The sequence below is a fragment of the Bos indicus x Bos taurus genome, chromosome 13 (assembly GCF_003369695.1).
Source record: "Bos indicus x Bos taurus breed Angus x Brahman F1 hybrid chromosome 13, Bos_hybrid_MaternalHap_v2.0, whole genome shotgun sequence".
Lineage (NCBI taxonomy): Eukaryota > Metazoa > Chordata > Mammalia > Artiodactyla > Bovidae > Bos > Bos indicus x Bos taurus.
The window spans coordinates 35,581,499-35,725,677 of NC_040088.1; the positions used below are offsets into that span (position 1 = coordinate 35,581,499).

General features: G+C 39.7%; 1 protein-coding gene across 5 annotated transcripts; it reads left to right on the forward strand.

Moving 5' to 3' along the window:
* The first annotated feature begins 3,222 nt into the window (after positions 1-3,222).
* GPCPD1 (glycerophosphocholine phosphodiesterase 1) lies at positions 3,223-70,189 on the forward strand. Of its 5 annotated transcripts, none has more exons than XM_027559417.1 (20): positions 3,223-3,392; positions 8,686-8,762; positions 11,724-11,820; positions 15,826-15,910; positions 22,018-22,093; positions 23,899-23,940; positions 32,299-32,422; positions 38,614-38,845; positions 40,634-40,796; positions 41,302-41,434; positions 41,781-41,835; positions 46,049-46,141; positions 49,860-49,937; positions 50,562-50,601; positions 55,790-55,851; positions 58,034-58,099; positions 59,660-59,796; positions 60,260-60,395; positions 60,761-60,921; positions 61,104-61,726. In XM_027559417.1, the coding sequence occupies exons 2-20, from the start codon at positions 8,714-8,716 to the stop codon at positions 61,285-61,287; spliced, it is 2,013 nt and encodes a 670-aa protein (XP_027415218.1). In that variant the 5' UTR covers positions 3,223-3,392; positions 8,686-8,713; the 3' UTR covers positions 61,288-61,726. The 5 variants fall into 5 exon arrangements, with proteins under 5 accessions (XP_027415218.1, XP_027415220.1, XP_027415217.1 ...); XM_027559416.1 differs by lacking the exon at positions 61,104-61,726 and adding an exon at positions 66,547-70,189 and having other exon boundaries at positions 3,225-3,392; XM_027559419.1 differs by lacking the exons at positions 46,049-46,141; positions 61,104-61,726 and adding an exon at positions 66,547-70,189 and having other exon boundaries at positions 3,224-3,392.
* Positions 70,190-144,179: the final 73,990 nt, after the last annotated feature.

A 144,179-nucleotide genomic window follows, 5' to 3' on the forward strand; every position in this document is an offset into this window, starting at 1 on the left:
TGAGGTGTTGAGGTAAAGAAAGTGAAGTCACTCAGTCGTGTCCACAGTCTTTGTGACCCTGTGGACGGTAGCCTACCAGGTTCCTCCATCCATGGGATTCTCCAGGCAAGAATACTAGAGTGGGTTGCCATTCCCTTCTCCAGGGGATCTTCCTGACTCAGGGATCAAACCCAGGTCTCATGCATTGCAGGCAGATGCTTTACCATCTGAGCTACCTGGGAAGCCCTGGTTGAGGTAAGGAAGAGACTTTAACTGGGGAGCCGGCAGATGGAGAAGGTGGCAAGCTAGCGCCTCAAAATAACCAATTTATTTGGGTCTGGATGCCAGGTTCTCTTACAGACTGGAGAGAAAGAAGCAATGAGGAACTAAAGTCAAAAGGCAGAATAGAGAGGGAAATGCAGTGGGGAAATAAAGTGGAAGGGTCTTCAGCCTTGCAAAACATCTCCCTTCAGAAGGGGTGCGTTAATCTCTTCTATTCACAGGTGGGCATAGACAAACTATCTCTCCAGGAGCTGAGCAAAGGCACTTTAGTTTACAGTCAAGCAGAGGGGCAGGGCCCTCCAAGCAAGCCATTGAGTATGATTATAATAATAAAATGAAGTCAAAAAAGTAGTTTCCAACATGGAGTCAGAATTGGGTTCCTTCCTGCAACACCTCTACTAAATTTAAGTAAGAAAGGAAATGGGCTTAATCGTTTTGTCCAGAAAGAAAGCCTCATAATTCATCAATTTGAGGACATCTCCCTGGTGGCCCAGTGGCTAAGACTCTGTACTCCCAATGCAGGGGGCCTGGGTTCAATCCCACCTCAGGGAACCAGATTCCACCCCCATGATGCAACTGAAGATCCCTAGTACTACAGCTAAGACCCAGAGCAAACAAATAAATAAATATATTTAAGTTCATCAATTGCAGTAAAAAATTTTCCAAAGATTTATATTCAATCACAGATAGTGAGGGGTAGGATTTAAGTTCAAGTCTGGAACCTAAGTCTAGAAGATTTTCCACCAATGCTACTACCATTGTTAATACATGAAAGACAGAGAGAGATCATGCAGCTGATTTTGGACAAATGAGTAAATATGTTTCATTATTTAATCAAATAAGATAACATTAAATATTTTAAATGAGATAAGATCCAAGTTAATCTCATTAAACATTTCTTGCAAAAGTTATAACATTCCACAGAAGTATGAGGAAGGAATGTATTGTTTATATTTTACTCTAATATAGCAATCATAACAAGGCATATATGATATAATCTAAAATATGTTGAATTATTATAAGAGTTTTTAAGCAAGGCTGTGTAAAGTGGCAGCTCCAGGGGTCCCTTCTTTCCCTTTGCAGGTCCACGTTTCTCTTTTCTCAGTTTTTCAATTATCCAATGCTGATGGCTTGTTTTAAATCTTCTAGAAATTCTTCAATTTCTGGCTCACTGACGGTGATTTTCAAATATGTGTAATCCTTCCGTGATTTCAATAGGATTTAGGAAAAGAGCATGGTTTCGACCCATCAACTTGAACTATAAACATTAGCCTTGATTAAATAGTGATTACAGTAAAAAAAAAGATCTAGTATAAACATTTTAAAAAAGCAAACATATGAAAGAAATTCATCACTGAAGTATGACTAACAGCAGAGGAATGAAATGAACTCTAAGGTATTAGGAAATGTTAACAGCTGACTTTAGCAGATAATAGTACATAATTAAGAGGAATTTTTAATTCCTTATGAAAATTGTGATTAAAACTAGTGACATCAAGAAACCATTGCATCCTGTCTTCCACTAAGCAGGTACTTAGTAATTATTTATTAACTTAATAGACAACAGTCAAAAATGCTCTGGGAGCTAATCCAAGATCAAATATAAAATTCAGTCACCCGATATATAAAATTTTATTTTATTAACAAATATATCTATTTATAAAATCCTACTTATAAAACTAGGAGCTGTCTAAAAGCTAGAGCGCCTCTAACCCAAATGCTTTTTCAATAGGACCATTCTAATCAATTTGCAGCTCGAGCTAGCTCCTGAGTCCTTTTTCCATATCTTAAGATATTTTCCATATCTTACTCGATTTTTAAATATAATTACAAATATATTATTATCATATTGCTATAGAACTATGAAATTTTCGAGTTGGAATCTCACTCGTTTTAAATGAAATCTGATAACAATTTTCTATTACGGGTAAACCAGCAGTTAACCTTGAAGACTGGAAAGCAACAGTTTAAGTTGGCTGATTAATTTTTCTGGAACCATCAAAGGAGAGAGTAAACCTTGTCTTTTTTTTTTTTTCTTCTTCTTCTTCTTGGTAAGCCCCCTCCCTCCCCCCCCCCCCCCCCCTTAATAAATGACTACGAGTTTTGCAGAGATCTTTCTAGCTTCAAGCTTTATTTTAAGTATGAATAACCTGGGTCTTGTTACATGCAATTCATGCCGATTGACGTTGTTGTTGCTAAGTCGCTAAATTGTGTCTCACTCTTTTGCAGATACCATGGACTGTAAAAATGCGAGGCTCCTCCGTCTATGAGATTTCCCAAACAGTTCTGGAGTTGTCATTTCCTTCTCTAGAGGATCTTCCCAACTCAGGGATCGAACCCCTTTTCTTGCCCTCTTCTGTATCCGCAGGCAGAATTCTTTATCACTGCATCTGGGAAGCCGTTAAAAGCAATTGGAATAGGCAGGTTTGACAGGGTCTCCAGTGGGCAACTGTGATAATAACCACCAAGTGATACTGCAAGTATGAACCCCGTCCTTTGCATAGGGAAGGTATAAACTCTAAACTATCTGAGGTCTCTCAATTCTCTTTAACCCTAAAGATTTGGTCCAAGTGCGCTTTTCATTTTGTAACGAAATAGTTTCCACAGAATGTTAATCTTGTTAATCTCCCCCGCTTTCCAATGGGACAAAAGACGCAATTCAGGATCTCAGCTCCACCTTCCATTCTAGTTTGTCCTAGGACGGCTTAGGGGACCAAGGTAGGTGTCTAAGAACCCAGGTCAGGCCTCTGCCGCCGGTCCCGGTCAGCCGAAAAAACCCATACCGGAGACCCCTGGAATGCCCAGTAGCTCTCAGTCACCGATGCCTGCCCTTACCAGGATCGCGCGGCCCCGCCCCCAACGCGCGGCCATCCATTGGCCCGGAGGCCGCCGGGCGTGACGTCAGTCTCCGCCTCGCCGCTTTCTGGCCCCGCCCCGCGAGGTGGTCTGGCGGTTTGGTCTGGAGCAGCTGAAACCGGTTTGAGCGGAGCCGCTTCCTGTTGCTTGGTGCCGCTGCGGGCTGCCTGAGGGAGCGCTGGCGAGGTGCTGACGGCCGGCGCCCGGCACCTCGGCCTGCGACTCTGACTGTCGGGCGCGGAGTCGGTGGTGGCGCTGACCCGGGGACCCAGCAGGTGAGGTGGGAGGCCGGGTGGGCTGGGCGCTCGGTGCGGGGCCCTTGGCTGTCGCTCACGTTGCGGCAGAGCTGTCAGGGCTACGCGGCGGAGCGGGGGGCGAGTCGTGGGCAGGATCCCCCGCCCCGGACGGGCAGCCGGTCTGGAAACAGCGGCCTGGAGGTTTGCTTCTGTAAATCCTGTAAATACATGTTTATTGTATTTATCGTTTGCTGCCGCGATTACGCTGTGCTGCCTAGTGCTTAGTTCCCGTACGAAAATTCTGTAGCGTTTTCGGTAATACCAGAATGCATAGAGCATGAGACCACCTAAGTATTGGAAGAACCATTTAGGGAACGAAGAAACGTAAATGCAGCAGGACTCGCTCACCGCCACTCTCTGACTTCAAAAGTAATTCGTAGTGTTTTGACAACTGCTGCTTTTCTGAAATTGCTTATCCAAGTAGTCTAGGGCGTGCTTGTATAGTTCAGTTACTCCAAGAAACCGAAGTGCCTTACTTTTTTAGGAAAAGGTTCCAGTAATAGACATCAGTGCCCCTGATACAATTTTAAGACAGCTGCCTCTTTTTCTAAAGCTCTACTTTTTCCAAGCTCTTCAAAACCTAGTTCATCGATCCCCCTCTTTTCCCCTTCCCCGGTTATAAAGGAAATCAGGCATGAATCATGAGTTCAGTCACGAAGTGTGGATATCTTTCACCATTGAGACAGCGGTCTAGTCTGATGTAACACATAGAGGAACTGGTTGGGTGTTTGGGCTTGATGTTTTCTTCATACTTTTCTGTTGCCCTTCCTATTTCTGCGCAATTTCTATCCACTACTCCCCTCCCGGCCCCTTCTCCGCCCCCCCCCCCGCGCCCCCCCCCCCCCCCTCCCCGCCACGTCTTGCTGCATTTCTGACAGTTGTGACTTAGCTGAGAAATAAATACAAGTTATCAGTCCTTTTTCCAACGCCTAACGTTCTGGGTAAAAGTAAGTAACATAAGGTAAAACAAACAGGTAAAACTGCGCATGGTTCGGTCCGTTCTTGACATCACTAGCGAGAACTGATATTCTAGACAAGATGAGATTAGGAAAGTTCGACTCAAATAATGACCACAAAGGATATTTCAGTGGCAGAGTGAGTAAAATTTGATATGTACAAATAGTAAGTTGATGAATCAAATCTTTGTGTATAACTTAACCAGGAAAAATAAATGTATATGAAAGTAATATCTAGATGAAATGAAAAAAACTTTGGAGTGGTTTTCTGGCATTGTGTAGAAAGATGATTAACGAGTTTCCTGGCTTAATGAAGCCTTCAGAACTGCTTTCTTAATAAAAAACCCATCATGTCTGTGCCCAGTCGTGTCCGACTCTTTGCGACCCTGTGGACTGTAGCCCACCAGGCTCCTCTGTCCATGGGATTCTCCAGGCAAGAATACTGGAGTGGGTTGCCATTTCCTTCTCCAGGTGATCTTCCCAACCCAGGGGTCGAACCGAGGTCTCCCGCATTGCAGACAGACAGCTTTAACCTCTGAGCCACCAGGGAAGCCTCAAAATGTCTATGTACACTTGATTAAAGTATTGACTCAGTATACTGGGGTTGGACTAGAGGGATCATAATGATCCTCCACCAGGATAAGCAGAAGTTAGCTCAGGAAAGTATAGGCATTTATATATTGCTTTCTAATATGCATTTAGGAGGCAAAGCTGTTGGAGCCTAGAGAATTGGAAACCGCTTTTTTTTTGAAAAATATTTGAAGGAAAACAGTGAAATATGTCTTTTTGGCTAGGAAAAAAATACATTTTTGCTGAAAATATCTGTGACTTCAGTTTAGTTCTAAATTGTACCTCTGTTTGTTGAAATCTGTCTTTTGTTCCCTAAGCTTGCAAGCCGGTAAAGGAATATGTTAGAATAATTTATTTTACAAAAAGAATAAAGTAAAACTTACTTTGCCAGGTAGTATTTTTGAAGTATTTTTAAAATGTAAATTACAGTTTCATTTTGCAAATTATTCGAGTCCTTAAAAATGTGTTAAAATAGTGTTAAATGCAACTCAAAGTCTCAGATGAGAATGCTGTTTAATACTTACCTTCAGAAAGCAAAAAATGGAGGTTATGTTTAAAACCAAACCAGAAACATATCTCAGGAAGCATGTTTTGTACGTGAGGGTATAGGTGAATTAGTTAAATTACATATTCAGTCAGCTCCTGTATATAAAATGACTAGCATTTTCCATCTTATTCTTTTATGTATCTAGAAGATCTGTCCCTGTTCAAGTTGAGATTCCCTTTGCATATTTGGAAGAAGAGGAAATTTTGGTTGTGTAAATTTTTTGTTCCATGACAAAACAGTATTTTACTTTGGTGGTAGCAGGGTGCCAAAATGGTATACTTCAGTCCTGCACCAGAATTTTGGCCTCTGTCCACCATCAAGTAAACTGCTGTAGGAGCAGCTCTGCAGGCTTTTATTTGGAATGGCCTTAAATTTGGACAGTGCGGGGAGTGGAACTTAAACAGATTATATGATTTTTTTGGCAATTCAAGTTGGGGATGATGCATTGTTGACACCCAGTGAGGTTTTTTTTAGAGGGGTGGGGTTAATTTTGTGCTTGTGTATGCAGCTTTGGTATATAGTACATAATGTAAACTGCAGCTGTTTCCACCCAAGTTACTGTAGCCACTCTTACAAGCAACCTTAATAATGAGAGGCTCAACTGTAATCAGCTAACTCCCTTTTCATAAAATTTAATGCAGTAGAAATTCAGATATTTTTTACTAGGTGTTGATTTTAATACATAGGAATAATTATATCTGTTTCCCTAAAATTGGTTAAAACAGTTACTTAAAATTGATCAACAAATAATCAAGCACCAATTTTTAATTATATACATGAGATTGTTCTTAGTAACTGTGGCAGTAAGCATTGGGTGAAAGTTCAGGTTATATGTTGAGATTGGTTATTCAGCAGTTTGCTGGATGATAGAGCTTTTTGCTTTGTCTCAATTCAGTAACTTAAAAAGCCTAGTTTTTTAGATAACCTTAAGGTTTCTGCTTGATATGATTGATGTAGATAAATGTAAGAGATAAATTAAAAGTAGATTGCAGTGCTTCAATGAATCATTTATTTATTAGGAAAGAAAATCATCCTATTCTTAGGGTTATACTCAGATTCGTATCAGGTTATTTGAGTTATATAGGTTAAATGGCCGGTAACAATCTAGAACTAATTTTAGGTTTAAAACTTCTTTGGCTGTGCTCAAACTGGATGTATTAATATGTTTTAAGTAGATCAGGTTTACTCTTAGACATAGAAAATAGATTAGCATATGTGGTTTGATCAAGGACAGGTTTTTTTTTTCCCTCCAGTGTGGAATCTTGGGTTTTCTAACTGAATAAATAGTTACTAAATAGGGATTTCTTTAGACAAGTGACAGGAAACCACGTTGACTGATGGTCTTCCTGGTGGCTTAGATGGTAAAGAACCCGCCTGCAATGTGGGAGACCTGGATTCAATCCCTGGTTTGGGAGGATCACCTGGAGAAGGGAATGGCTACCCACTCCTAGCCTGGAGATTTCCATGGACAGAGGAGCCTGGTGGGCTACAGTCTGGTGTTGCCAAGAGTCCCACACGACTAAGCCACTTTGACTTCACTTGATTAGTTTATTTAGTATATTTACATTTTATAATTGATGTAGGTGAGATGATGCATAGTGACTCTTGATTTTCATTGCAGCCCCCACGAGGGTTAGTTATTAGAGATTCCTCATCCTTAGCCCTCTTGATACTTGGAGCTGGAGAATTATTTCTGGAGCGCTGTTCTATGCATTATATGGTGTTGAGCAGCACTCCCAGCTTTTACCACTAGATGCCAGGAGCATCACCCACAGTTGTGGCAACCAGAAATGTCTCCCGACATTGCCAGATACCCTTAGAGGACAAAATTGCTTCCAGTGGCAACTGCTGCTTTAGATCTGTCTGCTTTGACTTGAAAGTGTGGCTAACTGTGGGTGTTAGTGTTCATTAAATGACCATTGCGGAGTTGTGCATGTGTTCACAGGGAGGGGAAGGGAGCATAGCAAAAATGGAGGAATGAATAGCTGAGAAAGGTACTTCAGGATTTTTTTTTTTGAAATAAAATGTATAAATGCAAATAAACAGTATTTAAGCTGAAAAATTAATGGAAATGACATTAAGACATTGGAGTTCTTTTAGGAACATTGATGGATTTGAGGGTACAAAAGTTTTTTTGGAGGTGTTGGGATAGCTTATGTACAATATGATGTGGCCTTTTGTGTGGAGTATGTGTTCTTTCTATATTTAAATTCTATAAACTGCGTGAGAATTGATGTACATTAAAGTCTTTAAAAATTTCCTATCTTAAGTACTTAAATAAAGAGATGGTAAGGTGAATAAGTTGGTTAGGCTGGGAAAAACAGCAAAGAAATGGAAAGCAAGCTGGAGCGAAGATGTGGCTAAAGGAGTAAAGGACACCAGGAGCTTAGGGATTTAGATTTCTGTAAAATAATGGAAGTGATTCTAAGCCAGGGAAGTGAGAAGCATTCTAATTGACATAAAAATGTATTGTTGGAAAGTGATTGGAAGACAAAATATAAGTAGGAGGCTTGAGTTTTTAAAGAAGTTTAAACTTAGAAAGGCATGTATGTAAGATAAATTCGTATCTACAGGGTTTGGTAATAGATTACAGAGTTGAGACTATGGGACTGGAGTAATGATGGCCCTATAGTTAATAAAGAGAAACTTGAAAAGCTATTTGTAGGGCAATGAGTTTTGTCTTTTTTAAGCTATCAGGTCATTTAGAAGCAGATTCTCAAACTTGTTACGAAACATAACCAGTTTTTCAGTGGATGGTGCTTAAGTTCTTTGAATGTTTTCTTGTTATTAAAATTGGAACCTTCTTACCTTGAGCCAAGCTTTTTTCTGTCTGTAGTTGTGTGTGTGTGTATATTTCCCTCCACTGTAAACATGAGCCTGGTCAGGAAAGATAGGTGGAGTTCAAAACAGCTGCTTATTAGAGGAGTAACTGTGTGACAAGATAGTCTTGAATTCTAAGAAAAAAAAAGCTTGGATGCACTTGTTTTGCAGTTTTTTTCTGGTCCATGCATTCTTACAGAATAGGTTTGTAACATTAGGCCCTAAGACTTGCTGGGTAATTCCCAAATAATTCAGTCTCTCTAGTCTCTGAAATCTTTTGCTCACAGTTGAGATTCATTTTTGTTTTGTGCTTTTTAGCTTATTTCTTGGTGGTAGCTATCTAGATGTACTATAAATGACATCATCTTTTTCTTTATAGCACGACATCCTAAAATAAATCCATCAGAATGACACCTTCTCAGGTTACCTTTGAAATAAGAGGAACTCTTTTACCAGGTATTGTAAAGCTTTACTTTTAAACATTTTTAAAAATTACATTTTCCTTATCTGGATTATCTTAAATATAGAGTTGTTACTAGAGTGGACCTAATTTTTATTTATTTTTTAAATATCTTTCTAATTTTTAGATGAAAGTATCTTCAGGGCATGCCTGATAACGGAAATGTGCTTGGAGCATAGTAAGCCCAAGGAAAAAAACAAAAAGCTGTCTCAAATAGTGTCTTATTCTCATATTTTCCAGGAAAGCTGTGAATTTTGCATAGGATAAAGATATTTGAGCTGTTTTTTTTGGTCACACCCACGGCTTGTGGGATCTTAGTTGTTCCCTGACTAGGGATTGAACTTGGGCCCTCAGCAGTGAGAGAGGTTTTAAGTTGCATGAAAATGATGGAAATGTTTCTAGTGTGAAAAGTTGGTTAAATATTTGGCTAAGATAAATTTTTTCCTTACTTATACATCTGTTTTTAAAAGCTTCATTGTATTTTTTTGCTATCTACTAAAGCAGTGTGAAATAATTTGAGTGTAAGGTAGCACGTCAGAGCAATCACACCTTGGGCCTTCCCTGGTAGCACAGTGGTTAAGACTCCTTCCTGGCTTCCATTGCAGAGGGCATGAATTCTATCCTCTTTCAATCACTAGTCAGGGAACTAAGATCCTACATGCCTGCACAGTGTAGCCCAAAAAATGAACACTAGAAAAATACAGTATCATGCCTGGGTTATATACTTCCTTGTTTAATGCACTCTGGTTACACTGGCCAGTCCTCAAATCTGTTGCATTCCTTTTCTCCTTTGGGGCTTTTTCAAATTGTTTTCTTTGTTTAGATCTGTGCCCCTTCCCACTACCTCTTAACTTACTCATTCTATATATCAAGCATCTTTGATCCAGAAGCTATTACAGCACCTGATAGTGTGTGTTTGTTTAACACACATTCTTAGCCAAGATAATATTGGACAGCTCCACCTCTGGGCAAGATTCTGTAGGTTGAAGATTGCTGGTCTCTTGGGTCCAGTACTCACCTCTTGTCCAGTGTGTAATCTCCTTTGTGGAGAGAAGACTGCAGACCTGTATCTTTTATTGACTTTTGTGCATAGGCACTTTAAGCTAGAAGGGGCTGACCATGTCAGACAAAGAAGATGACTGCAGAATTAACTCTAGAGGAGTCAGCTTGACACGATGTAATTCCTGAAGGACTAGAGGGAAGATAGTGGTAGATGTGAATGTAGCTGAATCTAAGTGAAAGGAAAGGAGGTGGATGGACAAGAAGGACTGTCACCTTCTGCCTAAATCTTGTGTTCCTCCTCAAAACAACGAGGATGTATTCTCTGCTAAATGTGGAGAGAGTGCAGAGAGGGGTGAAGTTAGAGGGAAGAAGTTAAAAATATGTGGCAGTACTGTTTGAAATTCCTTTAGTTAGCATTCAAGTCTCTTGATAAATGAAAGCCAATGAAAGAAAGAGGCCTATTCTAGTAAAAAGTTTCCCTTTTTTTCTCATAGAAGCCATATTCAAAGGCAATCAGCAGAAAGAGTAACATTGTAGGAGGGTGTTGGTTAAATGCAGGAGCTTTTATATAGAAGGAAAGTAACTAAGTTTGTCCAGGTTTCACTTTTTTCCATGTCTGATACATGTTCTTTCCAGAACAAAGAGTAGCTACTGTTTTGTGTGGGAATAGGAAATAACTGAGTCCATGAAAAAGTTTGATGAGACTCTCCTTTATAAAAGAAATATAACAGGCCTGAATCAGTGATTTTTATGATAATCTATACTTTGAGCTAGGAACCATCTCATATGCTATACATATGCATAGCAGCATATGTGATCTTGAGAATAAATATTTGTGCTTTGTTTTTAACAAAAGTGTTTATCTTTTTTTCCTTTACATCAGAAAAGGTAGTGATAACCTAAGTTAATTGCAAAAAAAAAAATCTGATTACTTTAAGGATTGTTGAATATTTTAAAATGAAATCTTTATGTATAACCACCGTATGCCTTTATAGACATGTATTTAGAACCCTGAAAACTTCTGAATGACTACCACACTTGTGATTTTAGTTAAGTTTTAGATAGTCCAAGTATACAAAATGCTCATGCAGGTCGCCAAAGCCAAGTATAGCTTCAGTCTTACTGGAATAGTGTCCAAAGCTTGGAAGCCAAGCTACACAGAGTGTGAAGGAGTTTATCCTGAAGTTTTGTTCATTTGGGCTCAGTTCATTGTCTTTTTCTTCATGAATTTTAATTACAGTAATTCAGAATGTGTTGATATATAAGTTAAAGACTTCTGCATAATTATATTCAAGAACTTGTAGACTTTTGCTAAATGTATGAAATTAGCAAATATAGGTGATGTTGGTTTGTGTGTTGAGAAGTGTTCAGATGAAGTGTGATAGTCTTTTTTTTTTTTTTTAAGTAAAGAATACTAGATTTTTCGCTAGTTTTGTATTGAGGGTTTTTTTTTTTAGTGATGGTTACATTGCTCATGTCCCATTGATAATTTTCTTGATCTTTAACTTCTTGATAGCTACTGTTTGAGTTCCTGGAAAATATCAATTATTATTTCTCTAGGATACTTACATGCCTTTAGTGTTTTCCCCTTTAAATTGGAAGCTGCCTTGAAGACAAGGACTGTGGTTTGATCACTTTGTCTTCTTGGTGCTCATTATTGTTGGCTCAGTAAGTAGTTGAAAAATGAAGAAAATTCTGTTCCTGTACATCCTTCCTTTTCTCTGCCTTTGGTTCTGTAGAGGTGGGTCAGATTAATAATGCAGGTATAATCAAAACAGAAAAAAGAAACCCCCCAAAAAACCACACATGCTAGTGTGTGTGCCACCTGGGTTCAAACCCGTTTCTCCAGTGAAGCCCTTTCATCTCTGCTAAAGGGGACTCTGCAGCCTGTTAAACCAGTGCAACTTCCTAAAACAAAATGAGATGTTCCTACTTAACCCATTATGGTTTTTTAGGAGAGGTTTTTGCAATATGTGGAAGCTGTGATGCTTTGGGAAACTGGAATCCTCAAAAAGCTGTGGCTCTTCTTCCAGAGAATGAAACAGGTGAAAGGTAAGCATGGACATGTCATATTACCAAACAATTGTGACATTCAGATTATAAACCTGTTTTTTTTTTTCTTTAAAGAGATCTTGGTGTATTTTTCTTTTAGTTTTTAGCAAACTTATCACATATGCATACAGAGTAAAGTCATTTTACAAACTTTGCTGTAAAAAACAAGTTCCTTTGTTTCTCAGTTTTGACCTCAAATAGTTTCAAGTCTTGGCTGTTAGCTGCATCTTTTGGTACTTAATACCATGTTTCTAAACAGGCTTATATTGTTGTTTCTTATTTTAAAAATCTTTTTTAAGACATTGTCTTTGGCTTCTTGGTACATACTCTTTTTAAAAAATGTAGTTTTTGCTTTAGCCTAAGAAATAATTGTCTTGAGACATATATACTATTAAAAGCAGAGAGTAGAACACAGCATTAGAATTTTTAGCTAATGAAATGAGTTCACTACTGACATTAATTACAGCACTAAACTTAGCATGGGTGTGTTGATGCATTGGAGTGGAGAAAGGAGGGCCTGGGTGCCAGTTCATTTCTGCCATTCTGATTTGGGGCAGATCCCATATCTCTTAAGCCTCAGTTCCATCATCTACGTGGTAAAGAGGTTAGGATAGAATCAGTGATGTGAACAACGGTAATCCTCTGCCTGCAGATATTTTGAAGTGTTACTGATTGTCAAAATGTATGTGTGGGGGTAAAGGAGAGATGAGATTGTAAGTAGTGTACAAATACATGCAGTGCACCCAGGGAGAAACATCAGATTAGATGATTATTAAGCAGTTCTGCTAAAACTGTGGCCTGTAGACCCAGTGTTAGACAAAAAACATTTTTTATTAGTGCATGATGTGAGAAATGCACAAACTGAGAGCAAGTGTTTAGAAATGCTTACAGCAATTTGACATTGCTAGGACACCGATACATGTAATGGACTTATTGAACTGGATGTGTTGTAGACTAGAAGTATTGGTAGGGTAACAGAAACAGAAACTGGTCCTTCACAGCAGATAGTTTGAGGAGCACAGGGAAATAACAGGGAAAGTAGAACAAGACTATAATGTTCTCTTAGGAAAAGAGAACAAACACATAGAATACCATTTTCCCTGTCATTTGTGTGACACGTTTTCTCAACCAATTCTCTTCTGTTTATATATATATTAAATTCTGTTGACAAACGATATTGGGGTCACAGACAAATGAAATGTTTATTCTCTTCAAGTGGCTATTTTTTCCTTGATTTGTGGATCTGTCACTCTTGTCTGAGGTGAAACCTCATGTCCTTCTGAACTTGTTTACCTCTGCTCTGAATTCTTGATCTGCCCTATTACCTGTCTTCTCATTGCAGTGCCTTCTCTTGTTGTGAAGCAGGGCTCTAGGGCCCGAGGGCTTCAGTAATTGTAGCACGTGGGTGCCATTGTTGTGCACAGGCTTAGTTGCTCCCTGGCATTTGGGATCTTCCAGGACCAGGGACTGAACCCTTGTCTCCTGCATTGGCAGGCAAATTCTTAACCACTAGACCCAGGAAAGTCCTGAAACCACTTTAAAAAATTATTTTAAAAGGACTTTGCACTTTTAAAAGGGGCTTTTTTTAAAAAGTACATATGCTTAGGCCCTACTCCTGGAAGATGGATAAATAATGCATGGCAGAGGGACCCCAACACATTTTTAAAGCATATTAATTCTACTGTGCACATCTGGGGCAAGTTGCACTTAATCTGGTTGATTTTATCTATGAAATAATACTGGACATTTGCCATAATTTTGGTAGCAGAGATGGGAACTAAGTTTCACCCCAGAGTTGGTGGAATCTATCTAGAGCCCTGTATTGAAGAGGATTCTGAGGCTTATCAGGAAGAAGTAGTCAGGGCATATGTGCTGAGCATTTGGTCTGTCCTTGCTGTGCAGCAGTGTTTCTCAACCATATGCATCCAGTGTATCGAACTCCATGTGGCCAGGCTTCACCGCAGACCTATGAAACCAGTGTCCCAAGGTGGAGCCAGGACATATGTATTTTATTATTGCCAGGTTAATCTGATTGTTGTAGCTGGAGACCAGGGTTGACAGCTGGTTGTGGATATTTGTTAGAGACCAGAATTGAGTCAGAGTAAGGGTAATGCCTTAAGTCTGTCTTGGCAGAGCCAGGTGGGGAGCATTGCTGACCATCTGGTATCATGGAAGAACACACGGAGCTCCTGTTTAGTCACTGAACTATTCATGCTGAGTTAATGTTTGGGTAATGATCTATGACATGGGCTCTCAAACTTAAGTGTTCATCATCAGAGCCTGGAGGCTTGTTAAATTACAGAGTGCTTGGGCCCTCCCTGGGAGTTTCCAATTCAGTAGTTTTAGATGTATTCTGAGATTTTGCATTTCTACAAGCTCCTAGGTAATATAGTCCTGGAAGCACACTTTAAATGCTATTCGTCTATGATTTGAAGTTAAAAATTACTTATAATCTTGAACTGTAGTGAATTCTTTAACTGTTGAGTCCAAACTTTAGAAATAGCGTTTAGAATATGTTAGAATAGAATAGTTCAAAGGAAGACATTAAGTTGTAAGACTTACTTACAAACAAATAAGACACAGACTCTGCTTGACTTGGGAGGAATAGCTAGAGGCTGGGCAGGAGAATAAGAGACAGTGGAAACAGGCGGTTAAGTCAGTGACCTTAGCCTCAAAGCCTCTTAGCAGCCATGTAACATCCTTAGCTCAGAGAAGGCAGTAGCAACCCATTGCAGTACTCTTGCCTGGAAAATCCCATGGACGGAGGAGCCTGGTAGGCTCCAGTCCATGGGCTCGCTAAGAGTCGGACACGTCGGACACGACTGAGCAACTTCACTTTTACTTTTCACTTTCCTGCATTGGAGAAGGAAATGGCAACCCACTCCAGTGTTCTTGCCTGGAGAATGCCAGGGACAGGGGAGCCTGGTAGGCTCCCGTCTATGGGGTCGCACAGAGTCAGACATGACTGATGCGACTTAGCAGCCGCAGCAGCAGCAACATCCCTAGCTAAGTGAAAAGTGAAGAGATTCAGAAGTCTGCAGTGTTTGCTTGCCTTTTTTTGTTTGGAATATTTCTGGTTCTTTGTATGACTCATTGTTAAGGTCTCAGCTCAGATAGCTCTTGTGAGGTCTCCCTCCAAAATTTGTCCCCTCAGAAAGGTCAGCTAGTCCTTCCTATGTTTGTTTGTCTATTCACGTAAGCAAGCACTCTCCTTGAAGATAAGACTTTTTCTGCCTTACTCATCACTGTGTTTGATGCCTAAAGCTCAGCTTCTCTGTACATCAGTGCCAAAATGAATCTTGGAGACAAAAGAGTTTTGGTTGAAGTAGAAAAGGACAGCTTTATTGCTTTGCTAGGCAAAGCAGGCCACAATGGGCTAATCCCCTCAAAACTATGTGTCCCAAATTGGGAAAGATAGTCAAAAGTTTTATAGTAATTGCTCAAAGAAGGCGTGATCAGCTCGGTGGACATTTCTTCTGATGGGTGAGGTAAATGGGAGTCAACTTCATAAACCTTCAGGTCTAACTGGTCTGGGGTCTTCATGCTTGTGGGCTGCATACCATTGACTTCTCCCACCTGCAGGGGATTTCAGTATCTGTAAAATAGCTCAAGGATAACTGTTGTATGTATCCTTAGTAGGGAAATAGGACCTTGCCACAAGGCTGCTCTTGACTGTTCCTTTCTCCCTGGTCTTGCATCCCCTCCCTTCCCTAATTAAGAACTGCTGGAATCTGCCCATTGGAACTCAGGGATGGTCATGGAGACTGAATGAAGGTTGTTTATTAATCAAAGAAATGGGGGACACAAAGGTCTTGAGCCCCATAGCTCCATGGGGCCCAGCATGGTATTATGTTCCCAGTTCCCAGTTGATATCAGACCTCGAATAAAAATTTTTGTAGGGATAAATGGTATTGATTACACATCTTACTTGAAGGATTTTATGAATTAATGAAGTCTTGCATTTTAGTTTGATACTGATGCTGCTGCTTTCTTTTTTTCTCACAGCATGTTATGGAAAGCAACCATTGTACTAAGTAGAGGAGTATCAGTTCAGTACCGCTATTTCAAAGGGTGCTTTTTAGAACCAAAGGTATGTTTTCTTTATCTAGTTTCCAGTTTCTTTAGAACACTTCTTTCAAAAGCAAATAAGTTTGGAAACATTAAAAGTAAAATGAGTTTGTTTTGATCAAATAAGGAAAAAAGAACTCTAGATTAATAATGTTTCAGTATCCAAAAGAAAGGAAATAGCCACTTCAGAGGCAGACAGTGTGTGCAGTGGAATTTTTTTAAAAGACTAATAGTAAGTATGTTCTGCAATATTCTTATCATGAAATTGGTTTTAATGATAAATGTTCTTGATAGGTGTGCATTTTCTATAACTTTTGTGAACTAGTTAGTAACCAGTAGTAAGGGTTTTTCTGTTTCATGTTTTTGATTTGTTTGTGGTACAATATATTTAGAGGAGTATATAGCCAACTTTTAAGTAACTGTTTTAAAAATTATTTCACTGCAGCCAACTCTTAGTGGCTGCATTAACTGCTGTCAAAACTGAAGTCATTCTTTTTAGATTTTTTTCAGTGATGGTGTTGATAAATCAGGATCTTTTCTAAAGGCTTTGAAGTATCAGTTAGCTCTAAATCTGCTTGCTCACAATGGCTTATTTTGGGATCATTTTCATTTTTATGTTTAGAAAAGAAAATCGATTCTTTCTTATTTTAAAGATAGTTGCTTGCTGAAAGGATTCTTTTCTTTCAGATTTTTATCTGAGCACACTTTGGGCTGCATGTGAAAAAGAGCTTAAGCAGGAGTCTAGGAAGCAGAATGTGGATTAGATCTTTTTAAAAATGTATTTCCCTGTGGGGTCCTTGAATACATGTGAGAAAAAAAATGCAAGCAGCCACTGTTTCCTCAGTCTCTTTAGCCACCATTATAAAAAACAACAACCAAAAAAAAACTGACAAACCCACTTCAGCTGTCTTTTGCACCTATTACGTTTCTTATTCCAAAAATATATTGTGAATATACTCAGTAATTAAAATTAAATTACATTATAGTTGATCATTATGTTGGCTTATCTTGACAATAGTCTCACTTTAATGGCTTGGGAAAAGATCATTTATTTGGCTGAGGGGTTGGATTGTGGCAGAATTCTTTAGTATACAGTAAACATTTGTGCATAGAATGTAGATCATAGCGCTTATGACTAAGCTTATTTGAGGATCCTAGTATATGAAATCTGTAACATGTGAAATTAATTAAATTTTACTTAAGGGGGCATCTGGACAAGAAAAATCATAATGAATCCTTTGGGCATAGTTTCCTAAAGTAAGACTGTTGGCAACACAGGTCAAATTAAGCCAATCTATTTTCTCTTTTCATTGAAGATGTAACCAAAAGCAGCAAATCAATCCAAAATGTCTTTTCAAAAAATTGGCAAGAATTCTGTTTACAGTAAGAAACAAGTTTTTCCCCTTGTAATACTTGCAAAAGTTTACAGTATGTGTTGGTGAGTGTGTTTCTTTAAGTAGGTGCTCTGTATCGTGTACACATGTACCGTGTGATGCAGGGGCTGCCATGGTAAGTATGTTTTTCATGGAATAGAGTCAATAGCGTCGATAGCCACATAATAAATTCCATGCATATGGCTAGAGAGTTTTTTTCCCCATATGCCAGCTTAAAGTGACGCTTTTCTTTTTAAAGTTGGTGGCGCTTTTTAAATGAATAATGATTTTAAATAGAAACTTTGTCTCAATTGTGCAATGATAGAACCAATGTGCAAGGAATCTTAAATTGTTAAATGATGTAAATCATTAGAGTATATGTTTTATGAATATAAAGAATGATTGGAAAGAAAAATAATTACAAAAGCATTGAAAAAATGAAATGGGTAATAAGGTTAATTTTACTGAGTCAAAAGTTTTCAGTAGTCTATCCAGGCAGTTGTAGGACCTAAAAAAAATCTTGTGATGTTGTCGCTTGACCTTCAGAATTCAGCTTCCTCATCCATAAAATGAAGGGTTTAAACTGTAGATTTTTTAGGTCCCTTTCATTGCTAAAACTTTTCTATAGAACATTTTACCATTCATAGTTTCTCTTCATAATTTGCTCTTTCTGGCATATTCCTCTTAGTTTAGAGGAGTCTTGAGATCCTTTTTCTCCTAATTTTTCATATTCTTATACTTTGTAGAATTAGAATAAGGTATTAATAATTGAATTTTAAAATAATTTTACAGGTAACAAATATATTTTAACATAGCACACAAAAATAGTAGATATTCTTGGAATGGAAACATTGCTGTGAGTCTGCAGATAACCCATTATTTTCGCATCTTCACCAAAGATAATTTTTGAATTAACATGTAACTTAAGCATTTTTAAATCCATGTTCACCCCTTTTTATTTGTGCCTGGAATTAGGGATTGTCTCATACTAAGATTATATTGTCTTTGAAATTTTTCATTCATTTCAGTGAAACAGCTCTTTATTTTACAATAACATCTACTTTTAATTTTTACAGGTGTTAACATTCACTCATAATTAGATTCATTATAAATTTTTTTATCTTGTGGTTAATCTCCCTTGATTATTGTTTAAATCCTTTAACAAAAGAATCAATCATCTGATAGGCAGACAGTTGTTTCTTACTGGTCTTATTAAAAATAGTGATTTTAAAATAACTACATATCTGGCCTCTGAAAAAATTCTTCAGAGTCCCTTTCTTTTTTTCTTTTTTATGGAGACATCAGTAGTTTAATGAATGGGGAAGCTTGCATGTATGAAACAAATCTTGGAGCAACACCCGACCGTGTGCAAACGTTGGCAGGCAGGACATGGTAGCAGTCTTCACTGTGGGTGGGGAATGGGGGAATTACCAGTTGCAGGGGAATTGACTTCAGGTGTGAGCTCCTTTCACATGGGCATTTCTTTCAAAATTGTAGAAAGAAAACAGTGAAATTTCTAAAATTTACACTTAACAGTTTTTATGATATTTGAAAGCAGTGATATTACATGATATTGATAATTTTGCTTGGTGGTTTGTTAAGAACAAAAACTGCACTCTATATGTTATATAATCTTTCTTGTTTCTCAGTGCTTGATGTAGCTGAATGATGTCAATCAATAACTGTTTAAGAAGGCAGTCATTATGATGTTTTTCTGGAAACATTTTTTTGTTTGTTTTTTTTGTTAATACGCATTTTGAAAAGTGTTCCAGCAGTCATCTGATTCAATACATGCTAAGATGGGCTTACGTGATAGTTCAGTTGATAAAGAATCCGCCTGCAATGTAGGAGACCCTGGTTTGATTTCCTGGGTCAGGAAGATCCCCTGGAGAAGGGAAAGGCTACCCACTCCAGTATTCTGGCCTGGAGAAATCAAATCCATGGACTGTATAGTCCATGGGGTTGCAAAGACACGACTGAGTGACTTTCAATAATAATAATACAAATAAGATGTGAAATAACTCAAACAGTACTGTTACTAGAATACTGTTTTGGGCTAATGGTTACTTTTTTTCTCCAAAGAGCCACCTTCCGTTTCACTCCAAAGCACTTAACATTTTGATAGTCTTTTACAGAATGGAACTCTTGTTTTTTTCCTAAGATCTTTCTAAGACTTATTACATTTAGAGTATTAAAAAGGACTGCATGTTTTGGAATTGTTACTGAGATCTTTAATTTCCCAGTGCTCAAGTCTTAAGTTTTTTTTGTTTGAAAAAATATTAGTAAGCCAGAATTTAAGATTACCTTCTGAAGTTTAATAAAGTAGGCGTTACAGTTTTGGAAATTCAGTGTGTTTTAAGATTTGGTTCATTTGTCAGTACCGTAACGTTTTATGTACCAGTCATGAATTTTTAATGTGAATGCTTGTAGACTCACAAGCCCTTTGGACTTGTAATTGGCCCTTCGGACTGCTCCTCAAAACTCCATTCTGTTCGAGCCTCATTTGCTTTATTCTGTGATTAGAGGGTTTGTTACTAAAACAGGGGTGAAGTTTTTAAACTTAATTACTACAATATGTTCATTTTCAAATGTTTAATCCACAGGGTTATTCTTATATGATTATAGATACTGCAGTCAGCACTTTGAGAAATTCCTCTGATACCAGAATTAAAACAGAAACAGTCTCTCTTCTACTCACTTTTAATGCCCACTGGTATTTACTGTTACATTCATGGCACCCTTTCAAGTCACATTTCACTAGTAACTTTTGTAACAGTATGGATCTATACCATTTTTGTAGCAAAGAGGATTTTTTTTTTGAGGAGGGTGCAGGGGACATGGGGAATAGGAATAGGTTGGTTAGTTCTGGTTGCCCATTATTGCTAAGAAACATTCCTATTTTTAATATATATGTGCATCTTTTGAGGATTATAAAGTTTTATCTGTGAAAATACAGAAAAATGATAGCAAAAAGTTTTAGTAAAAAATATCTAACAGATGAAGGATCAAATGTTCCTCGTTTTTAAACATAATTCACCATATTTTAAGATGAACACTTTCACATTACATTTTTTTAAAAACGTCTACACAGTTTATTATCAATTCACAAGTGAACTCTTATGACAAGGATGTATTCAGCCGGAGAAAATGAGTTCCTGTATTGTCCCAGGATTAAGGAATTGAATGTATATCTAATGTAATGTTAGTTTTCAAACTTTGAAAGTTTGCAAGTTTTAAATAAGGTTTTAAGTAGCAGAATTCTCTCTTGCCTAACTTGTTACATACTTACTGTCATTTGGCACATTTCTTAAATCAATATTGAAATCCTAGAAAAAGTTAGAGTATTTAATGCCATCTACAGATGTACTATAGGGAGAAATGTACATGTTCCAGACTTAAGAGTATATATAATACATACCTAGAAAAGAATTTGAATATGTGAAAGTATTGATAATGATTGTCTATAAGTGATGTGATAATGGGTGATTTTGTTTTCTTTTTGCTTTTTTGTATTTTATTAAATTTCTTTTTCAGGAAGAAAAAATACCTTGTTAGGTTGTCAAACCTTGTTAGGTTTGAAATTTTGCTTTTAAAATATGTAAAGGATTGTTTTTGGCACATAAGTTTAATTAGTCAAGTTTGTTTGTTTTTGATGAAAATTAGGAAGCACTTCATACTTTAGTCCCTTAGGAACACACAAAAGAGTCCTTGTGGTAGTTCATTCTAGCTTTTAAATTGCTGTAGACATTATCAACAATACATAAGGCTGGGCTTTCCTGGTGGCTCAGATGGTAAAGAAACTGCCTGAAATGTGTAGGAGACCTGGGTTCAATCCCTGGGTTGGGAAGATACCCTGGAGAAGGGATTGGTTACCCACTCCAGTGTTCTTGCCTGGGAAATCCCATGGACAGAGGAGCCTGACAGGCTACAGTCCATGGGGTCGGCAAGAGTCAGACATGACTGGGCAACTAACACTTTAACTTTCTTTTTAATGAGACAACTCGATAACAGAAGACAAGTATTATAATTTTTCACACTGTATGAATTTATAAACTTCAAGGCATGAAGAGTAAAACTGGATGCCTACTCCCATTTAATTAAACTTGTTCTTCAGATTTACCCATGCATGTTTCCTTTCCTGAAGGAAAGGGCTTCTTGTGCTCCTTAAAAGCACGGGTTACTCTGATATGAGGATCTGATATTCTTCTTGTTACCTACTTAGCAGTTTTAAAATACATGAAATGAAGAACTCTATGATGCCTTTTAGTTCCTTGCATACTTGCAATAATTGATCTTACAGTATTTGTTCTTACTGTTTATTTCTATCGGAGAGTTTCAGCTTTTTCCAAACCCTTGAAGAGTTACTTCAGATGAGATGCTTCTTCCAGTAATCACATTGACTGCTGATATACGGAACATAATGTGTATTTGCTGTTAATTTAACTCAGAACAGAGTATCAGTTAACGATTAAACTGAGTATTGCAGGCAGATTAAAGAATGGGTTTAGAACGGTTTTATGTGCCAGTTCATCTCATTTTTCTTTGTTTACTTCCTCACCCTCATTTTCTTCCAGCGTTCATCATGTTTTGTGACCTGGTACATTCCTGATTTGGGGAATTATAATATTGATATTAACAAGATGAATCTCTTGGTTTCATGCTTAGTATAAGACTTAGGCCACAAACATCTAATGACATCATGGGTAGAAAATAAGATACAAGAAATTATTGCAGACGTTTAACTTTTAAATTGCAGACTATCGGTGGCCCATGTCAAGTCATAGTTCACAAGTGGGAGACTCATCTACAACCACGATCAATAACCCCTTTAGGTATGGGCATTAACTGCATCTGTTTGAGGCATATGCATAAAGTTACTAATATGCTGCACATTGGCTTAGTGAGATTTAATAAATATTTATTTTAAAGTTTAAGGTAAATGCATTGTCAATACTACAAGTTTCACTTAGTGTCTTACTTTCAAAACTAAGCAGTTCTTAATTGCCTTTCTTTGTAAACTTAATTAGAAACCTTTGTCTAGTTATTTTTAATTTCTTGGATTAGATGACTTTATGGAATATATATTTCCATTTGGAGTAGTTACAAAAGTTTGTAAAATAGCATTTTTCTTAACTGAGCATCCGTCTGTGGCTTTGATTACTTGCTCAGAGAACTTAGAGAACATTCAAGGAAAGAACTAACACAAAACAATGATTCTTTTAACTTTGAGTAGTATGTTATTTATTGTGTGTGTGTTTTTTTTTTAAACTAGTGAATATTTGAATAAACTTGTATGAATGAATTCAAATTTCCTGGTTGTAGCAGACATTTTCCCCCAATACCCTGCTGGCTATGTTAAAGTTGCTATTCAGATAATTTTTGTTTGTTTGTTTAAGTGTTGTTTAGTTTTCTTATGCCCAACAGTGGCATTTCTCTTCATACAAGTATTTTTGAATTTCCTTTTCCATACTGAGATTGAAATTTGAAATTCTTTGCACATACATTAAATTACCCACTTGGTTTTGTGTATAAATTAGTGCTGAGAAATCTTTTAGTTTCTAGAAAAAATTATAATTTAAAGATAATAAATGGCTTGTTAGTTACTAGCTTAGATTAGAAAATAATGATTGATTCTGCTTTACCCTGCATCAAGGACACATCTCGTTTAAACAAATATCTTGTTCCATCCTCTGTTGGATTTTATTTTTGCATGTTTTAATACATTTCTGATACTATATTTATAATTGTTATGATAGTGTACTTTAGAATTATACTGAGGTTGGAAAATATTAGGAATTGAATATTTAAAAAATTGCATTTTGAAGCATCCTGCAATTAAATATATTTTCTTTGAGAAGTAGGATGATTTTTGTTTCTGATCTTTTTAATAAATTTATTTTAAGCTTTTGGGAAGTATAACTTCTGAACTTAAGAGCTGTGTGAAATATACCAGAGAATCTTTACTGGAAACTATCACACTTATTTTGACAATTATTTCAGATTTATGTTTAAAGTAAACTGGGGAATGAAGTAGCAGGGAAGATAATCAGTATTTTACTTAGAGGGTGGGGATTAACAGTTTTTCTCATTTAGTTGACATTTCTGTTGGAAGGGAGCACTTACCTTTTGGTAGTTCCTCACAGCTCTATGTATACAGGTAAGTTTATGCTGTTTGAAAAGCTTTTAGCTGGCTGTAGAGAATAATTGGGGTTTGAGGAGCATTATATTTAAGATCAGAATAGGCACTATGTGAGAATAAGCATTTTAATTGTGCCAAGACCTTTGGTTTGAAAAAAACCAGGCGATATTGTTCAGCAACTTGTCAGTCTCATATATTGGTTGGTATAAACATTTGTCCCAGTGCCTCTAGCCTGGAGCACCTCTCTGAGGACTTTTCTTTTCTCTTCCTTGTAACATTGTGAATAATCACCATGAATGTAAGAACTATTACTGTCTGATAGCCTCCTTAAAAGGGGTTTCTTTATTGAGGGCTACAATAAATATGCTTATTCACTTTGGGATGCTTTATATTTTTAATTAATTAAAAAAAATCCTTAAGGTGGGTAATTTCTCAGTTGTTCATTGTGTGTGTACATCATGAATTTTAACTAAGTTTTCTATTTTCCTTCAATTTTAGAAAGTGAAATTATTATTGACGATGGACAATTTGGAATCCACAGTAAGTGAGACTGAGTTTTCAAAAATCTTCATCACGTGGTTGAGATCTTACATAACATTTTCATTAGAAACAGCACAGAGAAATAAGACTATGATTTTTTTTAGATTATTTATCTGTTTATTTTTGATTGTACTGCATCTTTGTCTAGTTAGGATGAGTGGGAGTTGCAGTATGTGGGTTTCTCACTACAGTAGCTACTCTTGTTGCAGAGTACAGGGTCTAGGCACAAGGGCTTCAGTAGTTGCAGCTCAGGGACTTATCAATTGTGGTGCATGAGCTCTAGTTGTCCATGGCATGTAGAATCTTCCTGGCCCAGGGGTCAAAGCTGTGTCCCCTGCATTGGCAGGTGGACTCTTAATCCACTGGATCACCAGGATCTGCTGTATCACCATGCTTCTTGTGGAATCTTAGTTCCCCAATCTGGGGGATCAAACCTGTGTCCTCTGCAGTGGAAGTGCAGAGTCCTAACCACTGACCGCCAGGGAATTCTCTGCGGTATAATTCTTATGCTTTACAATTTTATGTTTTTGATTTTTATTTGGCTGGTAACTTTAGGTGTAGGAATTAATAGAATTAACTTAAAAATATTATACTTAATGGTTATTATATCATCACTTAACAGTATTGTGTTTGAGAATATTAATTGTTCTAAACCTTTAAATGTGAACCATTACTCATAACCAACATTTGTGCATTGTTTGTATGTGCATTTATACTAAAATCCAGATTAAAGAGAATGTTCTAGTCATTCTGGCTGAGTAAACAATTTACAGTGGAGTCTAAAGTCAAGTTATTTCTTCAATGACTGGAATTCATTATCATGCTAAACCTCCATCTTCATTTTAGATACTATACCATAGGAATCAAAAGTTATAAAGGGGGTGAGCAGAATGTGTGCTTACAGAACCAGAGATAATTGCTCATAACCAGAATTACTTGTTCCTGTTCAATACAGGAAGGAGTAGGGCCTGGATGTTTTATTTTTATTTATTTATATGGCTCTGCTGGGTCTTCACTGCTGCACGTGGGCTTTCTCTAGTTGTGGTGAGGGAGGGCTACTCTTCCATGTGGTGTGTGCTGTGGTCTGCAGGCTTCTCATTGCAGTGACTTCTCTTGTGGAGAACGGCCTCTACGCTGGTGGGCTCAGTAGTTGTGGTGCCAGGGCTTAGTTGCTGTGGCATGTGAAATCTTATAACCAGACCAGCAATCGAGCCTCTATTCCCTTCATTGGTGGATGGATTCCCATCTACTGAGCCATCAGGGAAGTCTGGGCCTGAGTGTTTTGATTGTGGTTTTACTAGGTACATATGTTTATCCACTTTACAGATGTAGATGCTTTTGTAGTGTTAGGACAGTAACTTGACTTATTTTCTTGATTTTGTTTGGGATTATTTATATTACATCATAAAGTAGTCTAACACTTGAGATGGTAATGGTTTCTCTTTATGTATAAAATTTTGATAGTTAGGAAATCAGACCTAAGGAGAAAGTTTCCTTGATTTATTTATTTTTTTTTTTAAATCCTGTTGATGGAAAACTTAGGTACAAAACAGTTGTCAGCTCCCTGGTATTTATGACAATGTTATTACTTTTGTTAATTTGAAGTAAGAAACTTCAAATTAACACTGCTAGCAGTGTTATCACAATCATGCAGTTTATCAATGACAGAATATTAGGTGGATAATACATTTATTTATTTTTTTCAACTTTAAGAACAATTTATTTTTCATTGAAGGATAATTGCCTTACAGAATTTTGCTGTTTTCTGTCAAATCCCAACATGAATCAGGCATAGATACACATATATCCCCTCCCTTTTGAACCTCCCTCCCATCTCCTTCCCCATCCCACCAGTCTAAGTTGATACAGGGCCCCTGTTAAGAGTTTCCCAAGCCATACAGCAAATTCCCATTGGCTATCTATTTTACATATCATGGAGGTTTCTATGTTACTCCTTCCATATATCTCATCCTCTCCTCCCCTTTCCCCATGTCCATAAGTCTATTCTCTATGTGTTTCCCCATTGCTCCCCTGTAAGTAACTTCTTCAGTACCATTTTTCTAGATTCCGTATATATGTGTTAGAATACAATATTTATCTTTCTGACTCACTTCACTCTGTATAGTAGGTTCTAGATTCATCCACCTTATTAGAACGGACTCAAATGCATTACTTTTTATGGCTGAGTAATACTCCATTTTGTGTGTGTTCTACAACTTGTTTATCCATTCATCTGTCAATGGACATCTAGGTTGCTTCCATGTTCTAGCTATTGTAAATAGTGCTGCAGTAAACAGTGGGATACATGTGTCTCTTTCAGTTTTGGTTTCCCCAGGGTATATGCCTAGGAGTGGGATTGCTGGGTCTTATGGTGGTTTTATTCCTAGTTTTTAAAGGAATCTCCATACCGTCTTCTGTTGTGGCTGGATCAATTTACATTCCCACCAACAGTGCAAGAGCCTTCCCTTTTCTCCACACCCTCTCCTCCACACCCTCTCCTCCACACCCTCTCCAGCATTTGTTTGTAGACTTTCTGATGAGGGCCATTCTGACCAGTGTGAGGTGATATCTCATTGTAATTTTGATTTGCATTTCTCTAATAATGAGTGATGTTGAGCATCTTTTCATGTGTTTGTTAGCCATCTGTATGTCTTCTTTGGAGAAATGTCCGTTTAGGTCTTTTTCCCACTTTTTGATTGGGAAGTTTGTTTTTCTGGTATTTAGTTGTATGAGCTGCTTGTATATTTTGAAAATTAATCCTTTGTCAGTTGTTCCATTTGTTATTATTGTTTCCCATTCTGAGGCTTGTCTTTTCACCTTGCTTATAATCTCCTTTGCTGTGCAAGAGCTTTTAAGTTTAATTAGGTCCCACTTGTTTACTTTTGTTTCTATTTCCATTACTCTAGGAGGTGGGTCATAGAGGATCTTGGTTTAATATATGTCAGAGGGTTCTGCCTTTGTTTTCCTCTTAAGAGTTTTATAGTTTCTGGTCTTACATTTAGGTCTTTAATCCATTTTGAGTTTATCTTTGTGTATGGTGTTAGAAAGTGTTCTAATTCCATTTTCTTACATGTAGCTGTCCAGTTTTCCCAGTACCATTTATTGAAGAGGCTGTCTTTGCCCCATATTGCCTCCTTTGTCAAAAATAAGGTACCCATAGGCTTTCTATGTTGTTCCATTGGTCTGTATTTCTGTTTTCATGCCAGTACCGTACTGTCCTGATGCCTGTAGCTTTGTAGTATAACCTGAAGTCAGGAAGGTTAATTGCTCCAGCTTCATTCTTCTTTGTTAAGACTCCTTTGGCTATTTGGGGTCTTTGTGTTTCCATGTGAATTGTGAAATTTTTTGTTCTGGTTCTGTGGAAAATGCCATTAATAATTTGATAGGGATTGCATTAAATCCATAGATTGCATTTGGTAGTATACTCATTTTCACAATATTGATTCTTCCTACCCAGGAACATGGAATATCTTTCCATCTGTTTATGTCATCTTTCTTTCATTAGTGTCTTATAATTTTCTTTGTACAGTTCTTTTGTCGCCTTAGGTAAGTTTATTCCTAGATATTTAATTCTTTTTGTTGTAATGGTGAATGGAATTGATTCCTTAATTGCTCTTTCTGATTTTTCATTGTTAGTATATAGAAATGCAAGTAATTTCTGTATATTGATTTTGTATCCTGCAACTTTGCTAAATTCACTGGTTAGCTCTAGTAATTTTCTGGTACTATCTTTAGGGTTTTCTGTGTACAGTGTCATGTCATCTGCAAACAGTGAGACTTTACTTCTTTTCCACGGGATTCCTTTTGTTTCTTTTTCTTCTCTGATTGCTGTAGCTAGAACTTCCAAAACTATGTTGAATAATAGTGGTGAAAATAGACACCCTTGTCTTGTTCCTGATCTTAGGGGGAATGCTTTCAGTTTTTCACCATTGAGAATAATGTTTGCTATAGGCTTATATATGGGCTTTACTGTGTTGTGGTAGAGCTTTTATTTTTGAAGAGTTTTAATCATAAATAGGTGCTGAATTTTATTCTGCATCTATTGGGATGATCATATAGTTTTAATCTTTCAATTTGTTAATGTGGGGTATCACATTGATTGATTTACGTATATTGAAGAATCCTTGCATCCCTGGAATAAACTACACTTGATTGTAGTGTATGAGCTATTTGATGTGTTGCCAAATTCTGTTTACTAACATTTTCGTGAGGATTTTTGCATCTATGTTCATCAGTGATAGTGGCCTATAGTTTTCTTTTTTGTGTGTTGTCTTTGTCTGATTTTGATCAGGGTGATGGTGGCCTCATAGAACGAGTTTGGAAGTGTCCCTTCTTCTGCAATTTTTTGAAAGATTTTTAGAAGGATAGGCATTAGCTCTTCTCTAAATGTTTGATAGGATTCTCCTGTGAAGCCATCTGGTCCTGGGCTTTTGTTTCTGGGAGATTTTTGATCACAGCTTCAATTTCAGTGCTTGAATTGGGTTGTTCACAATTTCTGTTTCTTCCTAGTTCAGTCTTAGAAGATTGAATTTTTCTAAGAATCTGTCCATTTCTTCCAGGGTATCTATTTTATTGCCATATAACTATAGTAGTCTCTTATAATCCTTTGTATTTCTGCATTGTCTGTTGTAACCTCTTCTTTTTCATTTCTAATTTTGTTGATTTGATTCTTCTTTTTTCTTGATGAATCTGGCTAAAGGTTTGTCAATTTTATCTTCTCAAAGAACCAGCTTTTAGTTTTATTAATCTTTACTATTGTTTCTTTCATTTCCTTTTCATTTATTTCTGCTCAAATTTATGATTTATTTCCTTGCTACTACTTTGGGGGTTTCTTCTTTTTCCAGTTGTTTTAGGTATAAAGTTAGATTGTCTATTTGCTGTTTTTCTTGTTTCTTGAGGTAGGATTGTATCACTATAAACTTCCTCTTAGAACTGCTTTTGCTGCATCCTGTACGTTTTGAGTTGTGTTTTGATTGTCACTTGTTTGTAGAAATTTTTTGATTTCCCTTTTGATTTCTTTAGTAACCTGTTAGTTATTTAGAAATGTATTGTTTAATCTCCATGTGTTTATGTCAAATCTGTTTTTTTTACAGTTTTTCTTTTTTTCACCTAATCATTTCTTTCTTTCTTTCTTTCTTTTTTTAAATTTTATTTTATTTTTAAACTTTACAATATTGTATTAGTTTTGCCAAATATCGAAATGAATCCGCCACAGGTATACCTGTGTTCCCCATCCTGAACCCTCCTCCCTCCTCCCTCCCCATACCCTCCCTCTGGGTCATCCCAGTGCACCAGCCCCAAGCATTCAGTATCCTGCATCGAACCTGGACTGGCGACTCGTTTCATACATGATATTATACATGTTTCAATGCTATTCTCCCAAATCTCCCCACCCTCTCCCTCTCCCACAGAGTCCATAAGACTGATCTATACATCAGTGTCTCTTTTGCTGTCTCGTACACAGGGTTATTGTTACCATCTTTCTAAATTCCATATATATGTGTTAGTATACTGTATTGGTGTTTTTCTTTCTGGCTTAGTTCACTCTGTATAATAGGTTCCAGTTTCATCCATCTCATTACAGTTTTTCTTTTAATTGATATCTAGTCTCTCATAGTGTTGTGGTCTGAGAAGATGCTTGATATAATTTCAGTTTTCTTAAATTTACTGAGGTTTGATTTGTGACCCAAGATGTGGTCTGTCCTGGGTAATGTTCCATGTGCACTTGAGAAGAAGGTGTATTCTTTTGCATTTGGATGGAATGTCCTGACAATATCAGTGAGATCCATCTCATGTATCATTTAAGACTTGTGTTTCCTTATTAATTTCTGTTTTGATGGTCTGTCCATTGGTGTGGGTGGGGTGTTAAAGTGTCCTACTATTATTGTGTTACTGTCAATTTCCCTTTTTATGTCTGTTAGTGTTGGTCTTATGTATTGAGTTGTTCCTATGTTGGGTGCTTGAAAGTGAAAGTGAAGTCGCTCAGTCGTGTCTGACTCTTTGCGACCCCCTGGACTGTAGCCCACCAGGCTCCTCTGTTCATGGGATTCTCCAGGCAAGAATACTTGTTGGGTGCTTAGTTACTTAGAATTCTTATGCCTTCCTCTTGGATTGATCCCTTAATCATTATGTAGTGTCCTTCCTTATCTCTTGTAATCTTTGTTTTAAAGTCTATTTTATCTGATACGAGGATTGCTACTTCAGCTTTCTTTTGCTTCCTGTTTGCATGAAATACATTTTTCCATCCTCTCAGTTTCAGTCTATGTGTTTTGAGGTCTGAAGTGGGTTTCTTGTAGACAGCATATATATGTGTCTTTTTGTATCCATTCAGCCAGTCTGTGTCTTTTGGTTGGAGCATTTAATCCATTTACATTTAATTTATTGATATGTATGTTCCTATTGTCATTTTCTTAATTGTTTGGGGTTGATTTTGTAGATCTCTTTTCTTCTTTTGTGTTTCCTGACTGTTTTCGTTTCTCCGTCAATTTTGAATGAGATCCTTGCCGGGTACAGTAATCTTAGTTGTAGATTTTCCCCTTTCAGTACTTTAAATATATCCTGCCATTCTCTTCTGGCCTGCAGAGTTTCTGCTGAAAGATAAGCTGTTAAATGTATGGGGTTTCCCTTGTATGTTACTTGTTGCATTTCCCTTGCTGCTTTTAATATTCTTTCTTTGTGTTTAGTTTTTGTTACTGTCCTGGTGTTTCTCCTTGAGTTTATCCTGTATGGGACTTTTGTGCCTCTTGGACTTGACTATTTCCTTTTCCACGTTGGGGAAATTTTCAACTATAATCTCTTCAAAAATTTTCTCGTACCCTTTCTTTTTCTCTTCTTCTTCTGGGACCCCTATAATTGGAATGTTGGTACATTTGATATGGTCCCAGAGGTCTCTGAGACTATCCTCAGCTCTTTTCATTCTTTTTACTTCATTCTGCTCTTCAGAAGATATTTCTCCCATTTTATCTTCCAGCTCAGTGATTTTTTTTCTTCTGCTTCAGATATTCTGCTATTGATTCCTTCTAGAGTATTTTTAATTTGAGTAATTGTGTGTGTCTCTGTATGTTTATTGTTTAATTCTTCTAGGTCTTTGTTTATTGATTCTTGCATTTTCTGCATTTTGTTTTCAAGGTTTTTGATCATCTTTATCATTATTCTGTATTCTTTTTCAGGTAGTTTGCCTGTTTCCTCTTCATTTATTTGGGCTTCTGTATTTCTAGTTTGTTCCTTCATTTGTGCATTATTTCTCTGCATTTTCATTTTTTTTTAAGTTATTGTGTTTGAGGTCTCCTTTTCTCAGGCTTCAAGGAAAGTTGAATTCTTTCCTTGAAGAAGGTTGAATTCTTTCTTCCTTTTGGTTTCTGCCCTCTTAAGGTTGGTCCAGTGGTTTGTAGTGAGCTTCCTATAGGGTGAGATTTGTGCTGAGTTTTTGTTTGTTTTTCTTCTGATGAGAAATGCTGAGTGAGGTGGTACACCTGTCTACTGATGATTTGGTTTGTATTTTTGTTTTGTTTGTTGTTCAGATGAAGCGTCCTATACAGGATGCTACTGGTGGTTGGGTGATGGTGGGTCTTGTATTCATGTGGTTTCTTTTGTGTTAGTTCTCACTATTGGTACTCCCTAGGGTTAGTTCTCTGGTAGTCTAGGGTCTTGAAAGAGTCAGTGCTCCCACCCCAAAGGCTCAGGGCTTAATCTCCTTGGAGTCATGAACTATGCCATGGCTCAGGAGATAAACAGCTCCAGAAATGGGGTGTTGTTACTCGATAAAATCTTTCAACAAGTATTTGTTCAGTACTTGGTGTGTGTCAGGCTCTGTTCCAAGCCCCTTATCCTGTTCGGCCTCGGCTACCCTCTGGGTGGCAACCGCCTGTTCCTTGCCCCTAGCAGCTCCCAGTACATTGATTTTGTTCAATTCTACCTCCTGGTATCTCCACTGCCAGCACTAGTGGAATAACTAGTTTTCAGCTGAGTGTCTCATGTGACACTTCGGAATTGTAACTGTGGTCACCAGTAGAACAACTGCTAGGTTATAAGCCTTCTTGGGATATGTATTCTTTCTGAGGTAGATTTGTATTGCTTCAATAATATATTCAATAAGAGTATTTTAATTTAGTTTGTTTAGTTATTAATGTTCATTTAGTTTTTCCCCCTTCATATGTATATACTTTATATACTTCATGTAAAAGTTTTCTTTTAATGACAAATTTAAGACTGCTTGTATATTTGCTTTGAAGAGAAATACCAGTGATAGATAACCTGAGTGTATCAAACTGTGAATGTGAACTGAAACTGTCAACGTGTAGTTATTGGATTGTTTTTTAAAATGTGTATATTAATTAGTGTTCTTCATACTTTTTCTAGATGGTATTGAGACTCTGGATTCTGGATGGCTGACATGTCAGACCGAAATCAGATTACGTTTGCATTATTCCGAAAAACCTCCTGTCTCAATAACCAAGAAAAAATTTAAAAAATCTAGATTTAGGTAGGACCATGTGTATTTGTTACTTAAGTTATTTATTTTCACCATTGCTATAGATTTCCAATCCATCTGGTTATAGGCTTTGAGTGTATCAACTGAGGAAATAGCATACTTATATTCTAACAAACAACAGGGTCTTGTAAAAGTGAATTTGCTTCCTTGCATGAAGATTACTACAGTTAAATGTACTTACATTAGTCTTAATCTCCAAATGTGAAATCAGAAAAATTTTTTTTTACCTTACGTAAGTGATTTCTAGGCTGACATGTCTTTGTAGTTCCTACCATTTGAAATTTCTTAGTGTAGCAATAAATATTTGTTTTAAAATTGATGTGATGAAATGATTTTGTGTTAAATGAGGGGAAAATGGCACAAACAGAAAAATGGTCATTGGAAATACACTTCAGTGTCCTAAATTTTCCTGTGTCTTAAAAACAAAAAACCTTTTCATTAAGGAAAGGTCACAGTTACCATAGCAGTTCCAGATTAGTGCAATTTTAATCTTAATTTAAGAAATAAATGTCAAGCTTTGTATAAATAAATAAATAGTAACAAACTTTTGTAATGTCACCATGTATATCTTTGAATGAACTGATTTCTTAGCAAAGCAGGCAGCCTTATCATTTGAATTTTTTAACTTTGGGACCGAGAATTCTAAATATGCTATGTAATGCAGCTTTTTCTAACAAAATGTCAGGGACTGGGTCGAAAGGGCCATTTTCAGTAACTAAAGTAGTTAATAATAATAGTTAATATCTATTTTCATGATAAAATTAATAATGATGTTGCAGTTTGTAAATCCATAAATGCTTTACAGTAACTGCTGAAAATACTATATTACTAATCCTAGTCATAAATTACATATGGGAAAAGGTCGATGACACTTCTCAACCCTTTCCATTGGCCTGTTCTGAAAGTGAGTAAAGTGTGTTGGATGTACCTTGTCTCTGATCATTAGCTTTTTTAGGCCTCTGCTTTGCTTCTGAGAAACCTAGGTAATTGGACCACGTAGCTGATCTGCTCGGTCAGTTTGATTGCAAAGATTCTCTAACCAGATAGTCATAAATAATTAGATATTGTATTTACATGTTAAAAGAAGCAAATAAGTTGTGTTATAGCTGTAAAGTATCTTCGTTTTATGACTTTGAAATGATAATGGTAAGACTTCTCGTTTCCACTGTAAGGGATGTGGTTCCATCCTTGGTTGGTGAACTAAGATCCTGCATACTGCGGTGCAGCCAAAAAAATTAATAGATAATTAATTGTGTTCTGCTTGGATTGCTTATGCATACTGAGTCCTATGTTTTTCTTGTTTATATAGAAATTGAGTGTTTGTATATATTACTATGTTGCTTAGGCTTAAATTGTTACATTTTTATAACCATACTTATTTGACCACTATAAATTAACTGATTCCTACTGAAATAATTGTGCATAGCTAGTAATTGATGTTTGTTTTGACCATCTCTTTCCCCCGAATTCACAGTATTGATAGCTTAAGCCTTCATTTGCTAGAAAATAATTTATCTGCAAATTTATCATGACTATTTTAAAAGCTTAGCAACAAGTGTTTGCGTTTTAAATAAAACACTTAACATGATTTTTTATCTCCTTAACACCACATTTTATTTATTTATTTTTAAAGACAACATTTATTCATTGTCATGATCAGACTGTTACATGTAGCAATCAACAGCATGGGTGCAAAAAAAAGTCTACTTTAAAACCGTCCTAGAATGCTTTACACAGAACAAACTTGAATAACCTGTTACACAATTAGTCACAAATACAGTCCTCAAGTTTTTTACCCATACAGATGAGTATTGCCTAAAACATCTTTCTTCATAGTTGCTGGACCCTGCCACCACTGTGCTTGTCTGAGTTCACAAATCTGTTACAACCTGTCACTTCTCTGGCTCTCCTGCTAAGCTTTGTTTCCTGGCAGTAATTAAAACCTTCTGCCACTGCCATATCTACTGCTACTGCTGGAACCACCAGAGTCACCTTCCTTTTGTGGTTTAGCAAGGTATTGGCCTTCACTACCATATGAGCCAGAACTTCTCCCTCCAAAGTTTCATCCTTTCATGAGTCCAGAATTTGAAGATTGATGTTGTAATTGCCAAAATCATTGTAGCTTCTGCCACCTCCAAAATTGTTTCCATTATTATCAAATCCATAGCCATCCCCACTGCCACCATATCCACCACCACCAATGGCTATTACCAAAGCCACCTCGACCACCGAAGTTTACTCCACAACCAGAGTTGTCATCCTCACCACAACAACCTCCTTGATTACCACCAAAGTTTCCAGAAGTACTTCTGCCTCTTTGGTTAGATGAAGCAGTAGCTATCTCTTACTTAGATAGGGCTTTCTTACTTCACAGTTGTCGCCATTCACAATATGGTATTTCTGAATAGCAGTCTTATCTACAGAGTCATGGTCATCAGAGGTTACAAAAGCAAAGCCTCTCTTTTTGCTGCTGCCTCAGTGATTCATGATTTCAATCACTTCAGTTTTCCCATACTGTTCAAATTAATCTCTTAGGTGATGTTATTCAGTGTCTTCTTTAATGCTACCAACAAAAACCTTTTCACATTTAAGTGGGCAGTTTGAGCATCTTATCTTGATACAACCCTCTTTGGTTCCACAACTCTTCCATCCACCTTGTGTGGTCTTGCATTCATGGCGAGATCTGCCACCTCCATTGTGACTTATGTGACAAACCCATGCCTCTAGAGTGCTTGATATTTGGACCCCTCATGACCACAGTGTGAGCATTCCCCAGTGCTCAGAATGGCTTCTCAGACTCTCCTCAGTTGTTGCAAAGCTCACTCCTGATGAAGAGCTTCTGCAGCTGTTCAGGCTCTTTGGGAGACTCTGACTTGGACTTGCCTTCAGCACTGCTTACTTAGTGATTTCCACAAGCCAAATGGAGTAATCTAACAAGCAAATCTCACCACCACATTTTACACACAAGTTTCTCTTTCACTTGATTCCACCAGAACTTGGAAAGCAGTGTTACTTTATGATAGACTATAACATTTATATATTCATTCCAATTCCAAAGAAAGGCAATGCCAAAGAATGTTCAAGTTACCACACAATTGTACTCATCTCACATGCTAGCAAGATAATGCTCAAAATTCTCCAAGCTAGTCTTCAACAGTACGTGAACCGTGAACTTCCAGATGTTCAAGCTGGATTAGAAAAGGCAGAGGAATCAGAGATCAAATTGCCAACATTTGTTGGATCATAGAAAAAGCAAGAGAGTTCCAGAAAAAAGGAATACTTCTGCTTTATTGACTGTGCCAAAGCCTTTGACTGTGTGGATCACAACAAACTGTGGAAAATTCTGAAAGAGATGGGAATACCAGACCACCTTACCTGCCTCCTGTATGCAGGTCCTATATGCATACCTGTATCTGTATGCAAGTCAAGAAGCAACAGTTACAGGTAGATATGAAACAGACTGGTTCCAAATTGGGAAAGGAGTACGTCAAGGCTGTATATTGTCACCCTGCTTATTTAACCTATATGCAGAGTACATCATGTGAAATGCTGGGCTGGATGAAGCACAAGTTGGAATCAAGATTCCCAGGAGAAATATCAGTAACCTCAGATATGCAGACGACACCACCCTCCTGGCAGAAAGTGAAGAACAACTAAAGAGCCTCTTGATGAAAGTGAAAGAAGAGTGAAAAAGCTGCTTTAAAACTCAACATTCAGAAAACGAAAATCATGGCATCTGGTCCCACCACGTCATGGCAAGTAGTTGGAGAAACAATGGAAACAGTGAGAGACTTTATTTTTTTGCACTCCAAAATCATTGCAGATGGTGACTGCAGCCATTAAGTTAAAAGACGCTTACTCCTTGGAAGAAAAGCTATGACTAACCTAGACAGTGTATGAAAAAGCATAGGCATTACTTTGTCAACAAAGGACTGTCTAGTCAAAGCTATGGTTTTTCCAGTAACCATGTATGAATGTGAGAGTTGGACCATAGAGAAGGGTGAGCGCCAAAGAATTGATGCTTTTGAACTGTGGTGTTAGGAAGACTCTTGACTGCAAGGAGATCCAATCACTCAATCCTAAACGAAATCAGTCCAGAATATTCGTTGGAAGGACTGATACTGAAGCTGAATCTCCAATACTTTGGCCACCTGATACGAAGAACTGACTCCTTGGGAAAGACCCTGATGCTGGGAAAGATTGAAGGTGGGAGGAAAAGCGCATGACAGAGGATGAGATGGTTGCATGGCATCACCGACTCAATGGACATGAGTTTGAGCAAGCTCTGGGAGTTGGTGATGGACAAGGAAGCCTGGCGTGCTATAGTCATGGGGTTGCAAAGAGTCAGACACAACTGAGTGACTGAACTGAACTGATAACATTTATATAGCTATTTGAAGAAAACCTTTAATATAAATGAACTGAATTCTTTCATTGATCCCTTTAAACTTGGTTTTTTTTGGAGGTGGAAAGAGAGATAGGTAGTTGCACATTGCTATTTGTAGACAAGCTTTTTTTTTTTGGCCACAGCATGCAGCATCCTAGTTCCTGACCAGGGATCAAACCCCTGTTGCCTATGTTGGGATCTTGGAGTCTTAACCACTGGACCACCAGGAAGTCCTGAGAATAGTCATATTTAATCTTCCATGCCTTCCTTGCCGATTCATTACAGTTCATTTGTGGTCGCTTTTTATATGTCCTGGTAGAGAATGTTTCTTCCTTCAGGCTCACCAGCAAAATCAGTTGTTCAGAGCTATTCCTAAGAGTTTGAAGAGAAGAAAGGATCTTTTTTGTTTGGATTATTAAAGTGGTGCTACTTTTGATTTCACAGTATGACTGTGATACATTATTACTGATTGAATAATCATGTCTCCTTTGGGATACCTTGGCATATGTGCCTGTAAGATAAGTCTGCACAGTTGTTGGAGGCAGCAGGCAGAGAGAATAGGCCTCACTCATGCAGTTCTATTACTTATATTATTAAGTGGATCTCATTTAAATCTAGAATGAAAAGCTTTCCTAGCTCAACTGTATTCTATACAGTAACATTACTCCTACATCATTGGTATTAAAGTTATATAATCTATGAAACTTGCAGTTGGTGCAAGAAATATTCTAGAATTGAGTTAACTTATTGGCATTACAAGTGTTCTCTGCAGCTGATTGCTTCTCACTGGGAGTAAATTAGTCTTTGTGACCCAGTGGCTTAGGTAACTTGTCTTTTGTTTTCATTGCTGTGGGAGTTAATAAGACTCTTGGTTTCTTGTTTTGTTCCTTTGTTTCATTAAAAAGTACATATATGTAAATACATAAAAGCCATGCATACTTGCAAATGTATATGCCATGCTTTTAATACCATTAATACCATAGTTTTCTTTAATAATCTGTTCACAAAGTACCTGGTCTCAGTGTAGTGAGGAGAAGTATGGGAAATTTAAAAATTTATGACCTCCAACTCTTAACAGGATTTATTTTTTAATGTTTATTTGGCTACATCGGGTTTTAGTTGCAACATTCAGGATCTCTGAATGTGGCATGTGGTCTTTTCTAGTTGAGACATGAGGGCTTTTCTCTAGTTGTGGTGCTCAGGTTCTAAGGCACATGGGCTCAGTAGTTGTGATGTGGGCTTAATTGCTCTGCAGCATGTGGGATCTTAGTTCTGCAACTAGGGATCCAGCCTACAACCCATGCATTGGAACATGGATTCTTAACAACTGGACCACTGGGGAAGTCCCTGTCTAACAGTCTTTTAATGCACACTAACAGAATATGGTTCAAAATTGTACTTGTTATATATATATATTTGTGAAACTTCTCATAAGAAATTGAGATAGCCAGTTATAAATGGATAATAGTAAATGCCTCTTTAGATTCATTTTAAAAAACTCAAAGAATTAATGAAAATAGCCTTATGCATAATGAGCATTTATCTTGTTTTAATGAAAATAGCCTTATGCATAATGAGCATTTATCTCGTTTTAATACTTGGCAAAAATGTGTGGAGATAAAAACACCACTATTTTATGAAATATAACTAATGCCATAACCTGTAGTATGTATAGTTCTTTTGTTATTTGAGGGTTTAGCATATAAAGGGAGCACTTTTAAATTTAGTGTTTAGGTAATATATATAATTTTCTTTCTTCACTTTTTGCATTTCATCATTTTTTCCTTTCATTTAGGGTAAAGCTGACATTAGAGGGTCTGGAGGAAGATGATGATGATAGAGTATCTCCCACTGTTCTTCACAAAATGTCAAATAGCCTGGAGATATCCTTAATAAGCGACAATGAATTCAAGTGTAGACATTCACAGCCGGAGTGTGGGTATGGCTTACAGCCTGACCGTTGGACAGAGTATAGTATACAGACAATGGAACCAGATAACCTAGAACTAATATTTGATTTTTTTGAGGTGAGTATATTTCACTGAAGAGGGTGAGAGACAATGTAGACATGAGCTTATTTTTACATATGTTTTGATTTTTATTGTAGTCTAATTTATGTAAACATATGATTCATACAACTTTTTAGATGTTTACTCCTCTGTACATGTTAGCAGATTTTAAAAACTTAGAGTTGGCAGACTCATTAACAATATAATTGAGAGTTTCAAAATTGCATTCAAATTATGACCAGATGTCTTGATGCCTGTGTGTATTTTAAACATAAATGAATGTGTCCAAAGCCTCTTTGAAGAATAGAGGCTGTTACTTGATAGGCAGACTGATGTAACTAGCATGATTGAGCCCTCTTCATGACTGAAGTTTTGTTTATTGAAGCATTTTATAAGAATTCATTGTAATAGTGAACTCATTTTTCCAACTTTACTTGATAGTATAAATATGTAAGAAAAGATAGTTGCTGTGAAAATTGTGCCAAGTTATTCAGACTCTGTGCTGCCAACTTTCTAGAGCTTCTTGTGATGCTTATCTTGGCTTTTGGGCTGTTCAGCTGCTCCTCACAAATAAAACTGGGTCCTCCCATAAGGTCCTGGCTCTTTGATACTTCCACTCATATTTACACTAGATTAGAGTTTGACTCTTTGAGGGTGGGGAATAAACCTTCCCCAGCAGTAGCACCTAGCCAGTGTTTCTGATATCAAAATTCAGGATGGATTAGAACCTGAGTAATTCTTATAGCTTTATAGTGTAAAGTTATCTTGCCTAATTAATAAGACCTATGAGACATTTATTATAAAAATATGAAGTTTTGGTTGAATGTTTCCTTGTTCTTTTAGTACCTACCTATTAATAATCTCTTGAACAGCCTGACTTCCCTTTCATTTGGTTAGCAGTTTTGGAAATACTAATTTATTCATAGACTAGGTGGATAAAACACACTATTTAATCTCAAGTATTCAGTGTCCTAGAGGTTACTATCTCTCTGTGTCATCTGTGTAGATGGCATTTGTAAAGAACAAAATATACATTAAAAGTGAAAGTCGCTCAGTCGTGTTCGACTCTTTGCGACCCCATGGACCTTGGGGAATTCTCCAGGCCAGAATAGTGGAGTAGGTAGCCTTTCCCTTCTCCAGGGGATCTTCCCAGCCCAGGGATCAAACCCAGGTCTCCCTCGTTGCAGGCAGATTCTTTACCAGCTGAGCCACAAGGAAAATAATTACAGGTATATCTTGGGCTTCCATAGTGCTCAGTGGTAACGAATCTGCTTGCCAAGAGATGCAGGTTCAATCCCTGGGTCAGAAAGATACCTGGGAGAAGGAAATGGCAACCCATTCTAGTATTCTTGCCAGAGAAATCCAATGGACAGAGGACCCTGGCGGGCTTTAGTCCATGGGTTTGCAAGAGTTGATCACAACTTAGCAACTAAACAACAACACGTATATCTTAGTCTTTGAATATAAAAGTACTTAGAAACATTCAGTCCATGCTTTATATTTGCATAATATATGTTAGAGGATCAGAAGTAACAATTAAAAGTAACAAGTAAAAAGTAAATCAACAGTAACGATTAATGAACATAAAATCTTACATATACTGTATATTAAATATCTTTGCATACTAAAAGAAAATGTTACTTGTTACAAGAAAGCTATCTAAATTACCTGAATATAAATTTGGTTGTATTTCTTATTGATTTTCTTCTATAGATTCCGAGTTGATTTTAAGGGTGTCTTTTTTGATCTTTTAATGGAGAATATTGAATTATAAGAATTTGGGTTATTCTTATCCTTACTTTTCAGGAAGATCTCAGTGAACATGTAGTTCAGGGTGATGCTTTTCCTGGACATGTGGGTACAGCATGTCTCTTATCGTCCACCATTGCAGAGAGTGGGAAGAGCGCTGGAATCCTTACTCTTCCCATCATGAGCAGAAATTCTAGGAAAACAATAGGCAAAGTGAGAGGTAAGCTTAGACAGGCATGGTGGCCCTTTACAAATAAGCAAAGGTTAAGTTAGGGTTCTAATTAGTTTCAAATTGTGCTTTTGAGAATGGTAAAGAATTAAATTAATAAGTTGTTTCAGAATATTAACAAATACATTCCCTGGTTGCTCACTGGTAAAGAATCTGTCTGCCAAGCAAGAGACATGGGTTTGATCCCTGGGTTGAGAAGATCCCCTGGAGAAGGGATTGTCAACACACTGTAGTATTCTTGCTGGGAAATCCCATTTACAGAGGACCCTGGGGGGGGTGGTGGTGACGGTCCGTGGGGTCGCAAAAGAGTTGGACGTGACTTAGTGACTGAACATCAGCAATTTTCTGGAAGCTTTACTTTGAATGGGCATTGACTTGATTTCTTTCTGTTTGATCAACTGATAAAGCTGGTTTGAGTGGTGTTTAGGTGTAATTGAGTTCATCGTAGCCTTTTAATTGTCTTTCTTTTTCCCTTCCCCCTTTTTTCCTATGAAAGTTGACTATATAATTATTAAGCCGTTACCAGGATACAGTTGTGACATGAAATCTTCATTTTCCAAGTATTGGAAACCAAGAATACCATTGGATGTTGGACATCGAGGTGCAGGGAATTCTACAACAACTGCTCAGTAGGTTGAATATTTGAGTAGTACTAGCATTTGGTACCTTATGTTTGATGATAAAGTTTAACCAACTAAAGGTCAAAGGATCCTTTTAATTATTACCCTGGATTTAAATGTGATTTGGTAATTGGGCTTTAAATTGCTTGTAAATACCTATGATTATTAGAGCTTGATTTAAGGAGTGCACACACCAACCAAGTAATGGTCAGTCTTATTTTGGGGATGGTAAAGTTAGCCTCAAAATAGAGAATAAATACTGTGTCCATTATGGAAAATATAGTTGACTTATTTACTAAATTTATCTTTTCTTTATTAATGATAACTATATTTCTGTATATTTATTTTCTTTCAGGCTTGCTAAAGTTCAAGAAAATACTATTGCTTCTTTAAGAAATGCTGCTAGTCATGTAAGTGAACCTCTCTTTAAACAACTTTGGACTAGTGGTCCACAGGTAGAAAAGTAGAGAGTTGTACGTTGGGGCAGCCTCCTTCATTCTGCATTAATAGGGTAAAAGGGAGACTATTTCTGCTTTTTCTAAATATATTTCTAAGTGAAGATAAAATATTTCTAGGCATTTTAATTTCAGTTCCATGGTACGGATTGGAATTAAAGCAATGGAATCCTAAGCATTCTCTTAAAAGTTAATTAGGTGATTTGTAGTATGGTTGATGTATATTAAATAAATTACAGGTACACAGTATAATGATTCACAATTTTTAAAGATTATGCTCCATTTATAGTTATTGTAAAATGTTTACTATATTCCCTGTGTTATATCCTTATAGCTTATTTTAAACCTAATAGTTTGTACCCCTATGCCTTTATTGCCCCTCCTGCCTTCCCTCTCTCCACTGGTAACCACTGTTCCATGCAAGTGATGTCATATAGTATAGTCTTTCTCTATCTGACTTAGTTCACTTAGCATAATACCTTCCAAGTCCATCGATGTTGTTACAGATAACAAAACTTCACTCTCTTTTATGGCTGAGCAGTACACACAGCTGAGCTGTGTGAGTGTGTGTGTACATACATACACCACATCTTTATCCATTCAGTTCGGTTTCTTTATATCTTGGCAGTTGTAAATAATGCTACTATGAACATTGAAGAGCATATATGTTTTCAGATTAGTATTTTTCAGCTATATATCTAGGAATGGAATTGGTGGGTCATATAGTAGTTCTCTTTTTAGCTTTTTGAAAAACCTTCATAACTGTTTTTCACAGTGTCAATAACAGTTTACATTCCCACCAGCAGTGTAGGAGGGCTCCTTTTACATGCTTGCCAGCATTTATCTGTTCTTTATGATGATAGCCATTCCTTTGATGATAGTGAGGTGATAACTCATTGTGGTTTTTTTGTTTTATATTTCTTTCTGGCTGTCCTTGGGTCTTTGTTGCTCTGCAAGGGCTTCTCTAGTTGTGGCAAGTGGTAGCTACTCTTACTGCAGAGCAGGAGCTCTTAAGGCCTGCGAGTGTCAGTAGTTGTGGCACAAAGGCTTGGTAGTTGTGGTGCACAGGCTTATTTGTCTCACAGACTAGAGTTTGATCCTGTGTCCCATGCATTGGTAGGTGGATTCTTAACCGTTGGACCACCAGGGAAGTCCAGTTCTTTGTGGTTTTGATTTGCATTTCCCTCATGCTGAGCGTTATAACATTTCCTGTATCTGTTGGTCATCTGCATTTCCTTTGGAAAAATGTTTATTCAGTTCTTCTAACATTTTAAATAACTGGATAGTTTTTGGGGTTTTTTTGATGCTGAGTTGTAAATTTTTATGTTAGATATTAACTCCTTATTAGTATCTCTTGGAAATATTTCCTCCTATTCAGTAGCTTGTCTTTTTGTTTCATTGATGGTTTGCTTTTGCTGTGCGAAGGTTTTTGAGTTTAATTAGGTCCCATTTGTTTATTTTTTAAGCATCCCCCCCCTTTTTTTGAGATAATGTTTTAAGTGTTTGACGCATGCAAAAATGCTCCCCATGAAACATTGCATTTCATCAAATGAATTACTCACTTTGAACTACTCACTTTTTAATGCTCATTAAAAATGAGCTCATTAATGCTCATTAATTGAACTACTCACTTTTTAATGTTCATTTAGATACTCACTTTGTAAATAATGTTTACAGAAGGATTTGATAGTGATTTTATGTAACACTTGGGCTTCCCTGGTGGAATCTGCCTGGAATGCAGGAGACCCAGGTTCAATCCCTGGGTCGAGAAGATCCCCTGGAGAAGAGAATGGCAACCCACTCCCAGTATTCTTGCCTGGTTAATTCTGTGGAGAGAGAAGCCTGGTGGGGGTTGCAAAGAAAAACACTTAGTATGTCAGTTTGCCTCCTGTATACCAACCTGATTATGTTGAATTTCTTAACTTTTTATAGTACTCTGTGTGCATGTGTGTGCATAAAACTCCTTATATATATTATATATATATATATATAACTCCATTTATATATATATATATATATATACATACTGCATACCATCCTGATTCTAACCTGATTATGCTAAATTTCTTAACTCCTTTTATATCGTTATTCAGTTAGTGGTTTGGTTTTTTTTTTAGCTTTTAGGTTTTTTAGTACCTGAAGTTTTACATTTTAAATCAAGAGCCTGTGTGTTTCCTCCTCCCTCACCTTCTACTGTACCTCAAGTTAAGCCTCATGTTCTGAAGTTAAACTAAGGGGAAAACTGAGAAACTCTAATTATATTTCATTTTTTCCCATTGTCCTCCACATACATGCCTTAAGTTTTGCCTTTTTAAAAATAGTTAAGTAAATAAACTTGATTTGTTAGATTTTAATTTTATCACTTATATGAAGCAAACAACTATTCTAAGATGTACTTTTCCCATATTTTAACATCTCTAAAATTGGGATAGGATTTACAACTGTCTTAACTTGTCATGGTTTGATTGGCATTGTTTTTTCTCCCTCTTAGTGGTGTTTAAAATAATGATGCATTTTGTATTTCTTGACATCTTAGATTGATTGTCATAATTATTTTAATGTTTAAAAATGTTTAGTTGATAATTTTGTGTTGAAAGGATGTTAAATATACAAGTATGCTGTGCTACATGTAGGTCATTATTTGTAACCAGTTTCAGTTCCTTATAGTTAAGTAATCTAAACATGGTTTTATTAGCTGTGAACACATGAAGATCCCTAATAAAGAGCTTTCAGGGTGTCTGCTTTTTGAGGGAAGATTCCATTGAGCCTTTTTCTGTTGAAACCCTTTTTACTCTCGGGGATCACTTTATAGAATGTCTTATGTTAGTTATGAAAGACTGGTTTGGTTTCATGTTAAAGACATCCTTGAAGAGTTTTCGGTTATTATTGGCTTATTTCTTAAAACTTGCTCACACATGAATTTTTTTTTTCTTTTTAATTTTTGGCCATGCTACACTGCATGTGGTAGCTTAGTTTCTTGACTAGGGCTTGAACCCGGGCCCCCTGCAGTGAAATATGGAGTCTTAATAACTGGACCACCAGGAAAGTCCCTCACACATGAATTTTGAGATCAGATTTTATCCCTTAGTAAATTTATCTTCCTAAAGGATGGTGATTATGTAAAATTAAACTTTAAAACTGGGAAGCTATACTTTATTATTGTTTTAACTCTTTAGGGTGTATAGGGTTTTTTTTCCCTCTTTGACAAAAATGATTTGTGTTATTTTCTTGTTGACTGTGGAAGCAGCTAAGCTTATTTCCTGCTTCAGAAGTTACAGAGGAAGCAGACTCCTTTGGTTCTAGGCTATGATCTATATGTACTGACAACTTAAGCGTCTTTCTTGAGTAAAGCTAGGGTAAGGGATGGAAACATGTCCATCCATTCTTACACAGCACTTCTCTGGGCCATAGACACTGTCAGACCTTGTATCCTTTGATCCCAGCTGGTTTTCTTATAGTGAATTTACAAATATGAATGTCAATTTATGTTTTTAGCCTTTATTTGGATTAATTCATAAGTCATGATGGATCTGACTTAAGTCTAATTGGTGTATATATTTCTTCTGTTTAGGCTTCTATTAGGAAATTTGGTGTATGCATCATACTTGTTATCCATTTCTGTTTTCTCTTTTCAGCAGAAGTTGTCATTTCCTTTTTAATCTGATTATTGAGATTTTATTAAGAAAGGCTATAAAGTGTGTTGTTGAAGTGCACCAAGTAGCAGAGCTAAGAGATTGCAGCTTTTCCTATTCCCACCTCACCTTTGAGGTTTGACTGTCGAACTGAGGTGTGCAGGGGTCAACAAGATGGGAGGTAGCCATGCCCCAGACTCCTTGTAGGCTCCATTTCTGCTAATAGCAGGAGCAGAGGTGACATTGCTGGAGGCTGTCCACTGCCACAGAAAGGCCCTGGAGTGTGTGTGAGTGGGATCAGTACCCAATTTTTTTGCCAGGAAAAATTGTTGTGCTGTTACAAAAAAGAAGTTACAATTGTTTTAAAAGATTACCTTTTAGAAAAAGCTTGAAGTATAGCATTAAATAATTCATGAGGAAGTTTTTGTGTGTATAGGTCTATACTTTTACAGTGAACAATAAATTTGTTATGTTCTTAGAGTTTTAGATGTATTGTGGGCTGGATAATATTTTTCAATTTTTTTTTTCCCTCTCAGGGTGCAGCCTTTGTAGAATTTGATGTACATCTTTCAAAAGATTTTGTGCCTGTGGTGTATCATGATCTGACTTGTTGTTTGACTATGAAAAAGGTATGTAGAAATTCCTTTAATTCTTAGACAAAAGTCTAAAAATTAGCAAGTTTTATATACACATGCCATTATACATAAGAGACTTGAGCATCTGTAGATTTGGTACCCATGAGGGGTCCTGGAACCAATCCCCAGCAGATGCTGATATATCTGTGCTCAGTTGCTTTAGTCGTGTCTGACTCTTGACAACCCTGTGGACTGTAGCCTGCCAGACTTCTCTGTCAGTGGGATTCTCCAGGCAAGAATACTGGACTGGGTGGCCATGCCCTCCTCCAGGGGATCTTCCTGACCCAGGAATGGAACCCACGTCTCCTGGCATTTTCTTTAAAACTGTGATGGATATCGTTTTCAGTTGAGTTGATCTGAAGTTAAGACTGAGAAAACTGGAGACTACATGGAAAAGAATGAAGTTAGAACATTCTCTAACACCATATAGAAGAATAAACTCAGGGCTTCCCTGTGACTCAGTGGTGAAGAATCCATCTGCCAGTGTGGGAGACACAGGTTTGATCCCTGATCCAGAAAGATCCCACTTGCTGTGGAGCAGTTAAGCCCATGTGCTACCAACTATTGAGCCTGTGCTCTAGAGCCTGGAAGCCACAACTACTGAACTGAAGTCTTCGTCCCCTTGATTCACACTCTGCATCAAGAGAAGCCGTCTTTAACCACAACTAGAGAAAAGCCCATGCAGCAACAAAGACCCAATACAGCCCCAAATAAATGAAATTATTAAAAAAAAACCCTCAAAGTGCATTAAAAACCTAAATGTAAGACCGGACAGTATAAAGTTTAGAGGGAACAGGCAGAATACTCTTTGATATAAATTGCAGCAATATTTTCTTGCATCTGTCTCCTAGAGTAATGCAAATAAAAAACAAAGGGGATCTAATTAAACTCTGAAGCTTTTGCATAGCAAAGAAAACAACCTACTGACTGGGAGAAAATATTTGCAAATGATGCTACTGACAATGGATTAATTTCTAAAATATACAAACAGCTTCTATAATTCAATAAATGGGCTGAAGACCTGAATATACATTTCTCCAAAGAAGACATACAGGTGGCTAATGGGCACATGAAAAGATACTCAGTGTTACTGTTAGAAAAATGCAGATCCAAGCTATAGTGAGGTACCACCTCTTACTGCTCAGAATGGCCATTATCAGAAAGTTGAAAAATAATAAATGCTGGAGAGAAGGTATGGAGAAAAAGGAACCCTCCTGCACTGTTGGTGGAAATAAATTGGTGCAGCCACAATGGAGAACAGTATGGAGATTCCTCAAAAAGCAAAGTAAGTCTATATGATCCTGCAATACCACTCATGGGATTTCCAGAGAAAATTATAATTTGAAAAAATACATGCACCTTAATGTTCACTGCAGCACTATTTAGAGTATCTCACACATGGCAGCATCCTGAATGTCCATCTACAGATGAATGTGTTAAGATATATACATGTACAATGGAATACTACTCAGCCATAAAAAAGAATAAAATAATGGCACTTAGAGTGACATGAATGGACCTAGAGATTATCATACTAAGTGAAGTCAGAAAATGAAAGACAAGCACCATATGATATTACTTATGTGGAATCTAAAATATAATACAAATGAACTTACAAAATAGAGACTTAGAGAACAAAATTATGGTTACCAAAGGGGGAGAGGGATTGTTTCATATAAATTTGGAGTTTGAGATTAGCAGATACAAACTGCAATATATAAAAGAGATAACATGATCCTATTGTATATCACAGGGAACAGTATCTTAATTCAATATCTTATAATAACCTGTAATGGAAGACTAGATATATCTATTTATTTATATATATATATATATGTTTGTGTAACTGAATCACTCTGCTGTACACCTGAAACTGATACAACATTGTAGATTAACTAACATGTACCAGACGCTGCATAATGTAGTGTAAATCTGTGACAAGGCACCTGACTCTGCCTGTTGGTGGATTCTATTATAATCAGTCATATGGGTTTGGATTATTTTCATTTATAGAAAAGGATCCTTTCCTTTTTGTGAAATGGTGTTAGGAGAAGGAAGGAGATGCACTTATTTATTTATTTAAATCATTTGCGGGGTGGGGGGGGGCCACCATGCTGCATGGCTTGGGGACTCTTGCTTCCCTGACTAAGGATTGAACCCAGTCCCTCAGCAGTGAGAGTGCTGAGTACTAACCACTGGATCGCCAGGGAATTCCCAAGATGCACCTATTAAGATGAAAGATGTAGAATTAGACTTGGGACAGGTTGTTTTTGCTGTGGGGGAGATGTTAATGCAAAGTGAAACAAAAATGGATGGAATGGTAAAGGAACTCACTAACCAAGATTGAGATTAGTGACTCTAGCTATAATTAGTGACTCTGGGGGTTAATTGAAGAGTGTAACTGACCCCTCCTTTGTATCAGACTTTGATTATCTTTGATTGAACCTGATTGAGTTAATTGCAGAATGAAAACAATGAATTATTTAATTTTTTTACTATTCATTTGTAAGTTGGTATTTTCCTTATAAAACCAATTTATGTTCATTTATTTTTATATACCAGTATTTTTTATATACCACTATACTTTTATATACCAGTATTTTTTATACCAGTAGTTCAGAAGATTATGAAATGGATCTTCAGCGGGTCCAGTGGTTAAGAATTTCTGCCTGCCAATGCAGGGGATTAGTGTTCAATCCCTGGTTCCGTATGCTCTGGGGCAACTAAACCCACTTGCCACAGCTACTGAGCCCACTGGCTACAACTATGAAGCCTGTGCTCCCAGAGCCTGTGCTCTGCCATGAGAGAAGCCACAGCAGTGAGAAGCATGAGCATCGCAAGAAAGCCTGCACTCCCCACAACTAGATAAAGCCTGGGCATAGCAGTGAGGACCCAGTGCAGCCAAAATTAATAAACAAATAAATAAAATTTTAAAAAGTAAAAAGATTATGAAATGAAACGTAAATCTTCCTTTTTCTCCTTGGTCGTACTCTCTACTAGTAGTTTCTTGTGTATCCTTCTAGAAAAACTTAAATAATCTCATACTGTATGTACTTGGTGTGAAGATGAATAGACATACACTGAATTTTAATTTGTTTGTTGGATTGATGATTTACTGGTGGTGCATTAACTCGCTTCCTTAAGATAGAAGTGCCTGAATAGTGTGACTTTTGATTTATTAAAATCTAATAAAACAGATTTGCTTATTGTGAAAGCATCTATAATACAGTTCTTATTAAATATTACTACTTAGAGGTAATCAATTTTTTCATGACAGTTGATTTCTGTGGTTGTTTTTAACCAAAATTCAGTTTAAAAGATTTTGAAATGTTTAGAAACTTGACAGAAACTACTCCATACTTGGATCGTGCTTGCCTGTTGATTTCCTAGTCATGTAGCATGAATATATGTCAAATAAATGTATACAGCCTGGCAGGAAACAGGAGAAATGACTGATGTTGGCTTGGTTCTCAATGTGTCTTCAGTGCTACAGCTTCTTCCCAGCTGTTTTTTTCTTCACTAAAAAAAATGTTTTTATCTGCACTAAAAACAAAAAAGCCAGAATTTAAGAGCTGGAAGGTGGTGTTAGGTAGAAAGAGCTCCCCTTCGTGGGCTCACTGTGGCCACTAATTATTCTTATGAGTAAATTGAGACATAGGGACTGTCTACAGTAAATATTCAGTAATAACTTACGGCCCAGTTTTCTTTTTAGAAATTTGATGCTGATCCAGTTGAATTATTTGAAATTCCAGTGAAAGAATTAACATTTGACCAACTCCAGTTATTAAAGGTATTAATAGTGTGAAATGTTAAATCTTTTTGGTTTTACATTTATCATTTGGTTTTAATACTATTTATACTTGTCTGTATATGCTAATATTCTCCTTGCCTGTGGGGATGACTATATATACAGCATGTGTAGAGTCTGTGCTTTGGTTTTCTGTTCTATTAGGAAGAATGAGTTTGTGCTCATCTATCTGTCACCTTTAAGTTTCCATGGATCCCATCGGTTTTTGCTTTCATGAAGGAGACTGGACTATAAGTCTTTATAGGCCATGGGGACTAGCTATAATCTTAAGTTGTCTCTGGTCTGCTTTAGCTCTTTTTATTTCATACTTGACCTTCTATGCTATTGTTGATTTTTATACTTATTCTACTAAGATCCTTCTCTATTTTATTGATACCATATAATTTTACATGGTGATCCTTCCTGTTCTCATTAGATATAAAATATATACACTGATATGTGCTTATTCTTATTAAAATAAGTGCTTATTCTTATTAAAATAATAATTCTACATTTTGTTTTTACTAACTTGCAAGCTTTTCAAGCTGTAGTTCTGTTAGCCATATCTTCATAAACTAAGGCCTTTTTTTAATGATTACACTTTGTATGTGTGTGTGTGTTTTCCAGCTCACTCATGTGACTGCACTGAAATCTAAAGATCTGAAAGGTATGTACCTATATGAAAACATTGTTTTCATTTCATGATTAGCATAATGAATTTTCTTATCTATTTTAATGTACTCTTTGTGACCTTAATATAATACTCAATTATATAAATGTAATGTTATAGATGGAAAGGCTTTACATATAATACTTGTCAAATGCATAGAAAGCATGATTTTTTACTTTTATGAGTTTTCTTAGCTTGATGATCAAAAATCCATTATTTTATACCTACCAATCTTTCCATACATTCTTAAGCATTACAGAGTACAAGAGTGTATCAAATATGGAATATAGCCCTATATAGGTGTTTGAAACTAGCTCTAGCATTTACCAGCTATGACCTCCATCTTTGTGTTTAACCATTCTGTGCTTCACTTTCCTCAATGGATTATAAAATCCCTTTGTAATTCCACTTTGCTTTCTGCCCCCATAGAACTTAATAGTGTATGGCATTCATCTTAGCCTCAGTATGTCCTTTTCTAACCCTGTATTTTTATTTATTTATTTTTTACTTTACAATATCGTATTGGTTTTACCATACATCAACATGTATCTGCCACGGGTGTACACATGTTCCCCATCCTGAACCCTCCTCCCACCTCCCTCCCCATACCATCCCTCTGGGTCATCCCAGTGCACCAGCCCCGAGCTTCCTGTATCCTGCATCTAACCTGGACTGGCGACTCGTTTCTTACATGATATTATATATGTTTTAATGCCATTCTCCCAAATCATCCCCGCCCCGTCCCTCTCCCACAGAGTCCAAAAGACTGTTCTATACATGTGTGTCTCTTTTGCTGTCTCACATACAGGGTTGTTGTTACCATCTTTCTAAATTCCATATATATGCGTTAGTATACTGTATTGGTGTTTTTCTTTTTGGCTTACTTCACTCTGTATAATAGGCTCCAATTTCATCCACCTCATTAGAACTGATTCAAATGTATTCTTTTTAATGGCCGAGTAATACTCCATTGTGTATATGTACCACAGCTTTCTTATCCATTCATCTGCTGATGGACATCTAGGTTGCTTCCATGTCCTAGCTATTATAAACAGTGCTGTGATGAACGTTGGGGTACACGTGTCTCTTTCAATTCTGGTTTCCTCAGTGTGTATGCCCAGCAGTGGGATTGCTGGGTCATAAGGCAGTTCTATTTCCAGTTTTTTAAGGAATCTCCACGCTGTTGTCCATAGTGGCTGTACTAGTTTGCATTCCCACCAACAGTGTAAGAGGGTTCCCTTTTCTTCACACCCTCTCCAGCATTTATTGCTTGTAGATTTTGGATCGCAGCCATTCTGACTGGCGTGAAATGGTACCTCATTGTGGTTTTGATTTGCATTTCTCTGGTAATGAGTGATGTTGAGCATCTTTTCATGTGTTTGTTAGCCATCTGTATGTCTTCTTTGGAGAAATGTCTATTTAGTTCTTTGGCCCATTTTTTGATTGGGTCGTTTATTTTTCTGGAATTGAGCTGCAGGAGTTGCTTGTATATTTTTCAGATTAGTTGTTTGTCAGTTGCTTCATTTGCTATTATTTTCTCCCATTCTGTCTTTTCACCTTGCTTATAGTTTCTTTTGTTGTGCAGAAGCTTTTAATTTTAATTAGACCCCATTTGTTTATTTTTGCTTTTATTTCCAATATTCTGGGAGGTGGGTCATAGAGGATCCTGCTGTGATTTTTGTCAGAGAATGTTTTGCCTATGTTCTCCTCTAAGAGTTTTATAGTTTCTGATCTTATGTTTAGATCTTTAATCCATCTTGAGTTTATTTTTGTGTATGGTATTAGAAAGTATTCTAGTTTCATTCTTTTACAAGTGGTTGACCAGTTTTCCCAGTACCACTTGTTAAAGAGATAGTCTTTTCTCCACTGTATATTCTTGCCTGCTTTGTCAAAGATAAGGTGTCCATAGGTGAGTAGGTTTATCTCTGGGCTTTCTATTTTGTTCCATTGATCTATATTTCTGTCTTTGTGCCAGTACCATACTGTCTTGATGACTGTGGCTTTGTAGTAGAGCCTGAAGTCAGGCAGGTTGATTCCTCCAGTTCCATTCTTCTTTCTCAAGATTGCTTTGGCTATTTGAGGTTTTTTTGTATTTCCATACAAATTGTGAAATTATTTGTTCTAGCTCTGTGAAAAATACCATTGGTAGCTTGATAGGGATTGCATTGAATCTATAGATTGCTTTGGGTAGTATACTCATTTTCACTATATTGATTCTTCTGATCCATGAACATGGTATATTTCTCCATCTATTAGTGTCCTCTTTGATTTCTTTCACCAGTGTTTCATAGTTTTCTATATATAGGTCTTTAGTTTCTTTAGGTAGATATATTCCTAAGTATTTTATTCTTTTCGTTGCAATGGTGAATGGAATTGTTTCCTTAATTTCTCTTTCTATTTTCACATTATTCGTGTATAGGAATGCAAGGAATTTCTGTGTGTTGATGTTATATCCTGCAACTTTACTATATTCATTGATTAGCTCTAATAATTTTCTGGTGGAGTCTTTAGGGTTTTCTATGTAGAGGATCATGTCATCTGCAAACAGTGAGAGTTTTACTTCTTCTTTTCCAATTTGGATTCCTTTTATTTCTTTTTCTGCTCTGATTGCCGTGGCCAAAACTTCCAAAACTATGTTGAATAGTAGTGGTGAGAGTGGGCACCCTTGTCTTGTTCCTGACTTTAGGGGAAATGCTTTCAATTTTTCACCATTGAGGATAATGTTTGCTGTGGGTTTGTCATATATAGCTTTTATTATGATGAGGTATGTTCCTTCTCTTCCTGCTTTCTGGAGAGTTTTTATCATAAATGGATATTGAATTTTATCAAAGACTTTCTCTGCGTCTATTGAGATAATCATATGGCTTTTATTTTTCAATTTGTTAATGTGGTGGATTACATTGATTGATTTGCAGATATTAAAGAGTCCTTGCATCCCTGGGATAAAGCCCACTTGGTCATGGTGTATGATCTTTTTAATGTGTTGTTGGATTCTGATTGCTAGAATTTTATTAAGGATTTTTGCATCTATGTTCATCAGTGATATTGGCCTGTAGTTTTCTTTTTTTGTGGCATCTTTGTCAGGTTTTGGTATTAGTAACCCTTTATTTTTGCACATGGCTTATCTTCCACCAAAATGTAAACCTCTCAAAGATGTGAAAATATTTTTATATTCCCTGAAAAGTTTATAATGAGGTTATAGTAGGTATTCATTAAATGTTTGTCTGTAGTTAGGATAACAGGATAGGTGTAATGCCTTTATAAAGACATTGTGAGGTGCCAAAAACTTCAGAGATATCCCTGGAGCATAAATATGACTTTGAAAGCTTGTAAATGTTTCATAACTAATGAATTTACTTTTAACTTATTTTACTGGAAAATTTTATATAACTTAGTTTTTGAATTTGCATTGCATAGGATTAGTTACGTGTTGGTTTTGTTTTGCTTTTTGTTTGCTTTTGTTTGTTGGGGAGGTTTAAATCTTGATAGAAAATTTTTTTCTCTAGGAAAAAGTTCTGTGTACCTTGACATAATTGATTTTGGATTAAATGATAATGCTAACAGACACAATGGTACTTGTAGAGTCTCTTAATTTTTAAGTTACTATTTCAAGTAGAAGTATTAGCAAGATTCAGTTCAGTTCAGTTCTGTCACTCAGTCGTGTCTGCCTCTTTGCGATCCCATGAATCACAGCTCACCAGGCCTGCCTGTCCATCACCAACTCCCAGAGTTCACTCAGACTCATGTCCTTCGAGTCGGTGATGCCATCCAGCCATCTCATCCTCTGTTGTCCCCTTCTCCTCCTGCCCCCAATTGCATGAGGTGGCCAAAGTATTGGGAGTTTCAGCTTTAGCATCAGTCCTTCCAATGAACACCCGGGACTGATCTCCTTTAGGATGGACTGGTTGGATCTCCTTGCAGTCCAAAAGGACTCTCAAGTGTCTTCTCAAACTCCACAGTTCAAAAGCATCAGTTCTTTGGTGCTCAGCTTTCTTCACAGTCCAACTCTCACATCCATACATGACCACTGGAAAAACCATAGTCTTGACTAGATGGACCTTTGTTGGCAAAGAAATATCTCTGCTTTTGAATATGCTATCTAGGTTGGTCATAACTTTCCTTCCAAGGAGGAAGCGTCTTTTAATTTCATGGCTGCAATCACCATCTGCAGTGATTTTGGAGCCCAAAAAAATAGTCTGACACTGTTTCCACTGTTTCCTAATCTATTTCCCATGAAATAGATGGCATCTGGTCCCATCTAAGTGATGGGACCAGATGCCATGATCTTCGTTTTCTGAATGTTGAGCCTTAAGCCAACTTTTTCACTCTCCTCTTTCACTTTCATCAAGAGGCTTTTTAGTTCCTCTTCACTTACTGCCATAAGGGTGGTGTCATCTGCATATCTGAGGTTACTGATATTTCTCCCGGCAATCTTAATTCCCGCTTGTGCTTCTTCCAGTCCAGCGTTTCTCATGATGTACTCTGCATATAAGTTAAATAAGCAGGGTGACAATATACAGCCTTGATGTACTCCTTTTCCTATTTGGAACCAGTCTGTTGTTCCATGTCCAGTTCTAACTTGCTTCCTGACCTGCATACAAATTTCTCAAGAGGCAGGCAAGGTGGTCTGGTATTCCCATCTCTTTCAGAATTTTCTACAGTTTATTGTGATCCACATAGTCAAAGGCTTTGGCATAGTCAGTAAAGCAGAAATAGATGTTTTTCTGGAACTCTTGCTTTTTTGATGATCCAGTGGATGTTGACAATTTGATCTCTGGTTCCTCTGCCTTTTCTAAAACTAGCTTGAACATCTGGAAGTTCATAGTTCATGTATTGCTGAAGCCTGGCTTGGAGAATTTTGAGCATTACTTTACATAGCCCTTAATCTCAATGAGCTATAAAAAATAATTTCTTGCAACTTCTTTTACAAAGTATAATTTTTATAAGAAAATAATCACTGTTGAGGTCATAAAATTAGATGTTCCTATTTAATATTGTAAAGTGGTCTTCATAAAGGATGTTTATTTTGAAAATGGGGGTTTTATTGGTTAAAATTACTAAATACAAGAGCTTTTAAAAATACTATATGTGAAAGGATCTCATAACTACTTCCTTAAGAATTTCAGGGAATGTCTTAGTGATAAAGTGGCATTAATCTACTGAGTTTTTATATTTAAAATTTCAGAATCTATGGTTGAAGAAGAAAATTCCTTTTCTGAAAATCAGCCATTTCCTTCTCTTAAGATGGTAAGTTCTTTAGATAAACTTCAGGTAGTGCTATCATTAATTCTTTTATATCTGAATAATTTATTTTGGTTTTTTAAATGGGCACTAAAAAAGCCGTGTAATGTAAACTAATGTTTGATGCTTTTTAGAGAAGATACATTCTTGTGTATTTGTGTACCTTTTTTTTTTTTTGATGAGAAACTGATTTGCTCAGATGAATAAATTTCCTACCTCAATGGATTAATTTGGTAAGAACAGGAAATTCACATATTTCTGTATATAAACAGAGAGGAAAGGGCATAGAAAAGAGAGTACAGGGGGAAGTGTGATGATGGGAGAGCAAAATTTAAGGCTGGTGTTTGGCTTTTAGAGAGAAATTCTCCAACCAAAGAATATAGGTACCCTGGTTACTTAAAGTGAGATACAAATTTCAAGAATTCACTCTGAAAAAGTGTAACAAAGATTTAAAGATTTAAAACTAGACACAATTCATAAAGGAATTCCTTTGACAGGCAGGTCAAATACCCTCTTTGATCATGCTGAATCTGCTTTTGTTCTTGTTGGCTCCATTTCCTAATTTTCCTGTTCTCTACTGTATTTCTGATGATGTGTCAGCTATAGTAGTTTTCTTAGGCAAAAAAATAGGTAATACCAGTGTATCATGATTATTTACCCTCTAAAAAGGATGCTACAAGGGAACCCCTATAATAGTCATTGTCCTAATGCCTTTAGGTCATGGTTTGAATAATTTTTCAGATATTTGTGAAGCCTAGCTAAGTCATTCCTTCTAGTCCAAAATTCTAAAATCATTTGGTTCTTAGAAATTTCATGATTTCTGGACATGATTTCATAGAACAGAAAAACAGATTTTTAAAAAATGTGTATCAAAGGGTTCTTTTCTGATTGTGCATTAGTCCAGTAAAAATATGGCAGATATATTAAGTAAGGCTAAACATATCAGAGAACAAAGTAAAAAAAACTCACAGGAGATTGAGTACAGCTTGTTTTAGGTATCGTACTTTTCATGCAGCTGGTTAACGTAGACCGGGGCTATATCCAAGGTCACCAGAATTCCAGGCTATATTCTTATTCTGTTTTTATTCTTTTACTTGCTATTATAAAATTAAATACCATATATACTGTCCATGTTAAGTGGTTTCTAAACTTTGAAATAAATTGTTCTAAATTCATTTTCTGCTTTAGCATGCTTGAGTATTTGACAAAACAAATTGGTGTTTGAATAAAAAAATCAGCTGTTTGTACGTTAATAAACAAGCTTCATATTTTATTTTATTTTATTTTTTTAAATTTGGCTGTGCTGGGTTTTCATTGCATCCCATGGGCTTTCTCAAATTGTACCACAGGGACATTTCATTGAGGTGTGCAGCTGTAATAACTGTAGAAGCATGCAGGCTCAGTAGTTCTCTAGTTGCTCCATGGCATGTAGGATGTTAGTTTCCTGACCAGCAATCGAACCCACATCCCCTGCATTGGAAGGTGGATTCTTAACCAATGGACCACCAGGGAAGTCTCAAGCTTCATATTTTAGATTATATTTTTTCTTTTTTTTTTAGATTGTATTTTCTAGTAATGCCAGGGCAAGTGGTATTACTACATAGTGTCTAGATAATTTAGATAAATTGATATACTTATTTATATAAAGACTTTTTTTATTTATGAGCCTCTTTAACTTTAAAGATAACATCTTTCCAGGGAGTTATCACTGTGGTACAAGTTAAGTATCACCACCTTAAAAACAAGCTAGAAATTATATTTTTTTGTATATCTTAGTAGATTGACATGCCTGGATGCGATTCAGAAAATATGACAGACGTCTTTTTAAATTCATGAGGCTCCTTATCTGCTCACTTTAGTTGTTCAGTACTAATAGTGAGAAGAATTTTAGGTTAGGATCATCTCAATGTTAAGTAGTAATCAATTATCACATGCTAAAGACCACTGTCTTTGCTGTTTAATTTGTTTTGACTTTCTTATTCAATTTAATCATTAACCAGGTTGTCAGTTTGAGTATAAGAAAAGATAGTGGTTTTTACCAGCGGCACAAAGCGCTTTATCCTTACTAGTGATATGTTTTCTTACAGGTTGCTTTTTGTAATAAATTTGTTTTTCTTTTTTCCTTCTTATTCTACCATTCATCTCACCAAAAATAAACAAAATTTACCACCAACAAATGCACCTCTAGGTTTTAGAATCTTTGCCAGAAGATGTCGGGTTTAACATAGAAATTAAATGGATCTGCCAACAAAGGGTAAGCTGTTCTCCATGTGACCCATTCTTCTTTCCTCCCTCTTGTTTCTTTAAATGCATTGATTCTTGTCTCTTTGTTTAGTGGAATAAGTGACACTGAAATCTTATGGCTTCTTCCAGCAGGCACAGTGCTTGTTAGACCTTTTAAATAAAGCGGAATTTACACTTATTTCAGTTCTTAAAAGTAGTTATGGAGTGGGTAGCCTTTCCCATCTCCAGGGGATCTTCCCAACCCCAGGACTGAACCCAGGTCTCACGGATTGCAGGCAGATTCTTTACAAGCTGAGCTACCAGGGAAGCCCAAGAATAGTGGAGTGGGTAGCCTATCCCTTCTCCAGCGGATCTTCGCGACCCGGGAATCAAACTGCAATCTTCTGCATTGGAGGAGGATTCTTTACCAACTGAGCCATCAGTTATGACGAAGCCCAGTTATGATTACATTATAGTAGAAATTCCAGTTTACATGCTTCTCATGCGCACAGTAATATGGACAATTTCTGTGACTTGTAAAAGGAACAGTGAGAAATCTAACCAGTCAGAACTTAGTAACTGATTAGTTTTTGTTTTTTTTTACCCCCATCTCAATATATACCTTAAATAATTGCCTAAGCAGTTTTCTGTGAAGTGGCAATAGCTAGTAGTAATTAATTAGGAAAAGAAATTTCTGCACACATGTCTAAAATTTAGTCATTCTTTTGTTCAATAAAGAATTATTTATTGAAAAGCTGCTACTGTGCTTAAATGGTGAAAAAGAGCCTTGACTTTGTGCAGCCTAGTAGTGTTCTACTCCAGGAAAACAACTAACTCTTGAATGTATCAGATGGGGCTGCATGCTAAGAGTGCTGGTTGGGGTGGGGGACATTGGAAGTAGTTAATCCAGGCAATTCTGGTATTTGTTTTGGTCAGAATAATCAAAACTGTCCTAAAGCATGTCTTTTACATCGCTATTTATGATAAGCTGGTCCTGGCTAACATGTTTTTCTTAGTACTTGATTTTTAAGTTTTCAGAGCTTTTAGAATAACTGTAATGGACTTCACTTTCACTTTCATGAAAGCACTGGAGAAGGAAATGGCAACCCACTCCAGTGTTCTTGCCTGGAAAATCCCAGGGATGGGGGAACCTGGTGGGCTGCCATCTATGGGGTTGCACAGAGTTGGACACGACTGAAGCGACTTGGCAGCAGCAGCAGCAGTATGTCTAAGACTCAAGAATGAGATTTTTAACTGGTAATTCTTAATTACCAGGGATTTTTGGCTAGTGAGTTAACAAATAAAGTGGAGTCTTTTTGTCCACTTACAGTTTATGAAGATTATATAAAAATATTTTAAAATCACAGTAGATTTCAGATTTCCAGAATTTTAGCTTTTATTTTGTTAAACTTTATTAAAGCAAAAGTCAATTGATGTTATAATCACTTTGTATCTGTACCTAATTATAATAATTCACAAAGGCCTTTGCTTTCCATATCTGTAAAATACTAGTTGGACTGTTCTCAAGAATTTTTCTTAGTACTGTGATTCTAGGGTATTTAATGACTTTTGTTTTCCTATTCTTCCATAGGATGGAATGTGGGATGGTAACTTATCAACATATTTTGACATGAATCTGTTTTTGGATATAATTTTAAAAACTGTTTTAGAAAATTCTGGGAAGAGGAGAATAGTATTTTCTTCATTTGATGCAGATATTTGCACAATGTAAGTAGTTTTTTTCTCCTATATACTTAGACTATAGCTAGGATTTAGAGTAGGATTACTGCAGTAGGAGGTAAGGAAGTGGTCAGCCTTCACCCTTGATTTGTCTTCTGTATTGCATTTTATATATTCTCTACTGAGATGCCTTGTACACCACTGGGTTGGAGCACCTCACACCCTGTGTTTCATTTTACAGACATTAAATCCGCCTTACCGAATTGTAATCCCTCAGGGGCTTTCTTTTGGCCCATTTCTGAGGGCATTTTAACTCTTGTATAGAATAATTTAATTTTTTCTTTTCTTTTTTTTAACTTAAAGGCAATGTATGTTAATGCTTGTTATACCTCTGTAACGAGTATGCCTTTAATTTTTTTTCTTTATATTTTTAGTATTTTCTCAAATTTCAAAGCCATATGTTATGGTTATCTGCCCAGTGAAAAATATTTTTTAAATTGTCTTTTTTTAGGGTTCGGCAAAAGCAGAACAAATATCCCATATTATTTTTGACTCAGGGGAAATCTGATATTTACCCTGAACTCATGGACCTCAGATCTCGGACAACCCCCATTGCAATGAGCTTTGCACAATTTGAAAATCTACTGGTAAGCTATGCTTGAATTTTTAATATTTATTTTTTGAAAAATGTTTTAGAGTAATAGTAAGTAAAATTATATATTAATTTAACATCTGAGTGGTTAGTTTTGACCTATGTATAATGAGCAGATAGCTCTACATAAAATGAAAATATTAAATTACAGACTGAAAAGCAGTTAAATGACTACTACTGACAAAAATTTTCTTGCAGGCCTAGGCTAAGTATGTTTTGTAGTTTAGTGTTCTGAGTGGGTTTTATGAATCATCTTCCCTGTCCATTCTACTTTACAGAATACTAATATAGAGTATGACCATTTAGAATTTGTAGTTAATAAGTTACTTTTTCATGAGTAACTTATTTTTCATCTTTTAGGGGATAAATGCACATACTGAAGATCTACTCAGAAATCCGTCCTATATTCAAGAAGCAAAAGCTAAGGGACTGGTCATATTCTGCTGGGGTGATGATACCAACGATCCTGAAAACAGAAAGAAATTAAAGGAATTTGGAGTTAATGGTCTAATTTATGATAGGTATTTGTTTTTTATGAAAAATTTTCATGGATTGTTAGAAGAGGAAAAGTAGTATAATTATCTTAACATTTATTTGTCAGTGAAATTTTTTCAAACTTTGGAGTATACCACAGTCACTTGGGAAGTTTGTTAAAAATTCAGATGATTGCTCACTAACCTGGATATATTGACTCATCTTGCAGGTGGAGGTGGCTGTTTGCCCTAAACCTGTTCTCTGTCTGCAACAACTTTCTTGGTGGTCTCATCCTGTTCTGTGGCTTTTCATACTATGTACATCCCTCTAAGTCAGTCCTTGCCCTCCATGAGGGCAAGGCTTTGCCTGTTTTGTTCACTTTGGTATTGCCAGATTTTTGGACAATACAATAGCTTAAGTAATTTGTTTTTAAATAAATTTACTGGTTGTTTAAAACGTAAGTCTGAGATCTCTGAGAGATGAAAAGGTTGCTTAGTGTAAAGAAATCTGGGGTTAGAAGGTTTACTCTGCTGAGGGGGTTTAGTGGGCTTACTAATACTTGAGCAACATCAAGTAAGTGCTAAAATTTGTTACCAGACCTGCTTTAAAAAAATACAGTCCTTGGATTTAGTTCATATTACTATTTGTTCTATAAAGTTATATTGCTTGCTTAATAAAGCTTTCCCCACCCCTGCTATTTTGTCTGAACTAGTCTTGTCTTAAAACTACAACCCGGATAATGCCTGCCTTTTAAAGTATTTGGTTAATATTTCTTTAAGCTGCATAATTCATGATTCTTTTTATTAGATGTTTCCATCTAATTAAAGGAAAATTAAAAATTTTAAATTGCAATATGATGAAAGTGCTTTATTTAGCAAATTTTGAGGGAATATTTCTTTGAGGAGGAGGAAGGAATGATTGCAAACATTTTCAGGTAAGAAAAGTATATTGTGAGATTATACCATGTACAGCTTTTGTAGAGTATAGAAATTTTAGTCAGATCCTTCATCCAAAGGGCCCTACTTGGTTGTAGCAAACACTGACCTTGCAAGGAAAACAGGAAGATACTGTGTGATATATATAAAAGGCCAAAACAAAGTGAGTGCTTCCTGGCACAGGGTCAACAAAAATAATTTTAAAGAGGAAGCAAGAGATATATTTGAGCATGGGTGGTGGTGGTTAAATTTGCTCTGACAGATTTTGCATTTTAGGCAGAGGTGAGAGCAGGCACCAGGGCAGGACTGTGTTGAGGGTGTGTGTGGGGGATGTTGAGGTGGCCCAGCACTGGGCTTCTGCTTGGGCCCAGTGAGAGGTGAGAGACTGGGTAGGGTCAATTTTTATTATTCTTGGAAGTTTTTTCTTCTTTTTAAAAAAATTTTAGTCAAAGTATTACATGTATATATATAATCAACCATATTTATATATATGAACTACATATATATGTGTCTTCTGTGTGTGTGGTGTGTGTGTGTACGTACTTCACAAAGTTCAACAGTCCTGGGAATTCCCTCGCGCTCTGTGCTTAGGAGTTAGTGCTTTCATTGTCAGTGACTTAGGTTCAGTTCCTGGTTGGGCAGCTAAGATCCTGCAAGCAATGAGGTGCAACCAAGAAAAACCTAGCAGTCTTTCCTAGCTCTTTAATTGTCCCTGAGTTCCTGTGTAAATTTTTTTTAAAACTGTTTCTTATGGTATTTAAGGTGCTTATTGCTATTATTTTTTCATTATCAAATTTAGACATATTGAAGATTTAAATGATTCAGAGCCTTTGTTTCATTTTACATGGGGGAGAATTGTGATGTGTTTTAATTTATCAAAACCAGTCCTGTTTTTACAAAGGCATTAACACAGATTTTAGATTTAATCATGGTTTTGTGATTTATTATCTTATACAAGCTGCTATTCTTAATTTGCTGATATTTGGAATTTCTGCATTTGTAGTAATGACTAAGATGGCCTTCAATTACCTTTATCGGGTAAAGGTAAATTACCTGTCTAATTGTCTAATTTTGTCTAATTTTGACATGAGGATAATACTCGCCTCATACATTAAATTGAGCAATGTTTCCTCTTTGTGTACTGTGCCTGCTCAAATTATTTAAAAGAATTCAGTAACAGAACCCACATTTAAAGAACATTATTATTAGATATGAACTCACTTGTGTGCCCCTCTCTAATTATATTCCCTTACCCCCTCCCTCAGATATAACTGATTATCATATTATTCTCTTAAAATTTGTTAAATTCTTATTTTTATTGCTAGACAATATAACATTTAGTTTCTCATGGCTTTAAACTTTATTTGTACTCTTTCCCTACTTGTTACATTCTTAATCTACAAGTGTGTACCTGAAACTATTAAATAAGTTAAAAAGATTATGGTCCCTGAGTATTTATGTATGTGTGCTTTTTTAAATTTAATGATTGTGCCATTGGCTTGCACCTTTTCTATGCTAGTCTTAACTTTCTGGACTAATTTTGTGACCCGCTGGGTCTCTAGCTCAGCATAAGGCATTTGTCTGTGGATTAGGCATTGGAAGTATAATAGGAATATGGGCACATGGAGTGGGCTTTTCTGTGCTTGTTCTGCTCACTGGAGCCTCCTAAGAGTTCTCAGGAGTAGGCCAGCCCAAAATAAACCTGTCAAGTAGAGTGGAAACTGAATCAACAAATGTTAAATGGTTCAGGGCATTCTGTAGGTTTCAAAGCTGGTAGGATAGGCAGGGGCTCTTTTAGAGTGTTGCTGCTGCTCCTGCTAAGTCGCTTCAGTCGTGTCCGACTGTGCTAGCCCACAGCAAGCCTGTCCATCCATTCAGTCTTCTTCAGTAACATTGCTTGACTTTGGGTACAACTGCCACGCTGAGCAGCAGTTCTTAGGTCACAGCTCCTGTTTCCTGTAGTCCAGATCTTTTTCTCTCTTGCTTTACAATCATTTTTATCGAACACGTAGTTCAGTATCTTCTTGAGAAAGGAGGATGGAAAGCCTGAAGTCTTGCATGTCTGGAAGTGGCTGGGCATAAAATTCCATGTTAGAAATCATTTTTTTAAGACGTTTAAAAGCATTTCTCCATTATCTTCACAATTCCATTGTGGTATTAAGAAATATGAAACCATGTTGATTCCTACTCCCTCACATGTGATTTGTTTGTTTTCCAGAATTCTGGAGAATCTGTGCTTTTGTCTCTAGTGTTCCAAATTTTCATAAAGATGGTCTTGTGGGTCTGGTTTTACCCATGTGCTAGACACTTGGTATCCCTTTTATTTTTCTTTATAGAAATCCTTTCATTTGTATATTATATACTCTTCGACCAGATTTAAATTCTTAGCTTTTTTCCTATTTTATATCTTTGTCTTTTTGTTCTACTTTCAAAGATTTCCTCAACCTTTGTGTCTGCTTATCCTGTTGAGTTTTTTGTATCTGCTGTCGGAAAAGGCAGTGGCGCCCCACTCCAGTACTCTTGCCTGGAAAATCCCATGCAGAGGAGCCTGGAAGGCTGCAGTCCATGGGGTTGCTGAGGGTCGGACACGACTGAGCAACTTCACTTTCACTTTTCACTTTCATGCATTGGAGAAGGAAATGGCAACCCACTCCAGTGTTCTTGCCTGGAGAATCCCAGGGACGAGGGAGCCTGGTGGGCTGCCGTCTATGGGGTCGCACAGAATCGGACACGACTGAAGCGACTTAGCAGCAGCAGCAGCAGTTGTGCTTTTAATTTTCAAGAACTGTCTTTTTTCCTCTGAATGCTCCTTTTTATGTATGTATTTTAAAAATTCTGTTCTCATTTGATGAAATTTCTATTTCTCTGAAGTCATTAAGGATCACTTACAAAATTTTTTTTTTCTTCTCTTTTGCTCACTATCTCACATGTTAGAAGATTTCCTCAGATATTTAGAAATCTTTGGTTAAGGAACTGGTATCTAAAAAGCTTGTTGAAAACTCCTGAGTGTATGAATATGGCTTGTGAAATCTCACTGTGGAATAATATGTGTGACCCCTTTGGTCATACATCTATCATTAGATTAAAAACTTTGCTTTTTGATTGGTCAGATTCCTCCTAGAAGACTCTGTAATATATTGTACTTAGAGGACACAAGTCTGGCTGCTCAGTTTCTTGGAGTCAAGTGAGTAAAGAGAGATGGGTGAAGGGCATGTCTCTGTGTTTAGAATTTGTTGTATTTGTACCCTCTCTAATTTCCCTGATGCTGATGGCTATTTTATAAAGTGCCTCAAACTCTCTCACCTAGTCTTCTCCTTCATTTGACCTGGACCAAGTAGGGCAGGGGCAGCCTCCACAGCAGGGAGTTAAAATGGAAGGGAACCACTTGCTACTGCTCAACCTTCAGCCCATCCTCCATCTTTGAGCCCCTTCCTCCCCTTACCCAGTTCCAGAGGAGTCTGGGCTGCTTTTAACTCAACCCTTTTCATTTTTTCAACTACTAGCTTGTGGTTTGGACTTTTCTATTCTGCTAACTGAAGTACTTTATCACTTATCCATCTGTTTAACAGCTTCTAAAATTTTGTTGCTGTCTCTCTTTGGTTTTTCTCATATTTAGAGAATTTTCTCTCAATACCCTTATTTTATTTCTAACAGGATATAGGGAGTGAACTTAGATGCTTCTATTCAGTCTTGATCCAGAGATCACTCTTCATTATTTTATATATGCCTTTAATTGTCTTTGCGTTAGAATAGTGAAATATTTCATAAAATCAATACTTGAAAAATCTTGTTTAAGAAAATTCTCCCTATTCTGATGTCATAGCAGCTTCCCAGGTGGCTCAGTGGTAGAGAATCCACCTGCCAATGCAAGAGACACAGGAGATTTGGGTTCGGTCCCTGGGTTGGGATGATCCCCTGGAGGACAGTATTCTTGCCTGGAAAATCCCATGGACAGAGGAGCCTGGTAGGCTACAGTCCATGGTGTCGCAAAGAGTCTGAGCACTGCTGAGTGGCTTGATGTCATAAACAGTTAGTGCCTCACATAAATTGTCTGGTTTTTAAAACAGTGAAAGGCCTTCCTTGCTGTGCTGGTGGGCAGTGCTAGTACCGTCATTGTCACTTGGGGCTCTCAACTCTAGATACATCTGTTAGTGCTACATAGCTTTAGCATAATTTTCACACTGGTGAGTAGTCCTTTCTTTTTTTTTTTTTTTTTTTAAATTTTAATTTAATCTTAATGTTTTGGCTGCATCGTGTAGCATGTGGGATCTTAGTTCCCCAACCAGGGCTGGAACCCATGTAGCCTGCAGTGGAAAGGTGGGTTCTTAACTACAGAACTGCCAGGGAAGTCCCGAGCAGTCCTTTTCATCTTGATCTTTAGTGCTTTGAAGTCAGAACCAGGTATGAGTTCCAGCTCTACCTTGTAGTAAGTTCCCATCTGTCAGATAAGGCATTGCTGATTGATTAACCTGAAGAAAAGATACTTGAAGAATCATGAGTAAGCTACAGATTTCATTTTCTGATTCAATTTATAATCAGCTCTTTTGCTTCAGGGTCGCAAAAAGGCAGTGAGTAGACTGGAAGAAAAAAAATGGTTTTAAATAGAACTGATGCTTATATCTTTTAAGAAAAAATTAAGACTTTGTAGTATAGGTGTTCTAGGCATTCTGTAGGTTGTCAGATCCTAAGTAAGCCATAAAATTACCTATTTTATGTTTTGTGTTTGTCTCATCATAGGATATATGATTGGATGCCTGAACAGCCAAATATATTCCAAGTGGAGCAGTTGGAACGCCTGAAGCAAGAATTACCAGAGCTTAAGAGCTGTTTGTGTCCCACTGTTAGCCGCTTTGTTCCCTCATCTTTGTGTGGGGAGCCTGACATTCATGTGGATGCCAATGGCATTGATAACGTGGAGAGTGCTTAGCGTTTACTGGGTGGAGACCATTTGGGGCATGCACCGCTATTCTGGGTATTCACTTTTCATCACTAAGCACTGTTTATCTATGCCTTTTAGGTTTTCATTCCAATGAAGCAATAATGAAGTATTTTCTATTTCATTACAGTTCTTGCTAGAATTTCAAGTATGCTATTTAAATCACTTGGCCAGGTATAATTACCAGTCAATCTCTTTACATGAGAATATTTATTCGTTGGTAAATATTTTAAACTAAATGTGTAAATGTATAATGTTAAACATAGAATTTCGGAATTAACTATATAAATATCTCATATTTACACTTAGTACAGCTTTTTATTTGATCAGGTCGGAAATACTTACCACTCAGAAGAACATGGCTATGCATAATTATACCTGACCATGGGAAAAATAAGTACCTCAAATGCATGTATTTGCACTGGTGATTCCAACTGCACAAACCTTTGTGCCATCTGTGTGTATATGTATTTTTCACATGAATTGACATGCACACCATTTTCATTCAGTATGAACCTTGAGGCTGCTGCCATTTTCCCATTTAACCAAACCGATACCTGTGTAAATAGCCTAAAGGTGATCCTTGAAAACTTGTTTCATATATATTTCAGAAGTTATTTTGCATAAATATTAAAATTCCAAAAAGCTGCAGGGTAACTTAATGTATAAAATATTACAAGTATGGATTGCAGACTTCATACAATAGATGATAGTGTATAAATTCTATTGAATGCATGCTTTCTGTTTTAAGCATGAGACTGTACACGTTTACTGTAAGTCCTTGCATCTGTGGTGCTAGGTGAGTGTGAGAAGGTGTCAAGGACTGAAAAAATATTTTGTTGCCTAACAAAAAAAAAAAAGGAAAAAAAAGTTGTCTGTAGGCATGTTAAATATGCTTAAGTGTGTCTCTCTCTACCTATTACACACCATTGCTTTGTGGATTTGTTTTATGTATGTGCGTGTTTACAGTAGATAAAACCCTGTGCAAAAAATAAATGTCCTGAATTCTCATTGGTATTCTTTATTGGTTAATGAATGTCATGCATGTAATTTATTTAGAAATGTAGAAGATGCTACTATATGTGTATGTGTATTATTAGGATTATACAAAGGTTTCTTTTATTAGAAGCAGATTGTTTTGGCATAACTAACTTACGAGTGAATGTTAAATAAAATACACAGATTTACTATCTTCATTATAAAATGAAATTTCAAGATGTTACTTTTGTAAAATTGGTCCCTTATTATTATTATGAGATATTGGAATTTAGTGTCCACCCTGAAAGGATGGCTTATTTGTATACAGCTTTTACTTCATGTAGGCAGTTTATTCATTACTGATATGATTTGGTAGTAGCTGAGAACCTAAAAGTTCAGTTGTATGTTGTATCTTTACTTTTTTAAGCTGAGTAATGCAGTTTTGGCCAGATCTTAATTGTGTTGAAGATAGGCTTTAAAATCCTCTGGTACTCTGTTTGTAACACTGATATTTAATGGAAAATAGTTTAGGAAATGGAGTTTTCTGCAGGGATTTTATATACTTTTCTCATGTTGAAAGGATTTTGCAACACTGTGTGTGGAAATTAACTTGGTATGAACTAGGGACTTTTAGAAAACTTCTGAAAAAGAATTACTTTTTTTGATCTACAGACCTGGTATAACACAGTTACCATTACTTTATGATAACTCTATTAGCCATATGTGTGTTTCTAGTCCTGTTTGTTTGCTCCTCCCCTGTGCCTTTTTAGTTCCAGCTCCATTTTGAAGACTTGCAGATCATGAATGGAAAGAAGAGGAACAGGAAAGGAAGTGATGTAGGGGTCAGTTTCCTCAACAGTATAATTTGCTGAGTAGAGCTTACAGCCACTGCTTATGACAAGGACAGAACCTCACTGCTCACTTTCTCCTGTCTCTTGCTGACCTTACAAACACCAGGGTTGCTGCTGCTGCTGCTAAGTCACTTCAGTCGTGTCCGACTCTGCGACCTCATAGACGGCAGCCCACCAGGCTCCCCTGTCCCTGGGTTCTCCAGGCAAGAACACTGGAGTGGGTTGCCATTTCCTCTCCAGTGCATGAAAGTGAAAAGTGAAAAGTGAAAGTGAAGTCGCTCAGTCGTGTCTGACTCTTAGCGACCCCATGGACTGCAGCCTACTAGGCTCCTCCATCCATGGGATTTTCTGATTAACTCATAGCTAGCAGTAGCTTCCCTTTTTATAGAACTTCCATATCACTAGCTGTTGCCCCATACACTCTGCACTAGCTATACTGTGCCTGTATTAGGCCCTCGCCATGTCGTATTCCCACATTGCTCCCTGTCTGTAGCCATGTGCCTTGCCTGGAAGCCTTTTCTGCCCCTGATACTTTCTCCTTTCTCACACTCATTTCTCCTTTAGCCCTTCATCAACCTCTCTGCTGCATCCTTGCCAAAACTTAGAAAGGGATGAATCCACCTTTTTTTAACTCCATGGCCAAATGTTCATTCCTTGATCATGTCATGCAAAATGGTACATTCTTGGTAGACACAGTTAATGTTCATCTCACCACGTTGCAGGCTCTTCAAGGGTAGGGACATTGTTTTACAAATTTTTATTTCCATAGTGCATGGGGACATAGTAGAAAAGAAGCGTTGGAATTTTGAGGATAATATAATTTGTATCAAATGTACTTTTGAGTTAGATTTAATTTACTAAGATGTAAACTTTGAGTTGGTTTACATTTTGCAGTGAGTTGGTTTACATTTTGGCAGTTGGAATAGTTTATTAATGTCAACTTTAAATGTAGAAGTATAATGTTAAATTATTTTATATTTTTTGGAAATCGAGTGAAATGTTTGATAAAATGCTGCCATTATTCTCTGATTTTTTTCCATTATCTGGAATTATGTACTGTAACTGAATGTAAGTATGAGGAACACAGTTCATTCCTGTGTCAGTGGTGCCTGAGGGCTGCCACCGCCACCTGTTTACCTCACTCCCATTGCTCCTTGTGACATTTGTCTTTCTTCTCCCCTCCGAAGCCCATACTTAAGCCTACCTCAGCACCGCTTTCCTTGACTTCCTTCTGCGTTCAGCTCAGGTGCCACCAGCTCAAAAACCATTCCTCTGCTTTTGATCAGAATCATGATGCAAACAAGTACATACAGCCTCTAAATCTCACAATTTTGCAGCTGGGGTAGTAAACCCAGACAAGTTAACTGACTTACTGGGTTGGGACTACAACTGGGCTTTGTGACTCCCAGCCCTGTGTTCTTGGACTATCCTGCCCTCTGAATTTTTGTGGCATTTGTTAGCATATGCTTTCTTGTACCCACTTTTTATGTGCCTGTTCTATTTCCCTTATAAGATTGTAAGCCCCTTAAGGGCAAGGACTTCTTTGCGTTTCTAGCACTACCATAGTGTTCTATATTTAGATATGAACTAGATGAATAAATGGTGGAGACTACAATCCTAGTTTCCTAACTCAGATTGTTTCACAGTATACATATGTTTTTGTATGCTGTGCAGCCATTTTGTCTGAGTGTGTGTGCATGCATGTGCATGTGTGTTGGCATGTTTAAACATGGAGTTCTCACTCCACCCCCAGTTTCTTGGGGTCACTTAGTTTATGGGTTACCATAACTAATTTTCTCCTTCGTGCTGAATGAGGACAGTCATGGGAATGAGTGGCAGATAAGGTAGATTTCTCCCAGGCCTGTCCCTTTCTAGGGCAGTACACCTATATCCTGCAGTGGGCGGCTGAATCAGGTACTGCCTTGGGTAGGACTTGCATGACCTGTGGGGCCAGTGCTCATGAGTCTTGAGGGACCATCATTATGCTTTGTTCCTTGACTCTCCACACCCTGACTGCATTCCTCCGCCGACCCCGCACACACACACATACATTATTACTGGCTTGGTACTCTAGGTTGACAGTGGAGTTCTATTCATTTAGATTTGAATACAAGTGATTTACACTGTTTTAGGTTTGGATCATGTACTTTTGGGGTAGAAAGAAAGTATACATACTAGAAGTAATGTATCGTGGTGTTCATGAGTGGAAACTTATTGAAATAATCTCTTAGTGGGTATATATTGAGAAATGGATTTGAAATGTTTTAAAAGTAAGCATATGATTAAGATGCACAAGTAGGTATTGGAGGAGAACTCATGGATTGGAACAAAGTTTACATGAGGCTCTCAAGCCCTTGTGGAATGGGGTGGTGGTCAGTTTGGGGCACAGCCTTTGTAAACTCAGAGGCCAAAGTAGTAGTATGTTCAGAGAGGATCATGGAGCCATCCCAACAATGGAAAAGGATTTAAGGATGTCAGAGGCCTTGCATCCTTGTAGGAGATAAAAGTTTATTGATGATTTTTAAGGAAAATGACAGGGTAAAATGAGTTTTTAAATAATGAAGAAAGTAATGTTAGTATAGGAATAATAATCCACTGGTGGCTCAGTGGTAGGGAATCTGCCTGACAATGCAGGAGATGCAGGTTTGACCCTTGGGTTGAGAAGATCTAGAGAAGGAAATGGCAACTGACTCCAGTATTCTTGCCTGAGAAGTCCCATCAACAGTTCATGGGGTTGCAAAAGAGTTGGATACGACTTGGCAATGAATGGAAATAATTTGTCTAGTCCTCTACTAAATTGATCCAATCATACCTCTGCTTTTTTTTTCTCAGAAAACAAATACATACAGGATGAATGAACTTCTGAAACTTACTTGCAGAACCAAATTACATAATTTCATGGGAAAGAAACTAAACCTTAGTAAAAGTTCCATGATTTCAAATGTATTTTTCTGTAGCCCAGACCTCTCTAAGCCCCAGATTCATATATCCAGTCGTCAGTTTGCATCTCCACTTGGAGATATAATGGGGCATCTCACATTTAACACACCTCAACAAAGATTTTTCCTTCCTTTCACCAGACCTGCTCCCATCTCACCTCCTTCAGTGTTCTGAAGTACGGTCCAAATCACAGCATATTAAGCAGAGACAATATTTTTTGCTGACCAAGGTCCAGGTAGTCCAAACTAATGTTTTTTCCAGTAGTCATGTGCATATGAGAGTTGGGCCATAAAGACTACTGAGTGCTGGAGAACTGATGCCTTTGAATTCTGCTGCTGGAGAAGACTCTTGAGAGAATCTATGGGACTATGTGGAGATCAAACCAGTGAATTTTAAAAGAAATAACCCTGAATATTGGAAGAACTGAAGCTGATAATTGACAGATTGATGTCACATGATGGTAACAGCCGGTTCACTGGAAAAGACCCTGATGCTGGAAGAGATTGAAGACAAAAGGAGAACAGGGCAGCAGAAGTTGAAATGGTTAGGTAAAATCACCAACTCACTGACTTGAATTTAAGAGAACTCTGGGAGATAGTGGAGGACAGAAAAGCCTGGCATGCTGCAGTCCATGGGGTCACAAAGAGTTGGGACACGACTTTGTGACTGAACATCAAAGCAATCACAGAGGGCCTACACTTTTGCCCAGGGTACCAACTTTTCTCCCCTCTGCCTCTCGGACAGAAAGAGTACAGAGGATCCATTCCTAGAAAGTAATGGCCAGGACACGAATCTGTAAAGTATCAGCTTATTGGGAGTTTTTAAAAGCACACCAAATGAAGATTCAAATGCTATTTCATGTTAGTTGGGTGGAATCCATACTCTTGCAAAAGTGAACATAACCTGGGGTGTGTCATGAACAGAGTAGTAGAAATCAACTTAGGAAAATGACTATGACTTTCTGCTGGGAGCGATCTCCGCCTATGGCAAAAGTCAGGAGGAAGGAGGCTTGGCATACGCAAAGGCAGGATCGAGCCTCAGGAGTTCCCCTGGAAATTCTTGAGCATCTACCCCAAAACCAGAGTCTGCCTACTTTCTGCTTTGTGTTCTCACCTACACCTCTGATTTTATGGGGGGCTGTCCCCCACTACCTCTCTGAAAAAAGAGTTAACTTATAGCTCCAGTTAAAGTTCCTGGGTGTGATAGTGTTTCAACCTACAAGCTCCTTTGGAAGTCCTCTAGCCTGCCTGAATAGGTTTTTCTGGCCACATGTGATTGTTCAGAGCCTCCCAACTGTGAGAGGCAGGAGATGTTCTAAACTGTCTAAACACAGATTCCTTTGAGTAGTTAAAAGATTGATTAGAAACTGTATTGGTGAAGGGTTTTTCACTTATTGGGCCAATGTTTGCTGCTAAGTCTCCATATCCCTTACCTACTGTGTCCTTGGCAGTGTATTGATTAATATAATGGGTGTATAGAAATGTAAGTAGTAGCCTCAATGTTTGTAACCTTGGACCCTTGAGTTAATTCTTTTCTTGTTAAAGCCCACCACACCTTTGCCCTATAGGAATGCAACTTTATCTAATGCTTTTGGAGGGTGGTGCCTGACTTTAGAATAATCACCTTTAGAGAAAAATAAGTTTTCTGAAGAAAAGGTCTTAAAATGTTAACAGGCCTCCGGGCCAGAAGATGATGCAAATCACCTAAACTTTTGCATATGATAAGTTTGCAGGAAGAAAGCCTGGCTTACTGCATGACTCTACCCCTTCCCCCATGCATAAACTTAAGCTATAAAAACTACTTTGGAAAATAAAGTGCGGGCCTTGTTCACTGAAACTTCGCCTCCCCACGTCGTTCTTTCTCTCACCTTCTGACTGAATTATTCAGCCTCTTTTCTCCACTGAATTTCCTCACTGAGCTATCCTTATTTAACCACTCTTTATATCCTTAATTAACGTTTAATTAAGCAATTGTTTCCTGATCGCCGATGCCGTCTCCCCTTCGAATTCCCTGGATCCATGGGGCTGGACCCCGGCAATTTTCAAAGTGACACATGTACATTATTTTAAACATGGAAAATAGAAGTAAGCAAAAGAAATGTTATCCATAAGTTTACTACCCAAATATTAATATAATTTGGTATTTTTTTCTAAGCAAATAGTATGTTTTATTTTTTAATAGGATTTTGGATCTTACTCTTCTTTTTTTGACTAAAATGTATGTAATGAAAAATTGAACTTAGGAACCATGGAATATACATACTCCCCAATACAACTAAAACCTCTGACATTACTACTACTACTACTAAGTCACTTCAGTCGTGTCCGACTCTGTGTGACCCCATAAACAGCAGCCCACCAGGCTCCCCCGTCTCTGGGATTCTCCAGGCAAGAACACTGGAGTGAGTTGCCATTTCCTTCTCCAGTGCATGAAAGTGAAAAGTGAAAGTAAAGTCGCTCAGTCGTGTCCGACTCTTAGCGACCTCCTGGACTGCAGCCTACCAGGCTCCTCCATCCATGGGATTTTTCAGGCAAGAGTACTGAAGTAGGGTGCCATTGCCTTCTCCATTATATGAACAATTATATACAAAACAAGCATAAGACAGATGGAGAGAAGACAGATTTAGCAATGGACTTCAGGACTCAAGGAAAAACGTGAATTCTCTAGGTTTTCTTATTTTCCTTATCTATCTCAGACAGTTTTGGTGAAGTCGGCTACCAGGAAACACCAGAAGATGTAGGCAAAAATGAAATTTAAAAAACACCAAAACCCAGTAAAACCTTGCTGTCTTCACCCAAAGGACCAGGAAAAGGGCAGCTTAACAAGTCAGGAATCCTTTAGACAGTAACTTCTCTATTCTAATCAAATATCTCATGAAAGACTGCAATCATATCCTCACCCTCACCAGTTAAGGCCAAAGGGATGGCCTAGATTCCACCCCAGGAGGCTTAAACTTAGTACTTCAACCCTCTGCCGGGATGGTATCAGAGAAAGTCTAGTGAGGAACCTGGACTCCAACCTCCTTGCTTTCTGGGATGGAAACGGGGTACTAAAAGGAGAATCAGGGTTTTTACCACTGCATAGTGGCAAAGAGACGGCCTGCACAACAGTGTCAGTGGAGACTGCACAAAGAGCCTAGACTTCATCCTCAGTAACAGGTGCTTCTCACCCTGTGGTGTCAGAGGAGGTCTACTGTGAAGCCTGAACTCCCAGCCCTTCCTGTCCTCAGGTGTCAACAGGAACCTTCTACCTGGCAGTAATGAGGCAATGCTGTGGCAGAGGGGACCTGTTAAAAGATTTAAGTAAAATTTAGTAAGAGTCTTACAACACCAAAAACGTCCAGGTTTCAGTCAATAACCACTTGGCGATATATGCCAAGAACCAGGAAGATCTCAAACCATGTGAGAAAAGACAATACAGATGACACATAATTATCTGACAAGGATTTTAAAGCAGTTGTCAGCAGATGCTTTAGCAAGCAATTAGAAACATGGAACAAATGGGAAAATGGTCTCAGCAAAGAAACAGAAGATATAAAACAAAAGTTTTAGAATGAACAAATTTAAAAAGTGAATGGGCTCAACAGCAGAATAGAACAGAGGATAGAATCAGAACTTAGAGATAAAATAAAAATTACCCAATCTAAACAGAAAATAGACTGATAAAAAAAAATGAGCATGACCTCAGAAACACGTGGGACTAAAAAATCTTAACATCATCAGAGTCCCAGAAGAAAAGGAAAAAGAGGGTGGAGCTGAAAAAATGGTTGTAAATTCCCCAAATTTGGGGAAAAAACTAACTTGTAAACCTAGAGATTTAAGCTGAGCAAACCATAATTAAACCCAATGAAATCCACACCAAGACATTGAAAGCAAACTTCTGAAAATTAAAGACAATTAGAAAGATGGTCCATTACCTACTGAGGAAAAACAATTCAAACAGCACATTTCTTTTCAGAAACCATGGAGACTAGAAGGACCTGATATTTTTCAAGTGCTGAAAGGAAAGTACTGATAACCCAGAGTTTTATATCCTGCAGAAATAATACTCCTAGATGTGAAGGGGGAAACAAGGATAAAGGAAAACTAAGAATTTGTTGCCAGTGAACCTACACTGAAGGAATAGCTAAAATGGAGTTCTCTGAAGAGAAAATGATAAGAGGAAATGTTACATCAGGAAGGAAAAAAACTTGGTAATAGCAAAAATGCAGGCAAATGTAATAGAATTTCCTTATCCTATTGAGTCTTCTAAATTATGTCTGATGCTTAAGGCAAAAATTATAATACTGCCTAATGTGGTTCTCAGTGTATGTAGGGAGAGTATTTGGGAGAGGGAAAAGCATGTAAATGGAGATGTTTCTATACTCAAATTGGTAAAATGGCACCAATAGATTTTGGTACGTTTTTTGTTTGGGGGTTTTTTTGGCTATGCTGGGCCTTTGATGCTTTGTGTGGGCTTTCTCTAGTTCTGGTGGCAGGGGCTGCTCTTTGTAGTGGTGCACAGGTTTCTTGTTGCAGTGTCTTCTCCTGTTGCGTACATAGGCTCTAGGCTTGTGGGGTCAGTACTGGCGGTTCACAGGCTCAGTTGCCCAACAGCATGTGGAATCTTCCTGGACTGAGAATCAAACCCATGTCCCTGCATTGGCTTGTGGGTTTTTAACACTGGATCACCAGGGAAGTCCAGACTTTGATAAGTTGTACACATAAAAGGTTGAGTAAACACTTAAAGTGCTACACAAGGAAATACACTCAAAATACTATAAGCAAGTAAAAATGAAATTGTAAAAAATGTTTAAGTAACCCACATAATGTCAGGGAAAAGGAAACAAAAAAATCAGAACCAGTAGAAAAAAATAGCACATTTAAGCCTTAACATCAGTAATTACATTAAAATTAACTTGTCTAAATGTATCAGTTAAAAGATTCATAGCGTGAACATGCTATTGACAAGAAACTCAAGTACAGTGATAAAGGTAGACTGAGAGTAAAAGAAAGGAAAAAGACATGGCATGCAAAAAAAATTCAAGACAAGTACAGCTATTAATATCAAATAAGGTAGACGTTAGAGCAAAAGTTAGCAGATACAGGGACATCGCATAATGATCAAAGTGTCAGTTCACCAAGAAAACAGCAGTTTAAAGGTGTATATCTCCAAAACTCCCCCCAAAACAAAAAACAAAGCTATAAAATATGTGAAGCAAAAACCGCTAGAACTGAAAGAAGAAAGATACACAACCATAGTTGAAGACTACAATATCCTCTCAAAAAGTGATAGACCAAGACCATCAACCAACAGGATGTAGGTGACATTCCAAAATTTGTGGTATACAACGAAAGCAGGGCTAAGAAGGAGATTTATAGCACCCAGATGCATATGTTAGAAAAGAGGAAATATCTCAAACCAATAACCTAAGTTTGCATCTCAAGAAATTAGAAAGGAAGATCAAAATAAACCTAAAGGAAGCAGAAAGAAGGGAAAATTAAGATTATAAATGAGTAGATTTGGAAACAAAAAGACTAGAGAAAAGTCAATGAAATAAAAAGCTGGCTATTTTTAAGATCAATAATACTGACAGACCTCTAGCAAGATTGGCAAAAAAAAAAAAAAAAGGCAAATTACTATCAGGAAGAAAGCAGGTCCTGTTAACAGACATCAAAAGGATAATCAAGCAATATTATGAAAAACTACACATAAAATCAACAACTGAAATGGAACAATTTCTTGGAAGACGCAAACTATTAAAACACCCAAAATGAAGCAGATATTGAACAACTCCATAACTATTAAGGAAATTAAATTTTAAAACCTGAAAAATAAATCTCCAGGACTTCCCTGGTGGTACAGTGGTTAAGAATCCACCTTCCAATGCAGGGGACCAGGGTTCAGTCCCTGGGCAAGGAACTAAGATCCCACATGGCATGCCCCACGTGCCGTGGGGCAACTAGAGAGCCCATGCTCCGCAACAAGAGAAGCCTGTGCACCATAATGGAGAATCCTGTGGCAACAAAGACCCAAAGCAGCCAAAATGAAGTCTTCAGGCTCAGATGTTTCCAACGGAGAGTTCTACTAAATGTTTAAATAAGAATTAGGACCAACTTTACAAAACCTCTTCTAGAAAATAGAAGAGAAGGGAACCTTTCCCATCTCATTCTTGGAAGCTAGTTGTTAGTTATTACTCTGGTACCAAAACCAAATGAAGCGAATACCAAAAAAAAATAATAATTTTTAAAACAAAAAACAAGAAAACTGTAGACCAAAATTCCTTATGGATGTAGATGTAAAAGTTCTTTTGAAATGTTAGCAAACAGAATTCAGCAATATGTGATAACATTATATACCAAGAACAAGTGGAATTTGTTTTAGGGATGAAAAACTGATACAATATTTGAAAGTTAAACTGTAATTCACCATATTAACAGGCTAACTTAGAAAAATAACATGAACATATCAATGGATGTAGAAAAAGCTTTTGACAGAATTCAACACCTATTTCTGGTGAAAACTCTCAAAAGAAAAGGAATAGAGGATAACTTCTTCAAACTGATAAAGAATATCTACAAAAAACCTACATCTGAAATCATGGTGAAATATTGAATACTTTCCCCCCAACACTGGGAACAGGACAATGATGTCCACTATCCAATACTATTCAGTGTAGTACTGGAAGTTCTTCTAGTGCAATAGATTTAAAAAAGATTGGGAAGGAAGAAATCAAAGTATCCCTATTTGCATATTACAGGATATTAATCTAAATAGAAAAACTACAAACAAACTATGAGAGCTAGAGACTCAGCAAGGAATCTACAATGAGAGCTAGTGATTCAGCAAGGTCAGAGGATCAACATAAAATCATAAGCAATTTTTAAATCAGTATATAGAAACTATATATTCTGTATATTTCTGTATACTAGCAATGTACAAATGGAGAAGGCAATGGCAACCCACCCCAGTACTCTTGCCTGGAGAATTCCATGGACGGAGCCTTTAGGTTACAGTCCATGGGGTTGCTAAGAGTTGCACAGGACTGAGCGACTTCACTTTCATTTTTCACTTTCATGCATTGGAGAAGAAAATGGCAACCCACTCCAGTATTCTTGCCTGGAGGATCCCAGGGACAGAGGAGCCTGTTGGGCTGCCGTCTATGGGGTACAGAGTCGGACATGACTGACACGACTTAGCAAGCAAGCAATGTACAAGTGGACACCAAACTTTAAAATACAGTGTCATTTACATGGAGATGCAAAGAGTCAGACACGACTTAGCGACTGAACTACAACAAGCCGTTTACAATTGCTAGGTGCAAATACAACAAAATGTAGGGCATGTATGCTAAAAACTGCTCAGCACTGTCACAAGAAACAAAGATCTAAATAAATGGGGCAGTATTCCAAGTTTATGGGTTGTAAGGCTCATTCTAGTAAAAGAGATGATTTACCCCACACTGATATACAGTTTTAATGCAATTCATATTGTACTCTCAGCAAAACATTTTGTAGATATGCACATTATTGTAAAATTTATATGGAAAGGCAAAGGACCTAGAGTATATCTAAGAACAATTTTGAAAAAAAATGAAGTGGGAGGAATCAGTGCCTGAGTTCAAAACTTAATGTAGTTTCAAGAATCGATTCTGTATGGTACTGTGAAAGGGTAGACACATACATCAGTGAAACAGAGAATCTATAGAAGTACATACAGCTGACTGATTTTTGACATGGGCGTAAAAGCAAATCAATGGAGAAAAGTCCTTTCAACAAATGATGCAGGAACAATTGGACATCCATTTGCAAAAAAAAAAAAGCAAAACATTCACCTAAATTGCCAACATCCACTGGATCACTGAAAAAACAAGAGAGTTCCAGAAAAACATCTATTTCTGCTTTATTGACTATGCCAAAGCCTTTGACTGTGTGGATCACAGTAAACTGTGGAAAATTCTGAAAGAGATGGGATTACCAGACCACCTGACCTGCCTCTTGAGAAACCTGTATGCAGGTTAGGAAGCAACAGTTAGAACTGGACATGGAACAACAGACTGGTTCCAAATAGGAAAAGGAATACGTCAAGGCTGTATAGTGTCACCCTGCTTATTTAACTTATATGCAGCATACGAAATGCTGGGCTGGATAAGGCACAAGCTGGAATCAAGATTGCCAGGAGAAATATCAATAACTTCAGATATGCAGATGACACCACCCTTATGGCAGAAGGCGAAGAAGAACTAAAGAGCCTCTTGATGAAAGTGAAAGAGGAGAGTGAAAAATTTGGCTTAAAGCTCAACATTCAGAAAATGAAATCATGGCATCCGTTCCCATCACTTCATGGGAAATAGATGGGGAAACAGTGGAAACAGTGGCTGACTTTATTTTGGGGGGCTCCAAAATCATTGCAGATGGTTATTGCAGCCATGAAATTAAAAGACTCTTACTCTTTAGAAGAAAAGTTACGACCAAACTAGATAGCATATTAAAAAGCAGAGACGTTACTTTGCCAACAAAGGTCCATCTAGTTAAGGCTATGGTTTTTCCAGTGGTCATGTATGGATGTGAGAGTTGGACTATAAAGAAAGCTGAGCACTGAAGAATTGATGCTTTTGAACTGTGGTGTTGGAGAAGACTCTTGAGAACCCTCTGGACTGCAAGGAGATCCAACCAGTCCATCCTAAAGGAGATCAGTCCTGGTTGTTCATTGGAAGGACTGATGTTGAGGCTGAAACTCCAATATTTTGGCCACCTGATGCAAAGAGCTGACTCATTTGAAAAGCCCCTATTCTGGGAAAGATTGAAGGCAGGAGGAGAAGGGGACAACAGAGGATGAGATGGTTGGATGGCATCACTGACTCAATGGACATGAGTTTAGGTAAACTCCGGGAGTTGGTGACGGACGAGGAGGCCTGGTGTGCTGCGGTTCATGGGGTTGCAAAGAGTGGGACGCTACTGAGCGACTGAACTGAACTGAAATTTCGTATCTTATGCAAAAAGTAACTCAAGATGGATCATGGGTTGAAATGCAAAATTCTATATCTTTTGAAAGATAACATTAGAAAAAATCTTCAGCCTGAGGGGCTTAAGAAAAAAAACCAACAGTTCTCAGAAAATCTTTCAGTCTTTTAAATTGCTAAGCAGGATTTTATCAAAATTAAAAACTATTGCTCTGCAAAGACCCTGTTAAGAGAATCAAAAGAGAGGCTACAGACTGGGAGAAGATATTTGCAAACCATGTATCTGGCAAAGGACTCTCAAAACTCAATAGTAAATAAAATTCAATTAGAAAACAGTCAAAAGACACGAAGAGACATTTACACTGAAGAGTATATATAGGCATTAAATACTTGAAAAGATATTCAATATCACTATCCATTAAGGAAATGCAAAGTAACATGAGATATCACTACACTCTCATTACAAATCAGAATAGCTACAATACAAATCTATTAGAAGAGCTACAATCTATTAGAATAGCCACAAAACAAAATTGTGTAATACCAGGTGCTGGTGGGGACATGGAGAAAGTAGATGTCTCATACTGGTGGGAAAATTAATACAAAGTTAGTTTTACATTAAACGGTACATCTACTTTAGAAAATAGTTAGGCAGTGATTTTAAAATGAAATATATTCTTAACATATGACCCAGGTATGCACTCCTGAGGTTTTAACTTAGAGAAATGTAAACTTTTGTCCACACAGAAACCTATACACAATTGTTTTCAGCAGTTTTATTTGTAATAGCCCCAAACTGGAAACAGTCAAAATGCTCCTCAATAGGTAAATTGTTGGACAATCTGTGATACATTTATACCATGGAAAACTATTAAGTAATAAAAAGGAACCAACTATTGGACCAAACAACAGTTTGGATGGATCCTGGGGGCATTATGCTGAGTGAAAAAAGCAATATCAAGAGGTTATATGCTGTATGATTCCATCTGGGCTTCCCTGGGGGCTCAGACGATAAAGAATCTGCCTGCAATGTGGGAAACCTAGGTTCTATTCCTGGGTTAGGTAGATCCCCTGGAGAAGGAAGTAGCAACCCACTCCAGTATTCTTGCCTAGGAAGTCCTATGGACAGAGGAGCCTGTAGGCCAGTCTATGGAGTCACAAAGAGTTGGACATGACTGAGCAACTACCACATGGTACATTCTTGAAATAATAAAATTAGAAAGGTGGAAAGCAGATCCGCAGTCATCAGGTAGTAGGGATAATGGGGGGCTTTGCAGCTGGGTCAATGGTAAACAATCAACCTGCCAATGCAGGAGACGTGGGTTCAATCCCTGGGTTGGGAAGATTCCCTGGAGAAGGATGTGGTAACCCATTCCAGTATTTTTGCCTGGGAAATCCCATGGACAGAGGAGACTGGCTAGAGTCCATGGAGTCACAAGAGTCAGACATAACTTTGTGACTAAACAACAAAAGGAATAATGGCAGATCTTCACAGTGATGTAGTGGTTCTTAATCTTAAGAAAAAAAAATTTTTTAATGTAACTTTTTTTTTGGCTCACTGGATCTTATTTGTGGCACTTGGCATCTTCAGTCTTCACTGCTGCATGTATGATCTTAGGTGGCAGCATGCAAACTCTTAGTTCCAGCATGTGGGATCCAGTTCCCTGACCAGGGATTGCACCTGGGCCCCCTGCTTTGGGAATGAAAAGTCTTAGCCACTGGACCACTAGGGAAGTCCCCTGGTTCTTTATCTTTACTTCAGTGGTGGTTCAGTCCATTCAGTCACTCAGTCGTGTCTAACTCTTTGCGACCCCATGAATCACAGCACCCCAGGCCTCCCTGTCCATCACCAACTCCCAGAGTTCACTCAGACTCATGTCCTTCAAGTCGGTGATGCCATCCAGCCATCTCATCCTCTGTTGTCCCCTTCTCATCCTTTTTTTCGTTTCTTTTTTAAATTTTTTATTTATTTTTAATTGAAAGATAATTGCTTTACTGAATTTTATTTTCTGTCAAACCTCAACATGGATCAGCCATAGGTATAAGTATATCCCCTCCCTTTTGAAGCTCCCTCCCATCTCCCACCCCATCCTACCCCTCTAGGTTGATACAGAGCCCCTGTTTGAGTTTCCTGAGACATACAGAAAATTCCTGTTGGCTATCTATTTTGCATCTGGTAATGTAACCTTCCATGTTACTCTTTCATACATCTCTCCCTCTCCTCCCCTCTCCCCATGTCCATATGACTATTTACAATGTCTGTTTCTCCATTGCTGCCCTGTAAATAAATTATTTGGCACCATTTTTCTAGATTCCCTATATATGCATTCAGTCAGTTCAGTCGCTCAGTCGTGTCTGACTCTTTGAGACCCATGAATCACAGCATGCCAGGCCTCCCTGTCCATCACGAACTCCCAGAGTTTACCCAAACTCATGTCCATCGAGTTGGTGATGCCATCCAGCCATCTCATCCTCTGTTGTCCCCTTCTCCTCCTGCCCCCAATCCCTCCCAGCATCAGGGTCTTTTCCAAAGAGTCAACTCTTCTCATGAGGTGGCCAAAGAATTGGAGTTTCAGCTTTAGCATCAGTCCTTCCAAAGAACACCCAGGACAGATCTCCTTTAGGATGGACTGGTTGGATCTCCTTGCAGTCCAAGGGACTCTCAAGAGTCTTCTCCAACACCACAGTTCAAAAACATCAATTCTTCAGTGCTCAGCTTCCTTCACAGTCCAACTCTCACATCCATACATGACCACTGGGAAAACCATAGCCTTGACTAGATGGACCTTTGTTGGCAAGGTAATGTCTCTGCTTTTGAATATACTATCTACGTTGGTCATAACTTTCCTTCCAAGGAGTAAGCGTCTTTTAATTTCATGGCTGCAGTCACCATCTGCAGTGATTTTGGAGCCTCCCAAAATAAAGTCTGACACTGTTTCCCCATCTATTTCCCATGAAGTGATGGGACCAGATGCCATGATCTTAGTTTTCTGAATGTTGAGCTTTAAGCCAACTTTTTCACTCTCCTCTTTCATTTTCATCAAGAGGCTTTTTAGTTCCTCTTCACTTTCTGCCATAAGGGTGGTGTCATCTGCATATCTGAGGTTATTGATATTTCTCCTGGCAATCTCGATTCCAGCTTGTGCTTCTTCCAGCCCAGCATTTCTCATGATGTACTCTGCGTAGAAGTTAAATAAGCAGGGTGACAATATACAGCCTTGACGTACTCCTTTTCCTATTTGGAACCAGTCTGTTGTTCCATGTCCAGTTCTAACTGTTGCTTCCTGACCTGCATATAGGTTTCTCAAGAGGCAAGTCAGGTGGTCTGGTATTCCCATCTCTTTCAGAATTTTCCACAGTTTATTGTGATCCACATAATCAAAGGCTTTGGCATAGTCAATAAAGCCAACATAGATGTTTTTCTGGAACTCTCTTGCTTTTTTGATGATCCAGCAGATGTTGGCAATTTGATCTCTGGTTCCTCTGCCTTTTCTAAAACCAACTTGAACATCCGGAAGTTCATGGTTCACATATTGCTGAAGCCTGGCTGGAGAATTTTGAGCATTACTTTACTAGCATGTGAGATGAGTGCAATTGTGTGGTAGTTTAAGCATTCTTTGGCATTGCCTTTCTTTGGGATTGGAATGAAAACTGACCGTTTCCAGTCCTGTGGCCACTGCTGAGTTTTCCAAATTTGCTGGCATATTGAGTGCAGCACTTTCACAGCATCATCTTTCAGGATTTGAAATAGCTCAACTGAAATTCCATCACCTCCACTATCTTTGTTCATGGTGATGCTTTCTAAGGCCCACTTGACTTCCATGAATCTAAATATGTGATGCACTGAACTATACACACACATTGTACCAATGTCAATTTCCTGATTTTGATATTTATACAATAATTACTTAAGACACAATCATTGGGGGAAACTAGGTGAAAGGTATGAGGGAATTCTCTATTTTCTTTGCAAAGTCCTGTGAAATTTTAATTATTTCAAAATAAAAACTTTAAAATGTACATATATAGAATGTAAAATGTCCATGCCACTCTACATTTTACAACTTCATTTTTAATGGTTACCTACTCCTGGGTCAGGAAGATCCCCTGGAGAAGGAAAGGGCAATCCACTCCAGCACTCTTGCCTGGAAAATCCCATGGACGGAGGAGTCTGGTGGGCTGCAGTCCATGGGGTCGCAAAGAGTTGGACACGACTGAGCGACTTCACTTTTTCACTTTCAGGGACTCTGACACTTCTGATCATTATTTAAAACATTCTGATTGTACTGCTATCTTTTAAATGGCTTGGTAGTAGCAGTAGCCAACAATTTATCCTAGGAAAAGTGGATTATGAGTGAGCCTCTGAGGAGGAGTCTAAGCCCTACATTTTGAGAGAGGGCTTCCCCATGGCCTCAGTAACTGTTCTTAGGGGCTCTGAATGGCTCAGACTAGCTTTTTTCCTGCCCTTTTCCAAAACTTTTGAATATACTTATTCAAGGATAAAAACTGGGGACTGCCTCCTTCTACCTGGTAATGCATTCTTTTTCAGTCTGCTGATGTCAGTTACCAGCACACCAGTAATTCTAGAGGTATGGAGGAGAACATCTGTCTTTGTCTCTCTCTTGTCTCTTAGTGCTTTACCTTCGCTTATTCGTTGAATTAATGTCCGACGTCATGGCTACTGACCAACTGTCACTGAGTCAAACCTGCTTCTCTGAGCCGAGGTGGTCTCTGTTGTCTTTGCTGCTAGAGAGAGTGGCCACTCAGCACTGTCCAAAGCAGCTGTCTCTGTCTCCACTGGCTTCTGCTGAACCAGCTGGAGGCCATTGTCTGTCTTCCTGGAAGCCAATTCCAGGAAAAGAAGGTTCTGTGCAGCTTAGCAAGTACTATTGTCTTTTGTAGGGCAGAGAAGAGCTGGTTGCATTTCTCATGTTCCACACACACCTTTCCAGTTCTGTGCCATATCAGATCCCATGCCATGCTGAGGACTAGTGTTGGATGTGGGCCAGTCCCTGCTCAGCACATACTTTGGGTCACCTGTGGTAACGACTGATAGTAGCAGTCTGGTCAGATATCAGAGACGCCCAATGCCATGAAAATTGTTTTTGTTTGTTTGATGGATTTAAGGCAACCCAGGTTCACATACACAAAAAACAACTGGATCAAAAAGAAGTAAGCATGCATTAATTCCCTAGCATCAAATAAGCAGGCTTAAAATACAGAATTTTCTATAGATGATTACAACATCACAATGAATTCAGAAGCTTGTTTACCTGGATTTTCTTTTTTCTTCGGCTTTTTTTTTTTTTTTTTAAACCATGTTCACATGTGATAGAAAATTCAAACATATAAATTTTGTATTAGACAGCAATTTGGAATTGTAATTCCAGATATTTTTCTCTGCTTCATAAATGATATTCCCTGACAACTGTTCTGCCACATGGCCTTAGGCAAGGGGGCAAGTCAGGGACACTGGAAAAGAAGCAGCAGGGGACATCCCATCCCGACAAGAAAGAAAAGTTAGAGGAAGCACTTCCAAGCCAGCCACATGTGGGAAAAAAGAGAGGAGGAGGAGTAAGCAGGTGAGATTCCAGAGTTCTTGGAATCCCATTTCCTTCCCTTGAGGCAGATTCAGGAGGGTTACTGAACAAGCCCCCTGATAAGCCGGGAGGACTGTGGAACATTAGTGGCTCCATCACTGCACATACACGGGATTGAGGCAGGTGCAGCAGGGGACTTGGTGAAAGCGGGGGCTTCACTAGACAACCTGGGCTACACTGACTGCTGAGGACATAGTGAGCTCCTGGGTGCTGCACCAGCCTGCCCTGTTATTGCTTTATGTTTATTAAGAGTTTTATTCTTCATAGCCACCCAGTGAGGCAGGTACCATTATTATTCCAATTGTCCAGAGGAGAGACTGCTGTCAATCAGGAGAAAAGTAATGAAGTTCTCCACACCAGCATTAGCAGGAGTGACGGGGGTGGAGGGGAGCTTCAGATCTGGAAGACAGTGAGCAGAGGAAGCTGCAGGCCTCAGTTGTGTGCAGGCCTGACTGCGTGGTGTGACGGGAAGGGAGGTGTCCTTCATGACTCCTAGGTTTCTGTCTTGAGTAACTGGGTGAATAATCCTGCCATGTGCTGACATGAGGACATATACTGATTTTCCCTTTGGGACTGTCTGGACTGAGGTGTCTGGGCAACACCCAACAGGAAAGTCCATGAGCGGCTGGGTATATTGGTCTGGGCCTGAGCAAGATGTCAGGTGGAGAATTCAGAGTCATCATCACATAAATCTGCCTGCTTATACACACACACAAGCCAGGAAAGTTCTTTAACTCATTGTTACACAGCCAGAAATTTCAATAACAATTAGTGTCTTAGGCCTATTTTTAAAATGCAAAATCTTCAGGACAAAGTTTCGATAGTGCCTACTATGGAATTCGGGAGCCAAAGGGAAGATGTAAGAGGTGTTACATAAAAAAGCATTCTCTAGGTAAAAGGTTAGGGACATAGTTAGGTCAGAAATTCTGACCAAGAGCATATTGGAAGCTCTGAAGAATTAGTAATAAAGGAATATGTCTAACTTAAAAATTTTTTTCTTGTCTACGCACTCATCCTGGGAAATTCTCTAGTAAGATTTTGATCCAATCAGTGACTTACATCTCAGTGTGGATTAATTTCTGATTCAAGTGTTGAGGGAGTGGATGTTCTCATTGGCTAGGAGTACAGGCAGATAATTTTGGAATACAGGATGCATGGCTCTTATCCTGCCCCCTATACAGCACGATGCTATGGGGACAAGAGCCCAAGGAAATAGATACAGGATTTAGAGGAGGGTTGCTGCTGCTAAGTCGCTTCAGTCGTGTCCGACTCTGTGCGACCCCATAGACGGCAGCCCACCAGGCTCCCCCATCCCTGGGATTCTCCAGGCAAGAACACTGGAGTGGGTTGCCATTTCCTTCTCCAATGCATGAAAATGAAAAGTGAAAGTGAAGTCGCTCAGTCGTGTCTGACTCTTAGCGACCCCATGGACTGCAGCCTACCAGGCTCCTCTGTCCATGGGATTCTCCAGGCAAGAGTACTGGAGTGGGGTGCCATTGCCTTCTCCAAGAGGAGGGTTGCGATGATGCCAAAGAGAAGAGAAACAACACTTTGCCTAGCTTTGGCCCCATACCAGGGAAGGACAAGTTTCTTGACTTCCTCTCCTCTCTTCCCTCTGTGACAGGAAACCCAGACTGAGTATGGCCCACAGTTCAGCGGCATGCGTGTACATTGGGTTAGCCTGCGATCCTGAACACAAAATTTCCTCCCCTTCCATCTGTAAACCCACCCAACTTCTGGGCAGATTTCTCTGTTCTATGTGGCGTGATCTTCCAGTCCAGCTATGTCTCTGCTCCAGGGCACTGAGTAGCTAGCAGAAGAGCAGGCTAGAACTTTCTGGCCATCACACCACCTATAGCACTTAATACGTTGCTTTGCACTTCTGTATTATGTGCCCTTTGTCTTAGTCTGTTCAGGCTGCCATGAAAAAACACAACACACACAGGCGGCATAAATAATAGAAATTGATTTTGCACAGTTTTGGAGGCTGGCAATTCAAGATCAGAGTGCTAGCATGGTCAGTTCCTGGTGAAGACTCTCTTCCTGGCTTGCAGATGGCCACCTTCTCACTGGGTCCTCAGCCTTTTCTGGGTATGCGCTCTTGGAGACAGAATGAGCTGCTTTTCTTATAAGGAAACCAATCCCATGGCGGACATCTCACCCTCATGACCTCATCCAAACTTAATTACTCCCCAAAGGTCCCATCTCCAAATACTATCACATTGAGGGCTAGGGCTTCAACATATAATTTTGGGGGCCACAATTCAGTACCTAACACCCTTCTCTTCACCAGGACAGAATTTAACTCTAACACTTGGTTCAGAGCCTAGCACTCATTAGGCCCCAAGTGATACTTGGATAAATAAATTAAAATGACCGAAGTATAACACTTCATGTCTGTTCCCTGTCAGAGGGTCAGGTCAGGGCCCACATGCTCTTGAATGCCTGGAGTGGGCCCCAGAGAACTTGGCAAGGCTGAGTGAGGGAGTGAGGGCTCTTTTCCAGGCTTCTCAGAAAACTACCTCTTAGTGTTGAATGAATGGTACAGTATGAGATACAATCTCATTTCATTTCTTATCGTCAAAATGACAGAAAACAACATTCTGTAAAGCAATTATCCTTCAATTAAAAAATAAATGAATTTTAAAAATGTCTTTTTAATCTGCAACTTCATTACTTTAAGGAAATTTAGAATATAGATAAGCAAAAATGTACAAAATAAAAGTAAAGGCCACAATAATCCCCGAGAGGCGACACTGATCTGGTTAGGCTATTTCAGGCCTTTCTCTGAACAGAAGCATGTGTATATATGCTCACATAGTATGTATTGCTTGTAATCTGCCTATTTCCACTGAATTTCACATTTCAGGAATAACTGCACTGCTCCAGTAGACTTTTCAGCATCATTTAAAAGGGCCACTTGGTACTTGGTCTTTGTTGCTCAAGGAGAGCACGGTTGTTGCCCCAGCGTATGAAGGTCACAGCTCTCCCTTCAATCCCCTCCCAGCACTGGGTGTGTTTCTCACTTGATGAGAAACTAAGCAAGCTCTGGGGAGGCAGCCTGGGGAATCGGGCAACTGACAGAGTGAGACTCTTCATCTATGGATACTTTGTCCGAACGCCCTGAGGGCCTGTGTCTAGCCTCTGGCCAGTTAGAAACCCTGTGGGTGAGGGAGACACTTTCGTTTGGATTCTCCTTAAACATGAAGCAGAGGTGAGATGGTTAGGACAAACTTAAAGGTCCAGACACCTTCTGCTTATACTCAGAGGACTGTCTTCAGCTCCTGCTTCTGCCAAGAAGACATTGTTTATGCATTCATTCATTTATTCCACAAACCTTTACTGAGTTCCTACGATGGTGGAGGTGACACAGACTAAACACATCTCGTCTATATTTTAAGGGTCCTTGACCATCATCACGGTGTAAAGTTGGGATGCCTCAGGGATGGTGAGGGCCCTTCCCTTCATGAGATGGGATGCTTCACCTACTGCCTTTTTTTTTTTTTTAACAGTTATTTATTTGGCTGTGTCAGGTCTTAGTTTTGGCTCGTGGGCTTAGTTGCCCTACAGTATATGGTATCTTATTTCCCTGACCAGGGATCAAACCCGTGTCCCCTGCATTGGAAGAGGGATTCTTAACCACTGGACATTCAGGGAAAGCCCGCAGCTGCCTTTTTGAACAAGATGGCCTTCAAAGCTAACATTGAAATTTAATGAGTGCTGTAAACACCCACTCACCAGTGCTGTTCTGACCTCAGAAACTAGCCAGCTTCTTCCATAGTGTCACGACAAACTCTTGGCTTCTTTCCACAGCTGGGTGAGCAGTGAGAAGGAGTGAGGAAAGAATTTATCAGTCTGGGGCCAGTGACTTCCTGGACGGTCTGGTGGTATCACCCAGCCCTGTGGTGAGTCACCACTGGAATATCCCAGTCCTGGCTGCTGCCCTCTCATGGGCCACAGCCCTACAGCCTCTGCCTAACTACGTCCTACCCATCTTTTCAAACTGAGACTGCCATCCTTCCTTTAGTGGGCAGGGCACGGCTCCCTTTGTGATACTGAACTGAGATCATGAGGACTGGTGCCATTTGGAGATGTGGATATTTTGATATGCAAATGAAAATGGATATAATCTGAGTCCTGAGCAATCTCAGAACAAAATGGTTTCACAACCACTCCATCATGCTAAATAAAAAAAGCACTGAACAACAATAACAAAAAAAAAAACAAACGTTTGTTCAACAGAACTTCCAGCTGGTGTATGAATAGCAGGTAATTTCACTCCACCCTTGAGTCTCACTCTGCCCCACTGTACTTCCCCTCCTCTTCCCCAGCTTCCTTGATGCCCCATATCCCTGAACCACACCCAGCAGTGAGCCCTGGGCCTCTGCTTCCACCTGGAGCTCCAGTCCATCCCTGCTTCTGCAGCTCCACTCACTGCTCCCTGTCCTACTTTATCTCTGACCTCAGAGATGGAGGAAGAATCAAAAGTGGATAATAGCAAGTGGGAATTTGTTCTTTGGATGTCAAATGCCCATTCCAGAAGTTGCCTCAGCTAAGCCATCCACTCTGGCCAAGGGAAGCAGTGATTGGAGAGGAAGGAGGAAGGCAATGCTTGAATCAAAACTGGATTCTTTTAAGGGCCAAACTGGCCCTCCAGAACGTTCTTCTTTCTCCTGCTTTTCCTCTGTATCTGCCCATGTGGCTATGAAGCAGTCATGTTAAGAGGAAAAACAAAACAAAAAGCAAAGCATGAGATCTGGGCTTGCAAAGAGCTTCAGGGGTCTTAAAAAGAAAGGGTTATATAAACCCACAGAGTAAAATTTCCAAGGTGTTTTGCCAAGTGAAGAGCAGATTCTCATGACCACAACTGGTAGCTAAAGGAAAGGCCCAGATATGCCCTAAGGAACAGGCAGTATCAAGAAAGGCTGTGGATTGCCACTGAACCAGTAGAAAATAGATTTCAACAGGTGTAGGGCAGGGCTTGAAGGACAGGAGCATGGGATATCTTATTATGCCTAAAAAAGGGAAGGTATCAGAGAAGTAAAAGAGCACACAAGCCAATCTGAAGGGACTTGCACTCACCTAAGATTGAACAGTTTAGCACCAAAACAGATAATAGACTGAAACATATTATAACGATACAAGAAAAAAATGAAAGAATAAAAGCCCTGCGTTTGTCACCACTAAAAGTTACCAGGGCAAAATTCAGTTCTTTGCCAATTGGTAAATAAATAGACAGAATCAAACATTTATCCTTGATGAGATCAACTATGTAGCGGGAAAGGTGGTGTGTGCACAGTCGTGTCTGACTCTTTACGACCTCATGGACTATAGTTCACCAGCTTCCTCTGTCCATGGAATTTTCCAGGCAAGATTACTGGAGTGGTTGCCATTTCCTATTCCAAGGGATCTTCCTGACCCAGGGATGGGACCTGTATTTCCTGCATCATCTGCCTTGCCAGGTGGGTTCTTTATCACTGTGCCACCTGGGAAGTCCTGTAGCAGGAAAACCAAGTAGTTAATAAAGAAAAATTTCCCTTTATAGACAAATTCCAGCTAATAGAAGCAAAAAGAATGATAGAACTAGAAAAATTGCCATCTTGCGAGCATTAATGATGGAGAAGGAAATGGCAACCCACTTCAGTATTAATGATGGAGAAGGAAATGGCAATCCACTATAGTCCATGGGGTCACAAAATAGACACGACTTAGCGACTAAACAGTAACAAACAACCGGAGAAGGCGATGGCACCCCACTCCAGTACTCTTGCCTGGAAAATCCCATGGATGGAGGAGCCTGGTGGGCTGCAGTCCATGGGGTCGCTGAGGGTCGGACATGACTGAGCGACTTCACTTTCACTTTTTACTTTCATGCATTGGAGAAGGAAATGGCAACCCACTCCAGTGTTCTTGCCTGGAGAATCCCAGAGACGGAGGAGCCTTGGTGGGCTGCCGTCTATGGGGTCACACGGAATCAGACACAACTGGAGCGACTTAGCAGCAGCAGCACAGCAACAAGCATTAATGAAGCAATGAGTGTATCTTCATGTGATGAAGTGTATCTTCACATTTCACCACAATGTGAAAGTTGATAGGAAGGTTTATTTTATTTGTTTGTTTTTTGGCTGTGCTGGGTCTTTGTTGCTGAGTGTGCTACTATTTGCGATGCATGGACTTCTCATTGCAGTGGCTTCTCTTGTTGCTGAGCACAGGCCCCAGAGTGCCCTAGCTTCATCCGTTGAGGTTCCCGGGCTCTAGAGCACAGGTTGAATAGTTGTGTTGCACAGGCTTAGTTGCTCCACTGCATGAGGGTCCTTGTGGACTGGTGATAGAATCCACATTGGCAGGTGGATTCTTCACCACTGAGCCTTCAGAGAAACCCCGATAGGAAACTTCATAATGGAGGGATCAGGCCAGTACCACTTGGACCTGGTAAACAGCTTTAGCGTCACCAGAAACAGCCAGGAGCTCTGTATGATATGCCCCTGCTGGAGAGCCACAGCAAATGCACAATCCCTCCTATCTATTCTTCTCGCCTAAAAAGTTGAATCTGAATCTGAGTAAGGCTCTAGACCTGACTTCTGGTGTACAGGGAGTACAAGTAACAGGAGAGCACCATGGGCCGCAGACAGCACCGCAGGAAGCCAAAAGCCAAACTCAGAGCAAGGAACATACTGGAAGCTAATTGATCCACTCTCCTGAAGAAATCAGTGTCGTTAAATCACAAAGAGCAGTAAGGTTGCCACATCCTTCAAGGGACTCAAGAGCCATACAGCCAAATGCAATGTATGAGTTTTAAAAATCCTGATTCCAATGACTAAACTACAAAGACACCTTTAATAATCAGGGAGATGAATATGGACAGGTATTAGACGATACTAAAGGAGTTATTGTTAACTTTATTGAATGTTTAATGGCATGTGTTTTTCTTTTTTAAACTATTTTTATCAGTTAGAGAAGCATGCTAGAGTAGAGTATGAGTAGAGAAAGAGTAGAGTAGAGTAGAGAAATGACATTGTATTTTGGATTTTATTTACGACAATTCAGTACAAATAGAAGAGGGGATGAATAAAGAAATATACTGGCAAAAGGTTGATGAAAGAAAGTGGAAGTGTTAGTTGCTCAGTTGTATCTGACTCTGCGACCCCATGGATGAAGCTCCTCTGTCCATGGGATTCTCCAGGTAAGAATACTGGAGTGGGTGGCCATTCCCTTCTCCAGGGGATCTTCCTGACCCTGAGATCAAACCCGAGTCTCCCACACTGCAGGCAGATTATTTACCATCTGAGCCTCCAGGGAATTTGATGGGTATATATGGAATCATTATGCTATTCTGTCTACTTTTGTATGTATTTTTAATTTTCTGTAATAAGAAGCTAAAAGAGAAGGCGGAAAAGGGAGTAAGGGCTCTGGTTCTGATTCTGTCACCACCAGTTTTAAGCTTCAGTTTCTTCAGCAAATTGGTAATTGAAATGATAAGCTTGCAGTCTGACCTCTGTGTTTTTTTATTCTCTCTTAAGCTTGGAAGCCACTTTTAAAATGCCTTCCCAGTTATGTCCATGAGGGGAGGCATCTGTAGTACAAATTGTGTGGGAAGGGGGATGGGATGCCAGTGGTGGGGGGATGCTTCCAGAAGGAAGTAGAGTGCAGAACCAATCAGGGTTAAATGGTGAAAATTAAGAGTTTTTGTTTTGTTTCAGCTAACCAAGAAGCCACAAAAGGAAAGACAGATTTATCTGATGCAATTTCCTTTTCTTCCCCCTCCCCCACTTTTTTCTCTTCCTTCCTCCCTCTCTCTTTCTCTTCTATATGCTCTTGTTTAATTACTGTGGAGAAAGCTCTATTCTAAGGATCTGGACAGGAGAACTGCTTATTCACCAGTTGGCCTAATGCAAAGAGAATGACTTTCATCAGTTGAGGTGATACAGCTAGTTCAGTTCAAAAGACTCTCACCAAACATTTAATTTTTTTGTAAACAAATTTCACGGAGAAGGAAATGGCAACCCACTCCAGTATTCTTGCCTGGAAAATCCCATGGATAGGACTGGTAGGCTACAGTCCATGGAGTTGCAAAGAGTCGGACACGACTGAGCGACTTCACTTCACTTAAACAAATTTCAGGCATGTAGGGAAACATTTGCAATGAGGTAGGAGCAACTTGTAAGCATGGTGAGCAGCAGTTAGGAAGCTCTCAATGAGTCAATAGTAACAGGTCCTGTTTGTTATGAAATGTAGAACACCAGTCCGGCTTCTGGACCCTTGTCCCCTCTATCAGCAGGTGTTCAGTGTGATATACAATTGAGTTAAATATCAATAGGAAGATATATCAGGGGAAAAAATAAGCTAAACAATGAATTAGGGGTTATTTATTTCATAGTTATTCAGCAAACTAATGGGAAATAGCTGTAATGATCTAGAATTTTTTGACCTCAGAATTCACATTGTTGTTTTTGTCATTGTTTAATTACTAAGTCATGTCTGACTCTTTGAGGCCCCATTGACTGTAGTCCGCCAGGCTCCTCTGTCCATGAGATTTCCCAACTGGAAATCCAACTGGAGTGAGTTGGCATTTCCTTCTCCAGGGATCTTCCCAACCTAGAGATTGAACCTGCATCTCCTGTACTGGCAGGTGGATTCTTTACTGCTGTGTCACTAGGGAAGTCTCAGAATTCACGTTCCATAGCTTTAAATACAATCTAGATGTTGAAGACTCTCAGATTATCTCTAGCCTCAACTCTTCTGTGAACTGCAGACTCCTACAACTAATTGCCTCTTCAGGATCTCTCCTTGGAAGTCTAAGAGAATCTTTGAACCTAGCGTGTCCCGGTGTGAACCCATGCTGTTCATCACCACCACCCCAACTTTGATTTGCAGTCTTCCCTTTTTGATAAAAGGCAACTCCATCCTTCCAGTTGCCAGATCTTCGAGTCACCCCGACTCCTCCTTTACTTTCATACCTTGAAGAATAGGTTTCCTTCAAAAGAGTTGTTTCCCCTGCCTCCTTTGGCAGAGTGAGTCAGGGTTCCCAACTAGATCTGGTTCACCTTCTTACCTCCAGTCACGGCTTCACCACTGGTTCTTGCTTTGAGACAATCAAGACAGCTCCTTATATTTGTCTGTGTTTTCTCCAGGCACCACAAGAGGCCCAGGACTTTCTGGAGATCCCTCAGTTCCAAGACACCCACAATCATGAGTGTGCTTCTGCCTCTCTGACCCTTTCTGGCCTTTCTACTGTGCCTTTTGGAACATTTGGTCAGTTGTCAGCTAAGTGCCCATTTCTTTTCTAGGAGCTTCTTTCATCATTTTTCCCTAAGCTGGTGTTGCCCAATAGAAATGTAAAGTAAGAACTTTACATTAAGTAAGAATTAAATAAGAATTACATGTAATTCTAAGTTTTTTAGCAGTCACATTAAAATAAGTGAAGGGACTTCCCTGGTTGTCCAGTGGTTAAGATTTTGTACTCCCAACTCAGGCGGCCTGGGTTCGATCCCTGGTCAGGGAACTAGATCCTACAGGCCACAATGAAGATCAAAGATCCCGTATGTTGCAGCTCAAACCTGGTGCAGCCAAATAAACAAAATTAAAAAAAAATAATAATAAGTAGAATGAAGCAGACAAAACTAATTTTCTCAAACAAAACAAATCCAACATGCAAAAACATATTTATGTAACCTGTTAATAATATACTTATCATGTGAAAGTATAAAAATATTAACTTAAAATATTTAAAATATTAATATATTTAAACTTATCTTAAATACTGTCTTTGAAATATGGTGTGTTATTTTGCACTTAGAGCATATTTCAGTTTGGATTTTCAACAGTTAAGTGAAATGTAGTCCTACCAAAACAATAGATCTGTGATTAACAGAAAAAATTTTATATAGCTTCAGCTTTTAACCTGATTGAAATTAAATTCAGTTAAAGATTCGGTTCCTCAGCCACACCAGTCACATTTCAAGTGCTCATGGCCACGCGTGACTGGCAGCTGGCATGCTAAATCACCTTCCTCTGCTCTCTCAGGTGTGGATGTCTTGTGAACTTTTTGTAGCTCTGTGGACCTGAAGGTGGGGAGAAGGGGTTGTTTCCTCCCCCACCCACTGTTGCTTTCCTGGAACATGCTCCCTCCTTCTCACCAGGAGTTGTTTCTCCTACCATCATTGTGGTGACAGTTATCTACCAAATTCTGGGTGTGTGTGTGTGTGTGTACTCAGTCGTGTCTGACTCTTTGCAACCCTAAGGACCCTGCCAGACTCCTCTGCCCATGGAATTTTCCCGGCAAGAATACTGGAGTAGGTTGTCATTTCCTTTGCCAGGGAAAGTCTGGGTAGATGAGTTTATTCCTTGAAGTTTCACTTCCTGAATCACTGAAACTTTCTCTAACAGTCCCTAGTCATATTCCTTGGTAAGATCAATATCTTGGTAGATAGTATTAACGTTTCCAACACACTGGCCTCTCAGCTCTCCATCAATGACCTTGTCTCCTCAGCTGTGTGTTCCCACAGTCACATCTCAAAGATGTCCTGTTCAGTATTGACACCCTCATAAGCCCATGTGGGCTTAGTTACCCCATGGCATGTGGGATCTTAGTTTCCAGACCAGAGCTTGAACCCTCATTCCCTGCATTGGAAAGCAGATTCTTAACCACTGGACCACTAAGGAAGTCCCTCTGGCCATCTTGGATCTATGTATTTACCTAAAATTCTTTGTGTTTGCAACACATTGTCATAAAAGGATGCCAAAAAGGATGTCATAAAGGTTCATCATAAACCTTTAGTGTAGAGTTTTCCAGGATGGCAGGGGTATTAACAGGGGACAGTTTAATTGCACTGTTCTCTGGATGACTTCCCTGGTGGCTCAGACAGTAAAGCATCTGCCTACAATGTGGGAGACCTGGGTTTGATCCCTGGGTCAGGAAGATCCTCTGGAGAAGGAAATGGAAACCCACTCCAGTATTCTTGCCTGGAAAATCCCGTGGACGGAGGAACCTGGTGGGCTACAGTCCATGGGATTGCAAAGAATAGGACTTGACTGAGTGACTAAACTTTCACTTTTCTGGATGAAGGAACTTCAAATGTTGTGTGCATGTGCTGCCATCTTGTGGTATTTTGAGGAACAGGTCTCTGATGTAGTCTGGTGCCGTTTGCTCACTTGGCGAGGTCTAACATCACTTTTGGAGAAGGCAATGGCACCCCACTCCAGTACTCTTGCCTGGAAAATCCCATGGACAGAGGAGCCTGTTAGGCTGCAGTCCGTGAGGTCACTAAGAGTCAGACACGACTGAGCGACTTCACTTTCAATTTTCATTTTCCTGCATTGGAGAAGGAAATGGCAACCCACTCCAGTGTTCTTGCCTGGAGAATCCCAGGGACAGAGAAGCCTGGTAGGACGCTGTCTATGGGGTCACACAGAGTTGGACATGACTGAAGCGACCTAGCAGCAGCAGCAGCAGCAACATCACTTTGTGTCAAATAGACGGCGAAAAAGTGAAAGCAGTTACAGATTTTATTTTCTTGAGCTCCAAAATCACTGTGGATGGTGACTGCAGCCATGAAATTAAAAGACGCTTGCTCCTTGGAAGAAAAGCTATGACAAACCTAGACAGCATATTAAAAAGCATAGACATCACTTAGCCTGATTACACAGAGGACTGTATAGTCAAAGCTTTGGTTTTCCCAGTAGTCATGTATGGCTGTGAGAGTTGGACCGTAAAGAAAGCTGAGTGCAGAAGAATTGATGCTTTTGAACTGTGGTGTTGGAGAAGACTCTTGAGAGTCTCTTGGACTGCAAGGAGATTCAACCAGTCAATCCTAAAGGAAATCAACCCTGACTATTCACTGGGAGAACTGATGCTGAAGCTGAAGCTCCAATACTTTAGCCACTTAATGCGAAGAGCCGACTCACTGGAAAAGACCCTAATGCTGGGGAAGTTCAGTTCAGTTCAGTTGCTCAGTCGTGTCTGACTCTTTGCGATCCCATGGACTGCAGCACGCCAGGCCTACCTGTCCAACACCAGTTCCTGGAGTTTACTCAAACTTATGTCCATTGAGTCGGTGAAGCCATCCCAACATCTCATTCTCTGTTGTCCCCTTCTCCTCCCACCTTCAATCTTTCCCAGCATCAGGGTCTTTTCCAATGAGTCAGTTTTTCATATCAGGTGGCCAAAGTAGTGGAGTTTCAGTTTCAACATCAGTCCTTCCAATAAACATCCAGGACTGATCTCCTTTAGGATGAACTGGTTGGATCTCCTTGCAGTCCAAGGGATTCTCAAGAGTCTTCTCCAACACCACAGTTCAAAAGCATCAATTCTTCAGCGCTCAGCTTTCTTCACAGTCCAACTCTCACATCCATACATGACCACAGGAAAAACCATAGCCTTGACTAGATGGACCTTTGTTGGCAAAGCAGTGTCTCTGCTTTTTAATATGCTGTCTAGGTTGGTCATAACTTTTTTCCCAAGGAGCAAGTGTCTTTTAATTTCATGGCTGCAGTCACCATCTGCAGTGATTTTGAAGCCCCCAAAATAAAATCAGCCACTGTTTCCACTGTTTCCCCATCTATTTGCCATGAAGTGATGGGACCAGATGCCATGATCTTAGTTTCCTGAATGTTGAGCTTTAAGCCACTTTTCACTCTCCTCTTTCACTTTCATCAAGAGGCTCTTTAGTTCTTCTTTGCTTTCTGCCATAAGAGTAGTGTCATCTGCATATCTGAGGTTATTGATATTTCTCCCAGCAATTTTGATTCCAGCTTGTGCTTCATCCAGCCCAGCGTTACTCATCACGTACTCTGCATAGAAGTTAAATAAGCAGGGTGACAATATACAGCCTTGACGTACTCTTTTTCCTATTTGGAACCAGTCTGCTGCTCTATGTCCAGTTCTAACTGTGGCTTCCTGACCTGCATACAGATTTCTCAAGAGGCAGGTCAGGTGGTCTGGTATTCCCATTTCTTTCAGAATTTCCCACAGTTTATTGGGATCCACACAGTCAAAGGCTTTGGCATAGTCAATAAAGCAGAAATAGATGTTTTTCTGGAACTCTCTTGCTTTTCTGATGATCCAGTGGATGTTGGCAATTTGATCTCTGGTTCCTCTGCCTTTTCTAAAATCAGCTTGAACATCTGGAAGTTCATGGTTCATGTATTGCTGAAGCCTAGCTTGGAGAATTTTGAGCTTTACTTTACTAGCATGTGAGATGAGTGCAATCGTGTGGTAGTTTGAGCATTCTTTGGCATTACCTAGGCCAAAGAGTAAAAAACAAAAACAAACAAACTTTTAGGGTTTCTAGAAAGAATTTGCCAAGCTTATAGGCACTCAGTTCAGTTCAGTCGCTCAGTCGTGTCTGACTCTTTGTGACCCCATGAACTGTAGCACGCCAGGCCTCCCTGTCCATCACCAACTCCCAGAGTCCGCCCAAACCCATGTCCATTGAGTAGGTGATGCCATCCAACCATCTCATCCTCTGTTATCCCCTTCTCTTCCTGCCCTCAATCTTTCCCAGCATCAGGGTCTTTTCAAATGAGTCAGCTCTTTGCATCAGGTGGCCAAAGTATTGGAGTTGCAGCTTCAAAATCAGTCCTACCAATGAACACCCAGGACTGATCTCCTTTAAGATGGACTGGTTGGATCTCCTTGCAGTCCAAGAGACTCTCAAGAGTCTTCTCCAACACCACAGTTCAAAAGCATCAATTCTTCAGTGCTCAGCTTTCTTTATAGTCCAACTCACATCCATACATGACCACTGGAAAAACCATAGCCTTGACTAGATGGACCTTTGTAGACAAACTAATGTCTCTGCCTTTTAATATGCTGTCTAGGTTGGTCATAACTTTCCTTTCAAGGAGCTACATGGATGCAGACTCTGAGGCCCCTCAAAATATAAGGATGGTAAATATGACCTTCATTGGTGAAAGCACCAGATATAAGAAGAAAATGGCAAAAGTTATATGTTGTATTTGGGATGAACACTTCTCAATTGGTAGGTGTTGCTTTTAAAGTGTTGAACAGAAGGGAACAAAGACAGAACCAAGACGATCAAGAAGTAACACCACTTGCCTGGCAGCAGCATTGAATTCCCAGAAGGTATGTAACCTGAAGAGAGGTTAGCCATACCACTAGGGGAGGAACAATGTGCTTACTGCAAGGAGGAAGGGCTTTGGAAAAGAGTTTGCCCTAGGCTACTATGTGGATCCCAATAAACTGTGGAAAATTCTGAAAGAAGTGGGAATACCAGACCTCCTGACCTGCCTCTTGAGAAACCTGTATGCAGGTCAGGAAGCAACAGTTAGAACTGGACATGGAACAACAGACTGGTTCCAAATAGGAAAAGGAATACGTCAAGGCTGTATATTGTCACCCTGCTTATTTAACTTCTATGCAGAGTTCACCATGAGAAATGTTGGGCTGGATGAAGCACAAGCTGGAATCAAGATTGCCAAGAGGAATATCAATAACCTCAGATATGCAGATGACACCACCCTTATGGCAGAAAGCGAAGAAGAACTAAAGAGCCTCTTGATGAAAGTGAAAGAGACGAGTGAAAAAGTTGGCTTAAAGCTCAACATTCAGGAAACTAAGATCATGGCATCTGGTCCCATCACTTCATGGCAAATAGATGGGGAAACAGTGGAAACAGTGGCTGATTTTATTTTTGGGGGCTCCAAAATCACTGCAGATGGTGACTGCTGCTGTGAAAGTAAAAGACCCTTACTCCTTGGGATAAAAGTTATGGCCAACCTAGACGCACATTAAAAAGCAGAGACATTACTTTGTCAACATAGATCTGTCTAGTCACAGCTAAGATTTCCCCAGTAGTCATGTATGCATGTGAGAGTTGGACTAGAAAGAAAGCTGAGGACTGAAGAATTGATGCTTTTGAACTGTGGTGTTGGAGAAGACTCTTGAGAGTCCCTTGGACTGCAAGGAGATCCAACCAGTCCATCCTAAAGGAAATCAGTCCTGAGTGTTCATTGGAAGGACTGATGTTGAAGCTCCAGTACTTTGGCCACCTCATGCGAAGAGTTGACTCATTGGAAAAGACTCTGATGCTGGGAGGGATTGGGGGCAGGAGGAGAAGGGGACGACAGAGGATGAGATGGTTGGGTGGCATCACTGACTCAATGGACATTAGTTTGGGTGAACTCCGGGAGCTGGTGATGGATGGGGGACCTGGCCTGCTGCAGTCCATGGGGTCACAAAGACTCAGACATGACTGAGTGACTGAACTGAACTGAAGGAATGAGAAAGAAAACAATAAAAGGAAGACAGGAGCCTCTCATACTGTAGAAAGAGAGGAACCCTCTGATGGGGCCCCAAACAGAAGCCCCAGGTAATTCTGATAGTGGCAGAAAAGTCGATTGAGTTTCTGTTAGATATGGGTGCGAAATACTCTGTGATGGGGGCTTCCCAGGTGGCTCTAATAGGAAAGAATCTGTCTGCCAATGCAGAAGATATAAGAGACATGGGTTCAGTCCCTGGATTGGAAAGATCCCCTGGAGGAGGGAATGGCAACCCACTCTAGTATTCTTTTTTTTTTTATCAATTGAAGGATAATTAATTTAAATAATTTTTCTGTTTTCTGTCAAACCTCAACATGAATCAGCCATAGGTATACATATAACCCCTCCGTTTTGAATCTGCCTCCCATCTCCCCTACTCTAGCATTCTTGCCTGAAGAATCCCATGGACAGTAGAGCCTGGCAGGCTACAGTCCATAGGGTCCCAAAGAGTTGGATACAAATGAAGAGACTTAGCACACACGCATACTCCGTGGTAAATACCAAGATGGCACAGAAAGCATCTCAGTCCATCCTGGTTAGGGGAATTTCTGGAGAAGTACAAAATTGCTCTTTCTTACAAACTCTAGAATCCCAATAAGGGAACCTCACCCTGAAACTCAGTGTTTTATATATACCAGTGTTGGGCTGAGATCTCCTTTGTAAATTAAACACCCAGGTAACCTTTTTGCCAGGACAGCTTAACATCAAGGTCCCAAGAGAGCATGCTGTAAGCCTGAACGTGGCATTCATGCACACTCAGACAGAGCTCTTTCCCCTGAGGTCTACAAAAAGGTAAAGCTGGAAGGGTGGGCTGATGGCATCCAGGGAAAAACACATGACCGATATAAATCCCATTTAAAAGGCACACTGGGATACCTAATCCAAAATAATATCCTCTGAGGCAAGAGGCTCAGAAGGGAATTCAGGCAATTCTCAAAAAGTTTTGAAAACAAGACTGATTAAACCTTTCAGGGTCCCCATATAACCACCTTATCCTCCCAGTCAAAAAGCTGAACTCAATGGAGTATTGCTTTGTCTGAGACTATTAATGAGAGGACCCCCTTGCAGGTACAAGATGTGCACCCTGTGGTACCTAATCTATACATTCTTCTCACAGCCATTACAGGAGAATACAACTAGTTCTCAGTCTGGGACTTGAAAATGCTTTTTTCCTGCATTCCTACTGCATAAAAATCACAGCAGCTTGTGAATGGCAAGACCCAGAAACAGAGGTAGTAAAAACTGAGAAAAGGAATTATATATTAAAGAGAAGCACTGACAAAATTTGTCAAGAGACTAATTTAACTTGGGATAAGGCATCGCCAGTTGCCCTGCTATAGATCAGAGCACTTCACAGAAGTAGACTTAAATTAAGCCCCTTTGAACTATTGCATGGTACGCCCTTCTAGGTGTCTGCCAAGGTGGGAGAATCTATAAATGCTCTGAAATATCTAGCAGTTGCCAATTATGTTAAAACTCTGGGCACTATACTAACCTCTGTTCATGAGTTTTCCTCCAACAGGCCTGGTTAATCAAATGAGATAGTCTTACATTCTTTCCAGCCTAGAGACCAAGTCCTTCTTAAAAGCTGGAGAGAACAAGCACGTGAGCACCAGTTGATTGGAAAGTGAAAGGAACACATATGGGCCTACTTACCAGGCACTCATCTGTGAAGTTAGCTGGAGCAAAGCCACGGATTCATCACACTCGGGGTAAAGCAGCCCCAATGTCATCAGAGAAGGCAATGGCACCCCACTCCAGTCCTCTTGCCTGGAAAATCCCATGGACTGAGGAGCCTGGTAGGCTGCAGTCCGTGGGGTCGCTAGAGTCGGACACGACTGAGTGACTTCATTTTCACTTTTCACTTTCATGCATTGGAGAAGGAAATGGCAACCCACTCCAGCGTTCTTGCCTGGAGAATCCCAGGGATGCGGGTAACCCTAGTGGGCTGCTGTCTATGGGGTCACACAGAGTCGGACACGACTGAAGCAACTTAGCAGCAGCAGTGTCATCAGAAAATAACCCAACTCGTGAGAGGAAAGTGGGTTTGTGAACCTTTAGAAGGGTTAAGTTTGCTCTTCAAAAAGTATAAGTATTGAGGTTAAAATTTCATTGTAGAAGGAATTTTGTCAGATTCAAATAGTTAATAGATAAAGAAAAAGAATTGGATTACTTTCTAAAAATTTTGAGAAGTGTTCTGGACACAAAACTGACAAATTCTATTTCACAGTCACCTCTTCATTACTCCTGTTCAGTAGGATGTAGCCAGAAATACCGTTGCTCCTTTTCCCACATGATTGTGGAATGGACATTGACAGGGGGAACTGTGATATGGTCAGGGCAGGTGCACAGCTGTTATCAGTCTGGCTCAGGCATTGGTTGGAATCACAGTGGACTCCTCCCCCTCCCCTACCTCTGTATAGGAGGAGTTCAAATTTCCAATAAGAGAAGAATTTTTTTGAGACAACAGTCCATCTTCTAGGTCAGCTGCTGCTGCTGCTGCTAAGTCACTTCAGTCGTGTCCGACTCTGAGGTTGGTAGCCCAGATGTGCAAATGCAATGAGCAGAAATACAGAGAAACAAAGCCTCAAGGAGAGTGCCAAGCCTTAGGGACTCAGACAAGGAAGGGTGAGGCACTGAGGTGTGGGGCTCCGGACCTGGGAAACAGAGTGGCAGCCCCGGGAAGCAGAGCAATTCAGGGTCTCAGCAGCTCTGGGGCACACAAGTGAGGTTTGGCTGAGGGAACCCAGATATTCCTGAGTCCATGGTGGCCAGCACTAGGACCAGCCTGAAGAAGAGACACTGGGAGAGGTGGGGGATAACTCTGTCTTTGGAAGACCTTGGTGCTGATGGGGTTATCCTGGAAGGGACGGGGCAGGTGGGGCAGTGGGCGTTCTGGCTGTGTGAACAGAGGTCTGAGATTCCTCCTGCAGGGAACACCATCTGTGAATCAACCCTGGGTGATGGCCAGAAAAGAGGCTCATTTCTTTTCTTTTTCCTTTGGCCATGCTGTCTGGCTTGTAGGCTCTTAGTTCCCTCACCAGGGATTGAACCTGAGCCCTTGGCAGTGAAAGGGCAGAGTCCTAAACACGGGACAGCCAAGGAATTCCCCAAGTCTCCTTTTTATTATTTTCTATTTTTAAAATAAAATTTGTTCATTCAACATAGATTAAACAAATAACTTCTAACAGGTTTTATTTCAGGAAATAGCCACCTCCTCCCCTGGCCTGTCCCCATTGTCTGCCCCCTTTAGGAACCCATTTTTCCTATTTGAACTGAGCCACAAAGATCTTCTCTAATATTCCCTCCCTCTCCCCATGCCCCAGCTCTGCCAGCTTTAGTCCAAGGCATCCTGCTGTCTCCCATCTGCTGTGTGAGCACTTGGATCTCACAATTGCCACATTGCCATTTGTTGCAATGTTTTGGGTCATAGTGTCCTTGCTCTAAGGCCGTGTTTTTTTCTGGTGAGTGTTTTCAGTGAATTTTGATTTGTTCTTTTCCCCCCAAGTCTTCTTTCTGTAGTTTTTTATATTTCTCCCCAGCTCTTCCTTATTTTTGTATGAGGTTAAGTTTTTCCCAAATCAATTTTTAGTAGGAAGTTCATCCAGAGGAGCATTGAGTGCTGTGGCCCAGGTTCTCAGAATTTCTAGAAGCTGAGGTTTTTGTGGGTGTGTGTTTTTCTCTATTTTAAGAAATGAAATACAGTAGCTAACATGAAAAAGGGCTTCTCTACTGGCCTAGTGGTAAATAATCCACCTGCCGATGCAGGAGACGTGGGTTTGGTCCCTTGGTCAGGAAGATCCCCTGGAAAAGAAAATGGATACCCATTCCTGTATTCTTGCCTGGGGAATTCCATGGACAGAAGAGCCTGTCAGGCTACAGTCCATGGGGTTGAAAGAGTTGGACACGACTTAGCAACTAAGCAACAAAAACAACAGGGAAAAAAAAAAAAAAACAAATAAATTGCATATGTGAGGCATAAAGAGAACTAATTATGGAAGCATTCCCAGTGTAGCTATCTCTCAGCTCTCGAACAGTTTAGTTCAGTTCAGTTGCTCAGTCATGTCTGACTCTTTGTGACCCCATGGACTGCAGCCAGGCCTCCCTGTCCATCACTAACTCCCAGAGTTTACTCAAACTCATATCCATTAGGTCAGCAATGTCATCCAACAATCTCATTCTCTGTCATCCCTTCTTCTCTGTCATCCCATCTTCAATCTTTCCCAACATCAGGGTCTTTTCAAATGAGTCAATTCTTCTCATCAGGTGGCCAAAGTATTGGAGTTTCAGCTTCAATATCAGCCCTTCCAATGAACACTTATGACTGATCTCCCTTAGGATGGACTGGTTGGATCTCCTTGCAGTTCAAGGGACTCTCAAGAGTCTTCTCCAACACCACAGTTCAAAAGCATCAATTCTCTGGCACTCAGCTTTCTTTATGGTCCAACTTTCATATCCATAAATGACTACTGGAAAAACCATAGCCTTGACCAGACAGACCTTTGTTGGCAAAGTAATGTCTCTGCTTTTTAATATGCTGTCTAGGTTGGTCATAAATTTCCTTCCAAGGAGTAAGTGTCTATTAATCTCATGGCTGCAGTCACCATCTGCAGTGATTTTGGAACCCAAAAAATTAAAGTCAGCCACTCTTTCCACTGTTTCCCCAAATATTTGCCATGAAGTGACGGGATCAGATGCCATGATCTTAGTTTTCTGAATGTTGAGCTTTAAGGCAACTTTTTCACTCTTCTCTTTCACTTTCATCAAGAGGCTCTTTAGTTCTTCTTCGCTTTCTGCCATAAGGGTGGTGTCCTCTGTGTATCTGAGGCTATTGATATTTCTCCCAGCAATCTTGAATCCAGATTGTGTTTCATCCAGCCCAGCATTTCTCATGATGTACTCTGCATATAAGTTAAATAAGCAGGGTGACAATATACAGCCTTGACGTACTCCTTTTCCTATTTGGAACCAGTCTGTTGTTCCATGTCCAGTTCTAACTGTTGCTTCCTGACCTGCATATAGATTTCTCAAGAGGCAGGTCAGGTGGTCTGGTATTCCCATTTCTTTCAGAATTTTCCACAGTTTGTTGTGATCCATGCAGTCAAAGGCTTTGGCATAGTCAATAAAGCAGAAATAGATGTTTTTCTGGAACTCTCTTGCTTTTTTGATGATCCAGCAGATGTTGGCAATTTGATTTCTGGTTCCTCTGCCCTTTCTAAAACCAGCTTGAACATCTGGAAGTTCATTGTTCACGTATTGTTGAAGCCTGGCTTGGAGAATTTTGAGCATTACTTTACTAGCGTGTGAGATGAGTGCAATTGTGCGGTAGTTTGAGCATTCTTTGGCATTGCCTTTCTTTGGGATTGGAACAAAAACTGACCTTTTCCAGTCCTGTGGCCACTGCTGAGTTTTCCAAATTTGCTGGCATATTGAATGCAGCACTTTCACAGCATCTTTTTGGATTTGAAATAGCTCAGATCAAATTGAGCTCTTGAAAAGACCTTGTGTTAATTCTGCAGGCTCCATGCACCCACCATGAGTCACATCCTTGGAAACCACTATCTGGAATTTTACGGTTCTCAATCGATTGCCTTTCTTTGTAGTTTGATCTCAGTTCTTTGCTTGGTCTTCTAACTCACCTCTCACTCACCATGTGTGTGACTCTCCTGCATCTAGTGCTGTAGACAGGTGATGTGTACACTTCGGCATCTGTGAAGTATTCCTTGTATGCAGTGTCTCTACCACATGCAGTGTCTCTACCATAATTTATTTCTCCATTCTGTTAATGTACACTTGGATTGCTTTCCTTTTTGCTTCTTTGAACAGGATTTACCTGTCTTCTGGGACACACAGGCCAAATTTTATCTAGTCGTGGAACTGTAGGTCCAAAGTTCACATTCAACTTCATTGGATATAAAGCCAAACTTTTTCCAAAGTGGTTGTATTGAGGTAGGAGATAGATGGGCCTCTGGTCTGGACAGCTGGTGTTTGTTGTGGAGTAAAATTGAAGCTTTGTTCTTAGCTAGATACTCCAAGGACAAAGCTAGCAGTAAAAGCTGAATTCTGCTAAAGTAGAGAGATAAGGTGCCCACTATAGAGATTAAGGAAACTTTCCCTGTCTGCATACGTGCAGGCAAGCTTCTCGGAGGTGGAAAAGGGAGGGCCCCCCACCGTATAACAAGTGTAGATGTATCCCCACAGGCCTCTGCGGTGGAATCCATCTTAGCAAAAAGTTGCACATGCATCTTTGGGGAGGGTCTGAGGAAAAGGAAATGGCAACCCACTCTAGTGTTCCTGCCTGGAGAGTCCCAGGGACAGCAGAGCCTGGTGGGCTGCCGTTAATGGGGTCTCACAGAGTCGGACATGACTGAAGCGACTTAGCTGCAGTAGCAGAGGACAATTCAGGTGTGAAAAAAGAAACAGGATAATTGGCCAAATGTAAACAAAGACGTGGAAGGACTGTCCTATGTAAGTGATTTAAATCACCTCTCTACCATGCTCCTCATTCAGGATGCCCACACTCCTGATTGTGTATTTCTGCCTTGTTTCTGTCTTCAGTAAACAAACTGTTTCTCTATGTGCTCTCCCCACATGTTATGCTGTGTTTCTAACAATAAACCTTGTACCTATTTTTACAGTTTTTCCTCCTTGAAATATCCTTGCTTTCAAACAGGGGAAAGAGCCAGGGTCACTTTGCTTCTAGCCTCTAATCCTTAGTTGTTTGATGGCTAGGATTCCTGGTTTTCATCCAGGCTACCCAGGTTTAATTCCTGGGCAGGAAATTAAGATCTCTCTTCAGGACTGCTCACTGCTGCTTCTCTGAGATCAGTACCGGATCCAGTGTAAATGAATTCCTTCTATTCTACTTCCCAGTAAATACATGAATTTTGCATTAAAATTAACCCTTCACTTTTCATCCAGCTGACAGTAACAGGTAACTGTAGGCTATTCATAAAAATAAGTCTCCACTTCCTCCTTTATCAAAATGTTTTTTAAGCTTCCCATGTGTCACTAGTGGTAAAGAACTCGCCTGCCAATGCAGGAGATATGAGAAATGCAGTTTCGATCCCCTTGGTTCGGAAGATTCCTGGAGAAGGAAATGGCAACCCACTCCAGAATTCTTGCCCAGAGAACTCCATGGACAGAGGAGCCTGGCGGCCCACAGGTTGAAGTTGAAAAGAGTTGGATATGACTGAAATGTTTTAGTCATAGCAGTTTTCACCACCCACTGTCACTATATTTATTGCTGTTTACTCCTTCCTCTAAAAATGGAAGTTCCAGGAGACAGGGATTTCATCTGCCTTTTCAAAACTGTTCTTTGGGGGCCTAGAACAGTGTAAGGTACATAGTCAGTACTCAGTAAATATCTGTTAAATGATTGAAGAAATATATGAAATGAATCAGAATTATTAAAGTAAAAACACTAAAATATGTATGACCTTAAAATTACACAAACGCTTGTGAAGAGACCCAGCATCAGAAAGGAGTCTTCATCATTACCTGAAATTATGGTAAATTGGTTTTTGAGAAAGATACCAAAGCAATTACATTGAGAACAGACAGTTTTTTCAACCAATGGTTCTGGGGCAAATGGATAGTCACAAGCAAAATATAAAGTTGGGCCCCTATCCCAAACCGTTTATGAGAATTAATTCAAAATGCATCAAAGACTTAAGTGTAGGAGCTAAACTATAAAGCTTTTAGAAGAAGACATAGGAGTAAACCTTGGAGTCCTTGGAATAGGCTATCGATTTCTTAGCTATGAGGCTGAAAGCACAAGTGACTAAACAATAGTGGACTTGATCAAAATTAAAAATTTTGTACTTCAAAGGACAACACCACAAAAGTGAGAAGATAGCTCACAGAATGGAAGTAAATGTTTGCAAATTATACATCTAATAAGATAATTTTTATCTAGAATCTATAAAAGACTCTTACAACTCAACCTAAAACCCCCCAAACCCAACTAAAATATGAGCAAAAACTTGAATAGACATATCTCCAAAGACAATATACAAAACAGCCAATAAGCATGAAAAGATGCTCAATATCATTAGTCACCAGGGAAATGCAAATTGAGAGCACAATAAGAGTCCACTCCTCCAGGATGAATGATAACGTTCCACGAGGATGGCTATAGCTAGAAAGACAAACAGTAAGTGTTAGGATGGGGGAAAGGAATGCTTGAAGATTGCTGGTGAGAATCTAAAATGATGAAGGCACTTTTTAAAAAACCATTGGGTGTTTCCTCAAAAGGTTGAACATAGAGTTACACTTTGGACTTTCCAGGTGGCTGAGACAGTAAAGAATCCACCTGCAATGTGGGAGACCCAGGTTCAATACCTGGGTTGGAAAGATCCCCTGGAGAAGGGAATGGCTATCCACTCCAGTATTCGTGCCTGGAGAATTCCATGGACAAAGGAGCCTGATGGGCTACAGTCCATGGAGTTGCAGAGTTGGACACAATTGAGAGACTAACACCCAGAGCCACACTTTGAGAAAGTTCACTTCTAGGTATATATGCAAGAGAAATAAAAACCTACATCCAGGCATAAGCATTACCTGAATGTTCATAGCAGTTTACTCAGCATAGACCAAGGGTGGAAACAGTCCAAATACTCAGCCATGAATTTATGGGTAAATAAAATGTGGCTTATACACAAAATGGAATTTTTCAGCGATAAGGGAGTGTGGTTCTGATACACAATTCAATAAGAACAAACTTTGATAACATATGAAATAAAAGAAGACAGCCACAAGAGGCCACATGTTGTAAAATTCTATTTATAAGAAATGTTCAAGTTGGCAAATCTATAGAGAAAATAGATAACCTAGACAGAAGTTGTTTAGGACTGGAGCCATCATGATAAATAGAAATGACTGCTAATAGGTACAGTTTTTCTTTGGGGTGATAAAAATGTTCTAAAATTAGATTGTGATGATGGATGCGTATCTATGAATATGCTAAAAACCAGTGTACATTTTAAATGAATGATTATATGGTATATGAATTGTATCTGAATAAATCTGTAAAACGCAAAAAAAAAAAAAAAAAAAGAGAGAGAGAGACAAAAGAAGTGACCAAAAGGGAGTTGCCTGGTCCCTGGGGAATGAGATGAGCTCCCCCCACCATGGTTGCTGTTGAAGATCAGAGTTACCTTGATTTTTTATTTTACCAGATTCCTCCTGGTGGGCACAGATGAAGGTGCCATGGGAACCATGCCCTGAATGAGGCGGGACCCCTGATGCTGAGTGCAAGTTTGGCCTTCAGTGCCGGTCCTCGCGCCCTGTTTTCCCTTGGAGAGTGGGCTGCAGAGACCTGAACACGACGGGCCCCATCCCAGTTCTGTGATGACCACAAGGCCACCCTGAGCAGGTGGTGTCACCTTTCTGTGCCTCTGTTTCCTCACATTTAAATGCCAGGAACAGCCCTTCCCTCAGGGGACACTGTGCATTCAGGACAGTCCCTTTCTGAGCAGCCAAGCCTGATCCTCCTGAGGGGGCTGCCTCCGGGGAGGGACACCCTCCTGCTGATCCATCGGGGCCCCATGATGCCTAAGAGTCCACCCCCTCTCCCCTGGGAGCCCTGGTGAGATGAAGGGCGGACCCAGGGCTGCCTCCTACTCCCTCCTGCTGTCAGCCAGATGCCTGGTTTCAGTTTGTTTTTACCAGAGAAAGACACATAATTTAGAAAACACTGTCACTTTGGTCACTTAGGTCATTTCTTTCAGTTGAGAGAAAAACAGAACCAGTTGGGTATTTTTGTGGTGAAATACCACCCTCCAACTCCATCTGTCCATCTTAGCCTCTCATTCTGAACAGAAAATGAGGAAGGCAGGAAAGACCCATGGATGAAACCCGGTAGGGAGAGACTCAGTAGGGACACAGAAGCCCTCCGGCCTCTCACATTCTCCTTTTGAAAATTCACAGGTCTCCAATCAGCTTGGATGCTGAGGGAGCTGAAGGTAGCTGCATGGCTGGCTCCTTCCCGTGGCCTCAGGTCAGGCTCCCATGCTGCGGGAGGCTGTGGGTGCCCAGATGCTGCCTCCCACCTCGGACAGGACAGGACTTGGCTGATCCAGGGAAACTCTGCTCCTTCTGGTCTCCCCTGGAAACTTCTGCCCAGCAGGGCTGCCCTCTGCCGCCACTCTGGCCTTGGCCCTCACATCTGCCAGGAAAGGGCCTGGACTCAGAGAAACCTGGATTCTGAATGCAGCCCCAAGCCGGGTCTTGCTTGGTCCATTTCTGAGATCTTCGGCCTCAGCCTTCTCCTCCTCCTCCTCCTCCTCTGTGTCTTGAGGCCCAGGGACAGTCTGAGAGCGGGGTAGAGAGCTGACAGGGCAAGAAGCCCGAAGAACCAGCATTTACCAGATGCCGCTCATTAAATGCTGACTTCAAAGGCCAGCTGGGCCACCTGCTGGCTGTGTGCTCTTGGGCAAGTTTAACTAACCTCGTTGTGCCTCTGTTCTCCTCCCCAGAGGGTGATAATAGGGGAACTGACTCCACTAATGAAATGTGCTGTGGTCGGTTGGGGACGGGGTCTCTACTGATCTCCATGCAAAGACCCTGGGGAGCATTGGGGGTTCTGGGTGAGCTTCACTCCTCATTGCACCTTGCTGCTGGGAGAGACTTGGACCAGGATGACTTCTCAGAGCTCGGCCACCGCTGTACAGTTCATGAAGGTCAAAGGAAGTAAAGGTCAAATACCTTCTTCAACAGCCAGCCAGCAGGACATGTTTCATTCCTCCAGATTCTCCAAGTCGGAGTCCTTCTGATGTGGTCAGTGGGGCCATTTCCCAAGTGAGAATCACCAGGTGAGGTTATCAGTGTGGTTGTTTGGGTTTGTTTTAATCACATGAAACAGACTATGAATACATTTCATGTACACTCAAGTTGTAATCAAGTTATCATCAGCTGCATGTGAAGTGAGGCTTATCATCAAACCGGAGTTCCATTCTAAGCCCATCTCTTAAAAGGGGAGAAGGTCACCGCAGGTGGCACAGGACGGGGTGGGGGACCTTGCCAGTGTCCATCTTTGGTCCAAACAGTGAATTTGGGTTTGAAGACCTCTCTCTGGAAGGGTTTCATGACCAGATCATCCCGGAGGTGTTATTACAGGCTTTGGGCTTTGAAATATTCCTCTTGCTGAACCACAACTTTCATTTATTCTCTGTTCTTGTCCATTCCCGTTGTCTTTGGAGCTCATTTGCGGGTTGTTCACAGGGTCCTACAGAGTGACTATCTCCCAGTGGCTCACCTCCCCTGAGAGCTGTGCTCATCTCCTACCAATCTTTTCTGGAATCTGTTTATTTGCATGAGCCACAGTGGTGTTTCAAAAGATGTCCTGCTAGTTCAACTTCTTTTTATAATTTAGTAACATTTTAATCCTTCAGTTCAGTTCAGTCACTCAGTTGTGTCCGACTCTTTGCGACCCCATGAATCGCAGCACGCCAGGCCTCCCTGTCCATCACCAACTCCCGGAGTTCATCCAGACTCACGTCCATCGAGTCAGTGATGCCATCCAGCCATCTCATCCTCTGTCGTCCCCTTCTCCTCCTGCCCCCAATCCCTCCCAGCATCAGAGTCTTTTCCAATGAGTCAACTCTTCGCATGAGGTGGCCAAAGTACTGGAGTTTCAGCTTGCACTCAAACATCTACTCATCAGTTTTCATTTAATACTTTTCTTTCATGATGAATTCTAGAAGAACAAATACGCAAAGAAATAGAGGAAAACAATAGAATGGAAAGACCAGCAATCTCTTCAAGAAAATTAGAGATACCAAGGGAACACTTCAGTCAAAGATGGGCACAATAAAGGACAGAAATGGTATGGACCTAACAGAAGCAGAAGATATTAAGAAGAGGTGGCAAGAATACACAGAACTATACAAAAGAGATCTTCATGACCCAGATAACCACAATGGTGTGATCACTCACCTAGAGTCAGGCATCCTGGAATGTGAAGTCAAGTGGGCCTTATGAAGCAGCACTACAAAGCTAGTGGAGGATAGAATTCTAGTTGAGCTATTTCAAATCCTAAAAGATGATGCTGTGAAAGTGCTGCACTCAATATGCCAGCAAGTTTGAAAAACTCAACAGTGGTGACAACTGGAAAAGTTCAGTTTTCATTCCAATCCCAAAAATAGACAATGCTAAAGAATGTTAAAACTACTACACAATCGTGCTCAACTCACACACTGGCAAAGTAATGATCAAAATTCTCCAAGCCAGCCTTCAACAGTATGTGAACGATGAACTTCCAGACATTCAAGCTGGATTTAGAAAAGGCCGAGTAACCAGAGCTCAAATTGCCAACATCCACTGGATCATCGAAAAAGCAAGAGAGTTCCAGAAAAACATCTACTTCTGCTTTATTGACTACGCAAAGCCTTTGACTGGTAGGTCACAACAAACTGTGGAAAATTCTTAAAGAGATGGGAATACCAGACTGTCTTACACGGCTCCTGAGTAACCTGTATGCAGGTCAAGAAGCAACAGTTAGAACTGGAAATCGAACAACAGACTGGTTCCAAATTGGGAAAGCAGTATCAAGGCTGTGTATTGTCACCCTGCTTATTTAACTTAGATGCAGAGTACATCATGTAAAATGCCAGACTGGATGAAGCACAAGCTGGAATATAGATTGCTGGGAGAAATATCAATAACCTCAGATTCACAGATGACACCACCCTTATGGCAGAAAGCAAAGAAAAACTATAGAGCCTCTTGATTAAAGTGAAAAAGGAGAGTGAAAAAGTGGGCTTAAAGCTCAACATTCAGAAAACTAAGATCATGGCATCCTGTCCCATCACTTCATGGCAAATAGATGGGGAAACAATGGAAATAAAGACTTTATTTTGGGGGGCTCCAAAATCACTCCAGATAGTGACTGTAGCCATGAAATTAACAGATGCTTGCTCCTTGGAAGAAAAGCTATGACTAACCTAGACAGCATATTTAAAAGCAGCAAGTGACATTACTTTGCCAACAAAGGTCCATCTAGTAAAAGCTATGGTATTTCCAATAGTCACGTATGGATGTTTGAGTTGGACCATAAAGAAAGCTGAGCACCGAAGAATTGATGCTTTTGAACTGTGGTGTTGGAGAAGACTCTTGAGAGTCCCTTGGAGTGCAAGGACATCAAACCAGTCAATCCTAAAGGAAATCAGTCCTGAACATTCGTTGGAAGGACTGATACTGAAGTTGAAGCTCCTATACTTTGGCCACCTGATGTGAAGAACTGACTCACTGGAAAAGACCCTGATGCTGGGAAAGATTGAGGACAGGAGGAAAAGGGGATGACAGCGGATGAGATGGTTGGATGGCATTACCAACTTGATGGACATGAGTTTGAGCAAGCTTTGGGAGTTGATGATTGACAGAGAAGCCTGGCATTCTGCAGTCCATCAGGTCACAGAGTCAGACATGACTGAGTGACTAAACTGAACTAAAAGGTGGATAAACTGTCAGAACTTCCCACCAAAATCTGACTGAGTCTTAGGTCCTCAGGCCACATGGCCTTACTGCTCTGTCTTCTCAGGTGACTGCACTCTCAAGCCTGTGCTCAGATACACTGTAGGGCTTTGGCTTTTTTGAGCTTCAGTAACATCAGTTCAATCATTCCTTTTGTCTTGTCTGAACCTTCTCCAGCTTCTCTCACTCTTTGGTGTTTTTTTACCTTCACTAGGTAATCGTGTCATTAACTTCTCTCACTGGTAATGTTGATTCATGTGGACACTGCCTTCTTGATCAGTGGATGTCATCATGGTGTTTCATCCAAGGGTCCAGTGTTAGTAAGATATTTACCACCCAGAAAAGTTTTTTACCTGATTTCTAAGGCTTCGCACTGAGGCCCTGACCTATCATCTTCCTCAACCTTCAAGTGGTTCATCTTCCTGAAGTAGCCATTTCTTCTCTGGTTACCTGCTGTCGCCACTGCACAAGACAGGAGAGCTGGACTTGAAGAGTGTTGGGGAAAAAGGATTCAGAAGTATCAGAATTTGGAGAATCATCACTTCTGCACAGATTTCTCTCTTCTTGGTCTTAAGACTGTAGAAAGAAAGAAATGAAAGAAAGAGAACTCGCTCAGTCATGTCTGACTCTTTGTGACCCCATGGACTGTAGCCTGCCAGGCTCCTTCATCCATGGGATTCTCCAGGCAAGAGTACTGGAGTGGGTTGCCATTTCCTTCTCCAGTGCTTAAGACTGTAACCCATACTTAAATCAATCCATACCTAAATCCCCCTCCCCTGACTACCTCACCAATACGCCTGCCACTTGGTGGGTCTCAGTCTGACCTTCACGTCCTTGCCATCCCAGCCATTTCATGATTCATCCTCAAAATCTCCTGTAGGCTGAATGTTCTCCAACAGTCTACTCCAGGGAGAAACATCTCCACAACACTTTCCTCCTCCAAGCTCTGGCCCTTCTCTCCCCCTCCACTGCATCTCCTGGCCCACTGATCTGTGCAGAGTCAGGAGATAATTCATATGTTACAGGTGAAGGAAATGGTTGTTCACAGCAGTGATCTTCAGAGGATCACATTTTGAGTTAGAAATGAGGTAGAACTTTGAAACAGAGGCTCCATGGGGCTGTCTTTTCTCCTGGAATTCCTAACGCCCAATAGTCCCAGTGAGCTGGGATAAATAGAGAGCTTGAGGAGGGCTGTCTGATCCTGCCACCTAAGCCCCACACCCAGTGCCCATGGCCTGAAGTTTCCTTGGGGACAGTAAACAAAACTCACCTGCTGCCTCTTCCAATAATGCCATATCCCCTCTCATCCCGCTGCATGCTGAATGTCCAGATGTGAGCAACAGAATCAAGGGGGAAATAGAGTCCTGCGGCCATAGGGCAGATCCTGGGAGTAGCAGCATTGGAATCAGAATAGGGGCTGGGGACTCTTGAGTTCTGGGACATCAAACCTTGGAAGCAGAGCATCAGTGCCCAGGGGAGCCAAATTTACACTGGGAAGTAAGGAAATAGAAATGGTTTGGAGAATGCTGGGCATGCAGAGCTAGTCTAGCTGGAGGAAAGACAGGGAGCTAGAAGGTCATATGAGAACAGGACAGACACCTGAATCAGTGGAGGGTCTCCCAGGCACAGGGACCCAAACACTGCTGTGCTGGTGCCAAGGAGACTCAAGTATGGTGTGAAAGTGGGAAAGCATATTATCACTTTATCATATATCATAATTGTACATTCACTTGGTATTGAGCATCAAATAGCTCTTTAGGAATAACTCTTTCTACTCTGTCTGTTCCCAGGAGAAACCATTTTCAACAATTTGAGCGGTCTGCCACCCTGAACCCCAATCTCCATTAATTCTTTTATGCTTCTGTGCTTGTATCTCTTCCCAGAATGATTGTATTTCTACTTTTGCCTCTTGTTTATAGTCATGATTGATTGGTTCAGAGTTTTAATCCGAAATTTTTGTTCAATTTTTGTAACTTGCTTTGTGGACTCACTTTTCTGATGAGTTTTCTTTTTCAGCCATTGTTAATTTAGTAATTTTGATTAAATCTTATGGTCATCTTTTTTGATAACTCATATTCTCTACATCTCAATTTTAAGAATTCATATTGGAGACACTGGGGCTATGTCCCAGGCTTTTATACATTTTCTTATAATTTAAAGTTTTTCATGTAATTATCTCTCATTTTAAATAAAATGAAATAAATGATGGTGTTCTACAAAATAAATGAGAGGTTATATAGAATTTATATGTATAGAGAGTACTAAGAAAGTAAATACTGGTATACCCATCTCTCAGCCACATTACCATTATTTCTGAGGTCTCCTATGTGCCAGCAACAATTATGTCTAATCCTTCACGGTAAGGGTAATCACTATTCTGAATTTTGTTTGATCATTTGCTTTTCTTTATAGTTTTTAAAAAATTATTTGTGTGCTCAAAAATTATTAAGTAGTTTTACATGTTTGTAAAAATATTTATATTTTTATACTATGCACATTGCCCAGTTGTGTTGTATAACTAACAATCCCAAAATTCAGTAGCATACAATGATTAGCACTTACTTATAGTTTTTTCTCGGAGAAGGCAATGGCACCCCACTCCATTACTCTTGCCTGGAAAATCCCATGGATGAAGGACCCTGGTAGGCTGCAGTCCATGGGGTCACTAAGAGTCGGACACGACTGAGCAACTTCACTTTCACTTTTCACTTTCATGCATTGGAGAAGGAAATGGCAACCCACTCCAGTGTTCTTGCCTGGAGAATCCCAGGGATGGGGAAGCCTGGTGGGCTGCCGTCTATGGGGTCGCACAGAGTCGGACACAACTGAAGCGACTTAGCAGCAGCAGTAGCAGTATAGTTTTTTCTTGTTGCTGTTTTCTAGTGTTTTCTGGTTGCACCATATGGCATGTGGAACTTCCCCAACCAGAGATCAAACCCATGTTCCCACAGTGGAAGGGCAGTTTTAACCACTGGATCATCAGGGAAACCCAGCAGTTATTTCTCATTAGGCCTGAAGGGGTTGGTTGGGTTTGACTGAGCCAGATTCAACTGGTGTGCAGTTTGGGTCCAGTCCTGCTTCATGTGTCTCCCAGACCAGTATCTTTTCAAAGCCTGCTCTTCACAAAGCAAAAGGCAAGAACACAAGAGAGCAGGCCCAGTAAGGCAAACACTTTTAGCATTAGCTTGTGTCTTGCCCACCAACAGGCCAAAGCAATCATATGACTTTGCTTGAAATTAAGAGATGAGGAATTCCTCTCTGTCTACCATGAGGCATTGGGAAAGGTTTGGCATTGTAACACAATAGCAGGGAGTCACAAATGGAGGCTGTAAATCTACCACAATGACACAATTATCCCTGTTATATAATTCCATCTAGGAACATGTATCTGTACTTTCTTAACTGAAATGTCGTGCTCATTGTAATGATTGTATTGATCTTTCCATGATCCTCTTTATGATATTTGAGTGGTGCTAACACAAACAATGCTGCTTTGAATGCTGTACATGTCTCCTTGGGCAGGTGTGTGAGAATTTCTCAATATTAAACTATTGTAAGGTAATGCTCAAAAGCTAGGCTTCAACGTTATGTGAACTGAGAACTTCCAGATGTACAAGCTGGATTTAGAAAAGGCAGAGGAACCAGAGATCAAATTGCCAACATCCATTGGCTCATAGAAAAAACAAGGGAATTCCAGAATAACATTTACTTCTGCTTCATTGACTATGCTAAAGCCTTTGACTGTGTGGATCATAACAAACTGTGGAAAATTCTGAAAGAGATGGGAATACCAGACCACCTTACCTGCCTCCTGAGAAACCTTTAAGCAGGTCAAGAAGAAACAGTTAGTACCAGACATAGAACAACAGACCGGTACAAAATTGAGAAAGGAGTATGTCAAGGCTGTATATTGTAACCCTGCTTCGTTAACTTATATGAAGAATATGGGATGGATGAAGCACAACCTGGAATCAAGATTGCTGGGAGAAATATCAGTAAACTCAGATGGGCTTCCCTGGTGGCTCAGACTGGTAAAGAATCTGCATGCAATGTAGGAGACCCAGGTTCAATCACTGGGTCAGGAAGATCCCCTGGAGAAGGACATGGAAACCCACTCCAGTGTTCTTGCCTGGAGAATTTCATGGACAGAGGAGTGTTGTGGGCTAGTCGATGGGGTTACAAAGGGTCAAACATGGCCGAGTGACTAACACTTTCACTTTCAGATAATACCACCCTAATGGCAGAAAGCAAAGAGGAACTAAAGAGCCTCTTGATAAAGATTAAAGAGGAGAGTGAAAAAGCTGGCTTAAGAACTCAGCATTCAAACAACTAAGATCATGGCATCCAGTCCCATCACTTCATTGTAAATAGATGGGGAAACAATGGAAACAGTGACAGACTTTGTTTTCTTGGGCTCCAAAATCACTACGGTTGATGGCTGCAGTCATGAAATTAAAAGACGCCTGCTCCTTAGAAGAAAAGCTATGACAAACCTAGACAGCGTATTAAAAAGCAGAGATAATCACTTTGCCAACAAAGGTCCAGATAGTCAAAGCTATGGTTTTTCCAGCAGTTATGTATGGCTGTGAGAGTTGGACCATAATGAAGGCTGAGCACCAAATAATTAATGCTTTCAAACTGTGGTGCTGGAGAAGACTCTTGAGAGTCCCTTGGACTGCAAGAAGGTCAAACCAGTCAATCCTAAAGGAAATCAGTCCTGATTGTTCATTGGAAGGACTGATGCTGAAGTTGAAGCTCTGATACTTTGGCCACCTGATGCAAAGGACTGACTCATTTGAAAAGACCCTGATGCTGGGAAAGATTGAAGGCAGGAGGAGAGGGGGATGACAGAGGATGAGATGGTTGAATAGCATCATCAATTCAATGGACATGAGTTTGAGCAAACTCCAGAAGATCATGAAGGATGGGGCAGCCTGGTGTGCTGCAGTCCATGGAGTCACAGAGTTGGACACGACTGAGCAACTGAACAACAACAACAGAAGAAAGTGATGCTGAGGGAGCCCAGAGGTTCCTAGGTCTCCAGAGTCAAGAGCTAAGACTAACTGAGGGAATACTCACTGCAGTTCTGGGAAGCTCCTGTTCTGGGAACAACCAGAAGACCTTTTTGCTGGTGGCATTGTCCTAAAAGGGAGCAGGCAGGTGGGGCTTGAGCTGAGTGATAATTAAGAATGAGGCTCTTTAGGGGTGGAGTCAAGATGGCAGAGTAGGAGTGCATGGAGTTCATGTCCCCTCACAAGTATAGCAAGAATGCCTCAGAGCAATTCCAGCAGAGAACTTTTTCAGCACTAGTGGGAACCTTGGACACCTAAGGGGATGGGAGGAAATCCCTGCATGACTGGGTAGGACATGGGACGGAAGGTGGGTGGAAGAAAAGTGGAGGTGGGATGGGACTGGTACTCCTAAGGGGGTCTGGGGGAGAAGAGAGATTCTTACACTCAGAGGGGCCCACTCATGGTGAGGGAATCAGCAGGAAGAGAGAGGGACCTTTAGGGCATTGGGGGATCAGCGGGGAACATGGTAGCCAGTCTATAGAGTGGGATCTATGCACAGGGTCTGTGCCACAGCCTTGCATACCCCAGCTTGAGATGTGTGCCTTCTTGTGGAGAGAAGGGCTAAATGCTAGAGAGTAGGGTTTGGAAGGTGGGCTCTTGGCAATGGGGAGGCAACCTGGGGCAGCAGGAGGGAAGAGCTCCATGGTCGGGAAGTTTGGTGGAGGAAGCCCAGGCCACCAGGTCAGAGAGGTACCGTTGTTGAGTGGCTCGCAAATGGTGAGGCCACCATTGTGACTCATTTCCCTATCTGTTGGCCCAGACTCCTTGGGCAGTGGCAGGGACACACACCTGAGCAGGCTCACTTTCCTTCAAGCCAAGGTCTCCCCTACCTGTTCAGGCCCCAGTGAGCCTGCTAGGGTCCAAAGTATGAACCCCACCCCTCTATGGGCCAGGCAGGTCCTGGCAGCCCAGACACCACTGCTGACAGGGCCTCCTCTAGCCACATGGATTCAGGCAGGTCGAGAGAGGCCCCTCTGCAAGGTTTGTGCCCCAGCTGGCCTGCCCAGGCATGTGTGCTCTTTGCCAGCTTCAGGATCAGATGCTAGTAAAAGAAAACACACAGAAGTGGGACTGACACAACAGGTCCAGAGATCTACCTAGAGGTCTTGGAGGCCCTCATGGGGAGGCTGGAGTTAGATATAGCTCACCGTGGGGGCAATAACACTGATAGCAGAGATCAGTTCAATTCAGTCACTCAGTCATGTCTGACTCTTTGCAACCCCATGGACTGCAGCACGCCAAGCCTCCTTGTCCATCACCAATTCCCAGAGCTTGCTCAAACTCATATCCATTGAGTTGGTGATGCCATCCAACCATCTCATCCTCTGTCATCCCCTTATCCTCCTGCCTTCAATCTTTCCCAGCATCAGGGTCTTTTCCAGTGAGTCAGTTCTTTGCAGCAGGTGGCCAAAATATTGGAGCTTCAGCTTCAGCTTCAGCATCAGTCCCCCCAATGAACAATCAGGACTGATTTCCTTTAGGATGGACTGGTATGATGTCCTTGCAGTCCAAGGGACTCTCAAGAGTCTTCTCCGACACCACAGTTCAAAAGCATCAATTCTTTGGTGCTCAGCTTTCTTTATAGTCCAACACTAACATCTATACATGACTACTGTCATCTATACATGACATCTAGCTTGGACTAGATGGACCTTTGTTGGCAAAATAATTTCTCTGCTTTTAAATATGCTGTCTAGGTTGGTCATAGCTTTTCTTCCAAGGAGCAAGCATCTTTTAAGCAGAGATACAAGTGTCTTTTATAGCAGAGATAGCATAGATACAAGGGAGTTATTTTTACTTTTTTTCACTCTTGTTTTTTTTGTTGTATCATTTTTATTTTTTCTAATATATTCATTTGTCTAATTTTATTTTGTGTTTTATTCTTTGTTAGTCTTCTTTTTTAGCCTGTTGTCTATTTTTTATTTTTATTTCATTTCATTTTTGTTTACTTGGTTTGGTTTATTTTGTTTGCTTGGACTTGCTTTTGTTTTCTGTGTTGGGTTATATTTGTTTCTTTTCATTTGTTTTTGTTTGTTTAGCATTGTTTTTATTATTTGCCTGGGGCTTTGTTTGTTTCTGCTTTTTTCTTTTTTTTTGTTATTTTGGTTTTTTTGTTTGTTTGTTTCTGATGTACTATGCAGCTTGTGGGGCCTTGGTTCTCAGTCTAGGAGTCAGGCCTGAGCCCCTGTTGTGGGAGTGCTTAGTCCAAGTCACTGGACTAACAGAGAAATTCACCCTTCAGGGAATATGAATCAGTGTGAGCTCTCCCAGAGGTCCTCATCTCAGCACCAAGACCCAGCTCAATCCAACCTGTCTGAAAATGCCAATGCTGGACACTTTAGGCCAAACAAACAGCAACACAGGAACAGTCCCACCATTAAAAACATTGAGGTAACAGAAAAATATGTTACAGCAGAAGGAGCAAAGTAAAAGCCTACAAGACCAGATAAATGAAGAGGAAATATGCAACCTACTTAAAAAAAAATTCGGAGCAATGATAGTAAAGATGATCCAAAGTCTCAGAAATAGAATGAAAGCATGGACAGGGAAAATACAAGAAATGTTTAACAAGGGCATAAAAAAAAAAAAACTAAAGGACAAATAAACAATGATAAACAGCACAATAATTGAAAAGAAAAATACCCTGGAAGAAATCAGTAGCAGAATAACTGAGACAGAATAATGAATATACATGAGACGGAAGATAGAATCGTGGAAAGAACTGCGAAGGAGTAAAAAGAATGAAAAGAAATGAGGAGAGTCTTAGAGACCTCTGGGACAATATTAAACATACCAACGTTCAAATTATTTGGGGGAGGGGGTCCCAGAATAAGAGAAAGAGAAAGCATCTGAGAAAATATTTTAAGAGATTATAGTCAAAACTTTCCTAACATGGGAAAGGAAATAGCCACCCACATCCAGGACATGCAGAGTACCACACAGCATAAACTCAAGAAAAAACATGCTGAGACAAATTTTAATCAAAATAAAAATTAAATTAAAAAAAAATATTAAAAGTAGCAAGGGAAAAGCAGCAGAAACTTTGCAGGCCAGAAGAGAGTGTTAGGATATATTTAAAGTGATGAAAGGGGAAAACTTAAAACCAAGATTACTCTACCCAGCAAGAGAAATCAAAAGTTTTATGGACATGGTCCAGTGGTTAGAATTCCACATTTTCACTGCCTAGAGTGCATGTTCAATCCTTGGTTGTAGAACTAAGATCCACAACTATAAACTGCACGGCATGGTTAAAAAAAGAGAGAAACCTTTACAGGTAAGCAAAATCTAAGGGAATTGAGCACCACAAAAGAAGCTTTACAACAAATCCTAAAGGAACTTCTTTAGGCAAGAAACACAAGAGAAGAAAAGACCTACAAAAACAAACCCAAAACAATTAATAAAATGGTAATAGGAACATACATATCAATAATTATCTTAAATGTAAATGGATTAAATGCTCCTACCAAAAGACACAGACTGGCTGAATGGATACAAAAACAAGACCCAAATACATGCTTTCCATGAGAGACCCACTTCAGCCCTAAGGACAATACAGACTGAAAGTGAGGATATGGAAAAAGATATTCCATGCAAATGGAAATCAAAGGAATGCTGGAGTAGCAATATTCATATCAGATAAAATAGACTTTAAAATAAAGACTGTTGCAAGAGATAAAGAAAGATACTATACAATGATCAAGGGATCAATCCATGAAGAAGATATAATAATTATAAATATTTATATTGAGAAACACCTCAATACATAAGACAAATGTTAACAGCCATAAAAAGGGATATTGACAGTAATGCAATAATAGTAAGAAACTTTAACACCCCACTTACACCAATGGGCATATCATCCAGACAAAAAATAAGAAAACATAAGCTTTGAATGACACAATAGACCAGATCACTTAATAGATATTTATAGAACATTCCATCCAAAAGCAATAGAATGCATTTTCTACTCAAGTGCGCATGGAACATTATTCAGATAGATCACATCTTGGGTCACAAATCAAGCCTTGGTAAATTTAAGAAAACTGAAATTGTATCAGGCATCTTTCCCAACCACAACACTATGAGATAAGAAAGCAATTATGGGAGAGGGGAGCCTGGTGGGAGGCCGTCTATGGGGTCGCACAGAGTCGGACACGACTGAAGCGACTTAGCAGCAGCAGCAGCAGCAAGGGGGAAAAACTAAAAAACACAAACACCCGGAGGCTAAGCAATGTGCTGCTCAATAACCAAAGTATCACTGAAGAAATCAGAGAGAAATTTTAAAAATACATAGCAACAAATGACAACACAATGACCCTAAATCCTTGGGTTTCAGCAAAAACAATTCTAAGAGGGAGATTTATAGCAATAAAACCCTACCTCAAGAAACAAGAAAAATCTCAAATAAACAATATAATCTTACACCTAAAGCAACTGAAAAGAAGAAAAAAAAATCCCTAAAGTTAGTAGAAGGAAAGAAATCATAAAGATCAGAACAGAAATAAATGGAATAAAAATGAAGAAAATAGCAAAGATCAATGAAACTTTAAGCTGGTTCTTTGAGAAGATAAACAAAATTGATAAGCCTTTCACCAGACTCATGAAGGAAAAAAAAAAAAAAAGGGAAGGACTCAAATAAATAAAATTAGAAGTGGAAAAGAAGGAGGTACAACGAACACCACAGAAATAAAAGGATCATACGAGACTACTACAAGCAAATAAATGCCAATAAAATAGACAATCTAGAAGAAATGGATAAATTTCTTGTATATAAATTTGTTGTATAGAAAGACACAACCTTCCAAGACTGAACCAGGAAGAAATAGAAAATATAAACAAACCAATCACAAGTAATGAAATTGAAAGAGTGATTTAAAATCTTCCAACAAACGAAAGTCCCAGACCAGATGTCTTCACAGGAAAATTCTATCAAACATTTAAAGAAGAGCTAACATTCATTTTTTTCAAACTTTTCCAAAAAATTTCAGAAGAAGGAACACTCCCAAGCTCACCATCACCCTGATACCAAAACTAGACAAAGGTATCACAAAAAAAGAAAATTATAGACCAATATCACTGATAAACACATATGCAAATATCTCCAAAAAAATACTAGCAAACAGAATTCAACAGCACACTGAAAGGATCATATACCAAGATCAGGTGGGATTGATCCCAGGAATGCAAGGATTCTTCACTATACACAAGTCAATCAATGTGATACATCATATTTATAAATTGAAGGATAAAAACCATATGATCATCTCAATAGATGCAGAAAAGTTTTTGACATCTAGTTATGATAAAAAAAAAAAAAAAAAAACTCTCCAGAAAGTGGGAATAGAGTACATATACTCAACACGAAGTAAAGTGTTCGTTGCTCAGTCATGTCTGACTCTTTGTGACCCCATCGACTGTAGCCTGCCAGGGTCCTCTGTCCATGGGATATTCCAGGCAAGAATACTGGAGTGGGTTGTCACTTCCTTCTCTAGGGGACCTTCCTGGCCCAGGAATCGAAGCTGGGTCTCCTGCACTGCAGGCAGATTCTTTACTGTTTGAGCCACTGCATAATACCTCAACATGATAGAAGCCATATATAACAAACCTACATCTAACATCATACTAAATGGTGAAAAGCAGAAAGCATTTCCTCTAGGATCAGGAACAAGACAAGGGTGTCCACTCTAAACACTATTATTCAACATAGTTTTGGAAGTTCTAGCCACAATAATCAGAGAAGAAAAAGAAAAGGAATCCAAATTGGAAAAGAAAAAGTTAAATTGTCACTGCAGATGACATGATATTTTACATAGAAAATCTTAAAGATGCCACCAGAAAACTACCAGTGCTAATCAATGAATTTGGTAAGGTTGTAGGATACAAAGTTAATGCACAGAAATCTCTTTCACTGCTATAAACTAACAATGAAAGGTAAGAAAGAGAAATTAAGGAAACAATCCCATTTCCTCTGCAACAAAAAATAAATAAAATGCTTAGGAATAAACCTACGAAGGAAGAAAAAGACCTATACTCAGAAAACTATAAGATGCTGATGAAGAAAATTAGAGATTACACAAACAGATGGAAGGACATATGTTCTTGGATTGGAAAAATCAATTTTGTGAAAATGACTATACTACTCAAAGCTATCCACAGATTCAATTCAATCCTTATCAAATTACTGATAGCATGGTTTTCACAGAATTAGAACAGAAAATTTTATAATTTTTATGGAAACACAAAAGACCCCAAATAGCTAAAGTGATCTTGAGAAAGTAAAATGGAGTTGGAGGAATCAGGCTCCCTGACTTCAGATTATATTATGGAAATACGGGCATAAAAACAGTATTGGCACAAAAACAGAAATACAGATGAAAGGAACAGGATAGAGAGCCCAGAGATAAACCCACACATCTATGGTCACCTAATCTATGGAAAAGGAGGCAAGAACATACGATGGAAAAAAGACCATCTCTTCAATAAGTGGTATTGGAACACTGGACAGCTTTAATGTGAAAGAATAAAATTAGAACACTTTCTAACACCATACACAAAAATAAATTCAAAATGGGTTAAAGACCTCAATGTAAGATCAGACACTATAAAACATTTGGGGAGGGGGGAAACCTCTTGGGGGAAAATATAGGCAGAACATTTGTTGACATAAATCACATCAAGATATTTTTTGACTCATCTCTTAGAGTAATGAAAATAAAAACAAAAATAAACAAATGGGATCTAATTAAACTTAAAAGCTTTTGCACAGCAAAGAAAACCATAAACAAGATGAAAAGACAACCCTCAGAATGGGAGAAAATGTTTGCAAATGAAGCAATTGACAAGGGCTTAATCTCCAAAATAAACAAACAGCTCATGCAGCTCAGCAACAAACAAGTAAACAAATAACCCAATAAAAAAAGGGCAGAAGACCTAAAAAGACATTTCTTCAAAGAAGACAGATGACAAAGAGGCACATGAAAATATGCTCAACATCACTAATTATTCAGTTCAGTTCAGTTCAGTTCAGTTGCTCAGTTGTGTCGGACTCTGCGATCCCATGAATCACAGCATGCCAGGCCTCCCTGTCCATCACCAACTCCCAGAGTTTACCCAAACTCAGGTCCATCGAGTTGGTAATGCCATCCAGCCATGTCATCCTCTGTCGTTCCCTTCTGCTTCTGCCCCCAATCCCTCCCAGCATCAGGGTCTTTTTCAGTGAGGCAACTCTTAGCATGAGGTGGCCAAAATATTGGAGTTTCAGCTTCAACATCAGTCCTTCCAATGAATACCCAGGATTGGTCTCCTTTAGGATGGACTGGTTGGATCTCCTTGCTGTCCAAGGGACTCTCAAGAGTCTTCTCCAACACCACAGTTCAAAAGCATCAATTCTTCAGCGCTCAGCTTTCTTCACAGTCCAACTCTCACATCCATACATGACCACAGGAAAAACCTAGCCTTGACTAGACGAACCTTTGCTGGCAAAGTAATGTCTCTGCTCCTCAATATGCTATCTAGGTTGGTCATAACTTTCCTTCCAAGGAGTAAGTGTCTTAATTTCATGGCTGCAGTCACCATCTGCAGTGATTTTGGAGCCCCCCAAAATAAAGTCTGACACTGTTTCCACTGTTCCCCCATCTATTTCCCATGAAGTGATGGGACCGGATGCCATAATCTTAGTTTTCTGAATGTTGAGCCTTAAGCCAACTTTTTCACTCTCCTCTTTCACTTTCATCAAGAGGCTTTTTAGTTCCTCTTCACTTTCTGCCATAAGGGTGGTGTCATCTGCATATCTGAGGTTATTAATATTTCTCCCGGCAATCTACAGATTCAGTGCAATTCCTATCAAATTACCAATGGCATTTTTCACAGAACTAGAACAAAAAATTTCACAATTCACATGGAAACACAAAAGACCTCGAACAGCCAAAGCAGTCTTGCCGAAGAAGAATTGAGCTGGAGGAGTCAACCTTCCTGACTTCAGGTTATACTCCAAAGCTACAGGCATCAGGACAGTATGGTACTGGCACGAAAACAGAACTATAGACCAATGGAACAAGATAGAAAGCCCAGAAATAAACCCATGCACCTATGGGTACCTTATTTTTGACGAAGGAGGCAAGAATATACAATGGGGCAAAGACAGCCTCTTCAATAAATGGTGCTGGGAAAACTGGACAGCTACGTGTAAAAGAATGAAATTAGAACACTTCCTAACACCATAGAAAGTGAAAGTGAAGTCGCTCAGTCATGTCCGACTCTTTGCGACCCTGTGGACTGTAGCCCTCCAGGCTCCTCCGTCCATGGGATTCTCCAGGCAAGAATACTGGAGTGGGTTAAACTCAAAATGGATTAAAGACCTAAATGTAAGACCAGAAACTATAAAACTCTTAGAGGAAAACATGGGCAGAACCCTCAATGACATAAATCAAAGCAAGATCCTCTATGACCCACCTCCTAGAGTAATGGAAATAAAAACAAAAGTAAACAAGTGGGACCTGATTAAACTTAAAAGCTTTTGCATAGCAAAGGAAAGTATAAGCAAGGTGAAAAGACAACCCTCAGAATGGGAGAAAATAATAGCAACTGAAACAACTGACAAAAGATTAATTTCCAAAATATACAAGCAACTCATACAACTTAATACCAGAAAAACAAACAACCCAATCAAAAAATGGGAAAAAGACCTAAACAAACATTTCCCCAAAGAAGACATACAGATGGCTAACAAACGGCTAACAAACACATGAAAAGATGCTCAACATCGCTCATTATTAGAGAAATGCAAATCAAAACTGCAATGAGACATCACCTCACACCAGTCAGAATAGCCCTCATCAAAAAGTCTACAAACAATAAATGCTGGAAAGGGTGTGGAGAAAAGGGAATGCTCTTGCACTGTTGGTGGGAATATAAATTGATACAGCTACTATGGATGACAGTATGGAGATTCCTTTAAAAACTAGGAATAAAACCACCATATGACCCAGCAATCCCACTCCTAGGTATATACCCTGAGGAAACCAAAATTGAAAGAGACACATGCATCCCATTGTTCATTGCAGCACTATTTATAATAGCTAGTACATGGAAGCAAGCTAGATGGCCATCGACAGATGAATGGATAAAGAAATCGTGATATATATACACAATGAAATATTACTCAGCCATTAAAAAAGAACGTATTTGAGTCAGATCTGATGAGGTGGATGAACTGAGAACCCATTATACAGAGTGAAGTGAGTCAGAAAGAGAAAGCTAAATATCATATTCTAACACATATATATCGAATCTAGAAAAATGGTACTAAAGAATTTATTTACAGGGCAGTAATGGAGAAACACATAGAGATAGACTTATGGACATAAGGAGAGGGGAGGAGAGGGTGAGATGTATGGAAAGAGTAACATGAAAACTTACATTACCATATGTAAAATAGATAGCCAACAGGAATTTGCTGTATGGCTCAGGAAACACTAACAGGAGCTCTGTATCAACCTAGAGGGGTGGGATGGGGAGCGAGATGGGAGAGAGTTTCAAAAAGGAGGGTATATAAGTATACCTATAGCTGATTCATGTTGAGGTTTGACAGAAAACAGGAAAATTCTGTAAAGTAATTACCCTTCAATAAAAAATTAATTAATTAAAAAAAAATAGATGCAGAGAAATCACTTTGATGACAAGGGCCTGGATAGTCAAAGCTATGGTTGTTCCAGGAGTCACATATGGATGTGAGTTGAGTTCAGTTCAGTTGCTCAGTCATGTCTGGTTCTCTGTGATCCCAGGGCTGCAGCACGCAGGCTCCCCTGTTCATCACCAACTCCCGGAGCTTGCTCAAACTCATGTCCATAGAGTTGGTGATTCCATCCAGCCTTCTCATCCTCTGTTGTCTCCTTATCCTCCTGCCTTCAATCTTTACCAGCATCACGGTCTTTTGTAATGAATCAGTTCTTGGCATCAGGTGGCCAAAGTATTGGAGCTTCAGCTTTAGCACCAGTCCTTCTAATGAATATTCAGGACTGATTTCCTTTAGGATTGACTGGTTTGATGTCCTTGCAGTCCAAGGAACTCTTAAGAGCCTTCTCCAAGACCACAGTTCAAAAGTATCAATTCTTTGGCGTTCAGCTTTCTTTATGGTCCAACTCTCACATCCATACATGACTACTGGAAATACCATAGCTTTGACTATACGGACCTTGTCGGCAAAGTAATATCTCTACTTTTTTAATACACTAAGTTTGTTATAGCTTTTCTTCCAAGGAGCAAGCATCTTTTAATTTCATGGCTGCAGTCACCATCTGCAGTGATTTTGGAGCCCAAGAAAATAAAGTATCTCACTGTTTCCATTCTTTTCCCATCTATTTGCCATGAAGTGATGGGACTGGATACCGTGGTCTTAGTTTTCTGAATGTTGAGTTTTAAGCCAGCTTTTCACTCTCCTCTTTCACTTTCATCAAGAGGCTCTTAAGTTCCTCTTCACTTTCTGCCATTAGGGTGGTGTCATCTGCATATCTGAGGTTATTGATATTTCTCCTTGCAATCTTGATTCCAGCTTGTGCTTCATCCAGCTTGGTATTTCATATGATGTATTCTTCATATGAGTTAAACAAGCAGGGTGACAATATACAGCCTTGATGCACTCCTTTCCCAATTTGGAGCCAGTCCATTGTTCCATGTCTGGTTCACTGTTGCTTCTTGACTTGCATACAGATGTCTCAGGAGGCAGGTAAGGTGGTCTGGTAGTCCCATCTCTTTAAGAATTTTCCACAGTTTGTTGTGATCCACACAGTCAAACGCTTTAGTGTGGTCAATAAGACAGTAGATGTTTTTCTGGAATTCCCTCACTTTTTCTAGGATCCAACGAATTTTGTAAATTTGATCTCTGATTGCTCTGCCTTTTCTAAATCCAACTTGTATATCTGGAGTTTCCTGGTTCACATACTGTTGAAGCCTTGATTGAAGGATTTTTAGTGTTACCTTGCTAGCATGTGAAATGAAGGCAATTGTACAATAGTTTGAACATTCTTTGGCATTGCCCTTCTTTAGGATTAGAATAAAAACTGGCCTTTTCCAGTTGTGGCTACCACTGAGTTTTTTTTTGTTTGTTTGTTTATTTTTTTTACCACTGAGTTTTTCAAATTTTCTGGGATATTGAGTGCAACACTTTCACAGCATCATTTTTTAGGATTTGAAAACTGGAATTCTATAACCTCCACTAACTTTGTTCGTAGTAATGCTTCCTAAGGCCTACTTGACTTCACATTTCAGGATGTCTGTCTCTAGGTGAGTGATCACACTATTGTAGTTATCCAGGTCATGAAGATCTTTTTCGTATAGTTCTTCTGTGTGTTCTTGCCACGTCTTCTTAATATCTTCTGCTTCTGTTATGTCCATACCATTTCTGTCCTTTATTGTGTCCATCTTTGCATGAAATGTTCACCTGGTATCTCTAATTTTCTTGAAGAGATCTCTAGTCTTTCCCATTCTATTCTTTTCCTCTATTTCTTTGCATTGTTCAGTTAAGAAGCCTTTCTTATCTCTCCTTGCTATTCTTTGGAACTCTGCATTCAGTTGGCTATACCATTCCCTTTCTCCTTTGCCTTTTGCTTCTCTTCTCAGCTATTTGTAAGGCCTCCTCAGAGAGTCTTTTTGCCTTGTTGCATTTCTTTTTCTTGGGGATGGTTTTGGTGACCACCTCCTGTACAATGTTATGAACCTGCATGTCTCTCAGTTGTTGAGGCTCTATGTTAAGGATTTATTATGGATCATCTTGTTCAGTCTTCACAGTCACCATATGAAGTGGTATAACTGATTTCAAAGAGGCAAAATGATTTTCCCAAGTTGACTTGTTATGGAGAACTAGAGTCAAGATGAAATTCAAGACTGTTGGCTTCAAAGACTACCATATTCTGGTTCTCTTTTTGCATAGACACTAGATGTCAACTACAAACAATTGTGATTTGCTCCCTGAGCAAATGAATTCCTCCAAGGAGAGAGAATGGTATTACTTACCAAACACTGCTTCAGCTTACTCCCAGCTCCGCATTCCCACTTCAAATACTTAAGATAAACTGAGCCCACCTCTCCATTGAACTCTATCTGAAGTCAACCCAGGGTTGAACTTGGTCCTTAGTTCTTTTCTGATCTTGCTTTAGCTACGGCATTACTTATCCAGGAAGGTGTGAACCCAGATTGCAGCAGCAGGAGAGTCAGTGGATCTTTGTACCTGAAAAGCTATAGGTGTGGACACATACAGAACTCAGCCTGGGCTGAGCTGTAGTGGAGGCTTGCTGGCTGCAGTGGGGTATTGCCCAAGGGCCCTGCAAGCCTTGGGGAATTGTGGAGCCCAGCACGGTGCTCTCAAACTTGGGTGCCATATTAGCTGTCACTTGCCTTATAACACATTATCTCAAGTTTTGTGGTTTAACACAACTGCCATGTATTATCTCTCACAGTTTCTGGGGTCAGAGAGCCAAACTTGTGGGTCAAGGCACATTGGGGTCAGTTCACCTCTGCTTCACAATGCCTGAGGCTTCAGCCTTCAGAGGCTTGAAGGCTGGGGAACTGGGATCACCCAAAGGCTCAGTCATGCATATGCCTGGTGGTTGATTCCGGCTGAAATCTTACCTGGGGCGTTTAGCTGTAACACTCACACAGGGCCTATGTAGTCTGGGCTTTCTCACAACATGGTGACTGGGTTTCAGAGGCAAGCACAGAGACAGGGAGAGCACAAGAGCTCCCGAAAGCACCAGGCAGAAGCTGTATCCTCTTGATGAGCTAACCTCAAGTTACATAATATCACTTCCACAGGACTTCACAACTTGGAGAAACCATAAGACCTCATCAAAATTTAAGGGGAGGGAACCTAGATCTCTACCTCAAGAGAGAAGAGTGTCAGTTACATCAGAAGAAAAGCAGGTGGACTGGAGTAAAAGTATAGATGTGTCTTTCTTTGGAAAATGATATCTGTCCCAGTTGTGTAGTGAATCTCCATGCCAGAGAGTAGGGCTGCAGGTCCCAGGCCCCAGCCCTAGACAGCCTGATTCAGTCAGCTTGGGTTCGGGGCTGGGAACTTGTACTTTTGCAGTGGGTTCTAATGTGGATGACCCTTAAGAATCACTGCCATATGGGTTGAGGACTTGGGTTCTGAAGTCAAATCCCAATTTGGGGACTTTCTTGGGCAACTCACTTCACCTTCATTAGCCTCCTCATCCCCACCTCTGGAGGAGAAGTGGATGATAGAGGATGAGATGATTGGATGGTATCACCGACTCAATGACATGAGTTTGAGCAAGCTCTGGGAGATGGTGAAGGACAGGGAAGCCTGGCATGCTGCAGTCTATGGGGTCGCAAAGAGTCAGACATGACTGAGCAACTGAACAACAATCCCACCTCTGTGACCTAATGGCAGCGGCAGCCTGCATGGGTCCCAGTTTGTGAGACCTGGCCCCTGCTGTTTGGAAGGCTTTAGGAGGCAGAGGGCAGTTGGGTCCTAGGCACCTGGCTCCCTCAGTGATGATGGCTGGGCAGGGTCTGGGGACCTCGCCTTGAGGGCACTGCCAGCTGAGATCTGCCTCTTTAAATGGACCTGGGCCCTGGCAAGAGGAGCCAAATTGGGTGCTGGACAAATGCTCCCAGGCAGGGTAAGCTGTATCCTTTTAGCCAGGACTTGGACTTCAGAGAATAAAAGTTGTGCCTTAGGACCTTGCCCCTTCTTGTCAGAAAAGACAATAATATTCGTGTGGTAGAGATTTATAAGAACATCATTACCTGACCATGACAACCTCAAGAACGAAAGATCTGATGCCAAGAAGTTTGCAACAACTAACCACAACCCTCCTTCATCTTTCCTATAAAAGTGATTTGCTGAAAGTTTTCAGGGAGTTTGGGATTTTTAAGGCATGAGCCATTCATCTCCCTGCATGGCCCTGCATTAAACCTTTCTCTGTTCCAAACTCTGATGTATTGCTTGGTCTCACTGTGTGTTGGGAACACAGACTTGCGTTCTGTAACACCAGGAGAGCTCGTGCCTTGTCACAGAAACCAGTGTGGAAAGGAAACATTTATTTATGGAATCTGCAAAGATACTCTTCATCATGCCACTCTCTGGCTCCCTAAACCCTCATTGGCTCCCCGGGGCCTTAAGAAAACCATCTTTACATCTCATAAAAGACAAATATACCTAAGCCCTCAAACCAGATAAAATAAGCCAAGTGCCCTCCTTTGAACTTCCTCCAAGCACTCCGATCTTTGCTCTCAGCTTCTCCCCACCATCCTTCTTGCCTAGATGCTTGCCGTTGTCACTGGAGTTCCAGTTCCTCCTTTCTCCAGCTGCCACCAGCCACCTGGCCCCAGAGTGAACTTCCCACACCCTCGGGTTCTCCAAGGGTAATCCTGTCTGTAGGTCTCACTTGATCCATAGGCAAGGCCCCATTTTGCCTTCCAGGACTTTTCTGTCAGGTATCCTTACTGCTGCTGCTGCTGCTAAGTTGCTTCAGTCATGTCCGGCTCTGTGCGACCCCACAGACGGCAGCCCGCCAGGCCCCGCTGTCCCTGGGATTCTCTAGGCAAGAACACTGGAGTGGGTTGATTTTTCTAATTTCCTTCATCTACTCTTTAAGTACCCTCTTCCCCTTATTGAACCACAGGGTGCCTAATCTGTACACAGGCCAATGCAGGATTCAGGAACCCCACTGTTTGCGATCTAGTGGAAAATGTGAGGCGTGCACAGCCAGGAGGAATCACAGGAGACATGGAGGGCAACAGAGTGGAGGGCTGTTGGAGGATGCTGGACGGGCCCAGATCTCTCCTGGAAAGTGGACGTTTGGGTAGTAGTGATTTGGAGAGTTATTAGGTCTTGGTGAGTGAGGAGGGAGGAAAAGAGATAAGGACTTAAAGGAGGGAAAGAGAGGAGGGCTTAGAGGAGGGCCATGGGCTTCCCTGACAGCTCAGTTGGTAAAGAATCCACCTGCAATGTAGAAGACCCCATTCGATTCCTGGGTCAGGAAGATTGCCTGGAGAAGGGATAGGCTACCCACTCCAGTATTCTGGCCTGGAGAATTCCATGGGGTCGCAAAGAGTGGAACACGACTGAGCGACTTTCATTATGAGGAGGGAGGAATTGGCCATGCCCTGTCCCCCACCTCCCAGCCCTCCCCTCCCCAACATCAGAAATCCAGTTTCCCCTGGAAAACTCCTACCCTGGCTTTCTCAGAAAGGCCTCCTAGATCTCTGTGGCTGACACTCTTTCCTGCTTGCTCTGCATACCCAGCCCTTTGCCTGCTTCGGTAGATCTTGGCCTCTCTGGCTCTGAAGACTCATCAGCATACCTATTCCTGAGTGGCGTCAACAATGCCTTCTTTTGGATTCTTTTACCTTCAGTCACACAGAAACGATATTGGCCAGGAGTCAGTTAGTCCAGGGATGCAATAAGAAGTGTCTCGTACAGAGTAGGCAGCACAGTGCATAAATGAGGGAGGAGCAAAGTCCCAAGAGAAGCAACGAAAAAACTTTGGCCATAAAGACGTCGCATTTATATGGTAAATGAAAATGGTTGCTACCCGATCGGCCACCAGAGGGCGCTTCAGGCAAGAAGCTCTCTGGCCGAGCTTCAGTTCTTTGACTTTTTCCAAACTCTGAAATCAGGGCTGTTCTCCAGAAACAGGGGGCTTCTCTGGTGGCTCAGATAGTAAAGAATCCACCTGCAATGTGGGAGAGTTGGGTTCGATCCCTGGGTTGGGACGATCCCCTGGAGGAGGGCATGGCAACCCGCTCCAGTATTCTTGCCTGGAGATTCCCCATGGGCAGAGGAGCCTGGTGGGCTACAATCCATGGGTTTGCAAAGAGTTGGACACGGCTGAGGGGCACTTGGGGGATAAAGAGAAAGACTGGTAAAACGCTATTTGGTTAGTGTAAATGTACCCTGAGTTGGTCCCTGCTTTACTAATCTCTGAAAGTATCACATGAAGGAAATCATTCTTCCTTTGGGCCTAGTTCACTCTGTAAAGTGGCTGGGCTCCAGTTCCAGCCTGGACACGGGCCTCTTATAATCCTTCTGGGCAGTGCCCATGCTGTTCAGTTCACTTGGGAACTGAGTGCCCTGCTTTTTGCCTCTCTTAGGGAAGGATAGGTGTGGAAATCAGCACTTGCTGCAGTGGAAACAGTTAATGTCCTGGATGGTCTCCACCTTCTTCCTGAGATGACCCATCACTCCAGAGGAGTGACAGATTCAGAGAAGCAAACCAGCTTGGGCACTGTTCAGAAAGTGAGCCGAAAATGGGTTTATGAAGTGGAAAACTATTTGTGTAAATTCTTCCAAAATACAAAGACAATGGCAGAGGATGTATGATTCACTCTTATGTATAATGGGAGAGCAACGTGCAATGGAAAGAGGCACCACTCAAGATGGGGGCAGCCTTGGGAGAGAGACTAGGATGAATGAGGAAGGGGAGAATAAGCTGTTTCTGAACATTTTATTTCATAAGAAATGGACGGATTTCAACCATCTATAGCGAAATGTCAACTCCAGTAATTCTACTTGGTTCTTAAATTGTTTTCTGTAATCCTCTCTCTATTGATCCTTTCTTTTAATTAAAAAGGAAAACGAATTTAGTTTTTTTGGAGAAAGAAATGGCAAACCCCTCCAGTATTCTTGCCTAGAAAATCCCATGGACAGAGGAGCCTGGCAGGCTGCAGTCCAAGGGGCAATAAAAGAGTCAGAAATGACTTAGCAACTGAGGACTCAAGGAGGTCTTATTTCTTCTTTGGGTAACCACTAGTTTACACTCAAAAGAATCACAGTTTATAATTATTTTGACCTGTATTTGTATTAAGTTATTTAAATTTTTTTTTAGCAAACCAGTTATTTTGTAATAATAAATGTTCACATTTGAAAACTATGCTACTTGATATCAGTTTTGGTTGTCACTATTTATACAAGCAAACAGAACATTACTAAGCTTGATATTTTCTTTGAAACTTTGCAATAAATGACTGTAATAATCTATTGAAAGTGTTCCAGTTACTATAAATCTCCAGTTTTAGTCTTCAGCATTAATTTATGAGAGTTGGACTATAAAGAAAGCTGAGTGCCGAAGAACTGATGCTTTTGAACTGTGGTATTGGAGAAGACTCTTGAGAGTCCCTTGGACTGCAAGGAGATCCAACCAATCTATCCTAAAGGAGATCAGTCCTGGGTGTTCATTGGAAGGACTGATGTTGAAGCTGAAACTCCAATACTTTGGCCACCTGATGCGAAGAGTTGACTCATTGGAAAAGACCCTGATGCTGGGAAAGATTGAAGGCAGGAGGAGAAGTGGAAGACAGAGGATGAGATGGTTGGATGGCACCACCAACTTGATGGACCTGAGTTTGGGTAAACTCTGGGAGTTGGTGACGGACAGGGAGGCCTGGCGTGCTGTGGTTCATGGGGTCACAAAGAGTTGGACATGACTGAGCAACTGAATTGAACTGAACTGATTAATTTACTTTATATTTAAAATTCATAGGTGGACTTATTTAAGAAAGTAATTTTGAGGGACAGTTTGCTTTTACTACAACTACTCCTACTAAGTTGCTTCAGTCGTGTCTGACTCTGTGTGACCCCATGGACTGCAGCCCACTAGGCTTCTCCGTGGGATTCTCCAGGCAAGAACACTGGAGTGGGTTGCTATTTCCTTCTCCAATGCATGAAAGTGGAAAGTGAAAGTGAAGTCGCTCAGTCATGTCCGACTCCCAGCGACCCCATGGACTGCAGCCTACCAGGCTCCTCCATAAGCGCCCCCTAAATTTGTTGTGTGCTTTCTTTAATGTTACTTTAAAATTTTCTTTCTTTTTCAGTGTAAGTATACTGCTGTTGGTCTTTATCTTGGAAATTAAATTTTTTACAGTATTTGGTATAAAAATTCAGATTACAGCTGTCAACAGTGGCAAAAGAAGTTCCATTTTTTTCTTTCCAAAAGAAATCTTAATGAACTGATACTCAGGGTAGGGTAATGGAAGTAATAAATATATTTATAGTTTAAAAAAAATAATTTTTTATTGACTGTGCCATGGGGCTTGCAGGATCTCAGTTCCCTGACCAGGAACTGAACCTGGGCCATGGCTGTGAAAGCACTGAATCCTAACCACTAGACCATGCAGGAACTCCCTAAAGTAATTTTTGGAAGAGAGCCCACCAACTCCTCAGAGCACCTCTTGGTTTCCTTTTTTTTTTCCTAGCACAACTTTCCATAGATGAAGACATGTTCATAAAGTGTCTTAGGTTTCCCAGGCCCAGGTTAGGCAGGCCAATCCTAAAGGAGGGAAACTTTCTGTGGGGGTGGAGGACCTGCTGAGTCTGAGCAGCCCTACAGTGCCTCAGATCTATAGGGATTTGTTTTCCTCAACCTTAAAATGGGGATGAAGTCTGTCCTATCTACTTTATTAAAATATAATGTGCATTAAATGACATATTTGTGAAAATACCTTGAAAATAATGATACAAGCAGGTAAACAATAATTATTTACTTGTTGAGCAACGAATCCTAGGATCTCGCTTACTGGCAATGTTAGCATCAACAACAAAAAGGGAAGAAATGAAGAGAGGATGTATAAGTGAGTATGAAGGGAAGGAAGTGTGAAGAAGAAAAGCTTACTGATGAAAGCTAAGACCTCCGAGGAAACAGCTGCTCTTGCAAGACCCTGACTTAAGGCCCGCTTTTCAAAATAATGGAAATTATATATTGTGAAAAATTATTTCAGTGGTCATTGTCATTAGAACTTAGAATAATATTTGTGTATCTCATCACAGAGAGTCAGTGGTTATTTCCCATGAAAGCTACAAGGCTTCAATTTTCAGAGTTTAACTAGTGAGCATTGAGATACCCCCAAAGAAATACTTATTAGATATCAATGTAGAATAAATCAGGAGAAAATTAGAAAAACATCAAGCCACTCCCTGCAGGGTTTTCAACCGAGGCTCTGTTCTGCAAATCCCGGAGTTACCACTGTGCTTTGGATTATTTCTTGAGGCTTTGGTTAAACCCAGTAGGTTGAAGGCTTTCTGGTCAGGAACAAGTCAGTTTCTATTCCAAAAAGATGGCACTACCTAAGGAAATCCAAACCTGTAAGTGGGAGCTTTGTAGGATTGTTTACTAGTCTAAAATAGTGTTCAGAGATTTACCCACAGAGACTTTCTGATAGCTGACGCCAGAAGCAAGATGCACAGTGGGCAGCAGTTAATTGGACCCTCCCAGTTTTTCTTCTTGGACCCATCCTCTTCTCAGTTTCCCCCATGTCTCTTACTTTATACCTTGCCCAAGTACCTGGCTTCTCTGCCTCCGTCACAACCTGGTTAATATAATCCATGTATCTGCTGCATGAAGATGCAGGCTTAAAGTGATATCTATTTCAGAAGGACCCCAAAAGTCGAAGAGGCTGCTTGGTAAGGGCAGTATGAGGAGGTACAAGGGCTTTGCCATAGACAGGTTTGAATTTGAGTCCTACCTTCTGTATGTGGTGGTCACTCTCCACAGCAGCCTCCAATGGTCCATGCCTCTTGGCATTCACAGCCGTGTTACTTCCTCATATTGAATGAGGGCTGGCCCTGGCTGACCAAAAGAATAAGGGAAAGGTGACGGCGTATGAATTTTGGGGCTAGGTCACAAAAGGCATTGCAGTTTTCTCATGGATCACTCTTTCTGGGGAATCCACCCACTACCCTGTGATTTCACTCAAGCCAGGCTCTAGAGGGACACATATGGAAACGAAGGAAGGTCTCCTGCAATGACCAGCATCAACTTGCCATATGACATCTGACTGCAGCATCATGAGAGACCTTGAATTTGAACCTCCTGGCTGAGCTCTTTCTGAATTCCTGAATCACTCAGCTGAAACCATGAGAGATAATAAATAATTGTTGTCTCAAATCCTAAACATAACCACGTTAACAAAAGCTGAAACTTTCTAAGTATTAGAACCATTCATATGGGAGATGTCTGTACACCTATATCAATTGTTAAAATATTTAACTATTTCTGTTAAATGTCTCCAGATAGCACTAGTGGTAAAGAACACTCCTGCCAATGTAGGAGTCATAAGAGATGCAAGTTCGACTCCTGGGTCAGGAATATCCCTCGGAGGAGGGCATGACAACCCACCCCAGTATTCTTGCCTGGAGAATCCCATGGACAGAGGAACCTGGCAGCTACAGTCCACAGGGTCACAAAGAGTCAAACATGACTGAAATGACTTAGCATACATGCATGTTGGTTTGTAAGTTCAGTTCAGTTGCTCAGTCCAACATTTTGCAACCCCAGGACTGCAGCATGCCAGCTTCCCAGTCTATCACCAACTCTCGGAGCTTGCTCAAACTCATGTCCGTAAAGTAGGTGATGCCATCCAACCATCTCATCCTCTGTTGTCCGCTTTTCCTCCTGTTGTCAATCTTTCTCAGTATCAGGGTCTTTTCAAAACAGTCAGTTCTTCGCATCAGGTGGCCAAAGTATTTGAGCTTCAACTTCAGCACCAGTCCTTCCAATGAATACGAAGGACCAATTTCCTTTAGTGATTTCCTTTAGGACTGACTAATTTGATCTCCTTGCAGTCCAAGGGACTCTCAAGAGTCTTCTCCAACACCACAGTTCAAAAGTATCAATTCTTTGGCACTCAGCTTTTTTTATGGTCCAACTCTCACATCCATACATGACTAATGGAAAAATCATAGCTTTGACTGTATGGACCTTTGTTGGCAAAGTAATATCTCTGCTTTTTAATATTCTGTCTAGATTGCTCATAGCTTTTCTTCCAAGGAGCAAGCATCTTTTAATTTCATGGCTAGCATCACCATCTTCAGTGATTTTGGAGCCCAAGAAAATTTGTCACGGTTTCCATTGTTTCCCCATCTACCTGCCATGAAGTTTTGGGACCAGATGCCATGATCTTAGTTTATTTAACGTTGAGTTTTAAGCCAGCTTTTTCACTCTCCTCTTTCACTTTCATCAAGAGGCTCTTTAATTCTTCTTCACTTTCTGACATAAGGGTGGTGTCATCTGTGAATCTGAGGTTATTGATATTTCTCCTGGCAATCTTGATTCCAGCTTGTACTTCATCCAGCCCGGCATTTCACTCCACATGTAAGTTAAATAAGCAAGGTGACAATATATAGCCTTTATGTACTCCTTTGGAACCAGTCTGTTGATCCATAGTGAAGTCATTATTCGTGTCTGACTCTTTGCAACCCCATGGACTGTAGCCCACCAGGCTCCTCCATCCATGGAATTTTCCAGGCAAGAGTACTGGAGTGGGTTGCCATTTCCTTCTCCAGGAGATCTTCCTGACCCAGGGATTGAACCCAGGTCTCCCGCATTGCATGCAGACTCTTTTACCATCTGAGCCACCAGGGAAGCTCCTGTTGATCCACGTCTGGTTCTAACTGTTGCTTCTTGACCTGCATACAGATTTCTCAGGAAGCAGGTAAGATGATCTGGTATTCCCATCTCTTGAAGAATTTTCCACAGTTTGTGATGATCCACAGAGTCAAAGGCTTTGCATAGTCAATAAAGCAGAAATAGATGTTTTTCTGGAACTCTCTTGCTTTTTCAATAATCCAATGGATGTTGGCAATTTGATCTCTGGTTCCTCTGCCTTTTCTAAATACAAGTTGAACATCTGGAAGTTCATGGTTCACATACTGTTGAAGCCTAGCTTGGAGAATTTTGAGCATTACTTTGCTAGTGTGTGCAATTGTGCAGTAGTTTGAATATTCTTTGGCATTGCCTTTCTTTGGGATTGAAATGTAAACTGACCTTTTCCAGTCCTGTGGCCACAAGGAGGAAAGGGCAAACTTTTTTTTTTCTACATTCCTTAGTTTTAATCACATAAAATGTTTTTTTTTTTTTTCCTTAAGCCCAGAACTGATGTTTACACAAGAAACAACTCAGTTTAAACTCTGTATTAGGGATTATATAAAAACAATTTAAAGAACAGTTTCTCCTTCCTGAAAACCTTCTGACTAATTTTGATATCTTAGAATGTATATTATAGGAGTGGGTCTGGTAGGATCTTTCTATTGTTAAGTTCTAATCCTGTTATCCTAAAATGTAAATTGTGGGAGTGGGTCTGGTAAAATTTTTACAATCTTGAGACATTCTTTTGATTTATTGTAATAACTAATTTTAAATGTATATAATTCCCTTGCTAAAGACTAGCTAATGGGGCACTGTCTGTCCCCCTTCTGATGTCTATGACAGAAACTTTCTTTGTCCCTTTTTCACTTTAATAAAACTCTGCTACACAAAAGCTCTTGAGTGATCAAGCCTGGTCCCTGGTCCTGAAGCTAAATATTCTTCTTCGGAGATCATGAATCTGACAACTTTCACTGTAAGCTAACAATTGGAAGTGGTCAAACAGGAGATGGCAAGAGTGAACATGGACATTTTAGGAATCAGTGAACTAAAATAGACCAGAAGGGGCAAATTTAATTCAGATGACCATTATATCTACTGGGCAAGAACCCTTAGAAGAAACGGAGTAGCACTCATAGTCAACAAAACAGTCCGAAATGCGCTACTTGGGTGCAATCTCAAAAATAAGAGAATGATCTCTATTTATTTCCAAGGCAAACCATTCAATATCACAGTAATCCAAGTCTATTCCCCAATCAGTAATGCTGAAGAAGCTGGAGTTGAACGGTTCTGCGAAGACCTACAAGACCTTCTAGAATTACCACCAAAAAAAAGATGTCATTTTCTTTATAGGGGACTGGAATACAAAAGTAGGAAGTCAAGAGATACCTGGAGTAACAGATAAATTTGGCCTTGGAGTACAAAATGAATCAGGTCAAAGGCTAACAGAGTTTTGCCAAGAGAAGGCACTGGTCATTGCAAACACCCTCTTCCAACAACACGAGAGAAGACTGTACACATGGACATCACCAGATTGATTATATTCTTTGCAGCCAAAAACGGAGAAGCTCTATACAGTCAGCAAAAACAAGATAAGGAGCTGACTGTGGCTCAGATCATAAACTCCTAACTGTAAAATTCAGTTGCCTTGTAAAGAGCCCAGCATTTGAATTAATGTGAATTAATGTGAACTTGGATTGCTAGTTCCCCAAGGTCCTTTGCAAAGGGAAATCAAATCCTCTTCAGAGGAAAGTAACATTATTTTTGACATCAAATTATTTCAACAAATACTTTACAAATGCCATGTCCAGCATTCAGCCAAAGATAAACAAAAGCTGAAATTTTTAGCTGCCCAGAAGCCATCCTTTACCCAAGGCTCATGTGATGGAAAAACTAAGGATTTATGAAGGCAATGGATTCAGTATATGATGTGGAGGGAGAAATCAAAAGTTGGGAGGGGTGTATTTATTTTTATTTATTTCTTAGTATTTGTTGGCTGCACCAGGTCTTAGTTGTAACATGTAAGATCTAGTTCCCTGACTGGGGCTGAGCCCAGGCCCCCCACTTTGAGAGCATGAGTCTTAGCCACTGGACCACCAGGGAAGTCCAGGAAGGGTATAAATGGGCCTAGTGAAAGAGGCTTCCATTGCTGGGACTGAGCTCTGGGAATGGCAGAGAGCAAAGCCTTCTTCTTGTCCCTCTACTTGCAGTGGGTAGCTAGCTGGACCCTCAGATAAGGTAGCCAGGGACTCGTAGAGCCCAGATTCTCATTTATCTAAAAAACCCTCTCCCTAATTCTAGTTAAACCATGGCCAAGTTGCCTCTTCAAGGTGGCCTGAACCATGGACATATGAAAGAGACCAAAATGTTTTGAAGAAGCATCCTTTTCTGGATCTTCTAATGACACCCAGAGACTCCTAGAAAACAGGACTAAAGGAAATGTTCCTTCATACAGAAGGGTGAAAATTGAAACAGCTGTATCAGATTTAGAGAGAAAATGGTAATTTTTGCTCTAAATAATATAAAATAAAATTAAAGTTCACTATGTTTTTCCAGTAGTCATGTATGGATGTGAAAGTTGAACCATAAAGAAACCTGAGCACCAAAGAAGTGATGCTTTTGAACTGTGGTGTTGGATAAGACTCTTGAGAGGCGATCAAACCAGTCAATCCTAAAGGAAATCAGTCCTTCGTATTCATTGGAAGGACTAATGCTGAAGCTGAAGCTCCAATGCTTTGGCCACCTGATGCAAAGAACTGATTCATTGGAAAATATCCTGATGCTGGGAAAGATTGAAGGCAAGAGGAGAAAGGAACAACAGAGGATAAGATGGTTGGATGGCATCACCAACTCAATGAACATGAGTTTGAGCAAGCTCTGAGAGTTGGTGGTGGACAGGGAAGCCTGTGTGCTGCAGTCC

Coding starts and splice junctions, on each gene's coding strand:
- GPCPD1 (XM_027559416.1), top strand. CDS start 8,714: ATGACACCTTCTCAGGTTACCTTTGAAATAAGAGGAACTCTTTTACCA. Junction 46,142..49,859: donor GTTGTTTGACTATGAAAAAG/GTATGTAGAAAT, acceptor TTTTCTTTTTAG/AAATTTGATGCTGATCCAGT. Junction 58,100..59,659: donor AATGGATCTGCCAACAAAGG/GTAAGCTGTTCT, acceptor ATTCTTCCATAG/GATGGAATGTGGGATGGTAA.